This window comes from Strigops habroptila, chromosome 11 (assembly GCF_004027225.2).
Source record: "Strigops habroptila isolate Jane chromosome 11, bStrHab1.2.pri, whole genome shotgun sequence".
In the NCBI taxonomy this organism is placed as follows: domain Eukaryota; kingdom Metazoa; phylum Chordata; class Aves; order Psittaciformes; family Psittacidae; genus Strigops; species Strigops habroptila.
The window spans coordinates 36,957,497-37,100,883 of NC_046360.1; the positions used below are offsets into that span (position 1 = coordinate 36,957,497).

At 46.4% G+C, this 143,387-nt stretch overlaps 2 protein-coding genes across 13 annotated transcripts; one reads left to right on the plus strand and one right to left on the minus strand.

Moving 5' to 3' along the window:
• Nucleotides 1–60,410: 60,410 nt before the first annotated feature.
• SLC41A3 (solute carrier family 41 member 3) lies at nucleotides 60,411–85,931 on the plus strand. Of its 7 annotated transcripts, none has more exons than XM_030501590.1 (11): nucleotides 60,411–60,577; nucleotides 61,798–66,796; nucleotides 72,212–72,319; nucleotides 73,146–73,217; nucleotides 74,299–74,443; nucleotides 76,524–76,670; nucleotides 79,245–79,389; nucleotides 80,094–80,173; nucleotides 81,545–81,679; nucleotides 82,456–82,604; nucleotides 85,039–85,248. In XM_030501590.1, exons 2-11 carry the CDS (start codon nucleotides 66,602–66,604, stop codon nucleotides 85,204–85,206), a joined length of 1,344 nt encoding a protein of 447 aa, XP_030357450.1. In that variant the 5' UTR covers nucleotides 60,411–60,577; nucleotides 61,798–66,601; the 3' UTR covers nucleotides 85,207–85,248. The 7 variants fall into 7 exon arrangements, with proteins under 7 accessions (XP_030357450.1, XP_030357453.1, XP_030357448.1 ...); XM_030501588.1 differs by having other exon boundaries at nucleotides 60,430–60,577; nucleotides 61,798–62,116; nucleotides 85,039–85,931; XM_030501594.1 differs by having other exon boundaries at nucleotides 60,443–60,577; nucleotides 61,798–61,832.
• Nucleotides 85,932–92,611: 6,680 nt separating this feature from the next.
• Nucleotides 92,612–117,083, minus strand: CHST13 (carbohydrate sulfotransferase 13). 6 transcript variants are annotated; one of them, XM_030501830.1, is made up of 3 exons: nucleotides 116,608–117,083; nucleotides 96,227–96,309; nucleotides 92,612–93,912 (listed from the first exon to the last, which is right to left on the minus strand). In XM_030501830.1, exons 1-3 carry the CDS (start codon nucleotides 116,699–116,701, stop codon nucleotides 93,067–93,069), a joined length of 1,023 nt encoding a protein of 340 aa, XP_030357690.1. In that variant the 5' UTR covers nucleotides 116,702–117,083; the 3' UTR covers nucleotides 92,612–93,066. The 6 variants fall into 6 exon arrangements, with proteins under 6 accessions (XP_030357690.1, XP_030357692.1, XP_030357691.1 ...); XM_030501832.1 differs by having other exon boundaries at nucleotides 96,227–96,303; nucleotides 116,608–116,732; XM_030501831.1 differs by having other exon boundaries at nucleotides 96,227–96,306; nucleotides 116,608–116,732.
• Nucleotides 117,084–143,387: the final 26,304 nt, after the last annotated feature.

A 143,387-nucleotide genomic window follows, 5' to 3' on the forward strand; every position in this document is an offset into this window, starting at 1 on the left:
TAGCAATAGCTCATTTCCACAGAAAAGAAAGAACTTGAAATTATTGCAGGTTTTTTTCTCTACTAAGATATTTCAGCACAGAGTGTTGGTCGCAATTAGGATATGAAAGGGATTATCAACAAGAATGGGTGTATAATATATAATTGTTTTAATATGTGTTTCTAGAGCAGGTTTTATCAGCTTTTGAACTGATATTTTTCCCATGATACATGGTGCAAGTCTTATCAAACTGTTGCCTTTCCTGTCCTCCCTATCTTCTATAATTCACGTCACAGCAAGTATGGCTGAAGAGATGTGCCCTTGATGGTGGAGGAGGGAAAAGAACTATAAAAGCTGGGTTTAGAATCACAGATTCTTCTGGCGAGTTTGGAAGGTTTGAAGTATTGTACTTCAGTGGAGCTAACTGGAAAATCTGCTAATTTTAGCCCAGAGAGCCTAAAAAATGCAGCTTTTCAGTGTTTTAAGGAGGTTTTATAGGTCAGGCTTTCGTTAATGCCATTAAGATTTCTAATCTCATTTCAGCTGAGTGTTTATGTTGCAAAGTGGAGTAATGCCAGAGGTTGGCCAAGCTGGGGTTAGCGCTGCAGCCTACGGGCATTAACTTCTTCATTGCCAATGAGGCTTTGAGCACCCTGGTCTAGTGGAAGATGTCCCTGCCCATGGCAGACGGTGGGGTCTGGATGAGCTTTAAGCTCCCTCCCAACCCAAACCAGTCCATGATTCTATGAATAGGAGAAATACCACTGTGTGCCTGGGCTGAGCTCATGTAGTGCAGTAGTATGTGCGGAGCTCTGTGGTGCTTCATAAATGCCAGTGTGTTGCTCCACAGAGAACAGTAAAGCTAAATCTGGAGAGAAGTGTCTTTTTTGCTCATTTGTGACTCCTAGCTGGTTGATTTATTTGTTATATATCAGTTTTTTACTGTTCCCAGAATGGCTTCTCAGCATTTGAATAAATCTTGTCATTATAACTTGTAATACAAGAATATAACTCAGCTTCAGAAATGGAAAAGTAAACTGTTTATTCCTCTCCACCCAGCCCCATTGGTTGTCCACAGAGGAGTCTTCTAAAGAAACTGGGCACATGTTTGATGTTTTCAAGTAGCTCAAATAGTAATAGCGCAGTGGGTTATTGTTAGAATTACAATGACAGAGGCTAATTAAAAAGAATGCTATTGCCTTTTAGGAAGAAAAACAAGTTTAATTGGTAACATCCCAGCTGTGTTCTGCCAGAGTCTTCCTCTCATCTTTTCCTAACTGGTTTAGATTAATTGTAACCATAATTTCTCTGTGTAACTTGGCTTCGAAGGTTCTTTTCTGCCAAAGTGCATTATTGTCCTCCACTTGATGGAACTGTTTACAAGTGTCATTTTCAGGATGCTATTGCGGGAAGGCACAGTACTAGTGCTGCTACTTAGTGCTCTTCTTCCCTAGCAAGCAGATAAACCAGGAATGAAGGAAATAGAGGTAATGAGAAGAAAGCCTCTTTTCTGTGCATCCTGCAGTGATTAGGCTGTTCCGAAGGCAAGTAGTTACATAGTAACTGTGTGCGCTCTGTATTTGTTTTGGTAAAACCCCCAAATAGACAGTTCAAAACCAAACTTTGTAACTATGTAGCAAGGTGGATGTGGTGGGATGTAGCAGGCATGTGGTGGGAGTTTGCCTTGCACAGGGAGGAGTTCACCTCCGCTTTTCAACTCCCTTCCATTAGCTGCACCGTTCTGATGCAGCAATACACGCTGATCTCTTCCAGGAGCCACGTTCCTCTGGTCCATCCTTCTCTCTGTCCCTCATTTCATGGGGGTTGTCAGCAATGTGGCTATCTAGTGCTTGGAAAAGCAGACTGTTTTCAAGCAGAATGGGTTTCTGTAGTGTGGAGTGTAGGCATGAAAAAGTGACGGTACCTGATACTACTTGTAGGAAGTAAAGAGTAGTGGTATTTTGGCACACTATATTTTTATTTCTAGAGTTAAAAGGGTCTTACCCATGCTCCAGAAACTACAGTTCTCTTTCTGTAACTTTTTTTTGGCCACTGTGACTTTGTCTTCAGCTTCAGGAGCATATAATCAGTGGACTGTGGTTAAAACACAATTTTTACTTAGTCTTAATTCACCACAACAGCATCTTCAGTGCAGTTTAACTAAGTTGCTGTTGGAGAAATGAATGTTTTTTGTTCAGTGACTTCATGTGTTGTAGATGCTGTCTCAATATTCAAGATGAGGAAAACCCAGATGTGTAATTCTCCAGCAGCTTGTGACCGATGTCTGTGTTCATTGTATGCAACTTGCTGGGGTTTTGGAGGAAAAATGAGTTTCTCTTTTTCTTCTGACTTCCAAAATTCTCACTGAGGTTTAGGTGGGACATAGGCACAGAGCCGGGCTCTGCCAAGCTGGACATCAGGTGTTGCAGTGCTATGGGCTAGTCCACCAAACACATTGGTCAGAATCTGACTCACTTTCCAGGTGTCCAATGCATAGAGGGTATGACTTCTTGGCACATTAACCGGACAGTACTTAAGTGAATCAGGCCTTTCCCTGTGTCTCCCCATGGGTGAACTTCCCTCATGCAGTTCCCACCACGTGACATCCTGAAAATGATGGGATTTAATGTATAACAAGTTTCTGGTAGGTCTGCACTCTGTGATAGTGGTTACGAGAGAAGCTGAACCAGGTGACGGAGGTGTTGTGCTTCCTAAAAGCACTGGGAGCTTTGGCAGTGAGAAACAGTGCTTTGGAGATGTCTATCAGACAAAACAGTGCCCAGACAAACTTGGTTGCTGTGGGTTGAGGGAGGTCAAAGAGGTCTTTAGGTAGTATGGTGCTTCCTGGAGTTGCCACAAAGACCAGAGAATTGCAGCTCTGCATCAGCCCTCACAGAGACTGTGCTGTGCTTTTTCTCCACTGCTGGTTAATATTGTGAGGCAGGTTCAGACAGGGCCAAAGGTTGCCATTGTCCCTGCCCTTTTGGCTATGCTGTTAAATCCAAAGAGGTTCCTGGAGCTTTTTCTTGCTCTTGAGTGTCCAACAGGAGCCAGGCTCCAAGCCTCTGAATTTTGGTTCTGAAACCTCTTGGATGAAGCGCGTGTGTCTGTGTCCCAAGGGAACCAACTGCTTGTTTTGAAGCCTTCCTCGGCAGAGGGAAGGTCTGTGTTTCCAGTAATGAAACCTGTCATAGCTCCAAATGAGTCCCTTGTGTAGCTGACAGATGGGTGCAGAGTGGAGCTTGATTCAGCCTCTGAAAAGAAATAATAAACCTAATAAATAAATAAAATCCTCATATTCCCAACCATCACAAACTCAAAATAAATTACTGATTAACCACAAACCTGCTCGTGTGTCTGAAACTCTGTCTGACAGCTGCAGCAGAACTGCTTTTCCTAGTAGCATCATTCCTTTGCCTCAGCCTAATTCCCTTACCAATGGAGATTAACTTTCTATGGACAGTGCATGAATTTCTGTTACTTCTGTCGACAGTCTGTGAGATAACGTTAGACCTTTCTTAATCTGAGTTCCCAACTGAACCAAGTCCATATATCCAAACTCTTCTGAACTTGAAGGTGGGGAGAAAGGAATAGCATGCAAATGCAGATTTTTCTGGCTCATGGATACCGCTAAAGATTACTGGGAATAAAATCTTGCCTTCGTTTATGGAAATAATATTTATATTCCATTTTGGGCCTGCTCTTGCATAACTGCTGAGGTTTCAGTGGGACACCACCAGCTGGGAATTTGGCATGTTTCACGTTAGAGTTTGTTGGGTTTAATTGTCTCCTGTATGGCTCAGAGCAGTTGGAGCAGGGCATTAGAAGATCTGGGGCATGTGGGTTCTATTCCCAGCAGCACGGTGGGAAGTGTGCATATTTGGGCACTACCCAGCACTTGCATCTTCTCTGTCTGTAAGCTTTCTTTGTATTACTTCAGTGAGAAGCAAGGTGGAAGAGAGTAGGAAAAGTCATTACCATGACATGCTGACAGAGTTGCCTTGTTCTCTTGAGAACACTGTATGGGCACACAAGTAGAAGGAGGTGTATGTGTGAATGGCACCAAACATTCAGGATAGTGGTGTAGACTGCGGCTTGATAATGGAGGAAGTGGCACTGCCACATGGTTTTGTGTCCATGCCTCCAGCTTTTATGATTCATCTTCCCCTACCATCATGTAAGCCCTTCTCTAAGAGACCTTCTTCCATGTGTTTCAGCACTGCTCAGGACAGTATGGGTCGGGCTCTGAGAAAGACCTACAATGAAAACTTTCTCAGCTCACTGGGGATGTTTTTAGCTTCTCCTCCCCATGTGTCTAAAAGCAGAGAGCCAAAACCAACACTGAGTCACTCCAAGCTTGCTCTTCCCCAAAGCACAAGCATGTTCCCCACCCACATCCAGAGATGTATTGCTGCAAAGAGCTGTGAGAAGGGCTGCGGGCTGGATGCTGGGGCCCATTTCTGAGGATTCTTGTGTATGTTTTTGGTAGCTGCATTTTTCATGGTTCTTTTCAGCTGTGGCACAACGTTTGTGCAGGTGCTCCATCAGGCGTTGCAAAAAGAAGGGATGGAAATGGAAAGGGTTGTAAAGATCTGGTGTTTTAGCTGATTTGGCTAATTTTTGCCTGGATGGAGGAGCCTGGCTGGCTGGCTGGATGCTATGAGCAGCTGTGGTACATTCAGGGCTACGTTGCAGCTCCAGAAGGTGCTTCTGGAGTGCCTTGCTGAGCAGAACTGGGCCGTTTGCTGACTCTTTGCCTTCCCATAAATATAGGCTTAGGGGAAAACTGAAAGAAACCTTCATGTCACTGAAAGGAGAAGTTGTAGCCACAGAACTCTGAATGTTTTACAGACTGGATTATAGAGCTATGGTGGAAAAATGGCGTTGTCCCGTTCATGTACACGGCATGGGAATACGTAAGGGCTTAAGATGGGCCAAGGAGAAAGAGCAAGCTGGGTCACACCCCAGCGGCCCTCAGGCTCCCTACCAGGGGTATGCACTGCTGAGCACAACCATGCTTGTGCCTCTCCCTGTGTCTCCAGGGGACGCCCCAAGCTCCGCTAAGGTACAGCAGCTTCTACCAAGTGGAGTCCTTGCCTGGGTGCTTTAGTTTAAGTCAATATTCAGTGGCACATGGTTTATGAGCTGTGCTTTCTGATTTATGATCTGTATGGTTGGCAAAGAAAGCAGGATCAGGCACTTGGCTGTTGTGCAAACAGGGATGACACATAATATCCAAAGAAGAACACAGGAAAGATAAAATTACACGGATTGTTGAAATACTCTCCTCAGCTGCATTGCTCATGTGGATGAGTAAAATAAGAATAAGGGTTGTTGGGGTTTGTGTGCAAGTTATGTTTTTAACTCAGTTTTTCCCCTCCATTTGTGCCTAGTTCAGCCCAGCCAGCAATGCTGGACTCCTCAGTGTAATTTGCAACCCTGAATGTGGGTCTTAACATAAAACTGTTCTTTGGGCTTCTCCCAGATGATGGAATTGTTTTAGATTTTCCTTTCCCAAGCTCCAAATAAAATTTGCTTTTCTGTCACACCACGAAACTTGTGCTTCTGACTTACTGGATGTTTTATTACCCTCTTAACATTTTCCTCAATGTGTATTTGAAGAATTGCCTTTTTCATTCAGTACTTGTTAAACCTCAGCAGTGGAGATTCAGCCCTGAGTACATGAGAGGAACTAAACTGGGGAGTGGAAGAACTAGATTTGGGCTGTGCTGTCCTGTGACAGCAGTACAGACTCGAAGTGTTTTCACTGAAACTTGTGGTGTAATTGAGAGTAGAATCCAACCTCTTTAATTTCATAAAAGTGACTATAATCAATATCCTCCTGGACAGAGTTCAATCAATTCCACTCAGTGTCTTTGCTGTTCAATGTGGCAATCACTGCTCTTTGTCTAATATTTTGTTTGAATAATAAGTTCCTTTCATTTTATTTCTAAGTAGGGATTTCTGCTGAAGCAAAGCACTTTTCTTTACAATGCAGCTACCCTTCTGCTAAAGTGAAGTGCTTTCCTTTAAATACCAGAATGTGCGTTTCTGTGCAAGTGAGGATTAACTTGGAGGTCTGTTTTCTGAGATGAGGGATGTAGAGAGCAGTTAGTGATGCAGCTCTGGTGTAGTGACACAGCTCAAACTGTGACCACCAGGAGTTCAAACTAAACGTCTTCTTTTCTGTGCACTTTCATATTATAGCCTGGAGGAAGGTCAGCACTTTAGGATGTCTTAAAGGGCTGAAGGAAAGGAGACCCAAGGACGTAATACTGGTCTAGAAAGATGTTTGAGATGGTACAGTGAGGAACTCGTGAATCTAGGGGAGTCCCAGAAGAGCTAGTACATCCAAAGGTCCAAGCTGCAAACAAGGATCTGAGATACTCAAGCCCAGATTTCTCACCTTACTAGCTCAGCTTAAGTTTTAAGAAAGGTTAAATACCTGAGTATCCCTAAGGTTGTGGGCGGATGTGGCACAATGCATCCTAGGGCATGGGTGGGGTTGGAAACCAGTGCCAAAACAGGGCCAGACTGTTCTTGCAATGAGGAAGATATGAGGAACACGTGGAGTTGAGACGGAATAGGAGACCTGAGGCTGACAGCACTCACTGCTGTCCTGCAAGAAGATCACAAACAACCCTTGTGGGACTACCCTCAACTCCCCCCGAGTGCCAGGGACCCTTGCTCACTGAGAGCCCCACCTTCATTTTGTTCCCCATCACACATGTAAGCCAGGAACAGTGCAAGTGAAGGCAACAGAATAGAGCCTGCCCTTAACAGTAAAGGTAACCCCCCCCTATATACTACTTATTCTCTGTGCTAACATCTGGTGTCACCACGATGTACGATGTGGTCTGAAAACACAGAAATGCACACAAATTAGAAGAAAAAGTATTTTTAAAGTGAAAAACTCTGCTGTGCGAAGGATGCTTTGCAATTGCCTACAAAGAAATGGTAGAGAATGTAATTCAGTGACTGCTTATGATGGAGGGGATGGAGGCTGTGTTCTAGATGGCAGCGGGTAGATGCTGAGTAGCAGCAGAACGGTTGGAGGAGGCCTGGGAAATGAGATGAGTCCTAGACCCTGGTGAAATCTAAAAGCAGCAGGAACTGGCAGTTGCCACCTTGAAGAAGGTGAATTGCTGAAGGTAATGCATTACCTCCATGGCAGGCTGAAACATCCAGCTCTGGGATGCTGCTGCCAGCGTGCCTGTGTTGTCTATCAGCATCCCCACCCTCCGAGTTTGGAAAGAAGACTGGATTTTTTCATGGCGCCCATGGAAGGTCACTGACCTGAGGTTTGAGTCTCTGCTGTGTCATCCCCTGCCATTTGGCTGGTAGCATTCCTTCTCTTAGTATGTTAAGGACACAGTTAAGAAAAGTGTAGTGTAAGTGGATCAAATACTTTAAGTCAGCAGCTTCAGATTTTCCATTTGTCCTTCTCTTCAGCACAAGGATAAGTATTGAACTAAAAAAATCCCAAAGGTGTGAAAATACCCACTTTGCTTAAAGCCCTTTATATTTTTTTACCCCTGCTCACTATTTCTTTCTCGGTAGATGAAAACTGAAACTTTCCCCCCAGGTTTAAAAAATCCTAAATCCTAATCTTGGAGTGACTGTTCTAAACCATGTGATTTCTGGAACACGAAAGAGAATTAACTCTTTCAGAACCAGCACTTCTCTCCCACAAGCTTCCAGCCTCCAGCGTATATTGAGAACAGTGTACACTGTAGCTAAGGTCTGTGGCGACAGTGCTTTAGACTTGTGCAATTGTCTTGCCAGAGGCAAAGGATATTCTGGGAAATCAGCCAGGGGAAACTTACAATAAGCAGGGTAAGTGGTGTAAACCTAAGAATAGGGTGGGATGCTTGGATGTGGAAACAGTTGGCCTGGGGTTGTGTTCAAACTGCATGGCAGCCTCTGAAAAGTAAGCTTGAGAGAAGGCATTTATAAATGCTAGGGCTTTGTATAGACCCATCCTATCACTATAAAGAAGCTTGAGGGGACAAGAAAAGATAAACGTGTTGCTCTTGGGTCATAGAGACGGTTGAATCAACAGTCAGGTACACACATCATCTATTTCCAAGTAAATAGGATCTGGCTTTCTTTGGCACTGCTCACATGATGGAGAATAGAAAGCCAAAGCGCTATAAAGCAAACGAGAAGGGAACATACATACCAAAGCAGCCAGGACGTTAAATTTCCTTATTAGTGTCCCTTTATTTCTTCTTTCTGTGCTAGGAGAGAATGGAAGGGCAGAAGCTCTGGCCCAGTGTCCTCTCTTCACTGAGTTTAAGCTTTATTACTTCTGTCATGCATGCACAGGACATCCAGTTCCAGCATGGATGAGATGATCTCTGATCCAAGCATATAAGTGCATCAAGCAGCCTGTGAGTGCAACAAGAAAAGGTTGAAATAGAGATAGGTTTAATTGTTTTAATGTGTGTAGGTATGAGTGTCAGAGGGAGCATGCATCTCTGCTAAGCAGGATGCCAGAAGATGTATTTATTCACATAGAAAACAAGGCACAGGCAAAGAAAGTTGTTGTGCAAAGTCCTCTGGTGGAGAAAGCAGCTGAGGGAGAAAAATCCAAAGGAATAGAAAAGAGAAGAAAACAGAACCATGGAATCTGTACATTCCAGGCATAACATCCCCAGAAAGAAATTTGCTATGATAAAAAAAAGAAAAAGAAAGGTATTTGGTGAAATAAGGCCTTATGTGTTTCTCCAAAACCACCAAACGCCTTCAACTTCAGTTCCTTCTCATGCCAAGTGTGTTGGGGTAACCACATTGTGCTGTTTGAAAGCAAGCTTTCTCATGTATGCTGCTGAGGCTGCGTGTCTGCTCAAGCCCAGTGTTTGCTGGTTGAGTAGAGGCCCTTCTGCACAGAGCTCCAGATGGGGCTGGGAACCTTCTGCAGCCCAAAGAATAGTCCCCAGCTCAGGCAAGGCATTAGTCTACAGGTTGAGTTTGTATACTTAGCACTCCACCCAGTGTGGCCTCTCGGCTCTGCATCCAACTAGTTAAATCCTCAAGAGAGTAAATGTCAAGCCCACCTTCCCATGCAATGCAGAAGGATTCCTTGTCACACCTTCATCACTTCCCATTCCAGTTTCTCACTTCCATTATGGCATGCAGTGGAGAAGTACTCATCTGATGGTCACAACTTTACCCTCACCAAAGGCAAATGCCACCAAGAAATGTCAGTGCTAACTCCTGCTTAAGCAGCTCTCTGGGGTATTGTTGGAAATATGCTGGGTCTGGCCATGCCTGTACCTGTCCAGCTGCAGTGATCTCTGTCTCTGCTGTTGTTCAGCTCCTTTTTACTTGCTGATACCGGTGTCAGCCCCTAGATGGACAGCCAGTGCCCAGGGCTGGGTTGTCAGGGGTTGCAGCCCCCTTGGTGGTTCCTGCTGCTCAGATGCAGTACTGGTGGAAAGGGTTCCTTCCCTTAACTGTGTTCTCTTACCTTTCTTGGAAGCTGTGTTTCTCCTGCTCTTCAGTCTGAGGTATGAGATGCATGAAATCTGTGAACCTTAAGTGTTGTGCTATGGTGGGAGTATTTGCCATCCTTTAAAAGTGTTCCTTTTTATTCCTTTACCCAAAATGTTCCTCCAATAGAGGGAGGGGTGTGTCTGCTCACTCGTGCTGTGACTTATACAAGTCTTTCTAAATTGGTTATACTGTAGCCTGGAACATTGGTTTCAGCTGGTGAGTAGATTCTTTCCCAATCCATGTCCTTCCAGCCTTGCAGTGCAGCTGACATCTACTGTAGGTTAACGTAGGAAAGGTTTCCTTTCGGTAGTGCAGACAGATGCGAGTCAAATGTCTAACATTTCTGCTATTTCCCTTGCTTCTGACTCTAGTTCTATGTGTTCATTCTTCAGAGGACAAATCACTTCCTTCAACAGTTGTCTATTATATACAGCACATACCAGAGTAAGAAGAACATTTAAGCATTCAAGATGTTGTGTAGCTGTTCATGCTAACGCTGTTTGTATGCCTTGGACAAGCTGGATTAATTTTTTCCCCACTTGTTTCTCATTTTTACATATAGTGGCAGATTGCGTATGTGGAAATGCTTGGGAATGGGTGCAGGGAACTGTTACCTCTTTTTGTTGCACATGAAGGAGAAATAGCCATGAGAATCTCGATGAAAAAGTGAAAACACTTGAACTACATCCTCTACTCATGACAGATAACATGTTCCTCTTTGTTTTGACCCACATTACATCTTTGCTTGGTAACAGGAAACAGGTCATCAAAATAATGGCAGATGCAACTAGAATGCTTCTGAATTGCCTAAATCCTGCTCAGCTGGGCAAAGCAGGTATGTTGCTGGTGATACCACATTATCTGATTTCTGCTGGGAAATAAATAAAGATAATGGTTCTGCTCCTTTTATTTCATCTGTTAGTCAGCTTTGATGTGTCGACCACAAAGGGCTCTGCAGGACAGTATGGTAGAAATTAATGAAGTTGTGTTTGGGAGTTCATTGTTCTTTAGTGAGCTCTTCAATGTGGCTTCTCTGCTGAACCCTCTGACTCTCTGAAGGCATTGCTGAGAGATGTTCTAGTCTCTTAGCACAGAAAAGTTGAATAAAAGCTTTGAACCTTATTATGCAAACAGAAGTGCAGTGGAAGGATAACCTGGTTTCTTTGCACCACCTAGTTAATGGCAACATGTTCATGCATCATCTAGATAAAGTCATCACAATCTGGTGGACTTGGAAGAGGCAAGTAGGACATCAAGGAGGATGATCTCTCTGCTCTGTACGAAGGGAGTGCATTGGATTTCAGTTGCTTTCAGGAGGTCTCAACAGCTGGCTACTGGCATCTGGCCCAGATTTTTCTCTCTGCTGGGGATCTCCTCCTCTTACCCATGTCTCTGTTTCAATTAATGCTTTGAATGGGAAGTGATGCAAAGCACTTCGAAACAACAAAACCTCAAAAGCTGCTCTGACTTCAGAGCTTTCCAGGAGTATTTCCAATCTTAACTTAAAAATGCTTTAGGATCTTTCTCTCCTTGTTGCACATTTAGTTTTAGTGCAACCATCCATGCTGAGAAACCTTGCACACAACCTCCCATTCAGTGCTTATGACCAAGGTTTCTAAAGCAATATGGCTTGGGCACTTTGTATCAGGCTTCATCCTCCTTCTAGGACCTTTCAGTTGATTTCAGCTATACTGGACACAGAGGTAATCATCATTCGTTGTCTTTCTACTTGCTTCAGAGAAAAGCAAGCAGCTCTGAGAAAGACAGAAAGCTTGTGGCATCTCTGCAAAGGTGTCAAAGAAGTTGCATGAGAAGATCTTATGAGAGATAACAAACTGTGTATCACAAATGATTTTTAAGTGACACCAAGTGATCCACCATCACATTCAATGCTATAGAAAGCTATGCATGACTTGTTCCAGAGGTCATTGCTTTCTTGGATAGCCTGAGCTTAGATTTGGTTGCATTCTGCACAGGCTACCTTTCTTCACAGATGCTTTGTAAGGCTGAATTTTGGGCAATGTGATGGAAGGCAGAAAGACAACTTAGGCTGAGTAGTCAAAGAGTTTTTGTGTTCCATAAGTGTTGTTTTATTGTGGCTTGGATAGATTTCTATATAAGATGAATAATACTTAGGATATTTTTGTTTTGTCATTTTATTTAACATCTAGCTCCTAGTTAATAGATCCTTGGAGAGATACTTAACAAGCTGGAAAAAAACATCAGAATGAAAGAGAAGAAAAAGTGGAAAGGTTACATGCATCCTTGATGTATAATGGAATAATATTTCAGTTGCAATACAAGTGATTTATTTACCATGGAGTCATTCTGTATTGATAATAAAAGCACATTTCCTCTTGGAACAGCCCATTGCTTTTTGCAGATCAAACCCGTTCATTCATGGAGTTGTTCTTCTTGCCCTTCTCTCATGTGTAAGCGTCGCCAGGTGCCAAATGCAATCAACACAAATCCTGCTCTTGATCACGCTGGTATCAGCCTCGCCCAGAGGAGAACTTGGCTTTTAGACCTTGTGTCCCATTTGAAGACATTGGCTCATGTTATTACAAAATCGTTGTTTATAGCCAGCAAATTTTAAATGAAAACAGTCAGGCACGTTTTCCTTTTACGCTGATTACTAAATAAGCTGCGGAAAAGGTTTCTGTTTGCAGAACTGCCCTTCCCCTCCCCCCCCAATATTGTTACATTTCACGTGTTCTAGTTCATCCCAAGATCATGCTATTGTTCTCTTCAAAGTTTCCTACACCATTAATCTCTCTCTATCGTTTCCATTTGGCCTCAGGATAGGTCAGCTGGAAATTGCATTGTGGGAGAATGTCCTGGTCTTGGGAACATAAAAAAAGAGCAAGGAGAGCCTCCAAATACTGTCAGTTCATTCAGAGTGTACAATCAAGTAAACTCATAAAGGCTATGTTACCAAATCCTTTATCTCCTCAAGGCCAGCAGAATATGCTGGGCATCAGGCACCATGTTCAACAACAACTCCTATTCTCGTGTTTAAAAATGTGGCTCTTTTCACATAGCATTTCCATGCTGCTCTATTTTTCTCCTTTGTCTTTAACTATCCACCAGGGTCCACTATATTGGATATGACAGTTCAAAATGTGTATTTAAGGCTCAGTGACACACAGCTAACGCAGCAGCCACAAAGGAACAGTTATGGCAATTGAACCGTGTGAGCGGCTGTAGTGCTGCAGATCCATCAGTCTTTCCATTGTGACTCCTCCTTGTTCCCGAAGGATTTATAGGCGCGTTTTTGAGAGGACTCCAGTAACTAAAATAAAGATGTATTTGTCTCTGCAGAAATGTTGCAGCCACATATGTGGCTATTTGGAGAAAACAAAAAAAAAACCTGAAGCCCCATCAAACTTGTGCTGTAGTGGTTTTATTGATGGATTTTCAAAGTCTTGTCTTAAAGCACGAGTCTACCTATTTTTATCTCTGTTTTCTGTTTCTGATTCACATAGGGGAGAAATCAGTGTTTCAAAGTAAGGGCATGTACTCCTTAGGACAGTAAAAGTTAATTTGGCTACTTTCTGAACAAGTAGGTAATACAGGTTTTCATGGTTCTGTTTTCTTTCTTTACATCTCCTAAGATCTCTGCTTCATTTAAGGCACAAGGCGGATATACTCTGGGGCAGAATTTGTGGTGGGCAGAGAGGCAGGAGCACGTTATGAACTGGAACAAGGCTAAGGGGTACAGATGATACAGAAGAGTACCTTTATGAAGGCAGCTGAAAAGCACCATGCTGTGCTGGAGTCCATGCCAGCCTTTGCCCCCAGAAATTTTGCTTGTCATTAGGGAAGTTATTTGAGCCAAACTTCTTGTGGATGGCCATTAGCAGTGTGTTCTTTTGCTTCATGGGTTGGTCAGTTCAAGGCACTGGGCTGGCAGCTACAGCCCCAGAGACCAGAGGAGCTGTAATTTTTACATAGGAATTTGGACACTCCATCCAGAAGATGTTTGGCTGGAAGCTGAGTGAGCTGTGCCCGCATCCTGAGCCGGCTTGATGATGCATTGCCATGTTAAAACAGGACTGAGCCTGTGCTAATAAACCCTGTCTCTCAGTAGAGGCTGTGGCTTGTTGGTAGATAGATATCAGTTGTCAGGGAATGAAGGGGCCCTATGAAAAGGACATTGGCTTAAGGCAAATGCTTCAACTTTCCTGTCAACTAGGGAGAAAGGACACGGGGTCCTCATGGGTGGCATGAGTGGCTCCCTGTGTAAGGAAGCTCTTTGTGGGGGAAATTCCCTAGATATTGAGTGCCCAAAAGGTGCTGGGTTCCAGTCATCTCACTACACACAGGCCTTCAGAGAAAAGGGCTCATGGACCACACGATAACAAACCTATTTCTTTTATATCCATACAAGTTTGATCTGCACATGCATTTTTGCCGTGTCAGTATAACATAGTTTAGTTTTATAGAGGGGAAAAATCCTCCAACCTATTTATTGGTGAATTATCACTCATCTTCCTGTTCATAGCCTTTCATAAAGCTGGCACAGTCTTAAGGATAACTCCAAATTTTACTCCAACCCTTAAATCAGAAACCCCTTATCTTAGAAGGGGCATAACGGAATACTTAGGCGGACATTCCATGTCTGCTCTGCTCTTCTACAAGCCCTTTCCACTGCCAAGTTTTATTTATGATCAATGCAGAAATCCTCATTTGAATCCTAACCTAGCATTTAACCGTGCAGTACTTGCTTGTTCGTAGCTCTTTCTAGGAAGGATCAGTTTCATTTAGCCTCCAACAATCTGTCTTTGTTAGCGAAGTCATCTGGATTTCAGCTGTTGCTCTGGGGTTTTTGTTTGGGTTTTTTTCCTCTAAATTATTGGAGACATGGCTATCTCCAGAAAAACAGAACATATTGGATCTACAGAGAGCCCATTGTACTGCCCCATCAAAGAGAAGCTGCCACCATGTGAAATGAAACATGGCCTGGGGGAAGCATGAATCTGGTGTATGCTGGTGTTTGCAGACTTGCTCTTGATCTTCTGGAGCAGATGCAGTACGTAAATCAGCTAATGATGGGTTAGGGTCAGCTCAAACATGTTTTAAAGTAAGCTAATGGTATTCTAGAAGGATGTTGTGATTTGATTTGTGACAAACGCTGCAGGTATTCCTTTATTGGTGTTTTGAGGGGTTTTTTTGTTTTTTTATTGTTTTTCTAGTGGAATGTCCCCTTTAAGTAGCACACATCTGTGAGTTTGTAACTGGTCGCTGTGTACTTAGAGTTCAAAAGGAATCAGGAAAACATAAAACAATAGATGAGATAAGCGTCATTGCTCGTGTACAGTAACTGGATTAAATAGCTGGGAAGAAGAAACTTCTTACCTTTACTCCTGGTAAAATTGGTTTGCCTAAATTGAAAAGCAAGAAATAAAAGACTAAACTGTTTTATAACCGGGTCTAGGAAAAGAAGGGGGTAGTGAAGTGAGTCCAGCTCTTGGTGGGGCTGACACAGTGATATATCCTCTCAAAACCACCAGAAAAGCCTGTGCTCTCGCAGCCTCTGAGTGCAAGCAGGGCAGGCTGGATGTGGTGTTCATGGTGCCAAGGGGAGATTGTGACAGAGGGAAGAGTAAAACCCGAGTGATGGGGGTTTTACTGTTTTTATTTATTGATCTAAACACTTGATACCACTGGGAGAAAGGATAAATGCTTCTGTTGATGGAGAAGTCTGATTTTGGGACAACTTATTTTTCCCGTGTGTCAAAGGGTCAGAGACCTTATGGTTACCACACCTAGGGGTCCGTAGCGCTCATATGTTCAAGAACAATGAACACAGAAGCCCTCAGGCCCCTTCCAACAGCAAGGTACAGAAAGTTTGGCATGTTGTCTAGGAGGGTCACTTGAGGGATCTAAAACAGGTCTGAGGCACCATGTGGTTTCTTTTGAACACAACCTCTGAGAAGAAAGTGTTGCACGTAGAAGAAAGTTCCTATGATGGACACGGCTGCTGAAGGTTACAGTGAGGTGGCTGACTCAGTGTGGTTGAGTAGGAAGAAAAGCAAGAAGCAAGAGTTGATGTCATTTAGGAAAAATTCCTTGTCTGTGAAATATGGTGGAAATGGAAGGTTCAAAATGGAATAAGATAGGAACAACTTGAGTGTTAGGAGTTTCCTCATGGAGCTCTGAGCTGCATGTCTTCTGGCGTGCTACTGCTTTCTTGTGGAATAGGCTCTCTTTTGGGGCCCCTTCAATTAACTAATGGCATTCAGAACCAAATCTGCAAATAAGCTACAGTCAACCGACTACATCTGTTCAGACTGTTTTCCTGGAATGTCCCTAAACAAAAGCTGATTCCCTGGAGGGAAATGCCTTAGTGTCCTTTTGCTCGGAAATCATCAGATTTCAGCCCATTCTGAAAACCCATAATTGTAATAAAGTGATTCTTTCCAAAAGATACTTGGGTTGTTTTCCACCCTGCTCAATGAGATCCATATTCCATGGCACTGACTCTAAGTGAATGGTTTGAAGATAAATGCGTGTCATGTCATGAATGTGTTTTTACTTTGTCATGGGGAGACACCAGCCAATTAAATTCTGAAAGCAGGGATTTTTTTATATATTTTCGTATGTAAAATAAATCAATTAAATCTGTTAATCCTATGGGCAAATGTGGGTTTAACCCTCCTTTGGTTATTACTGTAGAAGTCTGAGGTAGGAAAGGAAGTTAGAGGCAGAACTTCAGTTTAATTTCCAATGGAGACTTTCTTGAGTCTAAGTTTTTCAGTTTGTTCATAACTCAGCAACAATTTGGATTCATGCTCAAATTCCTTGCAAAGAAGTGTGGCTATTTTTTTAAACAAGATGGTGTGGTGTGTGCAGGGGTGTACGCATGAACGTCTAGTTTCTCATTTGTGCACCCTACCCCAGTCTCTGGAATGAGATGGAGGTTCAGGATTATTGTTTGCAATGCTCCTTGTCAGTGAACTGAAGGACCACGTTACAAGATGCTGTCCCTGTCATCTGAAAGAGAGGAAATGGAGACCAGAGGTAGAACCCATTTAGAGCCAACTAAATATCACTAGAAAATATGCTTTGAGTCCCACGCTTCCTGTGGGCACTGGATGGAGAGTGTTGAAAGAGCTGGCTTTGTTCAAGAGTGCTGATATGTGGGAAACATTAGATTAAAGGGGAACAAGAGAACAAAACCACTTGAGAAATGTGTTTGCTAAACAAGGAAGAAAAAGTCCCCAAGGCAGATTGTGGGCTTGTTCTCGGTGCTTGTCTGGAGGTGCGATGGGCATCCGTGTAACTTGCTGAGACAAGTTGCCTGACTGGTGGTAGCAGCAGCTGCACTGGGAGCAGGAGGGAGACTGAAAAGCCACGTAGCTGTTACCACATCACATGGCACAGACTGATGTGCTAATCAGTGGATAAGGGCTTGGGAATGAGCTGTGACTCCCCAAGGTTCCCTCATACCTGGCTCGACCCAGTTTCCTTTTTGCTCTGAGCTATGGCATAGATGGGAAGAAGGAGACCTTGTCCCTTCTCTCTGAACTCCAGAATACATAGAACCAAAGCTTTGTAGAAACCAAACAATATTTAAGTTCAGTTCCAAGAGACTGACTTACTGCACCTTTTTCTTTTACCCACAGTGTATTGCTGTGGGATGCGAGTAATGCAAACCCCTGCATAGGCATAATCACCAGTGATTCTGAGATGTTAATCCAGAGATGCAAGTATATAAACTGGAGGCAATTTTAAACAGTAAGGTTAAATCCCCTGTTCCTCTCTGAAAAGTGGAACTTTTATATTTTTGGCATTCCTATTCCCCTCTGCCCTAACAGATCCCTCAGGACGAGGACAATTCCCTACTCTCAGTTCAGTTCAGCTCAAAGTACAAGTCCCAAATGAGGTGGCTTTTTGTTCTGTTTCTTCTAACCTGAACCAGTCATGAATACTTGGAGTGACCACATAATCAGAGGCTCCTTTGCGGTTTCAAAGGATCGTCTTCCAGATTTAGCATGTTTCCAAATCGTCTCCTACTCTTTTGTTCTTGGTGCCGTGATCATCTGCCAGCTTTGTCAGCCAGGATGAGATGTGGACAGTGGACTCCAGGCATTTTTCATCCAAAAATTTCAGATAATTACAAAGTAATAAATAGATAATTTCCACTATCCTTGGAGATTCGAGTTTTTACAGTTGCTGGCCAGGCTTTTTGACGCAACAAATACAGAGAAGAAAAACAAGTTTCCTCATGCTGAGGAAGGAAAATTTCTCTCTAGTTTTTGATGGCTAACCAGCCTTGAATAAGAACCGTGTCTGACAAGCACTCAGATATAACAGTCATGTACAAGCTACATGTTGTTCAGTTTGTAACTCTACAAATCAGGACTCGGAAGAAACTGCTAACAGCTGCCCGGATTTTACTCGGCAGCAAAATTGGAAGATGAGGAGGTAATTTAATGGTAAACCCTTTTCTTAGCAGCTTGAGGGCTCCCTTTTGAATTCGATCCTGGAAATAGTTATTCTGGCCCCAGTAACACTTAAAGATAGATGAAAATATAAGCAAATAAAAAAGAATGGATTGAATTGAACTCAAAGCTTAGATCCAAGCTCCCTGAATTTGGGGATTGTTTGGATCTGGATCTAAACTGTGTGTCTTGAATCCATTGGTGATGGAAAAAGAGAAAAAGCTCCTGACAGCCACTAGTTACTTGTAACAGAGAAATCCCTGTTTATTAAATGTCTGAGCTCTCAGTACACTGAGAAACCGTCATTTTACATGAATTTATCCAAGTTATTCAAACATAGTTTTGAGTATTCTGCACTGACCTTTGAAGCAACACACTGTAATTTACCTATTAACATGGTGGTTCAAGACCTACTTTAATAGTTGATTTTTTTTTTCTTTAATACTTCCATTTTATTCTTGAGTTATGATCTGAAAGTGTTAAACCCATGAAGGAAGTGGAGAGACCTCCACAGTGCTCCACCAGCATGAGTCCTAGGATAATTTTAACCTTTCCAAGGTCTACAGATGTGGTAGCCATGGGAGTGCAGAAAATAAGAGGAAGTCCTTTTTCTTGTGCCCCATCCTCCTTCACGCGCTGTGATGGCCTGTGTAAATGTACTGCATTCAAAGCATGCTCTGGCAGAGAATCACACAGGTCAGTTACCTGTTGTGTGAGGAGTCACATTTCTTGCTGTGCTGAATGGGTCTGTCTTCTTCAGAGATAACAGATATCTCTGTTATGCCAGGTTAGTTGTATTTTGGGAAATACCATTAGGAAAACAGTCTGATCACTTTCTCACTGAGATCGCTTTTACCTGTGAAGGAAAAATGTGATACAGCTCCACACTCAAAAGCACTCTCAGTTCAGGGGACTTACAGCAGTGGGAAACGTGCAGCTTGTATGAAAAGTGACTCTGTTGGACATAATGGACGTTCTGGGGAGTGAAATGAATTGAAGGGGATGGGTTCTGGCAATACAGAACGTTTGCATCAGGTTTTTAATTGCTTTCCCTGTGTTTTCCACCTCTCTCTCCATTTCTATTCAGAAGTCTCCTTCAAAATGAAATCATAAATGTTCCACTTGCCACAGCCAATCTCTGACATGTGCAATGGCACTGAAGACTGGACCCAGATCTACTGGTAGATAATTGAATGCTAATAAGAAAGTGACTTTTACCAACCTTGGCGGCTTCATTTGTATAATTGCTGGTTGGAGCTGCTGACACAGCACAGTTTGGAAAACAATAAACCATGTGTCCTCTTAGCAGGAAGGAGTGCTCCTATTTTTATAGTGCATCTGAAATGGCCAATTTTAATTTCCTACAAGGCTTAGGAGGGAGACCAGGATAGGAATAATTGACACTGGAAAAAAACTGAAGCCAAGAGGAGAAGATGTCAGAGAGAGCCATAGGTGATGCGTGCAAAGACTTAAGTTGTGAAATAAGCACAGGTAGATTTAAATGAGACATATTGAAAAGCATTTTAACTCCTTGATCAATTAGACAACAATTGTTTGCCAAGGAGGTCACTGGGGGCTTGTCAGAGAAGCATGAAGGTAGAAAAGATGAAGAAACACTTAAAGGTATCATGCTACCTCAAGCAGACGAAAAGCTTCATATAAAACCACTTCTCATCTGCATCCTCCAGGTCTGCCTTGCTATGGCTAAGGAGATACCTGCTGCAAGTAAAAGATAACATAAGGAATACATAAAAGAGGATATTATACAAAGCACCTACAAGCTACCTGGGAAATTCACTGCCACCCTATCTAATTTAGGGCAAACTCGAAGAAAGGACTAGGATCTGTCTGTCATCACTGGCAATGCTGGTAGAAGAGGATGTGCAAACTACTCAGCAGGAGTGTGTGCTCTCAGTGTTGGGTACCGATGTCCATACAGAAGCTGATGTGTTGTTACTCTTGATGTTCATGATCTTAGCTGTAGAAGGTGTCTATCATCCCCAGGGACTCACAGGTTCACACTTCTCTAGGTGCTCTAACTTCACAAATAAGCACATTTAGGTCCATCCTGGACATTTTTCAAACTTTGGGCTGGAATCTCTGCTGATGTAAATTGCCAGTGTTCAACAAAGCCAGGAGGATTTACAGCAGCTGCAGATTTGACACTTGTCCCCTGCGACTGCCTTGAGGTTCAGTTCTGAGCTTGATGGATTAAGTGGTTACTCTTGTGCTCTTGGGCCCTTCAGTGAAGAAGTATTTTAATATTCTCCAATTCATCATTTTCCCTGGAGCTAGACAAGAACTCAAAGGCTGACTTCCAGCCAGGAGGCTGACTGAAGATATGGCACTTGGAAGCCAGGAATAAAAAAGAATAAAAAGAACAATCAAAACAGACTCCTGGTTAATGTAGAGGAAGAATAATTAGTAACACTGAAAACTTGTGCATTAAAATGTGTTTGCACATTGAACTTTTTTCACCTGTGTGCTCAAGAGCACACAGCTGTTCACATTCATGAGAAGATGGGAAAATCAGAAGGGCTCCAGTCAACAGTTACCATATGCAGATGTAAATAACAATGCACAGTGGAAAGCAGAGAAGAATCAGGCCCTTTCAGTTCAAATATTTCCCTGGCTGAGATCATAGGAGTTGCCAGCAAAGGACTCTGTGCCAAATTCAGTAAGCCTCTCTAAAATGTGATGATTGTACTCTTCAACCACTTACACTCCTGTAAATCAGCAACATCTGATTAAAAGACAATGAAGTTGCTGCAGTATCAGCTCAGCTGAAATAAGAACATCAGAATGTTTTTCAGTTTTCATAAGTATCATTTCTGCAAAGAAAACTCTGAAATAGATGGTGCAGAGAAGGAAACTATTGCAGACAAGAAAAGATCTGATTGCAATTTCTTTATTATTACTATTATTAATAGCATCTTATCCAGCCTGAATGCATTTTTAATTCATTAGCCTCAGTCAATCTTCAAGCACATTTTTGTTATTAGAATGCAGTTCTGAACTGTCCTGTATGTAATTTTGTGTGTTCGGTTTGAGTCAGCAGTTTACAGTTTGTACAGAAGTAACATTTGCAAGACCAATTCCTAGAGGAATTTGTCAAGACAACAAGGTTATTTCATATGAGCAAAAAAATTACAAACATCTGTATTTTCCCAAGGGAGACATAGATTATTGCTTACAATGGTGTGGGCTGGAATGTGCCTCTTTCAGCTGCATGAATCCATGTGCCCTTGCCAAGAAAGTTTTACATTTCCCATTTTTCCTCAGCTGCTGTATCCAGCGTTGGCACTGTATCTGCTTATTACATTTATTTCTTGGATGTGCTGGTTCCATCTTTGGCATTTAGTGCATTTCTCTGTTTGTTTCCCTACCCCCCCGTCTGACATCATTCAAGTGAGATCAGGGTGGGAAAAAACCCCCACAGCTTGGAGAGTCTAGTCAGGTATAATAGTAAAAATAAGAGCTGACGTAGTGAGAAAAATGATAGGCAGTTGGCTAGCCATGAGCAGATTGTTCTTCAGGAGTTTTGCTGTTGTTTTCAGTGAGATCAGGACTGGGCACTTGGCTGCAAGGAGAAGTGGACTTGGGCCACGTGCTTTTTCATCCAGACTTTCCCAAAACTCAGGAGTGTTTAAATCTGGCCTTCCCTTCGTGAGAATGTGCAGTGCTTGGTTGTACACGCACATGAGTTGATTTGGAACTGGCCATGTAGGCAGAACCCTTAACATTCTTAACGGCCTTAACATTCGCAAGCAGAAGTTTGCAGAGGGATTGCTGTTGGCTTTTGACTTTGAATAAGATGCTAAATGGTGCCATCTCCTTGTGTCTTCCTTTTTCCCAGCCATGCTTGTCCCACGTAAGGGCTAGAGACAGTGGGGTTCACTGTAGTGTCTTTCCAAAGCTGTAAATATCCAGCTGTTTTAACAAAATTGGTGCTTAATGTGTTTTCAGAAAGACAATTCTGCATTTGTGCTCATTTCTTGAACCCTGCTCCTGTATAGCTTGTCTTCAAATTACAGAGTCAAGACACAAGGCTATTCTGCTAGTTGCTCCAGATTCAGAACAATGTTCTTTAATGCAATAGTTGGTCTTGGCCCTTTATATTCTTGATTTGATTTATTTAAACCACTGTGGAAAATCTGTGAGGCTGGCAAATTTAATTTCCTAATTCCCTGATTCGTTTTCTTTAATTTTTGAATAGAGAAAATGAAAAGAAAACAAGGCTGAGAATTGATATATGGTGCATACCACAGCCTCTTTGGATGGGTAACATGAATCCTGTCACACACGCCTCAGATATAAATCACTCTGCACCGTGGGGACATTAAGACTCTTAGTACAAATGTACGTGTTGGGAAATTGTTCTGCAAATGTTACATGTACGTGTGCAGTAGCTAATTTGAAAATCTGAAAAATTGGCTGGTTTATACCCTCTCTGAAGTAACCCAGGGCGCCTGGTCCATGTTGGGAAAGGGGCTGCTTTGCCAAATGAAGCTTTAATGGGATTGTAGCACAAAATGTCCCAACCTGGTAAACTTTTGATATTCAGTTTATTTTTAGCACTCATGAATTAATGAGACATCGGTTTCTCTCTGAGGATGGAGCAGGAGATTCTCTGTGGGCAAGAGGGGGCGAGTCCTGGCACCGCTTCAGTCCACAGCACAGGGCATCGGGGAGCGTATGTCATCTGCTGAGCATGCAGTATAGAGATCTCAGTTCAGTCTCTAGGGACTGTTACTGGCCCAGCTCAAAGAAACTGGACTTTCAGCTGAAGTTATAGTGATGAATGACTTAAACTCTAAAGATATTGCTTTGATCCCTGAGATCCCTGAGATGTTGGTCAAGCTGAATATTTTACCAGTCGTTTCACCTAAGGTCTATGTAGAAGTGTCTGCTTCTGTGCAGCTCAAATCTGCCTCCAGCCTGAAGCCTTGAATGTTAAACTTCATTTTGGTGTGATTTTTTTTTTTTTCACACAAATCTAGGATTGAATCAGGTAGTTGAGGTAAAAATAGGAGGCGAGTGATTTTGTGAGGGTTTCCTTGCCCTTCAGTGCCAGTAACTGGTAAGTTATGGTGTCTGCGGACCAACCGAAAGCCTTGTTTCTTGTTGAGGGAACTGCTAGAGCCAAAGGCTGTCTCTCTGGGTAGACTTTCTGGGATATGAACTTCTCCATATTTGATGTGTAGACAACATGCTATTTGCAAAGAAGAATAGCATATGTAACAACTGTGGAGGGGGGCACATGTCTAGAAACAGAGGCCAAATTCAAGGGTGTGACGAATGGATGAGTGGTTAATTAACATGCTTCTGAAGTAATTGGATGATATAATGGGAGAATAGTTTTTAAATGCTTTTGTCTAGTCATTACTATCTACTTATTTACCTAGAAAACAAATACATACCAACAGTAGTAACATGATTGCTTACACAGTACCTTCCTGCTCAGCTAAGACATCTATAGGTTGAATTGTTCAGCACACCCCAGATCAGAGGGAAGTCAGAGGGTTTAAATTAATGTCTTCAGTTTAACCTCTTGTGTGGTTGCAGACAAAGACAGGGAAGCCAAATTGCAATGTGAATACCAAAGGTGTTATGTGGTTTTTAAATGCAGTCCAAAGCCATATTTTCTGTTTCATGGCTAAGTGAGGACTAAGTTGGTGGCCAAAAGGTTTTGGATGTTGATAAGTTCAGCCAGCAAACAATGTTCTACGTGTGGAAAACCCTCTTGTGTGGTCATAGATGTTCATAAATAGATCAGGGTTTTACTTGGCATGGCTTAAAGTTCAGACCTAACATGTCTGCAGGCTAAAACAGTGTGTAATGTGATATTAGGAGGGAAAAAAAAGAGGTTTTGGGAGAGATTAGGTTTGAGTGAAATTTAAAACACTTCTTCCCATGATTTTAAGTGATTTAGGCATCAAAGGCCTAAAATACTCTTCAGCATGCTTTAACCATGAGTGATGTGTGTAGACTGTAGTGTTTGCATAAGAAAATATTGTGTGGAGTTGAAATAGTTCCATTTTTAGATGTGCAGTCAAAGATTCACTCTGTTTGATAATGGAAGCTTAATGATATCCAAGCATGAATAACATGCAATTATGCTTCTGCTGGATTACTTGCACCAAGGGACTATCATAAAATCACAATTGAATACCTGTCGTTACAAAGAGTGAGGATGAACCAATGTTTTAATAATGAAAAGGCAATGAAGATTCTGGTTGCAGCAGAAATGTGGCAAATTCTAGCAGGCAGTATGGTCTCTAGAAGATGGACACGTCATGAGAGGCTGGTGTCCTTTGCGTAAGAGCTGCCTACCTCTATCAATCTACCCAAATGCCTATGTGTTAAACAAATAAAAGCATATCGATTCCTGCCTATGATTATAAGGAAATCATATCCAGATGACATTGAACTCATGATTATTAAAAACACCAGTGATGCCCCAGTGGGGACCTGTGCAGGGAGTTGGACTTTAAACCAACAGGAGAGGTTGAAGATGAGGGAGAACCATGCTGCTTTTGCATAAAGTAGGAAGAGGAAAGGAACCTGCACAAGGGTTGTTGGTTCAAGTTTTCCTTATGTCCTTGCCCACAGAGGTGATCCCTGGCTCTCAGTATAGTCACTGTTTCTGCATAACCCAGCCCTTGTCCACGCACAACCACAGTGACTCCAAACTGCTAATGATGTTTTTCACACCCAGTAAAACGCAGCTGAGCTCCCCTCCGTTCCCCCTAGCGCTGCAGAGCCGATCTCTCATCCTCCGTGCTCCCCACACCACCTCACCCTGGTTACACAAGTCAGCCAGCGAGCCAAGAGAAACCTCTGAGCTCTCTGGCTGTAACAACAGTTGGCGGGAGCCAGGTTTTTGCTGTATCATCCTTCCAAGGGATTGGGCAGGCAGGAGAAAGGGCCAGGGTTGGGGCTCACAGGGGCTGCTCAGTTCCCGAAGTTGAGAGGGACGCCCTCTCCCCAAACTCTCCTGTTGGAGAAGGCTGCCTTGGCAGGCTTTGCAGCATGAGGCCATGGTAATGTGCTCTGAGTAGGATCTTACATTTGGGATCTTGGTGTTGGCGATCGTGGTATGGGAAAAAGGAGCACTGAGGTTTTTGGAAGTGTTCGTGATACCTGTTCATGAACTCAGGACAGGTCTGTCTAGTTTTAGCTGGTTTGTATGCCCAGGTTTTCTGTCATGCTCGAAGTCTCCGTTAGCAAGTGTTTGTTTGTGTAGTACTTGCTCTAGGCCACTATCCACCTAGCAAAGCATAATACACAACAGCTAAACAAAGAGAGTAATGTGGGCTAATTAATTCCTGATTCAGGGAAACAGAAGATAAGTTCCTAAGTAAACTAAGCTTTTGTGAAGCTAAATAACTCTTCCCACCTACTTTCTCTCCTCTTGCACTCCTCAATTTGTACAATAAAATGGTCATCCACGGAACGTGGAGGTCAATTGAGAACATCATGGACCCAGGGTTTGGAGGAGCACCAAGAGGTGATCTTCAGGCCATGCTGAGCAGAATTTTGCTGGACGCTATGGTAGTACCATCTCTATATGGGAACGCTCTACTGACACAGGCCAACTTGGCCATTGTCCACTGGGCGATGGTGTTTTGCTTGTCCTGTTTGTTGAGCTGGGGCATTTGGGTTGGTATGTTCTCAGAGGTGAGCTTGAGCCCCAGGACTCATGTGCCCCTGGTCTCTCTAGCCTTCTGCTTTTTGTGTTTCTTTAGTAGATAACTGAGACTATATCAATCACTGCCCTCTATTGACTTTCCTATCAGAGGGGCATATGGAAAGCAGTTTCTTCAGCAACCTCAGTGAATATCTTCCCTCCCTCAGGATGAGCCTTTGTTATTGTAGGAGCCCAGGACAGGGGATGCAATCAATTCTAGTATCTGTTGTGTGTCAGATGTCTCTGGCTACCTGTGTCTCTGTTGTATAAAGAAACACCTATAACTCTACCTTCTTCTTTCAGCAGCACCTAATCCCATTGGGTTATTTTACTGGTTACTGTAAACTGAGTGGGTAGAGCTGGACATCCTGGACCTCTTTCCATTTGATTCCCTATAGGGCAAATCCTGAAGGCTTTTCTTCCAGTTTCAGTGAGTCCCCATATCTGGGACTTTTCTTTCCTGGATTTGCTAATATCACTGTTGCTGAAGGATATTCACTAGCTGAACACAAGATAATGGGGCTCATCCAGGGATGGCTGGGTGAAGTTATATGGGCTGTTTTATACTGGGGCTCACAGAAGATAATTCATGTTTTAAGCCTTGGGTTCAGTGGGAATATCACCTGTCAGCATCTGGCACTGTAAATTGCAATGTCAGTTTGTTGGCAGAAACTACGAATGGGACTAAAAGTGCCCCTGATTCACACCACTCAAAGCTGATACTGTGTTTTTTGCATCACAGGACACACAGGCGCAGTTAAAAAGCCATTCTGGGAAAGAAAAAAAAGGTTGAAGTTAGGCATTTTCTTCCTACTCATGGGAGCTGGAACCTCCAGCTTACTGTAAACAGCTGTGGAAAACATTTTCTGTTTCCAGAGCCCTGAATCCAAACATTTCCATGAAGCAGTGACACAGTTTGAAAGTAACACAAGTCCTTTCTTTCATTGGGACACTTTTTGGTAATAGTTGTACAAAGGTTTTTTAAATACCTCACTTAGGGACAAACATCTCCCTTCTCAGAGCAGATTTTGGTCAGACGTGGGGAAAGGGAAATGTGTACTTCCTTAACTAAATACCTATATGTGGGTTTAGTAGTTTTGCGTATTTTATTTTTCAAACAGAAACTTGCCTCTTGTTTTTAGAACAGTCCTTTATTCCTATGGCAAATGTACGGATCTGGTTTGGCTGAATTGAGCAAAGCAGTGGGTTAAATTTTAGCACATTTAGTGGCACAGAGATCTCTCTTCTGTGAAAGACAGGGTTGTATTATGTAACAGTCCGGCTGCCAAATTCTTCTGCTGGCAGCAGTCAGCCTTCTATGCACCATTGACATCAAAACCCAATGAGGTTTGATCCAGAGAAGGGATTTGAAAGGACGTCTTGTTTTTCTTCAATCTTTACAAACTGAACTTGTTTAGAAAGGGGGAGGAAAGAAAAAAAAGGTACAGAGTCTTGTTTGATAAATCAAGAAAAATAGTGGGGGGTTTTTTGCTCCAAAGTTTTGGATGTTTATTGGTTTAACAGCTATTGCTTGGAACAAGCCGTTTCTATTTACGGTGTTTATCGTATCAGCTAACCTTGTGTGATGGATCAAGGGGGCTGGAGGTCAGGCCTGCATGTGCTCTCTCCACAGGAGCTTTCTGACAGCTTACCTTAGTATTCCTGTGTTTAATATTTATGTGTAGTCAAATCAGAGAGCTGGAGCACCTCCCCCATGAACATAGGCTGAGAGAGCTGGGCTGGTTCAGCCTGGAGAAGAGAAGGCTCCTGAAGGGGAGACCTTAGAGCAGCTCCAGGGCCTAAAGGAGGGGCTACAAGAAACCTGGAGAGGGGCTTTGGACAAGGGCCTGTAGGGACAGGCCAAGGGGAATGGCTTTAACCTGCCAGAGGGGAGATTGAGATGAGCTCTGAGGCAGAAGCTCTTCCCTGTGAGGGTGCTGAGGCGCTGGCACAGGGTGCCCAGAGAAGCTGTGGCTGCCCCACCCTGGCAGTGTTCAAGGTCAGGCTGGACACAGAGGCTTGGAGCAACCTGCTCTAGTGGAAGGTGTTCCTGCTCGTGACAGGGGCTTGGAACTGAATGAGCTTTAAGGTCCCTTCCGACACAAACCATTCTATCATTCTGTGATCTGTGATCTATGGTATTGACTATTCAATAAACATAGGACCAAACAAGTGTCCCACTTGTTGTACTATATCAGCAAGTAAGTGGGGACAGGGCACACAGGAACATAACCAGACAATACCGAGCTCCATAAACACTGTCAGAGTGCTAGAAGCAATATAGCGTGATATTGTGTCAGAGGTAAATAAGCTCTTGTTGAAAAGCAGGTCTTACTAGTTTGCCTATAAACGTAATGGATATACTACTGGTGAGAGCAAAGGTTTATCTAGACTGACATCCTTTCCAGTAATGACTGGTATGAAAGCTGTAAGGAAGCAGGCCATAGGCTGAGTGGTCTGTCCTCTGATACAACACCAACTGGCAGATTAGCCATACCTTGAGTTGGAGATTTAATAGACTGTGGCCCTGTGAATGTGTTTAATCCCATTTTGAACTCCTGTGGTCACAGTTTGTGTTGTGTGGAAAACCTTTTCCTCTGCTTTGTTTCAAACCTGCTCTCAGCTTACTTGGACCCAGGCTACTTTCTCCAGGTTGCCATGTATAGAAACATGTGAACGTGGAGCAGCGTTAGATCAGACATCTCCCTTTCATGTTTGTATCACAGTGCAGACAGACAGTTTTGGCATAATACAAGAAGGTTTCATCTTACAAACTTACCTCATGAAGCTTCTCATTTGAAATAAATAGCAGAGTTGTTGGCACTAGCAAAATGGAGACAGGAGTGAACATAAGGGCAGCGTACTGAATAATGTACGCAAGTAGAGTGCTTGCCTTGGAAACATATGGCAGAACACATCCATTTACCTTAGCCTCACCCAAGAAGTTCAACATCCTTTTGTCCCTTTGCCAGTGGTGAAGGTGGCATAACCGCAGTTTAAATACTCCAAATAACATCACTGAACAAGGCAGTGGCAGAGCTGGGATTCCAGTCCAGGAGCCACGTCGTTTAGTTAGGTATTTAGGCTCCTGCATGCGTGCCTCTGGAAAAATATTTCTGGTTGCAAAGCTGTCAGAAACTCAAATGAATTTTGACACTTCTGCTTGTATTTCTGCTTTCATCTTGACAGTGTCAGGGCTCTCTTGCCTGTTCAACAAGTCCTGTCAAAGTTCTTTAAGAGAAAACTACAGTACCCAGGATTATCATTAGTTTTTTCTTGTTCAGCTGTTGCCAAAACTTTCTGATGATGGTCACTTGTGTGGGAAGAGAAACATGCAGATAAAGTCCAACTTTAGTGTCTGTGTGTGTTACCAGTGGTAAGAAGTGAAATGTGAATGATAAACAGCACTGCCATGTGACAGGCTGCATTTGGCATTCAGGTCTCAGTATCCCCTTCTCTCCTCTAGAACAGCTCCCAGTCTGCCAGGATCCTGGGCAGCTACAGGAGGCTGGTTGCTTACAAGGTAACCTGTTAGAGGAATGAGGTTGTTTTCCCTTCTCTTTTCCTCTGCTCCTAGATCTACTTCCAAAGGCCCAGAATGTTTCAGATCAGTATTGTGCCAATGAAAACATAGAATCATAGAATCATAGAATCGTAAGGGTTGGAAAGGACCTTAAGATCATCTAGTTCCAACCCCCCTGCCATGGGCAGGGACACCTTGCCCTAAACCACGTGGCTCAAGGCTCTGTCCAACCTGGCCTTGAACACCGCCAGGGATGGAGCATCCACAACCTCCCTGGGCAGCCCATTCCAGTGCTTCACCACCCTCACTGTAAAGAACTTCTTCCTTATATCTAATCTAAACTTCCTCTGTTTAAGTTTGAACCCATTACCCCTTGTCCTACCACTACAGTCCCTAAGGAAGAGTCCCTCCCCAGCATCCTTGTAGACCCCCTTCAGATACTGGAAGGCTGCTATGAGGTCACCACGCAGCCTTCTCTTCTCCAGGCTGAACAGCCCCAACTTTCTCAGCCTGTCTTCATATGGGAGGTGCTCCAGCCCTCTTATCATCCTCGTGGCCCTCCTCTGGACTCGCTCCAACAGCTCCATGTCCTTTTTATGTTGAGGACACCAGAACTGTACGCAGTACTCCAAGTGGGGTCTCACAAGAGCAGAGTAGAGGGGCAGGACCACCTCCTTCGACCTGCTGGCCACGCTTCTTTTGATGCAGCCCAGGATACGGTTGGCTTTCTGGGCTGCAAGCGCACACTGCCGGCTCATGTTAAGCTTCTCGTCAACCAACACCCCCAAGTCCTTTTCTGCAGGGCTGCTCTGAATCTCTTCTCTGCCCAGCCTGTAGCAGTGCCTGGGGTTGCCCCGACCCAGATGTAGGACCTTGCACTTGCCTTGGTTAAACTTCATAAGGTTGGCATCGGCCCACCTCACAAGCGTGTCAAGGTCCCTCTGGATGGCATCCCTTCCCTCCAGCGTATCAACCGAACCACACAGCTTGGTGTCATCGGCAAACTTGCTGAGGGCGCACTCAATCCCACTGTCCATGTCACCGACAAAGATGTTGAACAGGACCGGTCCCAACACCGATCCCTGAGGGACACCACTCGTTACAGGTTTCCAACTGGACATCGAGCCATTTACCACAACTCTTTGCGTGCGGCCATCGAGCCAGTTTTTTATCCACCGAGTGGTCCATCTATCAAATTGATGTCTCTCCAATTTAGAGACAAGGATGTCATGTGGGACAGTGTCGAATGCTTTGCACAAGTCCAGGTAGATGACATCAACTGCTCTGCCGCTGTCCATCAGTTCCGTGGCTCCATCATAGAAGGCCACCAAATTGGTCAGGCAGGATTTCCCCTTAGTGAAGCCATGTTGGCTGTCACCAACCACCTCGTTGTTTTTCATGTGCCTTAGCATGTTTTCCAGGAGAAACTGTTCCAAGATTTTGCCAGGCACAGAGGTGAGGCTGACTGGTCTGTAGTTCCCCGGGTCTTCCACCTTCCCCTTCTTGAAAATGGGGGTTATATTACCCTTCTTCCAGTCATCGGGAACTTCACCTGACTGCCAGGATTTTTTGAATATGATGGACAGTGGCTTAGCAACTTCATTCGCCAGCTCCTTCAGGACCCGTGGATGGATTTCATCAGGTCCCATGGACTTGTGCACGTTCAGGTTCTTAAGATGGTCTCGAACCTGATCCTCTCCTACAGTGGGCCTAAGGTCTTCGTTCTCACAGTCCCTGCATTTGCTTTCCAAGACTTGGGTTGTGTGGTCAGAGCATTTGCTGGTGAAGACTGAGGCAAAGAAGTCATTAAGAACCTCAGCCTTCTCCAAATCCATGGTAGCCAGTTCTCCTGATAGCTTCTGGAGAGGGCCTACATTGTCCCTAGCCTGTCTTTTATTTGCTACATATCTATAGAATCCTTTCCTGTTATCTTTTACATGCCTTGCCAAACTTAATTCTAGCTGGGCCTTAGCTTTCCTAACCTGGTCCCTAGCTTCTCGGGCAATGTTCCTGTATTCTTCCCAGGCCGCATTAAATGTGGCATATGAGAAATGTAGTCTGGTATTGCAACACTGGGGATTTTGCTTTTTAGGAGGGAGTAATTAGGCTCTACTGTATAGAGATGTTGGGACATAGACTCAAAGAACCAAGACAGACCCTCAGATCCTAGTCTGATTTGGATTCTTTGAAGTGCACGGGTTCACGTGCCTTTCAGGGAACTGTGAGTCTCAGCCTTTGTGAAGACAATGTAAACTAATGAAATGGTGTTCAAACAGCCTTTCAGAGGAGGGATTCTAATGATAGGCCCTGGAGCAGTGACTGATGAACACAAGAAAATGCTGGAGCAGTAACTGACGAAGACAAGAAACTACTGAGTCCCTTGGAAAAGGCAGGATGTGCAATCGCATCCATTTTGCTATCACATTACTTCTTTGTGATCCTGATTAATATAGGGATACACAGAAGAATTAGCAGGTTACAGTTGTATATCCTGAAAATTTTGGGTTTAGTGAGTGTATCCTTGTAACAGCTCCTGCATTTGTAGGAATGGGTTGTTTTAACAACAGAGATGACTGAAAACCCAACCTGATTTATTTATCTGGAGGTCAGATCTTAATGTTTTCTTGCTCTTGAGAAGCCTGGCTGGGGACACAGTTCTTAAACTCATCCTCGTTTTCAGGTTGCATTCACAGTAGAAGAGCTTGGGGTAGGAAGGCATGCTAGTACTCATGTCCTGATGGTGGTTTGATTGGGTTTTGTGTCTGGGTTTAGTACAGTCTCAAGGAATGCACAAGGAATGTGAGAGTTTCACAAATAAATGTCATGGAATAGAATAATTTTGTAGTTAGTCTTGTGTTGGTGAAAGTACAAGTTGCTTAGAGGATGGACTAGTAAAAAGTCTTGCCTAAAAGCCTGCTTAGCACCCAATTTGGTGTGACTCTGTTGGTAGTAGAGGAGTTGTATTCATGTCAAAACATTGTGACAAGAGGATGAATCACATTCTGTATTTTTTAATGCAGAAAATAAAAACATGCCATTTAAGCTGGAGTGATTTATAATATGAACCTATTCCATCAAGGGCACTTTTAGAGAAATAAGAATGTCCTCTTGTTTACAACACATAGGCCAAAACAAGAAAGCATGGTGTCCAAATTGTTTCTCACAAACCTGGCATGACACCCTATTTTTGACACTGTTTGACAGCTAGTCCCTGCTGATTGGTTATATTAACATATTTATAGTAAAGCAAGAACGTTGCTGGCTTTTGCTTGGTAATTAACCCAAAAATGTTGACGTCTGTAAAATCTTTACAAGAGGTTATTTCAATACATGCATTGTAGCTGAACACAAGAGAGGATATTTGCATGACACCTTGGATGTGATCAGGCTTTTCTCAAATACATGTATTGATGTGGCTGCCATGGGCTTGGGAAAGTGAAGGAAAAGCACCAGTCTTGGCAAAGCCCAGAATACAGATTTGCTTCCAATATCTGCAAACTAGCTTTCGAGAGTGCCCAACTTCCAAGCCAGCCAGACCCACTGCACAGACCCACCCCCAGTATTTTGTTCTGCCCTTGTTTAGGGAATAGGGTCCCAGAAGCCAAAGCAAATATGGGATTTGCTTTTGCTGGGTTATGTTTGGCTGACATTTCCTGAAGGAAAGAGCTCAGGAAAATAAAAATAAAAAAATATTGGGCATCTTAATAAGAATAATGGCAGTTCACGAAACAGAGCAGTTGTATTTCACCCCTTCACTTCTGGGAGACTAGTAGGAGAAACAGGCAATGTGTGTTGTAGTGGAGAGTAGAGATGAAGTATCCATCTATCATATAGAGCCATAGAATCCCATCCTTGTTTGGGTTGGAAGAGACCTTAAAGCTCAACCAGCTCCAACCCCCTGACACAGGCAGGGACATCTTCCACTAGAGCAGGTTGCTCCAAGCCCCTGTGTCCAACCTGGCCTTGAACACTGCCAGGGATGGGGCAGCCACAGCTTCTCTGGGCACCCTGTGCCAGCGCCTCAGCACCCTCACAGGGAAGAGCTTCTGCCTCAGAGCTCGTCTCAGTCTCCCCTCTGGCAGGTTAAAGCTACTCCCCCTTGACTTATCACTTCATGCCCTTCGACCACTTTAAATGGCTTGTAGGCAGCTGACTTCCTCAGGGAGTCAAATCCAAGCAGGGTTTCCAGTACCCAGAGAATTCAATAGGAGGACACAATTTATTTTTGATTTGGGCCTCAGACAAAGCATCTGAGAGGGGTAAATAGTGTGGCACCAACGTTTCATGGTGATTTGTTTATTGTAAATACTACAGAATGAAAAGAATGTAACTGCAGGCAAATTCTGTGACATCTGTATGTTCATGTCTTTCAACAACACTGATACAGTAGAGCAGCTGGAAAGGACCATATGTTCCACCAGCAAGACCTGTCTACCTAAATCTGGGGTGCAGTACATCAGTCAGCCTACGCCTCATCAGTTCAATCTTCAAGATCACTTTAGCAGCTGTATTTATCTGTGTGTTCTCCCAGATGTGCTCTGTGTTTGCTTGCGCAGTGCTATCCTTGTCACTTAGGTACCGTCAGGTTTTACACAAAAGACTTACCCGAGTTCTTTGTGCTGACTATAAGAGGAACCCTAGGTGCAAAACAAAAATATCCCAATTATTTGAACCAAAACCAACAAACAAACAAGGAATAAAAAAAAGGGCCTTGGATAATTAGTGGCTATTTTGGGATATTTATTTCTATCTTGTCTCTAGAAGTGTTTGCACAGAAAAGGGATCGGAAGCTAAATTCAGTAAAAGATGGAAACATCTTTGTGTTGTGTAGTTGTCCTTGTAGCTAGTTAAATTCAGTATTAACAGTTCCCTAAGGAGCAGAAATTAAGTAGTTATGATTTCCTATGAGCTAATTCTGCACTGGGCACGGCGGCTTTCATTAATCTTACTTTTGTACTTGTACCCATCTAACATTTATCCCTAAGGTCCCCAAGGGTAGGCACTAAAGGGGAAGCAAAAGGTAAAATCTCTCTTTAGCAGATGTAAAAGTAGGCAGGATAGTGGAACAGCATTCTGGCACCATGTGTCCTGAAAGGAATCACAAATTGATTAGGGAAGCTGGGGTTTTACTATTATTCTGGGGATCTGCCTTTAGCAGTTCTATGCATTTATTCTTGGAAGGGTTGCCCTGTTCTGATGTTTCAGGTTAGATGCACTGAAATTAAGTCATGCTTTCCTCAGCCGTATCTTCTGATTTCTAATGAAATCTTGATGTATTTATAGGTGAGAGGGGAAAACCCAAACCCAGCAGCGACAAATTGTTCACTTCATGATACAATGAAGGATAAACTTTTATTGGTTTAGGGGCTTGCTTCCCCCTTGTCACTTGGCTGCATCGCAGAGTCATAATCAGTACCTTTTAGCACCAGAACGAAGCAGATTTGCTCCATCTGTTTCATACTGTATATTGCTACAGTATCTGCTCTAGCTGTGCCCATAGCCCAGTGACTCCCATGTCAATGCTGCAAAAGCCGGTAAATTGCAAGCTCTTGGCAATAGAGGCAACTATTCCCCCTGAAAATATTGCGTTAATATTCCCTGGCAAAAGAGAACATGTAATGGAGTACAGATGATGTAAATTAATCTTTGAATAACCATTTAATTTGTTGGCCAAGATCTGATTAACTTCTTTTTTTTTTTTTGTAGTATTCTCATAATGAACATAAAAAGATTACAAGATTTGTGAATGTAGTCAGGCCTCTGGAAGCTCTGGCAGCTGGCTCAGCTTTGATTTCGTTTTTTTTCCCTTAATAATTAAAAACACTTCTAGAAACTTAGAACCCAACCATCATTAAGGGCCCTTCCAGAGCAAGATGTAAGATTCAGGACTCTATCACCTCACTTAGCCCCTTCCAGCCAGAGATGCTGAAGAAAAATATCCTGCTGAGAATTCGTTTGAAATATGTATTTCTTGCACAGGTCATTAGCACTGAACAGATTGGCTTGTCTACAAACATATGGATTAAAAGTATTGCTATAGCTAAGATACAGGACACTTAGATTAATCCCACCTCTTGGGTAAACCCTGCTTCCCATTAAGCTCAACAAAGAGCACACTGCAATGGCCTATAATAAATCTCATCCCCAAACCATTTCCAGACTGATGTACAGGATGGCAGAGAACAGATGCTGGTAATTACATAAATCTTTGGTTAAAAATACGTGGAATGTATTTGAATATTCACAAATTCATTAGCAGAAGATGAGAGGAAGACCCTGTGGCTTTCTGGGCAATGGAAGGGTCTTGCACCAGCAGTGCATTTGCGTCATGACAGAGCATAACTGGGAATAGAGAAATGTCAGATAGTGGAGCAGAAGATCCAAAAGGATGATTTTGAACTGGATCCCAGAAACAATGGGGTATAGATAAGATGTTGCAGGCAAGGCTTGTCTTGGATCAAAGACTTACTGGTGAAACTGGGGGGCTGTGGGTCCTGGCCTGGATCCCACTAGCACTACTCTGTGACTTCATCGCATGACATATGGGATCTCACATTCCTGATGCAGTTGAATCCATGAGGCCCGATGTCTGCTCTGATTGGGATGGGGCTACGCCTCGTCTCACCGTTCTGCGCAGGGCAAGAAGGTGGGAAATTACACACTGCAGCTCATGGGGTCAGTGTTATGGGCAACTGGGTAGGGTCCATGAGAGAAGGGGAGTTTGCTGTTCTCCGAGGCCAGAAGCGATCATGGCCTGAAGGAATAGCGATGCAATCCAGGCCTTGGCATTTAAAAAAGGAGGTGGTGACAGGAAGATTTGCAGGCAACAGATGTGGAAGGAGAAGGAGAGTTCAGGGACAAGGAAGGTAGTGTGGTTGTTTCAGGTGCAAAAAGAAGATGGCTGGGGACAGGGTGGTGGGCACGGGGCCACAGTTGTAAGTGTGCTTCTCAAATGGCTGTGGGGTTTATTGTTTTCATGTTAGTACACGTGGCAGGTTGGCACAGTCCAGAGATGCATTTCTAGCTGGACGCTCTTGGTTACAGAGTAAGACTGTTTTAGTAGGTGGAAAAATATGGTCTTGGGCTAAAGCCAAGGAGTGGAGCAAAGATAGCTGGGTTTAGTTTCTGATCCAAACACAGGTGTAGAGTTTGCAGCAGTCCCTTAACCTTACATTTTCCTTAATGTAAAACAGAATAATCACTGCCCCTTATCTAAAACAATATTTTAAGGCTGAATTACTTAGTAAAGCACTTCTGAAGTAAAAGCTGCTGGTCAGAAGTAGAAAACCTTGACAGAGCATTCATGCATCCGAGAGTTCTGACTTTGACTTTTAACTCTACTCCAAAGGACACCCACGTTCTGGCATCTGAGCTCCTGTTTTACAGTGTTTGTGCAAGTGTTATGTTTGCTGTTTTCCTGGTTAAACTCATGTGACAAGGTCAGATGGCTTCTTGTCTCATCCAGAAATGTCAGACTGACTTTGACAGCAAACTGCAGGGCAGCCCAACCACGGACATCAGGTGCCTTGGTACAGCTTTCCCTGTTTTGTAGCCCAGAGTGCTCATGTATGACACAGCTTGGTCTGGATTCAGCTGACAGGTAGCTGAAAACATTGAGGAAAAGGAAAACAGCAACTCCGTTCAACAGTGAGGGTAACGATTTACCCATTCCCCTGTGAATCTCTTGGGTCAGAAAAATACCCAGAGCTTATGCTGCATGATTTTCAGCGATGCTGTGCTCTCATGTTTCGTTTTGTTTCCAATGCAGAACCAAGTCATTACTTTGTTTATTAATACGCTCACTTCTTGCAGTAAACTACAAGGAGGATAAATGCAGATGGACATGATGTGGGGAAACCTTAAAGCTTTTGAAGACCTCTTTCTCTGTTAAAATTGTCATTTTCCATGTTCATCAGGATCCTCTTTGTTCTGCGTCACTGGGGGGAGGAAAAAGTAAGGTCAGTCCAGTAAGGTTATGCACTTTGCTTTGTGTACCTTTCAATGTTACGTTCACCGTGTCGAGGACTCTCCCAGGTGATTATTCTCTCCCAGATAAAAACAACTTCAAGTACCAACTAGGCACTGTCCTCCCGAGCTGATAACATCAATAGATAAAAGCAAACTAAGCCAGAAGGAAGCACTTATGTTCCTGTTATATAAATGGGGGAGAGAGGCCCCAGACTGATGTGACTTGCTTGTGCTGAATGTGTGTGGCAGAGCTGCACTATAACCCAGACCATTGGGACCTTGGATTTTAACTCAGCCACTGAGGCCTCAGCAGCGGCTGATAGTTTTAAATCATTACTCAAAGGAGTTGATGAAATTCCATCTATCAGGATCTATTTTGCTATTAGCAGAGGTGCTGAGTGTTTCTCTGGGATTCCTCTTCTCTGTCCACCCCTTTGGGTTTGCTGTGTGCAGTTATGTGTCCCTTAAGTTTTCCTTGGAAACTCAGATTCATTCAGTTCCATGAATGCACGATTCACAGCGGAGCTGACACATTTCATTAAGCTCAGCACATTGCGTAGAGGCTTGGCAAAGGGTGCCTGGGCTGTGTTCAACCCAGCCACACTGTGTGACCAGCTGTCACAGATTGTGTTGTAAAATTAGACTAAAACCATAAAACACACTTGTGGGAAGGGGAAAAAAATTGCCCCTCTCTGGGGACAGCACTTTGAGCTGTGACAAAAGATTCACGGAGCACATCAGACACAGACACACACAAAAGCTTTGTGCCAAACTTGGCTGGTTTTATTTTTCATGCTTGAACATCACACCATGGGTAGGTGCCACTGCAGAAAGGATTCACCTTGCTCTAGCTTCAACACGAAATTCTGCTTTTAATTTTACTGTCCAGAGCACACACAGCTTTAGTGGAACAGTGTATCTATCCTTTTAACCAGGCTACAGGATTAAACACAACCTGTAAAAACACTGTGTTAGATAACAGGCTAAGAATGGAGAGTTGTGCTGCCCTCTTCCATAAAGGAACTACAATCTGTATCCACTAGATCCGCCAAAGCCTGTGTGAGGTAGACACGCACACTGGTTGTCCCTGTTTTGCAGAGCTCTTTTTAACCCCCATAGCGTGAGGCAGCACGCTGCGGGATTCTTCATCACACAGAAGCATCTGGGTATGAGTTTTGGGGGTTCCTTTGTCCTCAGGGCTGTTAAGTGGCCCAACTAAGCAGTGCAAAGTTCTGACCTCTCCTCTTGACTCTAAATAAGAAATGTGGCTGGGTGGCTATCACAGTGCATTTAATGCATGGGATGCTGAATCAGGAGGGAGGGATCTGCACTGCAGCTGTTCCAGGCATCTCTCTGGGGTACATCGGGCAGGAATCAGCTGGTGCATCAAGCTCGTTTTGTGATTAAACAGCTAAAGAATCACTGCAGAGTTGAACTCTAGGATTCTCTACTGCATCTGGGGCTCACTTGGGGGCACTGAGGGATTGATTTGTGGAGTATCTCTATTTTCTCTTGGTGTCAGATGGAGATCTTGATAGTCTGAGAAAGGGCTCCCCACATTAGTGGGTATGAGGGAACTGTGGCCTCAGTGAATTGGCCACCAACAGCAAGTGAGTAACAGAGTTGGGACAAAACTCCTATTTCCTGACTTTTACCATGGCAGTGTAACTACCAGGTGTCATTTTTATTGTCACTGTTAGGTTATGTATAAGTAGATCATAATTTTGGTGGAGGAATAATTGGAGATGTCAAGGCACTGATAGATGACTACTGTTGATGCTAGCAAAATTAGTTAATCAAGAGTGATGAAATGATATCATCATCCAGTAAGTGAAGCATGCAACGCAATGACTGGAACCTGTTCAATGCCTGCTGTTTACCTTGCTTCGTGCCAATTTATAATATGGGTTAAGCTATTTCCATTTCAGCATCATGTTCTCCATGTGGGAGAAATCTTTCCTAATGAAATGCTTCCAAGTGAAAAATCCTGTTCTGAGACTCATTAATCTCCTTCCTCTGTAATAAGGAGGTGCAGTTCTATGTTCATGATGAATCCTAACCCCTCTGGAGAAGAGATGGTAGCAAAAATGTATGCAAAGTGGAAATCAAACACATGTTAGGTTCTCATTTGCTTATGTTTAAGAGCCACTCATAACCTTGGATACAAGAACAGCTCCTTGAGGCAATTAACAGGCATCTGCAGTGACTATTCCATTCAGTGGTATCAGTTGCATTCATCTCTTAAAATCAGGTCAGTATGTTGAAAAGGCAGAAAAATGAACCTGCTGAGGGCTGTCAGCATGGTAAGTGAAGGTTTGGGTTCAGGTCTGTTCGCTGTTGGACTCAAGAGTTGCATCAGGTCCCTGTTCTGGACACTGACACAGCCCTGGAGATGGAAAAGCCCCCACATGATAGCAGTGTTTCTGCTCTGGGATGGATGGATGGATGGATGGATGGATGGATGGATGGATGGATGGATGGATGGATGGATGGAAGGATGGATGGATTTGGGCCTGGAAAATGCCAGGCAGCTTGTTTTCTGTATGTATCCTGCATTTAGCTCTTCTTAAGTATGGTACAGATGCTTTGAGTCTGATTTGCAGCAGAGCTTATTAGGCTGATCCTGCATGATTACCTGTGTGGGAACAGATGTGCCTTTTTTCAGTATACAGACAGAGATCCCACTTGCAGCACTGTTTGATTGTGTTTTTCTTTTCATAAATGTGTTAAAAAAAACCACAACAACAAACCCCACCCCAATCTACCTCTGACATTGGGAAGCTACAGGCTGGTACCTGGATCCAAAGAGAGCATTTTGAATGTGACAAAAACTAAATTATGATCTCAGGGTTTTAACTGCCTTATTCGTAAGGAGGTGGCAGTGTTCAGCATCTCACAGGATTTAACCCAGGAAGGGATGTCTGGCATTTCCCCTTATTTCTACTGTGCTTCTATAAATCCTCAACATATGATTTTTGTTTATCTATCTACCTACCTACCTATGTACCTATCCATCTATCTAATAAAGGCAATTTTAATGGCTTTTATAGGGATAAATAGCAGGTACAACCCTTCTGCAAGTCATGAGGCACACTCACACACACACACACACACACACACAGAACCACTGTTCCCTGAGGAGCTATGGGATTTCAGTCTTTTTTTTTCCTTTCTTCTTCTTTTCCCTCCTTATTCCAGCCGGGATCCAAGGAACAAGGCTGTTTGTCAGGCAGTGTTTTTGTCTCAGGTGGAATGTGACCGGCCTTCCCAATGAAAGGCTTTCAAGCAGGCTGCCTGGGGGATCTTGCAGCAAGCTTGCCCTCATGCAATAGTAAAAGAGAGGCTCTGATACAGGCAGATACTCTGGAGTGAAGGTCTCTCGAGGGAGCAAAGCCAGCTGGAGTGTCCTCTTGACTGAGCAAATCGTAAAGGGAGTCCTTCTGCTGGGAAGAAGTTGTGGGATTGGCTTTGCTCCCAGCCTCTGGCGAGAGGGACGTGTCCATGGCAGTGGGAAGGTTTTGTCGCTGAACACTATGATATAGCTATGGACTGTCCTCAGGATAGGGTTGTCTTGCCCTGTAAAAGGACTAGGGGAGACATACTTCAAGTGTGAGCAGTCCTAAAATGCTTCAGTGCAATGTGAGCTCAACCAGGCCCTAAATCTGAGGAGGATGGATGTACCTTTACGCTACTTTTCCTTCTCTTCTTCGCTTGTTCTTTGCTCTCCCAGCATTTTGCAGAAAAGCCCTTTCTTTGCATCTTGCTGTTCATTTGCAGCTCTGTATTTTTGCAGGCAGGTGTTTCGATTGATTCTGATATGATCAAGTGGTTATCGTCATCCTCAGACCTGCTATTACATGTTTTTAAGGGCACAAAACTGCCTGCCAGATGTGTGCAGTATCACATTGCACGTAGACTCAAGCATTTTGTTTGTAGCTCTGAAGCATCTTCCCCAAATAGGTAATAGATGTACTTTTCCCTCGAAACAGATAATGCCTTAAAGGAAAAAGGCTAGTGCTGCTCTTCCCTTGGGTTTTGATATGCTGAAGGGCCCCTCACCAAATAAACTAGCACCAGGCTGAGCAGGAGGGTTGGTTCTTCAGCAATGCCATGGCTTAGGCCTTTTTAATGCAAATCCAAGTTTCCGGAATCTCATTTAACAGAAAGAGCTTGTATGAAAGCAACATCTTTAAGTGCATGCAGTCTTGAAAACCTGATAACTTAAAGGGTAGTTTAGCTTTGGCAATTGGCTGTTGATATGTCCTGATTTCTAATGGGCTTTAGAAATGGGCTGCTTTCTGAAGTGAGAATTACCACTAGCATTAAAAAAATACTTAAGATGAGGTACTGTTTTCAGTAAATTCAAAGTCTGAATATAAAGAATGACAGGTAGCATCTGACTTACCAATTGCTGTCTAGGTAATAATCCCACTGGGGAAAAACTATAGGTACAAAAGCATTTGTGCAGGCTTGCTGTGGGAATAAGATATTCCTAGATGTGCAAACACCCCTGTAGCCCCTTCAGGCAAGGACACAAACCAAGGCAGGGCCAAAGCCTCATGGGAAGCCATGAGCTACATTCGTCGTTTCACTTACTCTCCCTGCACCTCAGTCTTCACATCCACAATCCAGGAACAAGTAGCTCTGCACTTCTCAAAACTGGTGTGAATCTTGATGGATGAGAGTTTATAGAATGATTTGAGTTCTGCTGGCAGTGGGGTGACACATTATTAGAGTCAGAAATGGGCCAGATATTGAGTTTATGCATGGACCCTGGGGACCATAGCTTGACTCGGATGCTGTAGGTAAATTTAAATCCATGCCACAGTTGCTATGTCTGCAGAGAATGGCTGTTTTCCTTTTAATCTGCTGTTCTTCAATGGGTTTCCAGCCTTTGCTAGCCTGTCCTTTGTGAAATGAATTTTCCCCATTCAAAAGCAGCAGTGTTTTATTTTTGTTTTAGCTGTGCTTGGGAATGCAGAGCAATTCAATCGAGAGGAAAATACACCATGAAAAGCTCTGAAAGCCCTGAGGTCAAGGATCTGAAGTTACCCACAATATTAACGACAAACCAGTGGCTGCACCATGGCAACGGGCAGAAGAATATGTGGCGTGGAAACCATAAGTAGTGTGGGGCTTTGAAAGAGCACAACCGGGAGAGAAATGGAAATTACATGATGTTCTCTCTGTTCTGTGCTAGGACAGCCATGTACAGCCTAATCCCTAATGCTGGCGAGCCCAAGACTTTGAAGGGGGCCTTGTAAGAGATGGAGAAAGGAGTTGGAGCTGGAATTAGACTGCTGAAAAGTTTCATTTCAAGGGGGAAAGTTTTGGGTGGGAGCACATTAGATGAAGTTACTTGAAAGAAAAATAAGCTTGCTGATGCTATGGGATCTCCATGCCTGGGTTCTCCTCTGGGCTTCCCTGCTGAGTCCAAATGAGTCACTGAAAAACCAAACATTGGTGGTGGAATTGATTAGAAATATGAACCTCAGCTCCTTTGCCAGAGTGGGAATTAGTGGCAATAGGTCATGTTGTTGACTTCAGAGGGTGTTGAGTTTCCTGATGAAGTGAAGGGTTTGTTTCCAAAGCCGTCTCTAGATAGAATAGCTTGTTATTATTTACTTTTACTAAAAGGTTTTGTTTCTGTGACCATCTCTGCTGGCTTGTGGTACGTCAGACAATAACCAGCTGAAGAGATGGAGGGATGAACTGTCCAGCTCTTGCACCACGTGGCAGCATTAGAGAGCAGAGAATGAGGCAATGAGACATGCAGTTTTCTTCTCCTGTGGGGCCTCATGGAAACTGCAGTTCCTGTGCTTGGAAATGTGGGAATTAGATCAGGAAAAATCAGCCAAATAACCTCTCTAACTGCAGTAGTCCTACTGTCACCTTCATTCCTAGTAGCAGATGAGGCACTGATGGAAGGCCTCCATCTCAAACATGAGATGATGTTTTACCTTGCAGAAACCTGCTTGTGCTGACTGAGCCCTACTCTTACTTTTCAGAACGTCAGTGATACAGATAGCGACCCAAACCCGGGTCATGGTAAACTGGATCACTGGACAGCCTGCAATTCTATAGTATTTGCTGTGTATACTTCCAATCAGATGACTTAATTCTCTTTGTGTGAACAGGGAGTGCACTTAAGTAGGGAGAGAACTGACATTCCCAGTGCAGGAATCTGTTCATTGTATCTAGTTGGCTAGAGGGATCGATTGCAGCAACTGAATGAGAAGAGAGAAAAGAAGCTTAGAAGTCTTGAAGGGTGGAAGGAAGGGTAACTTCACTTGGCAAAGGAAATTAGCGACAGAGGAGGGCAGCATGACTTTGTGGAAGAACATTAAACAGCAATGAGGAAGTGGATAACGGAAGGAAAACCAGCTGAAATCACGGAAGGTTGTGAACTTGCTGAGCTGAATGCTGCAAAGGATTGCTTAGCCCCTAAATTATGCCCATAAGGCCCTCTAAATGGTATGAAAGGCTCAGGAGGTGTTGAATTTGGAACAGGAGGTATCTGCAGCGTCTGGGCACTCTGGTGAGCAGTTTCCTTTGAAGCACTCTGATCACTTGGGAAAAACTGGGATTAAATGACAGGAGGGAACAGAAAGTTCAGCTGGGACATGTGGCTGGGAAATGCGACTGTTTTCCTCAGTCGAGTGCATTTCTTGGGTTCATTTCATTTAATTTCTGGTTCAGTGGCTATTCAGCTGACCTTGAGTGTTTTACCTCTGAATATGTGAGAGTTGCATCTTTCCACACCTTCTAATGCTTGTGTGCTGTACCTCCAACCACACAGCAAACAGAAACGAGATGAAAACAGCTGGTAGTTAATGCTATTATTTCCTGAGGGCATTCTGCTTTCCAAAGTAATCTTAACTGTACCAATTCAGTTAATTTGAACTGCCTCCTTCACATGGATCTTTTTCTCCTTATAACTAGTTTAAATGTCTAACATGGTTGTCAATAGATAGAAATGATGATAAAGAGGTTTTGGGCCTATGTTGCTTCTAAAGAATTTTAACAAAGGGATCTTCTAGGGAACTTACTCTCATGCATAGGAGCTGGTGGCAGAGGTAGGTGGAGAGGGTCAGCTGGGTCTGTCCATGCAAGACTGGTCTCTGCGCCACTGAACATGATTAGTGGGATGGATGTCCCTATCCTTTGGACACTCTTAAAGTAATCTTAAGCTCTTTGAGAGGCATTTGGACATTCCTGTAAATCTGGGAGTTATACATTTAGCTGGCTACATTGAGGGTTAAATGCAATGCTGATGTGATAGAGGGAGGGAGGTAGAAATGCATGTCCCATCTTGTGACTCTCTAGAATGTTTGTAGCAGAGAAAGTGGGGAGGAGGTTTGTGTGGCATCATTGTCCTCTTGTGCTGCTGCTTTCTCCAAGGGCTATTTTGGTGCTCAAACCAGATATTGAAAACTTTTGAGCTATTTCCCCCACAAAAATGGCCCAGATGTTGCACTTGGACTGAAGAACTACCAATCTGCCTCTCTCTGGCTGCTTTCTTGACTCCCCTCATTAATGCCTTGATATTTCTCAAGGTGGTTGGGTGGCTCTGGAGCCACAGCTGCCTGGGAAGTACAACTCCTCATGCACTGACTATGTCACATAACCAGCAGTGGGGGCATGTGTGGCTCTGGTAGCTTCTCCGTGACTTCAGATCTACCTGGATATAAACAAGCCTGCTATCACTGCATGTACAGCCTGGTGCCAACACACACTTAAGCAGCGAGACCTCAGTGGAGCTGCTCTCCTTGCCTCTGTGACACATTCTCAGGCTTGCAGGTTGATATGGTGTGTCTTGTGGGCTTCAGTATGCAAAGGAAGGTTGGCCACTGCTCCTCCAGCTGTTCATAAAGTGATACGTGTCAGTGGTAACCCTGCGTGTAATATCAGAAACAGCAGCCACAGATGGAAAATCACCCAAGTTCAAGTCGTACTGACGTGCTCAATGCCTGACATCAGATTCCTCGGAAAAGATCCTGAGGAATCTGGAAACCATGGCACATGATGGATTATTTCTGGTTTGCCCTGTCTCTCCCATGCAGCTTACTTCTGTCAGTCTCTGCTCCTCTTGACAGCTGGAGGGTTGTGGAAATGCAGCTCGTCTCTCACTGCCTTTACTATTCCTGCTCTGCTAACAGGCTGGTGCAAGTCCGAATGTGACACATGTGAATGTTGATCATGTGTCCTAAGGTGACAGAGTCCCGCAGTACAGTTTGCTCTGTTCTTTCCAGCAAGGATGCAAAAAATAAGTGTGCGTGTTTGCTGGAAGCCAAACACAGGCTCAGACTCCAGCCGTTATGTTCCTACAGAGTTGGTAAGCAATTGCGCACCCAGAGAAACAGCTCATTATGGGTTATGGAGAAGAGACAGGTTTAAAGTCCATTGCTGTCTTCTGATCCCTGCCACTAAAACCTGCAGAGGCTCCTTCCAGCTCTTGCTCATATTCTGAGCTCTTCTATCACAGCTCTTCCACTGACCCTGTTGTTGCAGGATTGGATGTTAGCAGTGCCCAGGCAGTGTTGGGCAGGATGAATTGTGGAGCACAGTGTTCTAGATGCCAAGGCAAAGCACTCAGCGCTGTGCAAGCATGGGGTGAGACATGGGGAGATGTTCTGTGTAACACAAGCTTCTGGCCCAGACTGTCAAATGTAGCACTATGTTGCTGAGCAGCTATTTTGTATAGTTAATACTGGTGTCAATATTAACTGAGCAGTCCCCTTTAATAACATTGAACCATATATTTGGGTTTGGGTTGGAGGGGACCTTAAAGCTCATTCAGTTCCAATCTGCTGCCACAGGCAGGGACACCTTCCACTAGACCGGGCTGCCCAAAGCCCTGTCCAACCTGGCCTTGCACTCTTATTTTCTTCTGCCTAGTAATTTATTTCAAGGTGTAGGGAGGGTTCAGTGAAGGAGTTAACCCATCTTTGGGCTCATTTTCACAGGAAGGTGCTTTTCTTGTTAGACATGCGAGGGAAATAATGGTACTTGTGGGAAGGGTGATTTCACCCTGAGGATTGTTTGAATCTCACTGACACAGGTAGAAGGAGAAGAGAAAAAGCTTTGAAGGCTTCTTGCTTTGGAAAAGGAGGGGAGCTCAGTGCAGAGGCTGCTGTTTTCTGGTCACCAGCCCCAAATCTATTCTGTGTAGCAAATCTTATAGTGCATGAGACCTTCTAGATACGTAAAGGAGGCAAGATAGCCATTAGCTTGTGCAACAGTTCCAAACCCAGTCTCGTGTTTCTTGTTCACGGCCTTCCTGGTGTTTGCATAAGGGAAGTCTAATGCCATTCCCCTGCCATATTGTTTCCCATGAGGATCTTGGCAAAGAATGCCTGCTGCAAAAAATAACCCGTGGCAAATGCTGTCTGTTTCCATTACTGTATGGGAATGATTGCCTTATGTAAGTGCAGCGTGAAACCGCTGCAGAGATCAGATATAGACACTGCTCTGCTGGGGAATGTCCTGGGAGCATAGCGGACATTCTTGTGGCTGATGAAAAATCAAACCTCATTATCACTCTGAGGTTTGCCCTCTCTGAGCATGTTTGCGTGCAGGGCTCTCTATTTCTGTGTATTAAAGGCGCTGGGTCGAACCCTGATAATTCTGAGTCTATTTTTACTCGGCTGCTACTCAGGCAAAACTTTCATTGACACTGGCTGGAAAGCTGCCCAAGTAAAGGGCGCTGAAGGAATTGAGAAGCTGGCTGTAACTCAGCTCTATTTTGATTTCTGAGATTCCCTTTCTGGAGGTTTTTCTCTATATTGTACATACTTGCTAAGGCAAGTTTAAAGCTGGTGCAAATTTACACTGCATTGATTTTATGCAACTGGGATCCTTTTACTGCTCTGCATTTGGATAGGTGTCCTGTGGGTCTGTACTTGGTTGGATTTTTCCCATGGAAGGGGCAGGGTCTGAGGCAGAGGAGCTGTGCTGACCTGCACTGGCTGTTGATTTAGCATGAAGAATATTGATTCTTTCTTTTTTTCCCCATCACTGGAAGCATTTGGGGTTTGATGGCAGAGAATCATAGAATAGTTAGGGTTGGAAAGGACCTTAAGATCACCTAGTTCCAACCCCCTGCCATAGGCAGCGACACCTCACACTAAACCATGTCACCCAAAACTCCATCCAGCCTGGCCTTGAACACTGCCAGGGATGGAGCATTCACAACTTCCTTGGGCAGCCCATTCCAGCACCTCACCACCCTCACAGTAAAGAACTTCTTCCTTATATCTAACCTAAACTTCCCCTGTTTAAGTTTGTATCCATCACCCCTTGGCAATGAGTCCCCTCCAATCTTGAATCTCTCCCTGCTTTTTTCCTTCTAACCCTCTGCTTCCCAGCTTGTTCTCTCTGAATGGCTGCCACTCTATCACACAAATGTGACAGGTTTCCATTGGAGACCCCACGTGAAAGACACATGAGGAAGAACAGGCTTGTAGAGAGAAATGCACATCCAGCAGATGAAACAATCCTCTGGCAGTCATAAATGTCTACCAGGTGGGAACTCTGAGCCAGGGGCAGGCAGAAAGGAAGATCTATTTCCTTTTATCATTAGCTTGGGTTCTGATTTTAGACTTGCTAAAATTGTGCACTCAGGAAGAGTTTGGGTTGAGAGAAAAACAGACAAGTCCATCCTGGACAGATGGTGCTGTAAAAAATGGTGGCAGAGAGATGTCGTGAGAGGAAATGGAGGAGTGGTGGGAAATGAGGATGGAGAAAGGGACTATGTCTGAAGAGGAATGATGTGAACCAGCCCCTGAAGTGAGCAAGGGGCCTGGTGGTACGTGAAAATCCTGTCAACAAGAAGGAACTTGTGTGAGTGCACAGGGGCTTTCTGTTTCCTTCAGTGGCACTAATGAGAGTTGTCAAGCTGCAGCTACTTACTGGACACAATCAAAGGCTTTGTTCTCTTCTTGCTCTCCACATCCTGAGCTCCACTTTCCTGGTGCTACCACTCAAACTACTTTGGAGTTTGGGAACTTGGGAGCAACCCATCCAATTCCTTTCTTGCCACCCTATGGTCCAGCCTGTGTTTTAACTAATTGGGACATTTTCTAGCTATCCCTGGAGAGTGTGGGTGAGACCATGTTTTGGGCCACAATGCTGGTCATGAAAAATAAGCTGTGTTCTGATTAATGCTGTTTTGTTATTAGGAAAGCAGTGGTGGGATAGTTGCCAAGGGATTGAGATTCCCAAAGAATCTCAATCAGAGAAGAGATTCCCAAATTGCACTGTGGCACGCAGTGGAACCCACAGTCGACAACAAACCGACAGTTTGTTTGCTGGTGTCAGACTTCTCCAGAAAAGGGGGATATCCACATTATGCTCCCACTCCTGTTAATGATGGGTACAGAGAGGTGACATCCTACCAGGCTAGCCTTTAGAAGTGGTGAATAGGTGAGGAAGTAAACAGCTTGGTGATTCTCAATGAAACATGAAGGTGTTGGGACAGCAGAAGGAGGACTACTATACTGAGAGATGCTCCTGATGAACATGAATCAGCACTAACTTAATGTTCTGCAAACTTAATACCCTTTCAATGAGTTGTACATAGCGCTCATTATCTGGCCAGTTTGCCCCAAGAAATATGTTGGGTCCATGGCTGTTCATTTCAATGCTAATCAGGTTTAATATAAGCTTAAAATGCACACCCTGTTTAAACCTCAGCTTACAGTGACAATGGGAGCAGAACAAGAAACTTCCTTTGTGTCAGTCAGCTTTAAGGTCAAACTCCAGGTTTCTTACCCTCTGATATGAACTTGTGGGGAAAGCATGCTGCCTTCCTTGGGATAGCTGCAGAAGCAATAAAATGCAGAAATCCCTTGTATTAAAAGCCTTTTTCATGAGGTTGCTTATTGACTGTTTAGGAAACCAAAAGGACAGAGTAATTTGGGTAATTTTGCATATGAGGCCTCTCCTGTTTCCCAGCTTCATTCGTTATTGTACTTAATACATAATTAGTTAGGTAAAATAACATTAGCCATTAATTGCCCGTTACTGATGAAGAGGGAATTGAGTTACCACTTGTGAGTGTCTTATTTCATGCTGCTTAGTTCCTGAGCCTCCAGAGGAGCATCTCTGAAATACTGCTGTAGAGCAGAACCTGAACAATCAATATTCAGGATTTTGGTTCAAACTGACACTCGAGATGAATAAATTCCCTTCATTCAGTACTACAACAAAATCACCAGTTGTCTTCAGATAATGAGGTGTACTTGATAACTTTGCTTAGTGCTGAAGATGTTTTCTGAGATTCATATTGTCTCATTACTGCCCTTTAAAAGTCAGCGTTTGAGGCAGGTTCCATCTGCAGTCAGCAAAGAGAAGTATTTAACAGGGATCCAACTGAAGAGAAGTGTTTAAGATGGATTGGGTGAATTTCACCCTCACTCTCTCACCTTTCTAATGTTGAATGAGTTTGATCCAGCCTGTTTCAACTCATCAATATTTATCATAGCTACGTAGTAAATTGTGGAGTGGAGAGGGAATTCTGACAGCCACCTCATCCATCTTCTGCTGTAGCTACCTGTGTGCAGATGCTTATGCCTTTAAAGGTCTCCATTGCTGGAGGCATGCTGGCCTAATGTATCATTAACTCTGCATTTGAAATCTCTTCCCAAGCTGCAGTCCAGTTACCGTGTCTTTCTGGGTGCTTGTTAGCATTTCAACACAGGCAATTAAACAATTGTATTAATGGACAACAAAATAAACCAAAAGTTCCCAAAGGATGTTTAAGTGGCCAAAGAAAGAGAAGGGATGCTTACAGTGCACCTGCAGACATAGCTTGATTTTAGCAGTGACAAGATAGTGGCTCTATCTGCAGTACTAAAGCGATGTTTTAGGAGGTGCTCTTTTTGTGGAAGTCAGGTTGAATAATTTCCTTTTTTCTTTTAAGCTAGTTTGCTTGAAAAACAGCAAAGGACTTTTGAAGAGCTCTCCCAGCTCCAGTTAATGAAATGTGTTTAATTATATAGAGATTTTAAAAGTAAGAGGAACTTCATCAATATCTCTTTTGCACCTGTGCAAGAGTCTCTCTGGTACATTTTTAGCCTCGTGACTTGGTATTTGTTCAGTGAGAGCACTAGTCCCTGTGTTACAGATGGGAAGGAAGTTCTTTTAATGCTCATTCACAGACAGAGTGTTCTGGGAGGATGCAAATTCTTCAAAAGCCCATTAAATTATTACCTTCATCCCAGACTGCACACTGCAAAACACATCCCCCCTCCCGCCTTAATGTCAGTGTCCATTCAGGCTTAGTATTACAGAGCAGATTACAAGATGTAATGTACTACTGACACTGCTGCCATGGCCTCCGAACACTCACAGATATGGAAAGCTCAGGACCAATAAAACTATTATAGTTCTTGTTACTCTGAACCACTTTGCTGCCAGCTCAGAGTTTCCACATGGAGCAGGGCAGGCTCCATTCAGCCCAGTGCTTCTGTCTGGTGGCACAGCAAAGCATTCAACACCCAGTACTCAGCAGTTTGGTCCTCTATTAGCCAGCATGTCCAAACAGACAAGCCTATCTGTCCATCATTTCAAGGACTCTGCTTTTTGCTTAGCACACAGATACACAAATAGATCTCACTTTAAGATATTAAAGCTGGTTTGGGTCCTATTTATGGCAAAAGTTAACTACTAATGGAGTAAAAAGCCATAAATGCAATCTCTGATGTGTCTGCAGGTTTTTTCACTGAAGTGTTTAAGAAAGCTTTAGCACAGACCATGCTCAGTTGTTAACTGTGATTATCCTGGTAGTATAAGTGAGAAAACTGAGACGCAGAAGACTAAAACGCTGCTCAAACTAGCAGCACATGTAAATGTAGGCTCTGCCTGATCTCTTCCAAGCTGTCTTTTCCAACAGTTGGACCATGCTGCCTCTCAAGTGTGCAGTGGTGCCAATATCCTTCAGGGTCATATCAAAGCTTTTGGTAAACACTTTAAATAGCTATTTAGCATATAACATGTGCTGAGACTTCTCATTGTTTCTGAATCAGAAGGGCTTTGAATCTAATATAAGCCACTCACCGCTGATAATAGGAAGCAATAGTTCTGCTTGTGGCCAGAGGCACAGAGAGGCTTAGGTAAAGTTGAGGGCACAGATTCCTGAAAGCCAAGGCATGTGATGGCTGCTCTCAGCATGTTGATATGAGAGTTAGGGGCAGCACATGGGCTGTATACCCATGGGCAGGCTCTTGACCCACTCTGGCAAAACTGGCACATGCTCTTCTTGCATTCAGGAACCCAGCGTTTCCATGCACTAAATGAGTGGTGGCATGCAAACCAGAACGTGCTTGTCTTTTCCCCTTGTCCAGGCTGCAAATGAAGGAACAAGATTTCCTAGAACGATATTGGTCTCGGGTGTTGTAGTCTTACATATATATACTTGCATGTAATCAGATTTCTAAGCTACTTGGACATGTCAAAGCCAGATACTCACGATGAGATCTCCTCACATGGCAGCATATATGAACACTCCAGGTTAGAGTCTGAGCCAGGAGAGTTGTTCCTCATTACAAGGGAGAAAGAACTGGACAAGAAGAGATCAGGGAACAATGGAAGGAGATAGAATCTAGGGGTTACAGCCTTTAAACAAGGAAAATGTTTTTTCTGCTTGGAGTCTTCTGCTGATACACCTGTAGCTTTGCATGAGTTAGATAGAACTCCTTGCATCTCAGTTTCCCTAAATGTACCACAAGGGGAACACAACCCAAGTTGTAAAGGGAGATCTGTGGATATTTTTTTGCCAAGTACCCCGAAAGTCTTTCACAAATAGAAAGTCAGGTTCAAAACAAGCTCAGCTGGTCTGGGTAGAAGGAAACACACAGAAATAGTGTCCCCTGCTCCTGGAATGTACCCGTGTCTGGGACTGAATGTTACAGCAGCGCTTTTTCACAGCCTGGCGCAGCAGCTCACAACAGGGCAGGGAGATCAGGCACTGCATACCTTCGGAGAAGAAACAGTGATGCAAAACTGCAGAATGTAACTTACCCGGGCTGGGGCTGGGAGATCATCAGAGCTTTATTCCTTCCATCTGTACTTGTGTTTGACAGCCCTCCTTTCACAGTGCCACCTTGGTGCTACGGTGGCAGAAGGCTAATCCTAGAGATGCTGCATTGCATTGGCACCAGCAGCAGCTGTGAGCAAAGAATCTGCCTGCATCTGGCTGTGGTCTGCAGATGTGCATTGCAGCTACTGCATTGCCTGGCTACATGCATACAGTGACTTCCCAGCCATGGGAAATACTTAGACAAACCTACTTTGAAGCGTGCATTCCTCAAAAGATCTGTACAGAGTTTCTATCCTTGCTGTCTAGATGGGAATGTGCCCTTGAATTTGACCTCCAAAGGCAGAAGATACCTATAGTATCATAGGACAGGGGTTTATGTGGTACCTATGGCTGCAGCACACGGCATGAAGTTTGTTCAAACACTAGTTTTCTTTCTTCAAAATCAAAACAAGATTCAGCAAAACCTTGGAAGTTCCTGTCTCCCATTCCTCCAGACTGTAGCATTCTAAGTCTGGATCTTCTGAAGGCTTAAGCATAGATTAGCCCCTCTCTAAGCAATAAATAACTGTGCTATTGGAACCTAGATCTGCGAATGACTAGGCCTAGAAATATGTAAGTGTAACAGTTCATACTCAGTAAAGAACTCAAACGGTCCCCAAGCCCAATACTTTCAGGGTTAATCTGCTGGGAGCACTTTCTATTAAATATAGAAATCAGTTTTCCATCTCACAAGCCAGTTATAAATAAATACTTTTTTTTTTTTCAGGAGATCCTGGCATAGCCCCAGATGAACCTGATCAGCCTCTGTTGCAGAGCTGTAACAGGCTGCTGCAAACCTACCTAACACATGGAAAGGCTGACAACTTGCAGCTCAGCTGCAGAGCAGGGACACACCATTTCCCCATTGATTCTCTCTTCCTGTAGGCGAGATGTCTGAGCAGGGCTGCAGAGGCTAAGGATTTGCTCAGGACTGTAGTGTTTGTCCCCTTCTCCTGCCTGTGCAGGAGAATACATTGGTGGGGAAAAGAAACTAGAGGGAATTTGGTGCTTTGTTTGGTGTGTGGGAGAAAAAGGAGAAAAGTCATGACTGAAATAGAACTGAAGATGCTGAACAAGTTGTTGCTGGTGGTTTTCAGTTAGGAGAGTTTGTCACATTTGGGGTTGCACAAATAAATGATAAGGTGAGCAAGAGTTTGTGGGTGTGCAGGCCTATAACTGGGAAAGAGCATGGGAATGTGTGGTGATGGATGGGGAGAAGTAAAAACTCGCTATTTACACTGTCCTGCAGTCTGATGGAGATTGGGTCTGGATCCATGGCATGCCTTTTTGGGCCTAATAACAGCAGAATCAGGGACATTTATGTAACATTTATCTTCTTTTCAGTATAATACTTACAAATAATCTGCTTAAGGAAGCCCGTAAACCGCCTGAGGGTCCTTGGGTAGAAGGCATTACTGAGGGAGAAAACATGTCTCTCTTGTTCTCATGCTATTAATATATCTTCTCTGCTACACATCCCACAAACAGATTCTGCTTTTAAAAGGTAACCTGCACCAGTTCTGTATGTCTGATCTCCAGCAACGGTAATATGTTGTTTCCCAGGTGACCAGGAGTTGGCTGGGTAAACAGCATAGTATTCGAGGGTGTTGTCAGAGATGTACTGGTGTGTGCCTCGTGTTCAGACATGGGGTGGAGAGGAGAGGCCACATACTGCTGAGTTGGGTTGAGCTTGGTGCCTCCCTTGGTTTCCAAAAGGTCTAAATGCTGTGTTATGGGAGTTTTGTGTTGAGATGTTTGGGGATTAAAGTGCATTTGCATAATAACTGTGCGCAGTTTGATATGAATTTGGCACGCCTAGAGACAGGCTATACAAACTGCACCTGCCTTGTTAGCCAATGACTTTGAAAAAGTGTTCCTGAAGGTCTGTGGCTACAAACATACTTTTAAAAGCCTCTTTTTTTGTCAATGAATGTGTCTGTGCTCAGTCTTCATAGTATTCTTTGAGGTCTGTGTTTTCTGCTACCACTTGTAGACTTGGGCCAAGCTTGAGGCCATTTCTCATGGTGATCTCTGGGACACCTGTCAAACAGGAGCTGGACTGAGACCAACAACTCATTCCAGATGCCACCAAGTAACCCTTAGCTTCTAATGACTCCTAGCCACTACTGCTTGGCATACAAATATAATTGGTCACTTGGGAATGAAGGGGTTTCTTCTTCCCTTGACTAATTCCCTCTGCTATTTAGACCTGCCCAGACCACTTTGACTGCGTACCTTGTTTTGCTAAACAATATTGCCTGGATTTCCCAGATCCTTTCTCCAGAAAGATTCAGTTTTTCTGGAAGGACTTCAGACAGGAGCGTTTGCTGCCATTTGCAGCAGCAAACAGCGAAGTAATCCAATGTAAAGATTCATAATACAGATCAGCAAAAGGCAAGAAGGAAACAGTTCCTGAGGAAATACCCAAACAAAACAGAAAGTCATTTCAAAATGATCGTTTGGAAGTCACTTCCTAAAATCACTTCCGCACAGCTGAGCCCTGAGGAATAACTATCTAGATTTAATTCCTCTTAAGTAAGAGGCATTTATCTGTGGGGAAAGGATGCTAGATGAGAACTTTGTTCCTTTTCCTTGGGGGCAATGATATAGCTCTAAATGTAGTCAATAGTGCCCAACATTCTGAAAAACTGAGTGGTTTTGGAAAGATGGTTTATTTTAACACCTACAGAAAACATGCAGTAAAAGGATCACCACCTTACTTTCAGATATCATTCAGATATCAACTGATGCTCCTGTTATCTACTTTTGGAGCTGTTTCATTCCAGGCTTCCAATTGCTGCCTCCACCATACTCAAAGCACCTAAAAAACCAGAGATGAGAGCTACTGGTCACAAGACTGTCCCCTGTATCAAGATATTCCAGCTGTAACATATTCCTGAATGGTTCTGCAAGTTATCTTGAAGTGCTCGCTACAAATTGGGAGCCAGAGAAACACTGAGTACTGCCAGCTTTTACTCATGTTCTGATGTGCACTACAGGGAACTAATTTCAGTGCTTGGCACAAATAGAGTCATCTTGTTCCTTACCAAAGGTGCAGTTATGCTAAATTAAGCATGCTGAGATGACTAAGAATAATCATTCATCGTGATATCTTATTGAATTTTCAGGGGTCGGGAAGATGAGTCCCTTTTTAGTGCTGAAAATGACATTACCTGAATAGAGCCTATTTGGTGTTGCCATCAGTAAATCTGAGAGATGAAGCAGAATGAATAGCTGCTTTTTGGTAGCTAGGAGAACTCTATTATTATTGTTATTTTTCTCTCCCTCTGACTCAGTAGCCTTAGCTGTCAGTGATGGAGAGATATGGACTCTGCAAGGGAAGCAAAGAATAGGGGTGTTTCAGGAGAACAGGAAAAAGGCTGTGCTGTGTGTCACTAAGAAAGCTGATGGCGTTGTTAGTCAAAGTAATGGAAGAGCTTAGATGTGACTCATCAATGAAAATAACTCAGGAATTAGCAGCAGTGAACATCTATGTAAGAAAAAAATGGGAAAACCATGAAGTATATGGCTTCTTCCTGGGCTCAGGCAGTAGCTGACGCCTTGGAGATGAGATGGAACACAAAATGTTTCTTGTTTTCAAGCATTCCCTGTTGGGATACCACATACATCTTTCCAGGGCTTGGTGAGGAAGGACAGATTCCCTAATGCATGGCTGTTTCCTGTACTGTATTGGTTATGATACCTGAGAAAGGCCAGCAATGTAAACATGCCTAGAGGTGGAAAACATGCCTTTGGTCTCATTTGCCATCCTGCTCTGGGAGTGCTGTGAAGCATTCCCATTCCGTGTTACCAATTTCCATGGGAAGGGGGCTGTTTTGGGAATAATAACCACGTATGCAGAGGCATTGGGTGCACGTCCTTGGAATGAGGCAGCTGGATCCTGTTCCTGGCTCAGATGGGCATTTTCTGTTGCGTGGCGGCATTGGCACCACGAAATGTCAGGTCTCAAAATGGAAATAGCCCAGCATTGTTTAGGACCGATTCCAGGAAATGCCTTTTGGATAGAAGCACTCTCTCTTGCTGCCCCTTCTCCATGACCGCGTGAGGATAAGTATCTAAAATAGGTCATTGTTATGCATGGAGAGAACCCTGTTCCCTAAGCTCCCTTGGTTTCCAAGTAAACGAGCTTTGGAGGTAAGTTAGCAAAAGAGGCTGATTCATTAGCAGCAAGGGAAATCTGTGCTTTGGAGGGGTGCCCAGCTGCCCAAAGGGATTTACGTAGTGACACGCTCCTCAAATCTTACCAGAACAAGCTGAGTGATGCACATACGGGCTTGAACTATATCACAATCACATGCTTGCTAGGCTCATTTCTTATCTCATGGGTTTCTCTGGAGAGTATCAGTTGCTCCAGTCCCTTATAGGGTTTGAAATTTGTAAGGGAAAGGGCCACAGTGAGGTATCTTCTAACGTGAGAAAACTCAGTATCTGTTTTCTTTCCCAAATTAGGTCACCTTGTAAGGCAGTTCTGGATGGAGTTTGTCCCTGCAGCTCTAGAGGCTGTAAATAACATAGGTGTTACAACATGTTTGATGAGATTTCATTGCGCCATCACTAGTCTATCTGAATAGCATATCCCAAATTAATAACAAATTAATTTTATCTGCTGAAAGACCCCAACTGTCACCCTCCTGTCCGGGATGAGATCATTTTGGGCAGCTATTCGCTTACAGGAGGAACGGAGCCAACACATTCTTCTGGCATCATTGCCGAGGGCAGGCTTGTGCACAGAGATGAGTGCTCCCCTTTGTCGAATCATCTGGAGTGCAGGGAGGAGGATTTGGTCTTTTTGGAGCATCTTCCGCCTCTTTGTTGTGTATCAAGAGGGAGCCCATTAGTGCCAGTGATGGGATGGGCACCCATCCACAAGATCAGATACTGCAAACTGCTCTTGCACAGGACGCTGAGCAGCTGCTGGGTTATAAAGATCTCTGGCCCCTCCTGACCTGGGCCAGATTTGAACCATTGACCTAGAAGCGAAAAGCTTGAAATCCCTGCTCAAGCCGCGGGATAAATAGCGCTGCAGAGCCTCGTTTGTCTTTATTCCACATGCAGTTGCTGCCATCTAATGGCAGATGGGGAGTGGAAGGGCCTCATCTTGTCCTTGGCAGCCTAGCATGCGAGAGCTCCTGTACAAATAGTTCTCATCAGCCCTGAAGAGTGCTGGGAAGCACGGTGATTTAGGCTGGCTCTATTCCTCTATAGAGCAGTTTGACGAAGGCCTGTTGTGCTGCAAATCAAGAGGTGTCCTACTGAAAAAAGCAGATTTTCCCACTGGCTTTGCTCTCGTATGCTGGTGATTTCCATATAGGAAACCTGAGTGAAAGTCTGTGATTGTAGCCTGACTTAACAACTGTCCCAAGGGTAACTGAGTAGTAGTGGCTGTGGCAAGGGGAGGTGATGACAGAAGGTAGATAGGAGATGGCACTTCTAATTTTTCAGAGTACCACTGGTGCACATAAAACATCTGCACTTTCAAGAAATTTATTACAGAAAGAGAAGGAGGTGGAGACTAGAACAAAATTAACTTACTATCATAATGACTTTAACCTGCCAGAAGGGAGACTGAGATGAGATCTTAGGCAGAAGTTCTTCCCTGTGAGGGTGCTGAGGCGCTGGCACAGGGTGCCCAGAGAAGCTGTGGCTGCCCCATCCCTGGCAGTGTTCAAGGCCAGGTTGGACACAGGGGCTTGGAGCAACCTGCTCTAGTGGAAGGTGTCCCTGCCCGTGGCAGGGGGTTGGGACTGGCTGAGCTTTAAGGTCCCTTCCAACCCAAACCAGTCTGAGGTGCTATGAACTATCTGGAAATTATTGGGTCCAAAGGATAAAAGAATAAAACTCACCTTAATTCAAATAAGACATAAAGGAAAAAAAACCAAAACCAACCTTGCCCAACTCTAGGAAGTTCCTGCTGTGTTTTCTGTGTTTAAACCCCCATATTTAGGGCAAGGTGTCCCTGCCCATGGCAGGGGGGTTGGAACTAGATGATCTTAAGGTCCTTTCCAACCCTTACGATTCTATGATTCTATGATTCTATTTATAAGGCAGTAAGTATTCGTGATATATGAGGTTTGCACTGCCTGTTCTGTCTACACACAGATCTCCAGATCATTCTTTTAAGCCCCACTAGCTAACACTGTCTCACAGAGGAGAAAGTTTAGAGACCGCATATTTCTTTTTGCATCCCTGCAGTGCAGCCATTGGGTGCCCAGAGACGTGTCCTGTGATGGGACCACAGCCCAGTGAGCCATGGAGCAGTCCTCAGCAGCCTTAACACCGCCTCAGCGCTGGCATGGGAGCTTGCATGGCTCAGCAGTCACACCAAGTGTGTCACCAGGGCTGACTGTAGTCATAAATCAAGCTTCAGATTTGAGGAATGCAGTCCCTAGTCGCTGAAGAAATGCCATTTTATACCAGGAAAATGGGAAGAAAAATGTCGTGCCTCTGGACAGAATACTGGAAAAAGCTGTAAAATTCCTCTGTGCTTGGCCAGAGGAATAGCCATGGGAGAGGAAGTCCAGGAGTGAAGCAACATGAAGGAGAGGAAGGGAATACCAAACTTATTTTCCTACTGGAGGAAACAGTCTTTCAAAGCACTGTGAAGAGCAACAGAAATGTGTGCAGTGAGTCCTCAAACACCCTTGTAACTGCTGGTTCCACCTGCACATCTGTGTGAGAGCAGAGGAGAGCAGCACACATGAATTCTCAGTGGGGAGAGAGAACATTTTAGCATGAAGTTGCTCAGCATTGTGCCACAAGCAGTTCTGCAGGAAGCAGCCGAGTTATCCCTAGTCCTAAGAGCTCCTTTTGCCATCAAGGTCCAGCCACTGTTTCCTTATGTCAAAGCCAGGATCTATCTGCCAAGAAAAAGAGCAGCTTTGTGCAGTTGGTGAAACCCACTAGTGAGACACCAGTGATTGCAGGCTGGTACATGAGCCAAACAGTGATGTCTTCTGCACACAGAATGAGGTCTGGCAGGATGCTGGGAGCTCCTGCTGTAGCTGCTGGTTAGACCCAGGTTAGATCCCTTGCAGAATGGTGGTGTTTCTCAGCTGGAACCATTACAAAATGCCCCTGTCAATCAAGTGCCCCAGGAGACTTTCTGCTTGCTCTGTAGATACTTCTCTTTGAAGTTCAGTGGTAAAGTGATAGCAGAATACATTTAACAGCTCTAAAACTGTCTTGGCAAGAGTGCTATTTTCTTAACCCGCATCCCTTCCCCTCTTATTTCCCACAGGCAAACACCATCTTCTGACTGCTCTCGGGGAAGCATCAGTTGCGAAGTGAAGACATAAAATTACACCAAGTGAGCTGAAATTTAAGCCTTGCCGTTCCAGCAGTGACATTTAACAGTTAATGTGCACCCTCCACATGCAGCAGCTGCGGGGTTTCGTTACTGTCATTTACCAAAACCTTTGGCGTGCCCAGCTCTGAGCCAGAGCTCTCAGGCCCAGAGACACCACTGTGTCACCAAGAGCCCTTTAGTGTAGCATGACATCTGAGAGACTTCAGCAGGATAGAGGAGTGCTCTGGTACTGAGGTATGATTTAATAACCTCAATTCTCCTGGAAATTTAAGCTGCATGGTTCAGGACACTTGCATGAGTGTGGTTACTTCAGCGGTTAATGAGATTTGTGTGCTTAAATATGATGGACGCTGTAATCACATTTCTAACATGCTGATTCAACACGGGGGGGGGGGGGGAATATCAAATCAACACGAGTTTTGCTGCGATTGTGGTTTTTGTAGGTTTTTGCACAGGAAGCTTGATACAAGAGCTCTTGCAAATGCCAAGATAAGTGGAAAAAAACCCAAACCAAACAGCTCATGGAGGAAACATCCTTCCTGAGCTCATCATTGCAGCCTCCTGCTGACTCTGCCCATGCCGAAAGTTGTCCCCCTTCCCTACAAACGCCGGCTCTCGGGGCGGCAGCAGCTCCGGGGGCTTGGGCACATCCCGGTACCTCGGGTACCCAGCGCTTCCTTCCAGGGGCTGTTTCCCCAGCAGGAACCGTCCCCACTGGAGCGCTCCAGTGCTCCACACAAGCCCCGTGTCCCCCGAGCTGTGCCCTGGGACAGCGGGAGTGCGGGAAGGGGTATTACAACGGCACCGTGGCGGTGCGTGCGGCGCTGCCGGGCTGCAGAGCGCGGCCGGGGCCGGCCCGCCCGCTGCCACTCACGGCACTGCACCGCCTCCTCCGCCGAGCGGCCGGGGGCCGGGCTCGAACCCGCGGTCGCCGCGCAGGGCGGGCTCCGAGCCGCGCCGCCGCGCTCCAGATGTGGCGGGCGCCTCCCGCGTTGGCATCGTTCCGGCCGCGGCCCTGCGGGCACAGCCCCGCGCAGGGCACAGCCACGGGCAGGGTGAGGAGCCGGTAAGCGATGGGGTGGGGACGCACTGGGGGGCCGGGTTTCCTCCTCCCGCAGAGGGGACTTTGTTTTGTCCGTCCCTCCTCCTTCCCTTCCCTCCCAGCCGTGACTGGGGCCTCCAGCAGTTTCCTCTGCTCCCCAGATGTTGGGCCAGAAGACGTTTGATTGTGCAGGGGTTTAGGGCATTACGGGCCCGTCCTGAAAACGAGAGCATCAGAGAACATCTGCCAGTGGTTAACCCGGATGAGCGCTGGCAGGAGGTGATAGGGAAAGATTTGGGGCACTGCCTGAGCCAGCAGGGGGGCAAGCAGGATGAATGGCAGTTATATCAAGAAATGAGACATGGTGGGAGGAAAAGGGTGACTGGTAACAATTGTACATGTTTGATTTGTTCTTATAAAAAAGAAGATGCTTATAAGATGCTGTGGGGTCGTGGCAGCTTCTCCGTAGATAGATGAGTCACGTAGTGCATGCGTGTCAGCTAAGGCACAAAAGGAGGAAAAAGTATCCAGATGAGAAAGAAGATCAAAGAATTGTGTTATCAAGGAGTGGTGGACAGGTAGCTGTGCTATGGTAGGTGCTACTTCCTACACATAGTACATACCTATACTGTGCTAGGTATGTCCATGCTTTGCTGGACTGCAGGATGTTCCATCCCTGGCAGTGTTCAAGGCCAGGTTGGACGAGGCTTGGAGCAACCCGATCTAGTGGAAAGTGTCCTTGCTCATGGCAGGGGATTGGAACTGGATGAGCTTTAAGGTCCCTTCCAACCCAAACCAGTCTGTGATTCTGTACTAGGATGTGACTTGCTTCCATTTCATGGCTAGGACTTAGACCCTAAAAGGGGTTTGATTCTGCTGTGCTGCTCAATTCTCATGACTCCCAGTGTGAGAGCTGGTGAGTTCATAATTCAGGCTGTGTGCAGCATCTTCTGCATCTTTCTAGGTGTTCTCAGGATGAGAGCCAGGATGCACAGCAGCACTCCAGTGTGAACACAAGCCTAGGAAGAGATGCAATTGCAAAAAGGGAGATTGATTTGACACAATACAAAGTTGAAGGTAAACTAAGTACTAGTATTTGGGTCAGCAGAGCATCTAGGGTTTGGGGAGTAGGTGGTAGTTTGCCTGCACGTTAGTGGAGTGGACAAAATACCAAACGGTTTCCTGACTCTGACCCATCTAATGCCTCTTCTTGTTATCTCCTTGTGTCTGACTTTGTTTTTCAGAAAAACTCTGTGATTCAAGAAAGCCACCATGAAAGGTGAGGAGGTTCGGCAGAGGAGAAAAGAGGGCAGGACTAGGAATGGAGAGCGGTCCAGGCACAAAGCAAAGAGCAAGGGTAAACACAGAGAGAGCCGACTTGGCAGCCAGGAGGCAGAGGATGTCTCTCTGCATGCACAGCAGAAGCTGTTGGCTGAGGAGAAGGCGGCCATGGCAAAGGCGCGGGAAGAGTCAGCCATCGCGATTTGCCTGCAGGTGCTCCTGCCATACCTCCTAGCTGGGCTTGGCATGGTCATGGCAGGCATGGTTTTGGATTATGTTCAGGTAAGGGAAAGATTGGAGGTACCTGGCATTGGGATAGGTGGGGGACTTCTCTTCAGAGGCAGGTGATTTGCTCTGGGAATGGCAAAGTAAAGGGGGATTTGCAGCAGTTTCATGTGCCAACATGTCCTTCAAAATCATCTATTTTGTGCAGTTGTCAGGAGGCAGCATGTTGTGGTGTTCTGACCCTTTTTCATCTCTGGAGATAAAAGACAGTAATGATACTAAAGAACATGTGAAGGATCTGAGGTATCTGTGTAGGAAGGTGCAGTCCTGTGCAAAGATCTCACTGTGGTCCTGGGAAGAGGGTGGCTAGGCTGCAGCCCCAAGGGCTGTGGTGGTGTAGCTGTATCACTCCTGGGTATAGCTCTGGCTAGTCCTGCATACCCTGCTTCATTATGCAAAGAGCCAGCCAGGCCAGCACTGTTAATGCTTCACACAACCAGCCCGGCCCAGCTTGTGCACCACATCCTTTTCCAAGGCTTTATAGCAGATGACTCAAATCCTTGAGTCTTCTTCCAGTGCAATTTCTAATCCAGTTACAGTCAGGACCAGACCTTTCCTCCTGTGGTACAGCAATACAGAGCTGTAAGGTAGTGGTAGGCACCTAATCTTAGACAATATAAAGCTGCAGTTAATTTCCAGGTTATAAATTGCTATCTCACTGCTGCGTGCGTTTTTGATAACCCTTGTTATTTGCCTGGCTAACTGTTGTGTCAGAGTGCCCTGACCTACCCCATATAGTGGCACTGAGACTACTGTGCTTGCACTGACTGCTTTCACAAATCTGGAGCTGTATTCTTCTGCTAATAGCCCTGGGCTGATCTCCCTAAGCTAGAAGAGCTATAAAGGCTTATGAGTGACACAGTATCCTTAAGTGACCTTAGCATGTACTCAGTACCCAGCAGAATGTCTACTCAATCAGAAAACACCAAGGCAAGTTCAGAACCCAGTGACAAACTGCTTTTTGTCTCCTTAGATGCCATTCTGAGAGTCTTGAGCCTTGAACAGCCACTTTCATTTTTCAGACTGTTCAGACCTGCCGATTCCTAAGGATCTCAGACATTAAATGCGTGTTACCACCTATTGTGAGATGTTAAAACATGAAAATAGGTTGCAGATGGGTTTATGATGTTAGAGGAGTGTGGTTTGGGTTTCTTTTTGATTTCTAGGAAGGACCGGGCCACTAATATAAACAGAATGTGAAGCAAACCTCATACTCCTCTGAAACCACAAAAGTCTGGTTTCTGTTTTATGCAAAGAGCTCACAAAGAGCTTTCATGTTAGTGCTTAGAGCCTGGGAAATGAACCCATGCAGCATCTCTTAGGAAAAGCAGCCCTTTGGCAGTTAGCACAGTGACTTTTCAGTCATGATCATGGACTGCTTGTGGACACTCTGCTGTTAGGAACTGTGGTTCCTTTCTAAGCCAGTCCTGGCCTCTGCTCCTGCTGCTGTTTCTGTGGGATGACAGGAGATGCTGCGAGGCTTTGGGTCCCAGGCTCTCTCCATCTTGCTCTCAGTCTCTCCACATAAGCTCTCTTCTCTGCCCTTGCCTAAAGTGGGGAAGAGAGAAGGTAAGGAACAAAACCACACAGCCTGATCTGGCAGAGAGCCACCGGAGTCAGGAGTGACAGTTCTCCAACAACTGGGACATACGGTCCCTGAACAACATCATCCACCCGTGGGTCTCCAGTGTCAGAAGCACCCTGTCTGTTGCTAACAGTGCCATGCTGTAAGAGCATTCCCTGGTATCCCCGTTCCTTCTCTGCAGGGATGATAAGGTACATCTGAAACCGTGCTCTTTGGCACTTTGTCACCTTTCTGTTCTTTTTTTGTACTGTGGAATTGGATGGAGGCCCTAGATCAGGGTCAGGGCCCACCAAAGAGCCTGTTTCTGCTTTCTCCAGGGCAATGCAACCTGTTGGTTAGTTTACAAGCATAGGGACACAGTGTTCCTCCCCAGGTTTTGCTGCTATGTGCAGCCATGAAGTGGTTTGTTTGTTCTTTTCCCAACTAGTTCTGATCTTTATCCTGCTGTTCAGATATGTTCTCTTTCTTCTCAAACCTGATGCATCTCTTTGCGGACAAATATGGTCTATCTCTTTGCTAGGAAAATATGATGCATCTCTATGCTGACCAATATGGTGTGGATATTTACCACAGGCTCCTTACACAAATAATAAAATGACCCTGTGTACACACACAGGTCACCTGAACCCATTACCTTCTCTGCATACTGATTCATTGGTTGAAGGCTTTTTATGGTGCTTGCTTGGAAACAGAGAGAGCCGAAGCGTGATAAACTCATAAACCCTGCCAGGCTGACACTCTAGTACAGGATGTGTTGCTGCTGGCATGTTTTAATGGCATTTGAGTCATTCAGGCTCATTACTATTTCCTTTACGTTAATGTTTCTGCCTGCCAGGCATCCAGTTGGCAGATATAGTGGCATACAGGACTAGAGATGCACATTATCAGACCTGTGAAAACCTGTGGTAGCTGTCCAGAAATTGTCCTTTATTTCCTTAAAGCCTCTGTGAGTTTTTAACCAGAAACGGGCCTTCGTGCTGTCACTACTCAGTTTCTGGCTGGTGTAAAGAGGTTGGGTTATGTGTGGTTATTACAGGGTTTTTATTAGCCTCCCTCTTCCAGCTATTGTGGGCTTTTTTCCCAGTTAGATTAGCCAAAGTATATTCTTTTGTTAGTTTTCAGCTCGGTGGAAGAGACACGCTTACACATCAGGGAAGATGGGAGTGGAGAAGGCTGTACCAACACACCAGCCTAGAAAGCAGCAAAGGACAGACAGAGTTTCCCATCTCCCTATTTATCTGCAGGGCAAAAGCACGTTTTATTCAGTCTAACCCTGCCAATGAATTTAGCTCCAAGTTGGGGACCCTGTCACAAGGACAGAGTCCACAGGCCATTAATCTTTAGGTCTCTCTGCAAAGAGTGTCAGGGAAGGGGTTGATTAGTACAAGAAGTGTAAATAAGACAATGCAGTTTAAACATTGAATTTGAACTGGGCTGAGAAACCTGTATCTCTTGTGCCCATCGCTGAATACTTTCTTTCACCACTTGCCTTCACTGGGGCCTGGCTGGGTTTGAACCTGTGGTTAGATAGCGAAAAAGCTCAGTTGCCGATGCACTAAACCAACCCTTCCATCCTAAATGGCGCTTTTAAAGCTTTTTTGACCCTTGGATCCAATTAGTTTGCCCAAATTCATTATTAGAAAGGAGCTCCCACAGAACACCCCAACTCCTTTCCCTGTGTGTGTGACTGAGCTAAAGTCTTCACTGAGCAGGATACTAATTCTTCAGCTGCATGCAAGGCACGGGGCAGCTCTGGTTCTTGACCTTGTGTTGGCTGTTTGACCATGGAGACTCTGGAGCGAGACCCCCCTCTCTTAAAGGCGGTACTGCACAGCAGCAGCATGTTTCCCTTTAGGACAGGAAGGGAGACTAGCTCAAAGCATGCCATGGAAACATTCACCCTTTCTCTCCCTTGCCTGCAGGGCAGTGAGACTACAGAGCTACCTTAAATAAGCTCCAGCTATGATTCTTATCTTGGCCTTTGCAAACTAGCAGAAAGTTGAAGTGATGACAGCAGATAAGGGTGTTCGCTTTTCAAGCTTATTGGTTGGTTCTCTGGCTTATTTTTTCCCCCCCTGAAAGCCAGTCATTCAGAGGTAAGGCTGGCATAGCCCGATCATTCCATTCCCATGGATACCATGGAAGGGACAAGAAGGACCAGGTTCTAGAAGGGCAGATCTTCTCTCACCACCCGGCGTAGCTGTGTCGCTCTCCAGGGCTTGAGACCTGCGTAATATCGTCAGCTGTGAGGAACGTGAACTCATGTTTTCCTTGACCTTTCTTCACCTTGAAGGAGAGCAAAATGGATCCTGGTTGTTAACTCCCCACCTCCTCGGCCTTGGGACAGTGAGAAAAGTTCAGCGTTGCTTATGGTGGGAGTGAGGGAACTGGGGCTGGTTCGCAGCGGGCTTACACATTAAACTATCGTATCAAAGGCGAGCTGCCGTCTGACAAGAAGTGTAACCTGAGCAGAAAGGACACTAGTGCGTTTGAGCACGCTGAGGGATTCTGGCATGACCTGTCACTCTTTCACTGCTGTAGCCTGAGCAGGTCTTACTGGTTTTTACCGAGGTGGTGGGAGCTGAATGGGGTGTGGGCTCGTTTCTATTCGTCCACAGACATCTCCGCAATCTTCTTTTCTCTTTTTTAATTCCCCCCTGGATATAAATCGGAGAAATCGAGTCCGTCACGTTTGCTGCCACCTGGGCTCAACCCAGCTGAATCCGTTTTGGAGGATACCCTTGCTGCAGCCCTCTGGACGTGCTCCTTGGAGGAGAAGAAGCTAAAGCAATTTGGCATCGTTGCTGTAGCTGGAAGTGAAAAGACCTACCAGGAGTATCTGATGTCCTGATCTCTCCCCATTTGCCCTGCTGAGCATGGGGTAACGGTGTTTGACCATGGTGGTCACCCAGTTACAATTGGAACTGTGCTTCCACGGCAAGAAGCTGAGAGGTTTCACCTGCAAGTTGACCAGGTCAGCCAGTGGATTTCTCCCAGAGACTTCATTCTCCATTGCCTCCCAGGTTTTCGTGCCGTTCCTTCTGGCTGGCTTGGGCATGGTAGCTGCTGGCCTCTTGATGGATATTGTTCAAGTAGGTACATGTGGTTAGGCTGCTTTGTAGTGAGAGGGTGGGCTAATTCACTGACCTTGAGTATCTGTGTGGTTTTGTTTTGAATATGTGTGGTCCTACAGCCAGTCAGCAGGATGGCTCTAGGCTTTTCCTGTCCTAGAGAGACACTGTCCATCTCCTTTCGATCAGTACATGGACTCCTTTTAAAGTGGGATAGTGGCTTTCAGACACATTGCCTGCCCTTGGCATGTTGGACTGGGTGCTCCCTTTACTGTATCTGGCTAAACACTTGGGTGATGACTGGTATGAAGCAACTGGCATCAGACTGCAGCATATTCTCCTGTTGCATGATATTATTTCTTTCTCTCAAAAAATGCTGATAAGGAGATCTGGGTCAGGGCTGTTATTAACTACCTGTCTTACTGAGAGGCAAGTTTATGCTTTCAGTTCTTTGCAAACAGCCTAATGCAATCTTTGGTCTGGAAGGCATTTATATCCTGTGCTGAGAGGCATGCCAGCAGAAAAAGATTACCATTGCCTCCCAGCTGAGTGCTCCTTGGCCAGATTCTGAGGTGGGTGTAAGTATGGAATATTTACGCTTCCACTGACTTCCAAGCAGTGCTGCTGGATTTACACCGTTGTGCCCCACAACCAGAATCTGTCCCATATGGTGGCACAAATAGAAATGCAAAATTTGATCTAGTTTGGGCATCTCATGCCAGTGGATTTACAAATCAAAAGGCTGGCAGAGTTTCCCAAGGATATATTGTGCACTCTGATCTCACTGGAGTACATTGGATTCTCTGGCATTAGTACCGCAGCAGGAGCTAAATATGGATACTTGAGTGTTTGGAAAGACAATACCCTGCTGTTTTTTCTTGCATTGGAAGAAACAAAGGAAGCAGAGAAGTTGAATTAAAGGGAATATGAGGACTATTAAAGAAGGGTTAACTGGAGTGGCACACATGGTGTTTGTCGTCTCCACCTTGTGCTGTGTTTAGGCAAAGACCTGTCTTGCAGCATTACAGAGGTTCTCAAACTACCCAAGATGTTGTGCTAACAGTGAGCAGTTATCTCAGAGAAAGATACAGACATAGGACATACCCAAATCTTGGCAGGTGAATAGGTCTTTGTCTAAAAGAAATCAGATGCACTTGCCAAGAATTGGGCTCTGTAACTGTATCTGAACTGATGGAAGACACAAGCTGTGCGTACCTATGTTGCATGTGTCCTTTAAATACCAGAGTGCAGTCTACTTATGTATTTCTTCACTAGACTCTTACAAATGGGGTCATGCACGAAGCACGATCATAGGAAGTGTGTATTTTGGTGACAGTGTTTCCAGCTATACTGAAATAGAAGCCATCAGTCAGTGAGTTCAGCTCCCAGAGGAGGGAGCTAGTGCATTGAGAGTCACAACTGGCATAGGAGAGATGTTAGTGAAGGAAGCTGCCAAGGTGTAAGCAACCCCATATTTAAAACCAAAACCAGTAGCTGGGAGTATCCAGGGGTATTGGCCTTTAAAGGTGTGAGTTATTCTTCTGTGCCTTTTTCCCTTTGAGCTGCCTATTTTCAGCTTTTCTTCCTGTAAGAGCTTGAAACTCACTGTCCTGCCTAACTAAAACCTGAGACTAAGTTTGTTTGCTTGAGGCCAGGTACCATAAGACTCATATTGATGATCGTGAGGGCTCATGTGCTGAAACTACAGGTTTTTCTAGTCCAGGAGTCTGTGATTTGTCCATTTTCCAGGGGACGGTCTGGCTGAGGAATGCTTTGCCGTGTTTGCAGTCGCTGCAAAACATTCTTAGGAGGGCCCCGTGTCTGCTTTTGACAGGGAGAATATATGGGCAAGCTCAGGATGGTATCTAGAGCACACGCGTGGTGCTGCCCTTGTTTTGTTACATACAAAATAACTTGAAATAACATGGTTCTGTGCTGGGAGTCTAGCTGGCTCTCTTGTTTGCAGGGTTGATGTTATAAAGTGAAGAACAAAGTGGAAATTGTCTGTGTCCTATCAAACTTTTCAGGATTTTAGCAGTTTCTAATCAGTCCTGGGATGAAACAAAGAACTGTTGCTGTTAGTGTGTTAAAAAAAAAAAACAAAAACCAAAAACCAAAAACCAAAAACCCAAGCAAAATCACAAGAGAGATTTGTCTGGCCCAGTTGACTCCAAGGCTCAAACCTGGGTGTCTCATACTGTAATAAAAGGATGCCCAAAGAAACAGCCATTTGCCATTGTCTCTCTGGTTGTGCAGATGATGCATTCTCTCTGCATGGCACGGGTCATTTCTAGCTGGATGTTTCTGCTTCTGTTCAGTGATCCTTGGCCAGCTGGTCCATCCGGATTCCGGACTGGCTGGCATTGCTGGAGACCTTGTAGGGCTCTGGCAGTGTTTGGCCCACTCTTTTACAGTAAGGTGAAGAATCAGATTGAAGCTGGATGATCAGATTTCAACCCAGAGGATTTAGAGGAAAGCTTCCTTTTCATTCTCCCCTTCCACACCAGTGCAGTGGGACACAGTCCAAATAAAAGTCACGGATGTAAGATATCCCTGTCCTTTGTTGAGAAAAGCCCATGGGATGATAAGCATTGAAAAGGATTTTGAATTGGCTTGTGTCTTCTAGTCCAGGATCTTGTGATCTTTATGCTGTTCAGGGCAATGGAAAACCTCTGAGGTTTCTTAGCTGCTGCCATGGATGGATGGATGGATGCACTGGAGAGGTGGCAGGACATAGTTAGGACTGTGAGGATGGTGTAAGCAGAGACAGCAGGGCTAGACTGCAGCTGGGGAGCCTGTCCCCAGTACGCCATAGCCTCTCCTCCTCTGTGGGACCCCATGAGCAGATCCAATGGGGTCCAGCATGGGGACCAGCTGCAGTAGGTCCTGGGGTAACCAAGTTTCTTCAGAGCTGAGCTTCAGGGCTGTAATCCATTATGAGGACATGAAATGGGAAAGAGTCTCAGTGTCCCTGTGTGGGTTTGCAATGCTGCAGGGAATGTTTCCATTCCTTCTAGGCCAGTTTTCACCTTAAAGGACAGAGGTGCAGCCTAGGCTTAACCCAACTGTCATCACTGAGGCAGATGCACAGCTCTGACCTCCCTCATTCACCTGCTCCTCCAGTTGACAGTGCTATGAAGGGATGAGGCAGGGATCATCCTGTATTTCTGCAATCTCTAATGTAGTGGAGTCCTGGCTACTGGGGTATAAATCATTATGAATCTGTCCTTAGGCTCTTGATGAGTCACTAATGAGACTCAGATGGAGGCACTTAACTCAGCTGTTTTTGTTAGTACAGTTGTGTGATTCCTTATTAATCATTCAGAACTTTTCAGTGTAATTATATGTAAGGCAGAGTCCCCCAAAATCACACCTCATATGCTGAAACTGCTGTTATGATGGCTTGAGACCTGCAAAATTCATCTTGAACACAAGGATTGGTGCTTATACTGGTACAACAAAGCCGTATTTCCTGAAGGTGACATGCACAGAAAATACAAACAGTTGAGTTTTTCTTGTACATCTCTTTATGCGCAAAATGCAAGGTCTTACACATGGATGTCTGCACACGTGTGTACTAGAAATGATTGGGCTTTTTTACGTTGTGACGATGAAGTCTGTTTTTTCTTCTCTTTCTTTTCAAGGTGTCAAAGATGTATTTGGATCTTTATTCTTAATTAAAGAGGGAGGAGAGAGGGGGATTGGGATCTCTAAAAGAGATGTCCGCCCCTAGCTCTTCCCAGGTATTTAAGTTCCATGTTAACAAATTCAAACAAAATTGCAGGGTGTCAAATGAGGTGACAATTCCCCTCATGTCTGTTATTTACTCAACACTAACTTCGCTTTACCACTTGAAACATGCCTGTATCCAGGTCACCACTGCCAGGAAATGTGCCTTGTTCTATTGATAATAATGTTTTGCCTGTTATCTGCACCTCTGAGGGGTGTCTGGTGCCACGTGCTCAGGCCTCAGCTCCACCTTCATTCATCCTGACTCTGGAGGAATCTGTGAAGTCTTCCCAGCCACACCATGAACGTTCCATAGTTTCCCATGGCACAGCCGGAGCAAAACACGGAGCTGTTACGCCCTGTCTGTGTTTCCCAACAGGCTGACAGCTGAATGTGTTGACATTTAGTCTGTCCAGCCCCCTGGATTTTTAAGTTTATAGAATCCCAATGGATGTGGAGAAGGTGGGCAGGGATCTGTCCTTCGTTTTCCCACCAGGATTTGGGACCATCTTATGATACTAGTCAGTGACAACAAACACCTTGATCCTTCCCATATCCTGCAGCTAAACTACGGAAATTTGTGCCCCAGGAGGGCACATGGGTTGGAGAGGGGAGATTGGAAGAGTACCTGAAAGAGAAATCCTTTGAACAGTGGTAAGTGGGCAGAAAACCCCACCAGCTCAGTACTCTGTGGCTGGGAAATACATAGGAGAATGATCCCGTCTACTTGTCATACATGTAGATTCTTGCTTTATACACCTGAATTTAACTGCTGGTGGAGATAAGGATAGCCTAGATGGATCTTTGGTCTGGCTATTAGAGCTGCTTGTTTCTTCTTGTATTCTGCTCTTAGGCTAGGTGGTTTTACTGTGATTTCATCCCAATGTGAACCTCTCTGGCTGCAGTGGGACTTCGCCAACATCGTTGAATGCATATAGGGTGAATAAATTGTGTTCCAAGGCACTGTATGGTAGATAAATTAGAGAGGACATGTGTTAATCAACATTGTTTCTTAAGGTTTCAGATCATTTCTAGTGCTGCATCTGGTTCCACAGCTTTGTACAGCTCAGCTTCAGAGGAGCAATGATAATAAAGATATTTTCCTAGCAGCTCAAGCTTATGGGATATCTTAATTCAAAATCCTTTTTCCAGCTGTGCTGGGAGCATGCTTAGCAACAGGAAGATTTGGGAACTGCGTGTGGAGAAGAGATAGGAAAAATCTCCTTCCCTCCCGTTACCAATCGTAGCTGCTTAGTTAGAAGTTTGGTAAGAAAAGACAGACACAACTTCTTGTTGTTAGATGGTTTCCAGATCTTTGTGTTTATGTTTATGGGTCTGGACAGCAATAGATCCAGTATCTAGTGTCAATTCAAAGGATGGAGAACATGCTGTATTTCATTTGGCTTGTGGACCCTAATGATTTTTCATGGTGTTCTTGCCTAATGCTAAAGGTATATTTTAATGTCTGGCTTTCCAAAATCTTCTGCTGCCTTCAGGAAGGAACTTCCTTCCCTGTCAGGACAGTGTTTTGCTGTGCAAGAGATCAGAAAGACTATTGCAAGCTAAGAATTCCTTTCTTCATTCCCAAAATGTGCACAGCAGACACTGGTAGAGGAGATGGTGAGATGGGAACCCACTCCCGTTTGAAGCAGCAGCATTGCATTGGTCAGCATCACAAACTGAGGTCAATCCCTTGTTTTCTTCCAGCACTGGGATGTATTTCGGACAATTACGGAAGTTTTTATCCTGGTTCCTGCCCTGGTTGGCCTGAAGGGTAACCTTGAGATGACGCTGGCATCCAGGCTCTCTACTGCTGTAAGTGTTAACAGGGTGGTGGGGTGTGTGTGTGTGAGGGATTAGCAGGAGACATCAGGAGATTCTGCTTCTATATAAGCACACTGTGTGTATGAAACGTGCCCTTTTCTGCTGAGCAGAAACCAGTGGGGTGTGAGTGTTAAAATAATGTGCTTGCCCTCATTTTGGAACTGGAACAGAGAATTTCCATCTGCGCTTTGAAGGTGAATTCATCCCTGGGGGGCCAGTAGCTGATATTTGGGGCCCTGTGACACATGAAGGAGAGAAAGCCAGGGCTCCATGGCTGTCAGCTTCCATACTGGATTGCTTGTCTGTGGATATTGATCCTTGAGGAACCCAGGGCTTTCCAGGACTCCTACCTTGGGGGGAGCAGACCGAGGCTTCTTGGGACCTGCAGTAGCTTTTGCTACTCTGGATTTGATCTCTCGTATCTCCCTAAGCGGTTTTGTTGACTTTGGGCTGTTTGTATTGCATGTCTTGGGAGAAATGGGAGCTTAACACAGCAATTCAGGGGGGTGATGGAAGAGGAAGAAAGGCTTAATTTGCTCAGCTTTTAGCCTGTGCGGGATGTGGTGGATGTGCTCACTCCACTTTTAGCTGCGTGCCCTGCAGTGTCTCTGCACCTCCATGTGAGCCTCTGATGCCGCTGAGATACTGGGCTGGAGCATGATGGAGATGTGTCAAGAAGAACATGCTGGGAGATGCTGGCCTGCACTTGTCTCTCTGGCTTTAGACGCCCCTTTCCCACAGGGATGAGGGGAAACTGCCTTCAGCAGAGACCTATGCCACAGGAATAGGTTTTCAGAGTGTCTCTCTTGGCTCCTAGGCTAACACCGGACAGATGGATGATGCTCAGAAGCAATGGAAAATGGCCACCTGCAATTTAGCGCTTATCCAGGTGAGTCACTTCAGCTGGGAGAGGAAAAAGGCTCTTTTCTCTTGCCATGCTGCAGCCCAACAGCATCTCTTCCCAGCAGTGCTGGATCCAGAGCTGTTGACTTGGGGCAGGTATTGTCAACAGAGCCAAGCAGAGCCCAGGGCTTGATCTCAGAGCTTGCGTTTAACTGCAAAACACATCCAGAAATCCACAGCCTTTGTGGGCAAAGTGAAATAGTGAAAACCCCTCCTTTTGCAGGGGCAGCTGTGGCACAATCCCTGTTTCACAACAGCCCCTAGATAAAGCCTGTCATTTACTGGCAGTGTTTGGGAATCAGCCTTGGGCAGAGGGGGAGAGTTGGGAGAAATGTGCCTCTTGTAGCTCTTTCTGCTTGTTAAGACCCAGCAACCAGCCTAGAGGTTGCACATGGCAGGGCCACAGGGCTTGCAGCATGTGTCTGTGTGCTTTCCTTTATCTCCTTCCACAGCTTTCAGCTTGCTAGGAGTGCTGCGTTGATGGGGAGCCCATTTCTGTGTTGACCAGGGCTATTCCTTTGCTGATGGCCTCAGTGTCCTTTGCTGAAATGTTATCTGCCCTTTGCAGGCCTCCAGAGCTTTTCTTCAAACTTTTGCCAGGATTTTATTTTTAATCCAGTGCAGCCTTACAGAGATGCTGCTTCAACACAGAAGCAATCAGCATCTCTGCAAGGCTTTGCCTTCCTTGCTCTGTGGCAGTGATGTGGTCACGTGGAGCCAGGACTGCCTGGGAGCCGATCATAGAATCCCAGACTGGTTTGTGTTGGAAGGGGCCTTAAAGCTCATCCAGCTCCAACCCCCTGCCACGGGCAGGGACACCTTCCACTAGAGCAGGTTGCTCCAAGCCCCTGTGTCCAACCTGGCCTTGAACACTGCCAGGGATGGGGCAGCCACAGCTTCTCTGGGCACCCTGTGCCAGCGCCTCAGCACCCTCACAGGGAAGAGCTTCTGCCTCAGAGCTCATCTCAATCTCCCCTCTGGCAGGTTAAAGCCATTCCCCTTGTCCTGTCCCTACAGGCCCTTGTAAGATGCAGATAGTTGCTCACCAGCTGTCTTTCGGTCTCCAGGTCCAGGCCACTGTGGTGGGACTTCTGGCTGCTGTTGCTGCTGTGATCCTGGGAGCCATTTCCAAGGGCTCTGTGGAGCTGAGCCAGGCTGCTGTGCTGTGTGCCAGCAGCGTCACCACGGCCTTCATAGCTGCACTTTCTCTTGGTGAGTCCTTTCGGTTCCTCAGGTCAAACATGCAGCACTCAAGTGTGGAACAAACTGTCCCCTCTGCCAGGGAGGCGCAGCTGACATCCCTATGGTCTAGCACAGGGAGGAGCGATGCAGGGGTCATTAGTTCTAGGTCTGCTCCTTTTGTGCCCTCTGCAACCTGCCTTTGTTTCTCTTCTTACTGGTGTCTCGGCATCCGCAGCAGCAATCAGAATGTCCCATTTCAGCTGACACACACAGAAATGTCACATGCAATGTGTGGGTGCACACACATGTGCACACACTTTGTTCATGTGTCTTGGGTGACACGTTAGTCACCTACACTGGCCCTTTCCTAAGGGAGAGTGAACTAATGCCATGCACAAAGCAGGGTATTGAGACAGCTCCAGAGAGATGGAGATGGGTCACCCATCTTGAGATGGCCTTGGGTCACCCAGTGCCCTGCAGAGGACTGTGGCCAGCCTGCTGTGAGCTCTGGGCCATCCACCCCTCTGGCTATTCCCCTTGGAAACCGATGGGGTGGATGGTTGGGAGCTGCTCCGTGTCTCCTGAAGATGATCAGTTTTGTAGGTCTGCCATACGAGGGCAGCATGATACCCTGAATAGAAGGAGCTGGCAGAGATAAGATACAGCAAGTTTTCTAAATGACAGGGACAAGTTAGAGCAAGTGCATATCCTGAAGCTGGAGTCAAAGGGTGATTGTAGATGCCTTTGATGAAAAACATGGGATGAGGCTGTTGTTAAAAGAGAAAAACAGCAGCTCAGCTTTCATTAAACTCTTCCCTTCAGTCTCCCTGTTCAGTGTGATCCAGAGAGGCTTTGCTGCTGTACCAACCCAGGCTTTCAGCCAGCATTAGTTGTTTCCCTGGATGTGTGTGTGCATGATGGGAAGCTGCTATTTTTATGACCAGGGAGGGAAGCAGCATGAACTGTGCTGTGGGAGGGGACCATGGGTGTCTGGGAAGGCTTCTGTGGATAATGCCATGTTGTGTGTGTGGATGTGTTTCTCTATAGGGATGTTGTAGTGAGGAAGGTGCACAAGTGGCATTTGTTATGGGAGAGCTGATGCTCCTGTGCACGCTCAGCTTTGGTGGGCCCGTGACAACAGGCACAGAGAGAGATTGTGAGCGGGAGGAACCACCATCTATGATTCCATGATTCTATTTCTCAGGCTGCTTTTGGGGCATCCTGAGAGGCACGGAAGGACTCTGGAGAGATGTCTTGTCTCATCTCAAGGCTGCCCTTGCCAGTCACACAGCAGTGCGGAATGGCCAGGCAGGGTTTATTCCAGGTGGCTCTTCCACAGGTCTGTGGGAGATCTGATGGCTGAGGATTCCCACATGTTCAACAGGGGTTTGTGCTCCTTAACTTACCCGGGCAAGCAAAGCTTCCCTCCTCCCCAACAATGCCGAAAAGCAGTGGAGTTTTCCAGGTGCAGCTCAGAGGACAGGGGAAGAGAGGTGATATGGGACACCTCCATAAGCCCTTGACTCTGGAGCTACTCATAGCACCAAAATCCACCCAGTGCAAGTTAAAGCAGCCCCAAAGACCCTGGGACGTGAGTCTGAGTCTGATGGCTGGGCTGTAAGGTTACATCAGGCTACTGTAAGGGAGCTCATTGCTCCTTGGTGGTTCAAACTCGGAGAAATGTTGGTCTAATATGGAGAATATCCCTGTGCTGTGGAATCCAGAGCAGGGGATGGCACCAGAGGGTTCTGCATGCCTGCTCTGTGCTTATCTACGAGTGTGCTTCGTGCCTGCTCTTGCTTCAAGGCAGCAAAGATTAGGCTGCTCAGGAGGGGAGCTTTTACATTTGGGCTGCCTGCTGGCATCTCCTTTGATCCCTGGAATTTGCTTGTGTGCCTCTGGGCCGTTGAGGCAGAGCCATGCTCTGCAGTTGGTGAAAGCAAGAGGACAAGTCCTTGGGGATGTCCAATCTCCCGCTGTGTGGTTCTGCTACGGGCAATGTACTGCTTGCTGCTCCCACACCCCGCATCCCTCTGGGAAGCAGAACAGCAGCTCTGGGGTGAAAAACAGCAGGATGTGTTCTCTGATGCCTGCTCTGTGTCTTCTCTAGGTCTGGTGATGATTGGTGTGATCATTGGAGCAAGGAAAGTTGGGATCAATCCAGACAATGTCGCCACACCCATAGCAGCGAGCCTTGGAGACTTGATAACCCTTTCCCTGCTGGCAGGAATCAGCAGTATGCTCTTCAAATACATAGGTACAGTGGTCAACAGGGGTTTGCAGCTAAGGGAGGGAGGGATAAATCCTTGTGATATTACTGCAGGGAATTTCTGGGGTATTTCAGGATGGAGGCTGCCACTGGGTTAGAAAAATATCCAAAGATGCTTTTCCAGGCTCTCTTTTAGGAGCAAATGGAAAAGCAGAGCCTAAGAAACACAACTGGGATATGTCAAAGAAATGGCAAACATATATTGCATAGCTTTGGGACAGAAGGTTGACATATGTGACACTGACTCTGCTCCTGCATCTCTTGCTAGCCAAGCTGTGCATGGGTAATAGCAGGTCCTTCCTCACAAAGCAATGTCAGGGGTTTGGCATTTATGTTCTTGCATCTTCTCATATGGAGAGTCATGGATGACAAGATATGATCAAATTGGAAGGAGGGAGACAGTGGTGCATTGTTGTATGCTCGCAGGACTCTGAGTTGTGGCTATGTGGTTAGCTGTGCTGCTGGTCGGCAAAGACTTGGGTACCCATTGACACTGAAAAGCTCACAGCATCTTGCAGCTTGGTGGTATGTGCCTGACTGCTGCTTGTAAAGCGCTGGGCTATTCACTGTGAGCCTAACCTAGAGCACAAACAGGAAAATATAAAGATCCAGCAACCTCAATCCCATTTGAAACCCAAACTGTTGCTTCAGCCTGTGAGCAGGAGCAGCAAGGCAGCTGGTCTCAGTTTGTGTAACTCCTTCCATATGCCAGCGAGTGAGGGAGCGGAGGAGCACACGCTGCAGGGAGAGGCCCACAAGTCTCTTCCATCCTCCTGGAGCTTCAGAGGTGCATGTTTAAAACAGGCTTTTTCCATGATGCTGGCACCCCTGCCTCGGTAATGCTGGTTTGTCTTTCAATCACTATGCCTCTGATAGCATCTCCCAGGGAGCATATGGCAGAACAACATGATAACCTCTATGGTTGTGATCAGAGAACATTCATGTTGTTTTCAGAGTAGTTTAAATAGCCTCTTGAGCTGGAAAAATACTCAGCACATAGACACCAGGTCATTGGGAGCATGAAGTGAAGTAGGTAGGAGGAAGGCGCTGTTGGTAGTACTTGAATAAATGCATTTCCCTCCCCAGTGTGTGGTAAGAGACAGGTCATGCTGTGCAAATCTGGGTCCTACAAATATATATCCTTCAGGCATCCTGGTGAGTCTGTAAAGTTTGGAATACTGTGTGTCCAGATGCAGCACCATCTCCTTCTATGGAATACCCTTTTTTCCAATGAAGATTTTCAGGTTTTTAAAGATCAACCCTGGTCCTTCCCAGTCCTGCATAATGGAAATAGAAACTGTGCCAAAGGGTTTCAGTTTGCTCATGGGCTGTGCGTGAGAGAATGTGGCAGAACTGGAATGTGGAGACTGACGTCCATTCATCCTAGCAGGAGTCTTCCTGTGGGCTTTGATAAGGTTTGATACTCCAGTGCTCCGTGTCTGCATTATTTAGGAAGGAACTAATTGCCCGAAACAAGAAGGGGTGGAGGTAGGAGATCCAGTACAGCAGCTAAGTCAGTCATACAACCATCTGTCCTAATTTACTCCAGGTGGTAAAGTTGCACTGACACAACAGAAGCTTTTACACTCCAGAAGTGGCCGCATTTCAGTACCAACTAAGCCACACGTCAAGAGTGCACCTCTGTGTAAGAGCCCTTGATTGATGGAAGGTGTCATCACATCAGTGCTATCTCATCCACATAGCCCAAGGCCCTGGCAGTGTCATATCGAAAAACGCACATTTGGACCTGCTGCATCTCCCAGGTTACCTGCAAAGTCTGTGTTACAACCCACTGCCTCTGGCCCCAACACAAGAGACCAGATGGAGAGCTTGTTGAAGATGCATTTTTATATCAAAAGGGTTGGCATCATCCCCATTGCTCGAAGGTGTTTCTTGTGCTTCTGGGTCATGTTTATTTTCTTTTAGTGCTGCACATCTACTTATTTCTTTTAATTCCTTTGCTTCTAAGGGTCACTTCAAGGTTATGCCTCTATTGAAGAAAAGGCACCTAATGGAAACACACGTAAGCTAGGACAGAAGCAACCCTGGATCTTAACTGGCTTCTACATGCAAGAGAGCATTTGTTCCTATAGAGCAGGCCAGCTGCTCAGCAATTCTGCTAGCTTGCCACCAAAAGTACCTATTACCTCTTGGTTTAGGTGAAGGCGTGAGGTGTCCATGGTGTGATACAGCTTCCACACAGAAGTTTCCCCCTTGCCCTGCTGTTTGATTTGTACCCTGAAGCCAGGCATTTTGTACCTTTTTGTCTTGCTTAGCTGGAGATAGAACTGGAGACTTGTCATCTTCAAATGCAACTTGCTTTGCATCCTGCTGATTTTCAAACAACATCCTTTAGCAGTGAGGTTCAGGGATTCATTATGGATCTCTGCGGTGGAGCGAGGTGGTTTGTGGGGAATATCTTGGTTTATGTGATTTTTCTGCTAACGTAACTCAGTTTGAGCGAGAGCCCTGCTGCCTTTCTTCCAGACTTTGTGCAGTAGGATCTGGGCAACCTGTGAAGCTTTTAATGGGTGTTTAATCCAAGATTTCCTTTCTTACCAGATATGAAATACCTTTCTCCTCTGATCTGTGCTATCTTCATTGTCATGATCCCTCTCTGGGTTGCTATCGCCAAGCAAAGTCCTTCCCTTGCTGAAGTCCTGAAATCTGGATGGCAGCCCGTCATTGTTGCCATGAGCATCAGCAGGTAACCCAAGGAGCTGATCCTGACCCACATGTGTGTGCACGCTGTAGAGAGACCCCACGCTCCTTTAGAAAGCCATCAAAGTGAAACTGTAAGGGGTAGCACAAGGGTATTTGTACAGTGGTCTTCAGCCATGGACAGCCTCCAGCAGGCTGTAATACAGATAATGAGCCCCCAAATGACTGGAAAAAGCAAGTCATCATTTTAAGTCTCACTCACACATCCAGGCACTGTGTGGGTGCAAGCCAGGAATCTGAAAAAGGGAGATGATGACTGTCACAAATAGACTTCCACCTCATTTTTATCCAGTTGTAATGACAGAAGGGTGGTGAATGTGGAGCCAGGTAGTTCGTTCCCCCCGTGCTACATCTTTCCCAAATCTGGGAGAGAATTTAAAGAAACTGGTAAGAGCAGTGTAGAAGTGTAGCAAAACACTACAAAAACTGCTACGGTGGAAGGATGCTAAAGCTTCCCACCAGTTTTGCTCAAGGGTGAGCAAAGTCTTTCTGATCTCAATATGCCATTAACAAAAGCTGTAAGGCTATTTATTGGTGAAAAGTGAGCTGTAAGAGGAGTAAATGGTGAATAGCCCAGCTCTGGCAATGGGGAAGAAGCAGTAACTCATCTCAGTGTGCTATTTTCACAGTGTAGAAATTACTCTGGGATGGGAGATTGATCCACCCTCACTGCCTGTCCTTTTTTAACAGCATTGGTGGGCTCATCTTGGACAAAACTGTAACTGACCCAAACTTTGAAGGCATGGCAGTTTTCACACCCGTCATTAATGGTAGGTTGTGCAGGGGGGGTTATATGCATGCTTTCATTTATACCTTTCCCTACTCCCCAAGGTTTCCGGTATCCACTGTTGCCCCCGCACAGAGGTCTGTGTTCAAATCCCTGCTCCCATCACAGAGGAAGTGAAGCTGCTCATCCCCATTACATCTCTACTTGCTGATATCTCTAAGTGTCTCTGGAGCAAAATAGCAGGCAGGGCTGAAAAATACTGGCAGAGCTGTGAGAAAGGTTAACAGCATCTGATAGTTGTGTCTGAGAGCTACGTTGACACCTTTCATAACATCAAACCTACTGAGGATGTCACAATAAATCCATTTTCCCCGTCTCTCGCCACTCAGTAATTTGAGTTGTGCAACCATCCCCTATACAGATTGTTGATAAAGAGTAACATATCAAGATCATATATGTGTGTATATATATTAAAAAGATTTGATATGTGTATTTTATAGATATATGATATATATATATCAGCATCTTTTGTGTGTATATTTATATTTGTTTGAAGCCTCAACAGTACTGTTATACACACACATTCACTACAAACTGCTGGGGATCCACTGGGTTATTGTCCTGCTGTTGTAGCCCCTTTAGGCACTGGAGCTGCTCTAAGGGCTCCCCTTCAGGAGCCTTCTCTTCTCTAGGCTGCCCCAGCCCAGCTCTCTCAGCCTGGCTCCAGAGCAGAGCTGCTCCAGCCCTCGCAGCAGCTCCGGGGCCTCCTCTGGCCTCGCTCCAGCAGCTCCACGTCCCTCTTGTGCTGTTGCCTCAGAGCTGGATCAGGACTGCAGGGGGGGTCTCCCCAGAGCGCAGCAGAGGGGAGAATCTCCGCCATGACCTGCTGCTCAAGCTCTGGAGGTGCAGCCCAGCACATGGGTGCCAGATTTCCCTTGGATTCCACTTTGGCAAATCTCACATTTAGTGATGGAATATTTCCTTCTTCAAGGAAGGAAAATAATGAGAAGCCAGCAGGATCTGGCTCACTGTTATCTTTTCTGTGTAGTTTCTACCCTGCAAATACTCAGGGTGATGGAGGTTTGCTCCATAGATCATCATCCCTCTATTTTCTGTTAGAAAGCATAGCTGCTTTTTCATGTTTGCTAGAATTAATCAGTCGGGAAGGAATTAATTTCCTTTTAATTATCTAACATATTTGGTCTCTAATTCATCCTCATATGATTCCCTCTCATTTAACAAAATCTGTTAGATGCCTTCAGACAGATATATAATCTCTTGCTGTGATTTTCACTGCTGCTCTCAGTGAACTTGTACGTGAATATAGATCCACTCACCTTGGGCTAGGTTTTAGACTGATGTTTCCAGCTGCAGGGAAGGTGCTTTACAGGTTTACTGCTTTTTGCCCTCATAGGTGTTGGAGGGAACCTGGTCGCCATCCAGGCTAGCCGTATTTCCACATTCCTGCACTTCTGGAGCAAGCCTGGAGTTTTGCCATACAAGATGAGGCAGAATTGGCCCAACCCATGCACCACATTCTTCTCATCAGGTAGATCTTGAACCCTAGGTGTCCATGCCTCAAGGCCTGTCATCACAAATAGCTCCTTTATCAAGCCTGGTTGGTGAAGGACTAGGTGGGTTTCAAAGGCAGAACTCCCTTTCCCCCTTACAGGGAAGATTCTCACATTGGAGAGGAAACATCTTTGCAGTGGGCAGCTTGAAAAAAGCTTGTGGTATACTTGCTTACTGGTGTGCAGAGAAACCGGCCTTTAGGGAGCACTAAGGAAAGCGACTGAAAAAGAATCTCAGATTTGATCTAATAGAAAGTCATTTTAACCACGGCCAGCCATCACCTGTGGATGTTCACAGGGGGGTGAACAGAGCATAACCTTCCTGAAAACAAGCAATTCCTCCATCCATCCCCACCAGGGGATAAACCAAAGCATCAGCAAAAGTGGATTTGGGTCTGTTGGTTTTCTTAGATTGCAGGCTCCTCTTGATTTTCCCTGCCAGGTTGGAAGTTACTGCTCAAACACACTGAAAACTGGGAAAGTGGGTTGCAGCAAGGCAGAGCGGAAGCAGTGGGAGGCAGAGAGCAGCTGAGAGGAGTGTTGGGGAGAAGTGAGTGGATCAGTATGGTGCACGTCTTTGGCACATAGTTTCAGTGGTAGACAAAGCTGCTGGGCTGATACCGCAGGTGCTCCAGATTGCTGTGTGATCTAGAGAAGGCGTTAGCAATGTGGTTGGTGGGAGGGAACAGCCCCAAGTCTATGCATTAAAACGGGCAGCTGCTATCATTGCTGTTTCTGTCTCTGTACTCTGCAGAAGTGAATTCCAAGTCAGCGCGAGTTCTGTTCCTCCTGGTTATCCCAGGGCACCTCGTGTTCCTCTACACCATCCACCTGCTGCAAGGAGGCCACACGTCTCTCTCCTTCACCTTTGTGATGTTCTATCTGACGGCTGCTCTGCTGCAGGTAAACTCCAAACTCTCACCCAAAAGGAACCTCTCGGATATGGTGAAAACAAAGCAGTCTCCAGGCTAAACAGGACTTTTGGTAAAACTTCCAACAGCAGCCCACATTTCCAATCATTTCGGGTGTGCTTCCTACCAAGCATCATGTATCTTCTCTGGGTCCAGGGTCTGGTTTCCTGCATGAGCACAACTGCCCTTAAGGGTGAGTGGGGGATCAGACATGAGATGAGGAATGAGTTGTCATCATCTGCTGAGCTCCAGTAAGTGTGCAGAGACACACTCAGCAAGGAGGCAGTTCTTGCTGTAGGTGGTACCTTGTTTTACCATGGTCACTCTCTAAGCCCCAAGTATTTCTAGATTGTCACTGGTCATTCAGTAAGGGGCAAGTGAAAGGCTATGAACTTCTCACCAATAACAATAATGCGTATATTTTATATTGTTTTAATGTTTTATTAACTGCTTTCCCACTCATTTTGGAAACCAGTTGCACATATCGTAGTGAAGGACCAGGGGATCCCTTTGGGCAGGGCCATGTGGGTCAAAAGCAAAGGAAAAACCCAGGCCTGAGAAGTTTATCTTCAAAAGTAAAAGTTCTGGGCAGACAATGGGCAGTTCATCCAGTGTGTTCTGCCTGTTTCCTCTCACTCTTTGGCCTGCCCTGTAAACTTTGTCACCTCACTCAGAAATGCATGTGGCTGTTGGGTGAACTCGCAGAGGCTCTGACTTCACTTGCCTTTTTACAGCAGTGATTCATTAGCTTGCAGGATGAGGTAGCTGACTTCTCGCTTTGCCTTACAAGCAGCCTCGTGTCTGTGGGTGAATTCCTTGCATGTGTAATCAGTTAGTTTTCCTTGACCTTTGCACAATCCTCAGCTTAGCAGCACAGCCACAGTTGTAAAGGAAAATATTTATCCTTCTCTTTACGCATCGAGGTAACTCCTCAACCAGAGCCAAGCATGAAAATACACAGGACAAATGACAGGGTAAAGAGCAGAATCCCAGCAACGCTGCTGACCCCAAAAGATTCCCATGGAGGCCATGGAGGAGAATACGGCTAGCCTGGTTCTTTCTTCCCCTCCATTGTACTTTAAGAAGAAAGACAGAAAGAAGCAGAGGGGGGAAGTTTGTGTCAGCTGGAGGAAGCCCAAAGGGAAAGATCAGAGGCCTAGAAAACATGACCTCAGAGGAGCAATTGAATGGGCTGGGGTTAGCTAGTGTAAAGGAAACAGGCTTGAGAAAAATCTGGTTAAACAGCCTTGAAACTACCAAGTTTCTGCAGGGAGAGACAGAATAACATTTTCTCTGTGGTGACTGGGGACGAAACATGAAATCATTGGTTTCAAATAGAAAAAAAAGACAGATTTATGTTATACCTTGGGGAAAAAACAAGAACAGGAAAAAAACCCATGGGACTGATGGCTTGGAGTGTGGCATCTCCATCTTTGAGGGTTGTTTAGCATAGGTTAAACGAACGACCATCAGGAAAGATGTGGACCCATTTGGTCCTGTATTGAGGCAAAGGAATGGTGTATATAAAACACCTGAGTTTCCATCCAGCTTCAGTTTCTGTGATTCTGTTATTCATCATCTCTCCTCCGCCCTCTCCCCCTTCCCAGCTTGCAGTTTTCACCTCTAGAAATGATGCCTCTGGCTTTGGTTCTTGTTGTGCTGTGGCCTCCCATGGAGGGACCACAGATGTGGGGTGCAAACTCTCTCCCTTCTTAATTCAATTAACTAGACAGTCTTTAATCTTTAACCAAAGTATTTTATTTGCCTCCATCTGTTTATCAGGATTGGGAATGAAATAGGAATTAAAAGAAATCACAACAGAGATTTAAAAACTGTTGAGATGAAAAATAAGTAATGGTTCTCTTTTTTTTATCAGTCAGTGCTGGTTGGGATAACTTTGATGTAAAAACTGCCTCAAACTCCAGTTGCCCACTGAGACTTATAGGAAAAACAAAGTAGACACAATTTGAATTTCTAATGGAAAAAAAGAAGGATGAAGAGAAAAAATCTGGCTACAAACTCACCCTTTGGGGCTGCATATTCACAGCAGCCCTGTTTCTGGTGGAATGAATGGGAGTGCTCCCATTCATGGCGTGGGAAATGGGAACTGTACCTTGAGGAGATGCTTTTGGTGTGGCCACACTCCCGTTTTGGGCCATGCGATGCTGGTAAGCAGTTCAAGTGTGGTCCTCACGCTTGAGGCTGCAGTGGCACCATGAGTGATGCCAGGCAACGCAGTGCCCAAGGCTTTGAGCCAACTACCCCCATCCCAGTGCAGAGCCATCCCAAAGAGAAAGAGTGGTTCTCCAGGGAAGATGTTAACTCTCAGTGACTCCTGTTAGCTCTGGAATCTTGGCCATGGCCATCTTGTCTGTGAGCTGAGAAAGGCTGCGTATTACCTTGCTGCCTGTCTTGCTTCTCCTCAGGTGGGAATCCTGCTCTACATGGCTGAGCTGATTGTGCGCCTGATGTGGAGGAAGGCGCTGGATCCGGATAACTTCTCCATCCCCTACCTCACTGCCCTGGGGGATCTCCTGGGCACTGGATTCCTGGCCATCTGTTTCCGCCTAGTTTGGCTTGTCCACGGCGCATAGGTGAACCAGGGGAACTGAGAGACCATGAGCTGCTTTGCATCACTTGTGTGGCACGGTGCTTTCCTCTGGGACAACAGGGAACTTGGCGATGAGTGCTGGGTCACCCGGCTGGACTGGGCCTCCTCTGTCACCCCATCTCTCCTCCCCATTGTGCCTTACAGCTGGGCTTACCCGCCCCGAGGAAGCAGCACCCACAGGCTTGTGCCCAAGCCAGCTGTTCACATGTCCACCAGCCAGACAAGGCATTAAGGAGAGTTGGGCCATGTGTAATGAAGGAGCTTTGTGATCGGTTTCAGTCCTAGCACAGACACAGCCCATGAGGCTGCTCCAAAGCCCATCGAGGTCACTGCATCTGATCCTGCAAGTGGATGTCGCAGCCTCTCCATCAGGCTGACCTTCCATCAAGGGAACTTCTTTATTCACCCCTCTTTTCTCTCTCATCACATCCCTGGAGGAGGAGAGGAACCAGGTCTTGAAACTGCTCTCATCTCCATCACAGAGACACTCAGGATCTGACACAGTGAGCTCCTTGCTGGCTTGTGCCCAGCGGGATGTTACCTAGGGATACCACCTGCCTGCCCCAACAGTGTCACTGTTGTCTGACTGACGAGCTGGAATGATTGAATTTTGGGGATAGGAAGGTTTGTTTTTATGGTTTACGAATTGTCTGGTAGTTAAAAATATTTCTAGAAACAGACATGAATAAAGCGGTTAAAAAAAGATAATGCTGTGGATTTGGGAGTTGTTTTTTTCTTGCCATGGCTCTGCCTGGTTCTTGTCAGGTAGAACTTCCTGCTTGCTTGCTTCTTTCTCATCCATTCAGGGTTGGACAACACTATTTTAATAGGGCTTCAGGAAAATCAGTGTTCCCCAACCAAGAGCAGTCTTCTGCAGCCCACATCTTTCAGGTAGGAATTCAGGTTGGATGAGGCTTGGATATTCAATATTCACTGGAATTGAAGAAGCAGTAGGGTCCTCCAGATGCCCAGGACTCAGGAGTTGAGGACATAGATCAAACCTTTGGAAAATGCCCCTAGATCTCAACTTCAATAATAATCCACTTTGTACGTGTTGGAGGAGGGAAATGGGGAGGTCAAATCCCTCATCCTGCTGCCAGGCAGATGCGTTGTTCAAGGACCAGCTCTTGAACAGGTATATTCGAGTTGTGTTGGGTGCCTCCTGGCCTTGGGTGTTTCTTTGCTGCCTCTGCTGCTCCAATGATGTCCCAGAGCTACTCCAAAGCTGAATCCCCTGCACAGGATCAGCACGTGGCTGAAGGTCCCCAACAGCAAAAGGCTGCCAGGTGTGGGGAAAAGCATTCCCTGAAATAACAAAAGGTAAGCCACCTCTTCCTTGTTTTGTTATGAAGGATGAATTACCCCACACTGGCTGAGTGGAGAATGCACACACCATGGTGGGGGAGATGTCAGCATTCAAGGCACACATTCTCCCTGTCTCAAGCCTCACTGCTTTATCTCTGGCTGCAGCCCATTGCTGTCAGCTCTGCTCCAGCACCCACGTGTGATAATGACAGCAGCAACCAAGGGGGCTTGTGGGGAAAGCAACGCAGTGTCTGATTGCCAGTCCCCGTTTGAGAGGGCTGCATGAGGAGATACATTATATATCTATATATATATATATATATCTGCATGAGGATATATATTATAAGAACTTGAGCTTAAAGTTGTATTTTATAAACCTTTATTACCTCTACTTTGGCACTGGCCTCAGCAGTCCTGGCAAGCAACTCGTCATGCCCCAAGATAGTCTTTTCTCCTCCTTGCTGCATTTCCCCACTGCCTTGAGACCCTTCTCCGGACCGTGATGCTTCTGCTGCTGGTGTCAATCAGGTAAAGCTGGTCCTAAGGTGAAGTTGCTGAGGACACCCTGGCCCTCTGCATGGCCCCAGGTATGTGAAATAGTCTATTTTAATAGCACAGATTTGCCCCTCTGACCCCCGCCAAAGCCCCAGACTGAAGCCTGTGGCTGGTGCAGACTACAAGGGACCCAGTCACTCTCCTCCAGCACCAATTCCCAGTGCCCAGCACACGGCTGCTCCTCTGCCATGTGATTGCAATAAAGCCCTTGCACTGGTGCACTCCTTCATCAGGGATTTCTGGGCAGCGCTTGGCTTGTTCTGACTGTCCTTGTTGACACAGGACATGGATGGGAACACATAATGGATGCCATCTGTGTCCTACTTGTGGGACCCAGCTGGGCTGGGGTGACCTGTGCTGCACCCTGCTCATACTGGGTTTGGGGTTCCCTCTTTGCAGAAGGTGTTGGGGCTACGAGCTGATGTGGGGAGATCATCAAGGGCCTGGCAAGACATGCTGTTCTCCAGAGTACCCCTTGGTGGGCAGCCAAGCATCAGCCTCGTGCACTTAGTGCAGGGAGCACACTTAAGACTTGAAATTGTTTCCAGCCTCCAGAGAAATGATATAAGCAAAGGAAATGGTTTCAATAAAAAGGGATTTTTTTCCCTTTGCTGTTTTTAAGGGCAGTGAAAGGGTAATTATTTGGCTGTTCAGCCTGTTGACTCTTTCCTCCTTTCTTTCCCTGTGCAAATGAGAAAGGGCGATGCTAACAAAGGTTATACATAACTCTGGAGCACGCTGGGATCAGCATTCCTGTAACTCCAGCGGGACATGCTCCTCTGAGGAAGCACCCCCATCCCTCCCAGTGATTGGCAGCACAGCTCCTGCCCCTGGCACTGAGCACAGCCCCATTCAAGCCAGGTGAGAAGCCACCGTGTTGTCCAGGCATCATCCCCCTTCCCTCCCCTGAAAAGCAGAGATTTGGTGCTTAAATGCCTGCAGGATCCTCAGCTGGAGGTTGGAATTAGATGATCCTTATGGTCTTTTCCAACCCAAGCCATTCTATGATTCAGAACATCACAGGAGGCCCTACCTGGTTTTATGCGCCCTGTGGTGTTGTATTGGAGTGATTTGCTGGGAAGAGGGTGGCTTGCCTCCTTTTTTCTTCACAAAATTCACATGGCTTCAGAGCAGACCTGTGCGGGCAGCAGAGCCCAGGCAGGGTGTGGATGTTTCACAGTGATTTCTGTTTTTCATCTAACACAGCAGTAAAGTCACTGTTGGTGGTGGGTCTTGCTCCTGTGCTGCTGTGTCTGTGTTGTCACTGTGCCCAGCTCTTCACTGGGCTGTAGCCACCCCACCACCATCACCAACACCTCCCCTTGAGCTGACAGGGACTTCTTTGTGCTTAATCATCACAGCTCCCAAATAAGCAACATCCTTAAAAAGGAAGAGATGGGAGAAAGCTCCTTTTCTTGCTCCTCTTTAGTCCTTGGCTGCTGACCTGCCTGTGTGGGCTCAGTGCTTGCCCTGGACTGAGAAACCCATCAAAGCCTACGAGATCCCAGTCACAGGTTTACCTTGTTTTAATTTGGGGGGGGGGGGGATAAAGGTGGATGTGGAGTGCGAGCAGAAGAATGAGACTGGCCGGTTTTGTATAGAGCAGAAATTAGAAAAGTGCTTTGTGCAGCTCATCCCAGCTGCAGGAGGAGGCAGGGAAACAATAGAGATTTATTTCTATCATCTCCTTTGTTTTGGCTTCTCACTTCATCAGCAAAGCAGTTTAGGCTCACTCCTAAAATCAGCCACTAGTAGTCTTCCAATGAACTAAATCTCAGGTTCGTGTCAGTGGATGGGGCTGAGGAAGGGCATTGGAGTTTTGGGGGGAAAGTGGGTGCCTGCCTTGCACCCCTTTAAGGCTGGTGTGTCTGGGTGCTGGTTGCTGGATTCTGGGACCTCCCAGCTGCATTGGGGACAGAGGTCAACGATGAGGGGCTCCCTATTTCTGAATACAGAAGGGTTTCTCTTTGCAAAGAAGGGGCTGTCTCCAGCCATAGAGAGAGATGGGAGCAGGGGGTTGTTTTCAGGGCTACTCAAAGCATTCCTCTTTCTCCCCACCAGCTTCCACTCACTGCCTCCATCCTAATGCAGTGTATTTCCAGAAACTACTCTGTGCGAGATGCAGCATCCTTCCCAAGGACAAGTGAAGTGCGAGCCAGCAAACACAAGCAAGTCTGAAAAGCCTCCTTCAAGCAAGACACCGCTTCCAAGACATACTTGAAAGCACTTACATACTTTTCTCCCTTCAATGGAAATCTATTTAATCCTCCAGCTGGTAAACACCGCAATCTGCGGTGCACAGCAAGCTCTGGAAGGAAACCTCCCTATTGCTGAAGCTCGGTTTTGTTCCACTAGAAGGAGAAACTCAACAGCTTCCAGCAGCTCCATAGCAGGATGGAACAAGCAAGGTGGGGAAGGCCCTCTCTCTTTTATGTTGGGGGTATTTGTGTAGTAAATATGATGTTGTACACACAGGCATATGTAGTCATACATAAACCAAATGGCTACTAAGTATTATAATCCTAAACAAATATAATCACCCAACATATAATTATGTAAGAATAATCATAAATGCTGTTTAATTATTCTTGTAATACATACTATATACATATTAAATATAATGTATTATCGCCTATAAACATTTCAATTATTAGTAATAATTCTATTATATATTATAATAGAATTGTTATTTACATTGTACGTATGTGAACATATGGACACAGAATCAGAGAATTGTGGAATAGTTTGGGTTGGAAGGGACCTTAAAGCTCATCCAGTTTCAACGCCCTGCCACAGGCAGGGACACCTTCCACTACAGCAGGTTGCTCCAAGCCCCATCCAACCTGGCCTTGAACACTGATTGGAACTGGATGAGCTTTAAAGGTCCCTTCCAACCCAACTTTACGATTCTGTGATCCTTGCGGTGCATTTATGCTCTTCATCACCAGGTCACAGTCTTTCTCCTGGAGATACTCCCTGCTCCCAGCAGGATGCTAGGCAGGTCCAAGGGGAGGATGTCTTGCTCCGTGTTCCTGGGGTGCAGCTCCAGGCATCTCCTTGTGCTTCATGCTCGTGTTGCACATCAGGCACTGCCACATTCCCAGTTCGAAGTAGAGGAGAAAACCAAAACCAATTACACTTTAGAGGTTGCCTACACTACCTTGATATTTTCTCCTCTAGCAAGGAAAAGTGATGCAGTGAAACAGCTAAAAAAGCCCCAACGAACTAGGAGGACCTCAGAGAAACGGTTCCCAGCACCCGAAGTCTGACAGGAAATTAAAATGCTTGTAGTTGGGGTCACCAGTCACACGGTGTCCTCGTAACTCCGTTTTGCTCCAGCCCTGCAGCATTTTTAGGTGCTTGGTGCTGGTGTTTGGCAGGGGTGAAGCGTTTCCAGACCTGGGCTGAAGGTGATTGCCTCACAAATACAAAGTGGTCATTTTCTGTTTGCATGGGCAGGTTTTGCATTGCAAAGCAGTGTTTAGTCAGGGGGAAAGCCAAGGGTATGACCTAAATGGGTTGGATTGTGGCTGTTGGTTGGGGTTTTTTATAGAGAAGCCCAAAGGTGGGTATTTCCAAAGGTCCTACATGACCCAAACTCCCTGTTACAGACCAAATCTCAGCAGGGCATTGCCCTCAGCAGCTCATGGCTGAGGCTGGAGGGCTGCATTCACTTCATAAATGCGGCTTTGCTGCTGTCTGGGGCAACGGGTCAGGTCTGGCGGGGATGCTGGGGGACAGGCAATCAAAAAGCACTTCACAACTGGGACCGTCTCCAAATTGCCACCACAGCAGGAAGGTTAGAAACCAGCTGCCTGACAGACAAAGCCCAGAGCATTCCCTTCCCTCCCTTTCAGGCCAAAGAGCCCAAATGGGCTCCTGGCCAGCCCAATACTGCCTGAACAGCCACACACAGCACAACGGGGACAGCAGCCATGTGTCTGTCCTTACCACTCACTGGGCCATCAGCTTTTAAGAGCAGGGAACAGTATTTAGGAAAAAGAAAAATAATCCCAAACTCCATCCCTTTGTGACTCTGTATCTGACCCCGAATGATGGATGATTTATGACCAAAAGCGATGAAAAGAGCTAGTGGTGACTTGAACAATGATCTTTCCAAGCAGTGCTAAGGGGGAATGGGAGACTCCTGAGAAAGCAAGAGGAATGCACCAAGCCTGAGTGCTGGAGATGAAATCTCAAGCCTCACATAATCTGTTTCTGTGTTTTGAGTTCCAGCTAGACGGGGAGATACGAAGATGGCACGAGAAAGGCCATTTCCATGAGCTCTCTACTCCAGATTGGGAAAATCAAGTCCAACTGATCACCAGCAATTTTATTTACTTTTCTATTGCTTTGCTAAACCGAATCTCCGAGCACAGCGACCAAGGAGGGAGTGTCAGCACACAGATGCCAATTGGAGACATGGAGGAAACAGGGTAAGATACAACAGCCAAAAGTCATTAGCTCAAAACATAATTTTTTAGAAGAGCCTGAGAGCATTGGGGCTTTATAAACCCTCCCATTGTATTGCTCTAATAAGTCAAGTGTTCACAGCCCAGCCAGCAGACACACTCCACAGCATCTATTACCAGCGTGTTTATTTAAAGAGGCAGTCACTGAGCCAAAGCCAACCAGCAAAGCAGAAAGCCTGAAACGTGGGTTTAAAGACATGGAGCTCCTTGGCCTGTTTTTAATTTAAAATCCTAAGGCTGTGTTTGTCATTTTCTTTTGTGTTTCGCCCCTCCTCCCCATTCCTTCTTTAAGGAAGGAATCATCCAAAGCCAGCCTGGCAAAGGGGAATTTTCCTCTAGGTGTCTCTGTCCCCATTTGTATTCTCATACAAAGACAGACACACACATGCAAACGTGTGCACACACACACAGACACACTCTCTTCTGGCCTTCCCAGTCCAAGCATCACCTTTCTCTTATCACAGCAATCTCCCACATCCCAGCACAGTGCTCCCCAAAGCACTTTATAACTCACTTTTATGAGTCTCCTCGCTTCATAACGTCCCCTGCTCCAGCACCCCCAGTGCAACGTGGTCACACCATGCAGGAGGCACCGGCTGCACACAGGGACAGGGGATGAGCTGCATGGCCATGGGCAGGACACCCTGGATGACATGATTTCATCTGAGCAGACACTGCACAGGTATTGTACATATGGCTCTGCAAACACTCATCACCTGCTCTTAAAAACCAGGAGGATTTACTGGATTTGACAGAAATCCAGACTCTCACACACACACAGGCATTGAGTGTTGTTCAGGAGACAGCACCATGTCTCTATCAGCACATACCTGCTGCAAACCTGCTCCTCTCTTTGCTTGGAGTATTTTGCATCCCACATGCTTCTCCGAGAGCACGCGGAAGGAAAGGAACAAAAAAGCCCTCCAGGCTTTGTCAGGGAGAAATGCGTGGTCACAGTAACACACCACTGCCTTTCCCAGTGGGAAGCTGTGGGAGGATGGAGGAGAACAAGGCCAAAAAGAAAAGGTGGGAGCAATTTTAAACGAAAGGAAAAACTTACATTAAATTATTGCTTTATTTCAGGTGCTATGCAAGTCTCTGTCACAGTCCACCCTTCCCCCCCGAGATGCCATGTCCACCCCAAACAGCCCAGTAAGGAGGGGAAAGACCTCAAGGGATCCTGCCCGATAAAGGAGTCTTCCCAAGACTTGGAGCTACAGCGGAGTCTTGGTTAAAAGAAAATCCCCAGCCAAGGCAAGCCCTCCTACCCAGCAGTGTCTGGTCCCACCACCATCCCCTGGAGATGATGAAGGTCAGGAGGGAAAGGGAAGGAAAAGCTCCAGTATTTCAAGAGGCGTCTTCCCTCCAAACTACGCAGGATGTAGAACAGACTGTAACGGAGAGGGCATAGGGAGGAAGTCAACCAAGACATCAGTACGGGTGGGAGGAGAGGAACTGTGACAAGATGAGAGTTACCCAGCTCTCTCTCACCTCTCCCCCCAGTCCCTGCCTCATCGGATGCGAAGGTACGAGGGGATGGAGTAGTTGAAGAGTAAGTAGTCCATTTTGTATAAATTAAAGAGTCTCCTTTGGTAGAAAGGGCTAATGTCCTGGAAGAACTGCGCTGTCATGTCATCCGTCGTCCTCGTGGTCTTGGACGAAGACGGGAACTTGATGCTCGTGTCGGCCCCAACCAGCTGGAGGATGTAGTTGGCATCTTCAGCCAAGGTCTCATACTTGCCCACCACATCGTAGTGGACGATGCAGGGATGGCAGAGCGAGTGCACCCGCTCCCAGTGCTCGTTGAAGGGCTCCTCCCGCTGCGTCCGCGGGTCCAGCAGGTAGTAGACGAACTCCTCGAAGCGCACGTCGTCGCCGCGCTCCAGCGCCGCGTCGCTGGGCTCCTGCCGGTGCCGCCGGATGATCTTGGTGCCGTAGCGCTTGTGGAAGGCAGTGTTGTAGCTGCGGGTGAACTTGTTGCGATACGCCGAGACCAGGCGCTCAAAGGGCTCCCGCACAAAGATGAACTTGAGGTAGCTGCGCAGGCGGTGGTTGATCTCGGGGATGCTGTACTCGGAGAGGGTGCGCAGGTTGGACGAGACATGCGCCTCGTTGGCAGGGATTTCCAGTGGGTCCCGGTACTTGCCTTGCCCCGTCAGGACCATCATCACCCGCTTCCAGTTAGTGCAGGCCACTTTGGGCACGTAGCAATAGAGGAGCCCGTGCGTGTCGTCCACCACCAAGTGCCGCAGGTCATCCGGGCGCAGGAGACGCCGCTTGCGGGTGTAGCGGTTGCAGATGTTGCTCAGCAGCTCCCGTCTCTGCTGGTGAACTGCCTGCAGTGATGACTGCTCAAACTGGGGAGGAAAAGAAAGAGATGGTCACCAGCTTGGCCATGGCAGGGGGTTGGAATTAGATGATCTTAAGCTCTTCTATGATTCTGTGTTGATCATGCCCTACACACAAGACTTGGCCCATAACTGTCCCCTTTTCATCCCCTTTCCGTCACCCGTGGGATTTTTGGGGATAGTGTTGACTTTAAACACAGTTTGATTTGGTGCACTTAATCCTTGGAGACCTGCTGAGGGCAAAAGAGAGAATAAAACATGATGAGGAGACAAGTCAAAGGGGGTGAGGGAAGAACACGTAGTGCAGAGAGTCAATAAAGGGAATATTTGTTACAGCATCCCCCACATACTGGGCTAGACATGGGGAGGTGAGGTGGAGTGGCAGGGCATGATGGAAGTGCTGCTGAAGGGGATGATGGGGCCCTTCCTGAGGGCTTCAGGTTTTATCTCCTGATGGACTTCTTCCATACAGGCTAGTCTGATACCTCAGCGCCAGTCACAGTGTCCTTTGTCCAAAGGGATGAGGAGTCCACTTATGGCCCTTTTTCTTTATCCCATCTGGCCTTTGCATCAAGGCCTGGCAGCTGCTGCATTAACTTCCCCCCTCCAGATATGGGGACGTGACCTTTCCTGTCATGGTTTTCATCAAAAATCCCAAAACATCATTAAAACATCTGGGGAAGTAAACTATTTCCAGGAACCCAGAGGGGGAAGGTCTCCTCCTCCTGCCCACTCCTTCCCCATTTTGCTCACGAGGGTTGGAAGGTTTCACATTCAGCCTTGAGATCACCACTGGGAACCTCCAACAGCCTCAACCACAACCACAAACGGCTTCACCACCCGTTTCCTCCTCCGGGGCCGCTCTGACCCCATAGAGGTGTTGCTCTAATGCAACGCAATGGCTCCCATGTGGCAACATGACAACAGCTCCTCCTGCAAGGGATGGATTATTGGATTATGGACCTCATTTCCACAAAAGAAATAACCTTGTCCAGGTCACTTTAGTGACTACTTTCTCCAGGAACCTCACAGGCAGTAACCTGAGTTAGGGGCAAGAGAAAGCATCCAATTTCTGCTCCTTCCAAAGGGGAGATGATAAGGGAAAATGCTCAGGTGGAGGAAATGCAGGTTAATGAACAATAACTGCTACCAAGACATGACTTTGACACTGTTGGCTACTTGGATATGAAGAAGACACAGCACCTAACACCATAGCTGAAGAAGCACAGTAGAAGGAATCAATTGCCCATCACCTTTTATAATTGGAAACCCCTTTTGCAAGTGTTGTTAAAAAAATAAAGAGGTATCCTAATAACGTGATTTTTTTTCCAGGTGTTTTTCCCTGCACTTGAGTAATTCAAAACTATTGGAAGAGAGACAGACAGACAGACACTGTCTGCAGGCATGGCAACAAAGAAATGTGACTACTTCTCAACAGCCACCCACTGGAATAAGTGCATGTCTTGCAGTTATTTCAGAGTAAAATTGCTCTTTTCATTTCCTTCTCTTTAAAAGCCAGAGAAATTAACTATCACTTCTAAAGAAGTAACACCAGGACATTCCAGCAGCATTAGGGATTGCTGGCATCACGGCCAAGAAAGTCCACGCTTGCCATTTTTCCCAGCTAAAATGTTAATTTGGCTGCTTATAGACACAAAAGCATCAACCTAGACAGTAACACAAAGCATCATGTATGGAAAGGAGGCCATGCAGCCCCTGTGTCTTGTCCTGCAGCAGATCCTTGCATGGCCAGGGACCCACTAAACCCACCTAGAAGGGAACATTTCCCTGCGCAGGCTGTGCCTGATTGCCCCTTCTTCAGCAAGTGTGGCTGGCTCAGGGTGATAGAGAGGGCTGAGATGTTCCAGGATTATAAACCCCTCATGGCTGGGTCCAGCTTTATATGTGTGTTAGATATTTGCATATAAATAATTATATGTATATTCATATACATGTGCATAAACGTATATAGCACCCAACATGGAAGCATCTATCCATTATTAGCTCAGAAGTGCAGCAATGATGCTCTTGCCCTGCCATGATGGCCCAGACTTGGCTTTGAAATCCTCAGATGGTGAAACCTCCCAGGTTTACCCAGCTCAGCCCACCAGTAATGAAAACGTTCGCCCAAGCACCAAGTTTTTTATCAACAATTACTCCAAAGTAGTGTAATCCTTCCCTTTGGCCATGGTCAGAGGTCCAGTCATGGGGACCATGTTGTGGTTGGAGGCAGCACAGTGCCCCACACACCGGAGGGGTGGAAGAAGGGGTCAACCCCCAGCACCCTAATCCCTCTTCACCCATCATCTCCCTGTCCCCTTACCTGGTCACTCTCATAGAGGGCCTGGAGTGGGCTGCGACCAGCTTTCCCCTGCCAGATTGATCTCATAACCCCATCTTCTGCAGCTGGAAAAGGAGACAGAAAAAACAGGTCTTTTAGCTCACTGGCCACCACCAAACAGAAGCTAATTGATTATACAAGCCACAGATGGCATCTTTTGAGCCTAAACAACCAGAAGGAAAAATCCAAATCCCATCTTGATTTTCATGTGCTTGTATTTTACTTAAATGAAAAGTGCTCCAAAAGCATAAAGTCACCAGGGTCTAAGCTAAACATCCTTCATTTCTGAAGCTGTAATTAGGGGGAAATGATGGCCTGATCTCACCAGATTTCATCAGCAGAGCCTGTATGCTTGTTTGTTCGTGGGAAATGACACTTCCTGCAGCACTGGACTGCTCGAGATGTGACTCAACATGAAGGTTTGGGTTCTTCCTCAATCCCCTGTATCAGTTACCCCACAGGAGGGTGAAACAGCATCTGTGCTAATGAGAGATAAGCGCAAGACCCAACGTATGTGAGATGCACGTCTCAGGGGAGCCCTGTTTCACATTTCCAGGCTCAGCCCTCTGCAAATGACAGAGAACGAGCTCAACCTTGAAAACTGGACTCACTGCAGATCCAATCTGCAAGCAGAGAGCACTGAAACCAAGTCCCTTTCCTCGTTGGGGCTGATAAACTCCTGGTTAAGCTTAAGAGCGTGACCCCGCTCTCTGGAAGCGCCCTGCACCGCAGCAGACGCTTCTCCTATATTTAGTAAAAGCAAAGTGGAGGCGTTTGTTTTCGAGATTAACACGTGCATCACCCAGAACCTTTCTTAGGAAGGACATAACAAACCCCAGGTGGTTCACGCTGACCTGAAGCTGCTAGAAATGCAAATTGCTCGTGCCGGTACCACGCTGGGATGCAGGGAAATGCATCCCAGGAAAGGCTTGAGTGCCCAGTGCAGGGTCACGCCATGGACAAGGGTATAAGACGCGGACAGGTCAATAGCACAAGGGGGAATGGGTTCAAACTGAAACAGGGGAAGCTCAAGTTAGATATAAGGCAGAAGTTCTTCCCTGTGAGGGTGCTGAGGCGCTGGCACAGGGTGCCCAGAGAAGCTGTGGCTGCCCCATCCCTGGCAGTGTTCAAGGCCAGGTTGGACACAGGGGCTTGGAGCAACCTGCTCTAGTGGAAGGTGTCCCTGCCCGTCACAGAGGTTGGAACTGGATGAGCTTTAAGGTCCTTTCCAACCCAAACCACTCTATGATTCTATGGCAGGGATGAAGCGGGGTGGCTCTGCAGGAGGCTCTTTAAGGTGAACAAAAAGTAAATCTGCAGCAAAGCATGGAGTGAGCAGAGATTGGGCAGGTCAGATCCCTGCTCTGGTCGCTCCAGGCTGAAGCTTTCAGTGCTGCGAGGCAGAGGAACAAGCCCGGCCAGAGCCTGCTGCACTCCACATACCTCCTGCCAACAGCCCCAGTAGAAACGTTGCAAAATGGATTTCCTCCAGCCTTTCCCCAGCACAAGAGCTGGCAGAGAACAAGGCGTCTTCTCTGGATAGCAGCAAACCCCCCAGAATCCCGCTGTGCTCTAGCTGTACGGGCTTCCAGGAGGAAAAAGGGGAAGAGAAAGCAAATAAGGCAAAAACCAAGCTGCCAGGCTGCTCCCGTGCGGCTGGAGGAGCCAGAGCTGGAAGGGGGAGGACACCAATGCTCCACACTCACTGCATCTGACAGCTTCTGCTCTCCAAAGCGATGACACCATCCCTGCCCCAGACGCACGCCAAACCCTTCTGGCCCAACAGCAGGTTTTCACAGGCTCCAACCACAGCGAAGCCTCCCCCCTCCTCAGAAACCGTCTGCTCACGCTGCACACAGCATCCCAAGGAGAAAAGCAAACGTGAGGATGAGGTTTGGAGACAGTGTTAAACCCTGCGGCACAGGGGGATGCAGCAGATGCATCCATGTGCAGTGTGTGGAGGGCAGCAGCCAATGTGTGTACCCCTGGGACCAAAGCATCCATCCTCTGCAGGGGTCAGACACCTACAGATACCTACAGGCAGCAACGTGTGCTTGAATGGAGACTGGAGACAGGCTGCCTGTGCCCAGAGCATCCCCAAACCACCTGATGGTGCAGATAGATGGGCAATGGCACCTACACATCCCTCTTCCACTCATTCACGCTGAAAGTGAGTCAATCACGCCATTCCCTGTGCCACTGGCTTACCCATCCCTGGGATGCTCCTGGGACTCCAAGACATTTGGGAAGGCCAAGGAATACTGAAAGATATGACAGTGTTGAGGAGGGAGTATCATCTGAGTAAATTAATGGTTAGTGCTACATTTTGGCATCACGGCCCTGAGTACAGCAGGATCTTCCATCATGGGGGAGCTGCCAAGATATTTGTATCCTGGCTTTCCTCCTGACTTTACAGCTTGCTGCTGACATTCCCAGATTCCACCACATGCAGTGGTAATCCACAGAAATCTAGCATCACTACAATTGCATCCGAAAGCAAGGATATCACTTAGCCAAGGTATATTGAGTTTCTGAGGAGAAGAAAACATCAGCCCTTGGCAACTGCTGGATCACCACTTGGATAACGAATATCAAGACAGTGTATGCCCATGATCCAAATCAAAAATGTTTTGAAGAAGGAAAATACCACATTTGTCCTTTGTGTCGTCAAAGGATGAGGCAAGGAAATAGGGGTGATGCAAAGCAAGAGACCAAAATCCCACGCTAGAGCAGTAATATTGACTAGAAATCACTGAAGATGAGCCTGAAAGGGAGCTCAGGCCCATTGTGGAGTCTCCTGTGCTACAAATGCTTTCAGTCTTTCCTTCAGAGCTTAAAAAGGCAACATGCTCCCTCCCTCCTTTCCCCCTACATCCCAGATTTTAGCGCTGCCCCATCAAACCCAAAGCTGTTCTCCTGCAGTGGTGTGACATCGACACCACAGCAGGATCTGTGTTTCAGTGACTCACCAGCTCTCTTTGGAAAAGGGAATAGATTCAAAAGCTAAAGTGAATATTTAGGTGTACTAGCTGATTGCAAAGACAGCCAGACATGTGTGAGGCGAGGGAAAGACTGGATCATGCCCATCCCAGACTTCTGGAATCACCAGAGAAAGGATTTGCTGTTTTGGCTGCAGAGACTCTTTGTTACGGAGGGAGGTTCTCTGCAACCACAACAGCAAATCCAGTGCCTGAACTGAAGAGCTTGGCTTGGAGACAGGGCTCAAGCAGCAACAAGCCTGCTAGGCTGACATCAGCATTATCACGGCTTTAGAAAACAGTCTGGAGGAAAGAAAACAATTAAAAGACGTGGGTGCAAGTGGATAGGGGAATAAAATCAACACCGCATTGGCAAAGCGCAGCTCGTACCCGTGCAACCTCATCTGTGAGTAAAATAAGCCATTCCTGTAGATCAAGCTCATGTGGTAGATCTTCACCCAGATATAATGCGTGAGATACGGCAGACCACAGGAAATAGGTACTTCAGTCAGAGGAGATGAAGTTTAAAAGGTGATCTATAAGGGACATAAGCAGCTGGAAAGCAGGCAGCGTTCACACGGGAAATGCTGGGCAGAAGGCAGACTTCTAGTAAAACAGCTCCAAGACTGGCTTTGGGATCAATACCTTGGGAATGAGTTGACATAGAAATAGAAAGAACTGATGATGGACAAAGCATTGAGAAAGGCTGCCATGGCAGGGAGAGACTAAAACACCAAACAGGGAAACTAAAGCTTTTTCCTGGACCAGGGGAGTGGAAATTCAACAGAGTTTAGTTTCACAATGTTGGAATTCAGTAGTTTTGGCTAGTTTGCTGCTGCAAGTGGCAGGAGGTCCCAGATGCATTAGTTCTGGGCTATAAGCTGCCAGCATGACAGCCATAAAAAAGGGCAAATGAAGTCCTGAAACAGATCAGGTATTTGCCATGGAAGCAAAAAGACATGAATACTATTATCCATAGCACTGGCATCCCCCACCTGCAGCACTGACAGCTCTGCTCTCCTGGGACCATGCAGACCTAGAGCTGATGAACAGGGCTGTGAGGCAACCAGACAATCCCAGGACTGGCTCCCCATGCATGTGTGTGCTGAGCCAGGATGGACAGTCCTTTAGGAACAGGCCAGCAGAGAGGGATGGGAGGTGTTTCACATGCAGGACATCTTCATGCCCTGACTCAAAAGCCAACTAGGAAGAGGTTTGGAAACCCCAGATCAGTGGGAGTCTGGCCAAGATGCAGCAGGAGAATCCCAACTCCTTTTGGGCTGGAGGATGGAGCATTCAAGCATTTTTCCAGGCTGTACCCTGCAGCTACGAGGAGCCAAAAGCTCCACTTGTGGTCTCCAGTATGAAACACTGGAGAGAGTTAAAACCTGGAGATTCAGTGTTCTCCAGCCAAAGGAAGTGAAGGGACAGCACGCATGAGAACGCACCCAAGCAGAGGTCCCAAACAGCTCATCCTGACTCCACTACCGTCTCAGAGCCCCGGCTCCACTTCCTGTTGTGTCTGCACAAAACCTAAAAAAAGAGAAAGACTAATTGTGGTGCCTGGTCACCTGAAATGATCAGTCTGAGTGTAAATGACAGCCTGCAGCTCCCTGCGGGTGAGTGGGATTGGTGCCTGCCTGGGCTGCAGGAACACTCGGGTCTCAGGGCAGCCCTTCTGGGAAGGGGATGCTCTATCTCAGACCAAAAAACCCCCTCTGAACTTGGGGAGGTGGGGTGTGAAACCATCACATTTGTGATGGGTTTGTGATGGATTCACATTTGTGATGGATTCTGGACATAGGAAAAGGTATCAGTGACATGAACTGGCTGCCTGACACGTGGCATGCATGCAGCAGGAAGAAGCGAAAGAACAGTTGACAGTGGGAAACATATAAGAACAGTATTACTGCTTTTTACCAAAAGGGGAAACAACACCCAGAGCTCTACAGTGTAACAGGATCAGCACTTGCTTTAAGTCACTGAAAGAGCCAGAAATGAGTACCTGGATCTCTGTGGGTACAGCAATGAGCTGTCCCAGACATCACTGACTCCCCTCCAGCACCTGCCATGGGCAATGAGCAAGTGCTTCAGACATAGCAGCGATGCCTCACTCATCCCTGACTGCAGAAACACAGCCTCGTGGAGACGGGCTCCTCGCTGTTAAAATAACTGCACCCAAGAGACACAGAGAGGATCCTGCCTTCTAATTTAAGAGAGTTACTCAAAGCCAAGCCCTTGCTGCAGCCACTGGCTGCTGAATCGGTCCAATTTTCGATTTTAACATCCAAGAGGGAAAAAAAAAGCCCTGCTTGGAAGGCTCAGAGCAATTGGGTTGAGCAGTGCTGGTCTCAAGGAAGCAGTTTCATTCTAGGAAGCTCTGGCTTTTCTGCTTGGGCTCGTATTGGTGGAGAACACATTTGCTCCACTTCCACCTAAGCACAAGAGCTGGTTGTTGGGCTGGTTTATCCTAAAGATAACTACTTGTCAAAACAAGGACGCAAACACCACAATCCAACAGCAAACTCCAAGCCCTCTGATTTAATGTTGCTGAAGGTAGCGACCTCTCTTTGATGGAGAAGATCAAATAAGTGACCGCTTGCTTTCCTGCATGCTGCATTCAGCTGTGAGAAAGTGTGGCAATTCTGGCATTCACACATCCTCAGAGCTAAGGGAGCACCTCTAAGAATTAAAAACAGAACCCATTCCTATGTTTACTCTTACTGTAAAGTTATGATTTGGGAATGCAAACTTTTGGCTTCAGCAAAGAGACAATCCAATCAATTTGGAATCCTGCGACTGCTCGTTTGTATTGCATCTAAAAATCCAGGGATACAGGAAATATAAAATGCTAGAGAAGAAAAGGAATCCAACAGCCATATGCTTGATTTGCTTAAATGCACGCTTCAGCTTTGTGAATTCGGACTCAACCAGCTCCTTGGGCAGGTCTGCAGGCAGGCACATCCCCGTCCCCTGCAAAACCTCCACATGACTTAATGGCATCCCTTTGTGTCACCAGCTGAGCCACAACCCTCAGGCATTGGCATGGACCTGGAAGCTGAACTGCCCCTCTGAAACCACTGGATAAGGTTCTTCTCTCACCAGCACGGCATCCTAACCCTCAGGCTCAGAAACTGCCTCCAGGTAGCTTGGTTTTGGGCCATACAACTCTTATTTTCCAGCACAGCCACCACATGGATGTCAGCATGGTTATCCACCACAGCAAAGCCCCATCTCCAGCCAGGAACCACCTCTCACAAGGAGCATCCCCAGCAGCTTGGCAACTGTGATTGGTGTCACACACCTCCAAGAGCACAGACAACCAAAATATGCCTGTTCTCACAGGGATGGGGAGTAAAACACACCCAAGTCTGAAGCTCAACTGCTTGTCCATCAAAGGGCTTAATGAAGACTATTTCATTGCTTTTACCGTTACAAGATCACTGCTATGCGTTTGCAAACGACACCTCCCCAGTGGTACCCACATGACATGGTGGGTTGGAAAACACACACGTGTGCTTTGGGGCTGAGCAAGAGATCATTGGGACCTTTGGCTCCTTGTTTAGAGGTCCTGCTGAATCAGACAAGTACAGGATCATGCCCAGAGACAGGATTGCTTCCCATAAGGAGAATGCTCCAGTCAGTGGTTCATGCGGTCCTGACTTAATGCTGTTTCATCCAGCAGAAATTAAGCCAATCCAAGTGACTTGAACTTGGCTGGATCAGACAGAACTGAGTCCCAGCAGCACGGGGATGCTTGAAAGCTTAGCTCAGGCTTTTTTCCACCACTACATATCATCTACCATCCCCCCCAGCCCTTCTGAAACAGCCAAACCAAATAATTCACCCACCACCACCCCCTCTCCACCTTCCAGCACTCAGAAACTGCAGCGGGATAAACAGGGATGTGTTGCAAAGAGGTTACCCACAAAGCTAAGGGGAAAACCACAAATAAAAGCAGCTTGGAGGCAAACCTGAGCGGGGCAAGACAGGACGTGCACATGAGGAGGTTTACACAGAGAACAGCCCAGGTACAACAGGCCCGACGAGCTGCAGCAGTGAAAGACAAACCTTCTGTCCCATGAGCTCGAATGGATGACCCCACACATTCTTGCATATGGGAGATGATGGTTTTGCAGCACCGCAGGCACCAGGGTCACCTAAAAGTGATGTTTTAGCTGCTGCGCTAAAGTATCATTTCAAGGTGAGACGAGGGAGAAGAACAAGAGGGATGAAGGCTGCACAATGGTCCGCTCCTGCCGATGGAGGAGTCCTACCAGCCCCCATCGCACAGACCTTCCTCCCCCAGAAAACCCTCCTTTTCCCCAAAGGACTCTTTTGGCTTTCTGGGAACCTACTTAAGGCCAACTCCAAGCAGCTACAGATGGCCCTTGAAGGGTGATGGGGCTCCCCATCCCCAGCTCTCATTTTCAGCACACATCTCTGCTGATGAAGAACCCCCAGTACCTCCTTCCCAGCCACGTTCCTCAGAAGAGGTACCACAGGCAATGATGTGAGGTGACACCTCTCACTCCTGAGGAAGCCCTACTGTACAATCCCCTTAGGTAAGAGGGAAAGGAGCATTTTCCAACCTCCTTCCACCAAATGCACATGCTCCACAGCTACTCTCCCCTGGGGCAAACCCTTCTGCAGCATTTCCAGCCCAAAACCACAGTTCCTACACACACAGAGATCTCAAGCTATTGGGCACCACCACAAGGTGTGCATGGGCACGATGTCCAAGATGACTTCCTCTGAGAAAGAGATGAAAGGTGTCACCCCCTAAAAAAATCATACCCCTGTTTGCAGCAATCACCTCCTTGCAGCTTCTCCAAAGTCCTAGGGCTGTGTGGCACCACTAGACGGTAACAGCAGCCAGGTTCCCTGGCACTAAGGACAGTCTCCCTCCGGCCAAGAACCACACTGTGAAGAGGGGACAATGAATCACTGTTTTACATGGGATAATTTGACCAACCACACCTCCTTTAATGGGAAAAACCATTCCCTCTTCTCGGGATGTGCACTGCTGGCTGGAAGGCAGCGGTCCATGGGCAAGAGCTGGGCAAGGGGGTGTGATGCCTTCAGGAAATGTTAGTGCAGGGTGTGGATGAATGTCCTAAGCTATTCTTTGTGGAAAGGGATGGATGGGATGAGTACACGTCCTGCTCTCATTCCAGCCAGACAGAGAACGGCTGAGCCTGCCAGAGGTTGTGGGGTATGTCTGGGGTGGAAATTCATGGCCTCGGGAACTGAAGTGGAAACAAACATCCAAGTACACCTGCCTTTACCTGTGCACGAGATGCCTGATGTCTGCACAGTCATCTGCTGTCTGAGACCCTGTGCCATGGCTCACAGGACGGGAGTGCCTCTGGCACACTGCACTGGGGAATGGAGCCTCGTTGCCTGATACTGGGGCACTTACACCATCCACAACGTGCATATTACAGCCCAGGGCCCTCACGCACAGAAATCTGAGGGCAAACGGGTATGGACAGCCCAGGAGCCTCGAGCATATCAAATCATAGAATAATAGAGTGGTTTGGGTTGAAGGGACCTTAAAGCTCATCCAGTTCCAACCCCCTGCCATGGGCAGGGACACCTTCCACTTAGAGCAGGCTGCTCCAAGCCACTGTGTCCAACCTGGCCTTGAACACTGCCAGGGATGGGGCAGCCACAGCTTCTCTGGGCACCCTGTGCCAGCGCCTCAGTACCCTCACAGGGAAGAACTTCTGCCTAAGATCTATGATTCGATGGTTCTCACTCCTCACAGTCTGCTGTGCCTTTGGCACACACCATGGCTGAAAACAAGACACTAGGAGAGACCAACCACTGCCACATCACAGCCACATCACAGCCTGCATGTCCCATCAGCAGCATGGGGGATGTGAGATGAGAGCGGGGCAGCGGCCCAACATTCAGAGCTATTTTGGTTTTTCTCCAAACCACTAAAAAAGAAGGATCTCTGCTGAACACTCTCCAAAGAAACATAGCAAGCACTGCTGACAACGTCACCTCCATTGTCCACTTCTATTAATCCTCTTACAGATCCAGCAGGAACCAGAGGGCACGGTGGCTTCTCACCATTCGAGGCGCGCAAGCCAGCATGACTCTGAGTGCAGCCCCACCAGCACCCTACAAGGGACACATCCCACCAGGCTGCTGGGGCACTTGAGTGACAGAAGAGACAATGGGCTCATGTGTGTGTTTTGCTTCTTGTGCCTGGATGCCAAACCCAGCCCACAGAGCTCTGTGTTTGCAGCGCAAGCTCAGCATTCTGCAGTGAACGCTGGAGCTGATGGGTTAGCATCAATGGGTCTGCAGCCAGCTCCATCCTCCATATGCTGCACAAACTGCTCCGACAGCAGCCACTGAGGCGCTGGGAGGTTTGGGGGGTGTCGTCAGTATTGTTTTAAGCTACCACAAAAAGAACATTAAGCTCCTGACATGAGATGGGGTCTGAACATCCTGCGCTAGTTCAGATTTCTACCGCGTGTCTCACACACTGGGAAGGAAAATAACTATTTTTCTAACTATTTTTTGCTCCTCTTTTTCCTCTCCCTAACGGGAGACAGCCCAGCCTCTAACAACTGCCTGGAATAGACTCCTGAACCTGACATCCCTGCTCTATCCAGGCTGCAGCCAGATGCCTCCTGTTCAGGGAGTGTGGGCTGTACACAAGCCAGTGTAGAGACTGGCAGTCGCTGGTTCCAGAAGCGACTGTGATTCAGAGATCTGTCTGCTGGATGTGCTTTAAAACCATTTGAGCATCACTCTTGATGAACGGGGAGGTTCTGCCAATGCCATTAGGAAGATACTAAAATTACATACGGAAGCTCCTTGTTTTCTCTAAAGCCTCATGAAAGCTCTTTCCTCTCTTGACTCCTGCCTTCTCACACAGCTTACTCTGCCTTTATGTTTCTGAAGGTAATTTTTCCTCACTTCTCACTGATTGCACCTCTTGGACCATCACAGTGTCACCAGCCATACCCAGGTACATAGCCAGAGACAGCTCAGGCTCTTGTTTTTCAAGAAAGGCTTTTCAATCCCAATTTAGACAACTTGAGTCAAGGATCATCCAGGAAAACTCTTAATCAAGTGATGGAAAAGGCTGACAGCTATAGGGTTAGCTCGCAATAAATCATGCAGAAAGGGACAGAGAGAATCCAGCTGCTTCAAGAGACCTGCCAAATGCATCATCTGTGGGGAGCAGAGCAGGAGCAGAGCCAACAGCAGCTGGTCTGGACACTCTGGACACTCCATTCAGTGCTGCTTCCTAAACCCTCCTGCCTCCTCAGTAGCAGGAAGCTCTGCTCACTAGTACCAGCCTGAAGCAGATGTCAGGAAGGTTTAATAGAAGGATCACAGGCATTTGAGGTGGGGGGATATATTTGCTGGGGCAGCGTGCCCAGCTCTCTGCTGTCACAAGGACTGTGATTAAGATCTTTATAGGAAACAGAATTCACAGTATCCAGCAGGAATACAGCCTCTGCGAGCAAATAAAATATCTGTGCCTAAGTACCCTGCAACTCTATGTTTTCAAATGGTTAATTCCTCCTACGAGCCATGCCAGAAGCTTTCCAAGAGCAATTTCTCTTCCCCATTATGCCTGTCGCTCTCCTGGCCCCAGCTGGCTGCCTGCATATATAATGCGAGCCTGACCCGCCAGCATTTCCATTCCTTGTCAATAAACTCCTCCTTTCCCGTCTGCTGCTCAGCAGGAATTGCAGCAGAAGGGTTTGTGCTGGCAGTGCCAAAGCAGAGATTCCAGCCGGGATGCACAGGGGATGATTTTCAACTGGCGATGCTGGACCAGAGACCCAGCATCTCCCCGCGCACCGTGGTGCTGTCTGTACCTCTGCAGCTCCCATCAGCAGGACAGGCTCAGGCAAGCCACTGCTGCAGAAAGCTCTTGGGCTCAGACAGCAGCATGGGTCTACCAAGCCAAGAGCCCATCTGCACCAGCCTGATGCCTTCTGCTCAGCTGAGGCCACGTGCTGGGGACCAGGACTTGCTCACAACCTGCCTGCAGTCAGGTCTGCTTCAGCAGATGCCCTCAGAACACAGGCTACCTGCACGCACATAGGAAAAAGGAGTCTAACATCATATAGCTCCAGGACTTTCTTGCTTAATCCGTTTCAAGCCATCTTGTCAGCTCTGTAAATGATGGAAGCCTCAACGAGCAGATCGAGGGAAAAATGCACACTCAGCAAACCCTTCCCAAGGCAGCGCCCTGCACCCAGGCACTGCCTGGCTCTGCTCCATGGCTCTCACCATGCTCTGGGCAGCTGAGGGTCTGTGTTCAGCCTTTCTAAACGACAGCAGGTTGTTAACCTGGGAGACATTGCCACAAGATACAGGACAAGAGGCTTTACAGTGCGTTGAAGAGCTGCAAGAGCTTGTAGAGGAGGACAGGAGCTAATTACAGCCTGCTGGAGGCTAGGGAGAACCATCTCCAGCACATAACCTCTCATCACACAGCTCTTCATGCCTACTGCTGCTGCATTTAGTACAGGGCATTGCGCAAGGCCACCAAAGAGCCCTGTCTCCCCAGCCAGCACATTCAGCATAAGATATAAGCATCTCCAGTGTCATTGCAGCAGAGACACAATGGATCCAACATCACTGGTAGCAACTTGCGTGAGTGGTTGTTGGATTTGCCTCCCTGTTGCTGGTCAAGCCCTCAGAATACCTCTGAAGACATCTCTCTCTGTTTTACAGGGAATAAGTAAGGTCTAACGGACACCTCAGGAAGAAGGGAACTGGGGGTCCTGCACTTACACCCACCCAGCAGCAGCAACTGAAGCAGAACTCCCCCAGCATCAAGCCAGCCTTGTCTGAGTCTCACAATGCCTGCGTCTGCTGATCCTATTAAGCTAAAGGAAATCAATCCCTCCGATACTGCCAGGAGAAACTTGGAAAAGCACCAGCAGTGAGTGTGCTACCCTGCACCACTGCCAGAAGGAGCAGCCCAGCGCTGCAGATGTGTGCAGGACTCAACTCGCTGCCTGCTCATGCCATGAAGGAACATGACTGTGCAGAGATGCTCCCCATGGCCAGGGGAGAGGGCAGAGCCTGCAGGGCATCACAGTAAGAGTGGGGATGGGGAACTGCTGGGGAGCTGCTGACCTCCAACTGATCTGTGCTTATTTTCCAGGTCCGGCATTGAAGAAAGCCCTCTGGAACGGGGGAGCCAGCACTAGAGACACCCACACCTGGCAGATCCACACAAACATCACCTTTGAACCTTATGTCAACATCACCCATCTTCATGCAAGGTCAGTGAAGCAATATCTGGCCGGAGAGCAGGCTTGGATCAGGTTTCCTAGTGGTGGGGCTGCAAATCCACAGGGAGAGCAGCATTCCTGGAGAGATCACTCAAACCCACTGTCTGATCCCTGGAAGGGCCGGGAAAGCAGCCAGGAGATGGAGGGCTATTAATCAAGTAGCATTTACAAAGAAGAGTAAGCTGTGAGCACTGTTGTGACAAGAGGCCAGCACTCGTGACCTCAGCATCCCTCAGTACCACAGGTGACAAGGGACCCATACACCACGCCATGCCCTGTGCGCTGTTGTGAAGGTCCAGAACATTCCATAGCACACCTCCACGCTCACGTACCATGGGTAGCGTGACCCATCTGATGCAACCAGGCTAAAGGCTTGCTCGTCTCCCACTGGAGCCACTTCAGGGACAGTGCCACCTTCAGAAGAGACTTTTTGGGGAGAAAGCGGCTTCAGGTCCAGCTGGATCAGGATGTGAGGGAGTGTATGAAAATTAAGTCCCATTATGAAAAAGGTGGGTCTCACCAGCATTGGGTGCTTCTTCAGCACTCAGCCATGATTAGTTTAGATGGCCATGTAACAGAGCAGGACACCAGAGTAGGACCTGGGGTAGCGTGGTTTGGAGCATCTCTCAGCTGCTGAAACAGCTTCACACTGTCATAGAATCACAGACTAGTTTGGGTTGGAAGGGACCTTAAAGCTCATCTAGTTCCAACACCACTGCCATGGGTAGGGACACCTCCCACTGGACCAGGTTGCTCAAACCTATGACAGACACATCACCATGAGGGTTTGGTGGCGGTGATCAGGCAGAGCAGCATCACTGGGAACACTGACTGCATTTGTCTCTCATTGCTCCAGGGCATTAGGGAGGATCACTCACAGGGTAGAGGCAAAGCAGGGGCTGGGAATGGCTGGTGCTCGAGGAGTCCAGCTCTAGGTCAGGAAGGACCAGAGACTGCACGGGGCAGTGTGGGGAAGCGGGACAGTAAAAGTAGGTAGACACCAAATTCACATGCACTCACACACTCAAAAACAGGTTCTTGACCATTTTTACTACCAAACGGTGATTTTCATCTCAGCACAGAGCTGCCAAAGGATGTGGGTTATGCGGCCAGGCTTTCCTGCACGAGTGGATGGTGACGAGCCATCTCGATGCGGATGTAGCTGCCGAACCCAAGAGCTGCTGCAGTACTAACCAGTGAGAAGAAAAACTGCTTCCTTCTCCCAGGAAAGACCAGCTCCCAGCTCTTCCCGGCCAAATTCCCATCAGCCTATCTGCCCATAAATTAACAACTGTTTATCTAATCAAAGCTCATCCAAACATTAAGAGCTCAGGGGCACTATGGGGAAACAGGAGCAGGCAGGCCAGGCTGCAGGAATTCCCAACTGGCTGGCTCAAGGCTGGACACCTCTGTGCCCTGAAGCTAAATCTGCTCAGTGCCATCCCAGCAAGCTAAAGGGCATGGATTTGAGCAAGCTGAAGAGATTTTGAATTCCTTCTCTGAGGCAAGGATCTGGTCCATCTAGAAACAAAATTCAGGCAGATCTTTGCCTCTGAGCCTCCAAAAGGTGGGAGCTGGAAAGGGTTATAAGGCAAGGGCATTCAAAAAGGATATTCACCCCAGCCAGGGCTGCTGCAAAGGGCCTGGGAAAAATGAAACCTGCTCAAAAGAAATGCTGGGTGAGAGCTTTGCTTCCCTGCCACTAACCTTCCACCAGCATGAAGATGTTCCCCCATCAACAGGTCTTGCCAGGCTGGGTGGGCAGCAGGACAGCACCAGGTTCAAGGTGGGTCTCTAATGGCATGGCTAGGATCATAGAATCCCAGACTGGTTTGTGTTGGAAGGGACCTTAAAGCTCATCCAGTTCCAACCCCCTGCCACGGCAGGGACACCTTCCACTAGAGCAGGTTGCTCCAAGCCCCTGTGTCCAACCTGGCCTTGAACACTGCCAGGGATGGGGCAGCCACAGCTTCTCTGGGCACCCTGTGCCAGCGCCTCAGCACCCTCACAGGGAAGAGCTTCTGCCTTATCTCCAACCTGAACTTCCCCTGTTTATGTTTAAACCCATCACCCGTTGTCCTATCACTACAGTCCCTGATGAAGAGTCCCAATCCCACACAGTGCTCGCACACAGCCCTTCAACTTCTCACATGGAAAGGCCATTTTTTAGGCAGCTACCCAGGGACAAGTCACAGCCTGGGGCTGACCCCAAGATGTATTTGCTGACTGAGGGCAGTGTGTGAGCAGGGGCAGTGTGGTGTGTTTGCTTTTTGCAATCCCTGTCCTGTCTGCAGGGCTCAGACTGACAGCACACTTCAGGGCACTGCTGTGCTCTGCCAGATTCAGCCCAATGAGAGGGAAGCAGGAATTTGGGGGCTGTTAAATGTGGGATGACAGTTGTGGATATTAGCCACTGCATCTGGCTACCAGGTCTCCTTGGCTTGCTGGCTCCATGCAAAGTTGGGTTAATCACTCCCGCACAGGACCCAAGTCACACAGAGCCACTCCTCACACCGAGTCCCTTGGCTCCCCTTCCCTTCCCTGTTCCCATGTCCTCTGTGTGCCCCCTCAGAGCATCACGCTCTCCTTCCAACACAATAAATGAAGCATCGTCTTTGCTCCCTGGCTCATTAAAGCTGCAAGAGAAACAAAATCAAACCACATGTTCCAGCGCTACCTCCTACGCTGAGTGATCTCCTACGGAGGACATGCAGAAAGAGGAGTTTATCTGAGCAGTGGCCACCCAGCTCCTGGGATACAGAGCAACTCTTTCATCCCACCTTTGCCCATGTAGGGCTTTGACTTAGAGTGAGATTTTGGCTTCCCAGTGGAAGCCACAGGCAATTGGGAGATGGAGAATAGAGTGAGTCAAGGCTGCAAAGGAGACATTTGGGGGTTGAACCCTATTTATTTGAGCTCTACAACTGATTTTACTGGATCATTTACTGGAATTACATGGGGTGCAAATGTGCAACAGAGCAAAAACTGGGCTAGGCAGAATAAATCACGAGAACCAGCTGTGATGCAAGGCATTTGGAGAGGAGCATCAGGGAAGGGGGACATCTGCACAGGGCAGCAGCATGTATAGGGTGCATTTAGCAATACCTCCCACCAGCCACCCCTAATGGAAGGATTTTACTGCCAAGGGGGCAGCTGTATTTGAAGAAGGGAAAAATTAATAGATCCCTGTGAAACAGTGGGGAAATCACAGAGGGCTTAATATAGCCTTGTCCCAAAGCTGCAGAGACAGGGAGAAGGTGTCCCTGTTTACAGCATTGCAAGCTCCATATGTGCAGGAACATGTACGGGAGAGAACAGACTAGTCTGAACTGGACCTCAGAGGCTGGGAATACTGGGTTCAACTCTCCACTGACACCAGTCCCTCCACCCATGAATGATTTTACTGGGGAGAAAAGAATACCCCCAGGTCTTAGGGTAGCTCAATTTATCCCTGTTGTCAGCATTGGTGCAAGCTGGAGCTAGGTATGGCGATGCTCATCCCAGCGCTACTCAGTGAGATGCTCCCTCCCTCTCAGACCACTAACATTCTTTAACTGCCTTTAACAAGGAAAGTTTTGGGCCTTTGCCCAGCTGTTCCTCAAAGCCTTAATGTGAAACATCCTCCCCTTGGCCCCACAGAGGTATTTGGGGAGTTAAGCTCTTCTTTGGGTACTCAGCTCCGAGGGGGAGTAATGGGAGTTAAGCACCTAATGCTTTTGTAGTTTCTTGGCTCCTGATAGGAGTCCTGGGAAGGACAGCTGTGTTTGCACTGGGATTAAAATGGAGGGTTTCATGCTCTCCTTTCAGATGCTTGCGGGACACAAGGACCAAGAAATAAACTCCAGCATGTAATAAACCCAGGAGTGCCCTGGGCACTGTGTGAGCACTCGCCTCCTTGCCTCAGACCTGACTGATGAGCGACACAAGGTCCTTCCTGCACCTACACAGGCAAAGGATTTATTGCTTCCAGAAGATGTTTTTGTGGAGTCCCTTTTGCAGGATAAATAGGGGTTTGGTGAATGGGGACAAAGCAGAAAGTGCAGGTGGAATGTGCTGCTGGAGAGAAACAGCCAGAGGGATGCTGGAGGGATGTGAAGGCTAGATCCACCCGGAAGAGCCACCTAAATGTTAAGCCTCTTCTGCAGTCACAGAGTTAACTCTGGGTATGCCAAGCTCCATCCTTCCCCCTCCCAACCCTCTTCCACGGATCAGAGATTATCAGAAGCTGTATGAAGCCAAGAAGGACTAGAGAAAACATTCCTCATCCAAAGCCTGGCTCTCGGGAGCAGATGGGCTTCATTACTGCCCTGCTCTCAGCATCAGACCCTGTTCTACCACAACAGGTCACGGCTACAGTATTTCATGTCTTCTTCAAACATGGCTTTCTAGCTCACTTTGCCCAATGCCTTGGCTGACAAACATCCATGTCCTTTGAGCACTGGCTCCTCCTGCATCCCAGGCATCCCAGCACCATGACTGGGAATCTGAGCCGGGCAAAACTGCCCCACAACTAAATCAAACAAAAACCTGAAAAACCAACACCATCTCAGAGCACATCCTGGATTCCACATCCCTGCCCAAACTTGCAGCACTGACCAGGGTGAAGGCAGCGTTATCTGGAAAGGTGAGGACATGTACCAGCTAGCTGCGAACACGACTCAGTCTCAGAAAGCCTTGGCTGGGTGAACCATACTCATGTCCCAAGGCAGCGCTTGAATTTCAGCCTCAAAATACCTGTAAACAATGGGGAGGAACCGAGGTCTAAAATAGGCTCTTTCCTGTTCTGGGAAAAAAAATCCCTGCTTCGTAAGGGTCTGCTAACATCTACGTGTCAGTATCTTTGTTCAGGCAAGGTCTAGGTGCATTTGTAGGTTTAGGGACCTCAATCGAATCACTTATAAACTCTGTAATTATTTGTCCCTCCTAAAGGGAAAAATCTTTAGGCACAAGGATGGAGCTGACCAAGAGTTCACAAGAGCAACCACAGACTATGGATGCATAGCTTAGAAAACCTGAAAGGCCAGATTGCAATGATCAGAAGCAAGAGCTTCTCCAAGAGCTGCTTGTGCTGAGAGATGCTGGGTTGGGCAACAGGAAACCACCCCAAAAAGTGGCAATGGATATCTTCTATATCCATCTTGGCACATCAGAAGGCTGCTAACCACACCAAAATGATAAGGCGTGGTTTTCTGTGTGAGATATGTGCCACGTGCTGCTAAAGAGATGTAAGAAGCAAGGTGGATGGTGCATTGGGACAGAACTGGAGCAGAAATAAAGCAACATGTTGAGATGGAGGGGTTTTCCTTCTTTCTTACTGGAGAAGGTGATTCAGTGCTGGAACAAGCAGGAAACAAGAGGAAGTGGAGCACTCCCTGTCACACAGGTTGTGAGCCTGGAGTGAGATAGCTGAAGGCCTATCCTTCAGGACAGACAGGTCATCACCAACCTGAAGTGAGCAGAGGACCCTATGGATGGGAGAAAGCAAGGACTACAGCCCGTGTCTGCCCCCTGGTACAGCCAGCAGCAAGGAAAGCCAACATAAAACAGCCAGGGATGTGAAGTCTGCACCCTCGAGCACACAAACCCACAAGTTGGACTTGATCTTAAAGGTCTCTTCCAACCTAGTTGAGTCTATGATTCTATGTGATGCTATCCCTCAGGAGCACCCACCTCTCCTGAGGTTGGCAAACCCACCAAGCTCACTTCAGCCTCCGGGAGAGAGACAACAGGGGATTCTGCTACTAACTCCAATTCAAACACTTCCAGCACCAAAATAACCAACTCGGTGGCATTTAGTTATTTCAGCACATGCTGGAGTGTGGGTGTTCCTAAGGCAGAACAAGAAACCCTTATTTCAGCAGAGCCACAGATCTCAGCACAAACCGCTCCAGCGCGCAACTGCCCCGATGGAGCTACAAGTGGGAAATGCAAACGGAGCAGTTTTCCTCCCATTTTCCTCCTATCTTCCTGCTCCCTGAGCTGAGCGAGCCCTTGGCACTCTCATACTTAAAGGTTTCTGGTTGTACCATCTTTCTTCCCATGTTGTTTTCCTTGTCCTGGTCACCAGATGGTTCATTCTCTATGTTAGCTAGGATTAATTCAGCACATTGCATGTAATGGACTGTGGGTGGCCCAGGAAAGTCAACCTGCTGAATCCCGATAAAGATAGAGAAAAGGATCTGACTGTTCCAGGGGGAAACTCACAGCACTACTACTTCTTCCAGCATTTTTCTTCATTATTGTACAAAAACTAAATGACACCAGATTACCAGAACTCCAAAGAACCTCCAAGCAACCATCACTTTAAAGATGACATTTTTTGTCTGCAAACTGTTTACCTATTATTGTGACTTGTAACTTCGAAAATTCAAGTAATTGGCCTCAGTTTGCTTTCCTTTGGGATAAAAAGAAAAGCAGCATTTTTAGCTTGCTTCTTTTCTGTATATGGCAATGACCTTTCCTCTGCTAGTGCAAGTATTTCACTGGGCTGAAGAGGAAAGGAAAAACTGCAAAGTAAAAAATAACAAGGGAAAGAAACGGCATAAAAATGAAGGCTGGACCCAGGGAGACAACTAACTATGGCTAGGAAATAATTGGGTTTTAAAGAGCATGAGTATCACTTGAATCCAGCTCTAATGTGAACCTCCAGGGGCAAATCTGCAGAGGGTGCTCCCCACCCTCGCAAATAGGCTGCCACTGGGTGACAAACACCACCTGAGGATCCTACCCCAGACCTATGACCACCTTCAGCAATCACACTGCCTCATGTGAAGAGATTTGCAGCTCATTAACGGTGTCGGCATCTCCCAAAGCCTCACCTGGCCGGTGCTTCTCAAGGGGTCATTCCAGACTCGAAATCCCCTAAAGCCCTGGTGAAATGCCATCACCATCACCTGCTTTCTCTGACCCGATGGGAACTTTGCGTGAAACGATGCTGAGATCACCCAAAGGATTAAAGTCAGCTCAGCACAGAAAGTTCTGCTGACTCAGACACGCAGAAGTCTCTATTTGAAAAGCAGAGTCCTGAAAAGAGCCGCATTTTCCAGTCAAATACTAGGAAGCAAATCTAAAGTAAAACACAATCATCTCCCCATTAGGAGCTCTGGAGATCAGAGCCGACTCAGTGCTGCCCTTTTAACTAGAGAGTCCCAATACTAAAATAAGGTGCATATATTATTACTTTAAAACAGAGTTACTAAGGAATACAGCACTGACCATGCTCCTCTGGGATTACTGAATTCATTTGACAGACTTCACATGCTCTCCTACAAATAGCAAATGCTTGCCCGAACCTAACTGCTTTTCAATCCTATTCAGCCAACAAGTTAAGGCTGTATTTATTTTCAGGAAAGGAAACACATTTAAGTGATGGAGCAGCCCCTATAAAAGGAAAATCACTTTCCATTTAGTCGCCCCCTGATAAAATCTAACATTTCAGGCAAATCAGCCACCTGAATTTTAAGGAGGAACTTTAAAGGCCCCATTGATGGATTGCTGCTGTAAGCACAAAACGTTAGTACATTGTTAAAACTACAGGAATTACCCAATAACATCTCTTAGGGGAAGAGGAGCCAATTTCCCCCAGAGAGCAGAAAGCAGGCAGGGAAATTAATAACCCTCAGAACAAAACTGTTTACATTTTAGTTCAGAATCGTTTCCCAATGTGGAAGATGTTTCTAAGAGCACACAGTAAGTCCCTTGAGCAAATCAACCAGATTCCCCAGGAATTTTAGCGGCCGTGGGTGCGGAATGGGCACTTATGGAACAGAGCAGCTCTTCCGTGCCCTATCCTGGCACAGCCTCGGGACCATTCCCGGAGTTAAACAGCTTCGTGCCCCGCTCTCCGCGGACGGGACGGGCACCCGCAATGAAGTTTGCTTTAACAATGCAACACGAATCACTGCAGACAGTACCGGCCACGCACCGCCAGCAAACACAGCAGCGAGCTTCCCAGACCCGAAACGAGCCGAGTTCACCGAACTCCAGGTCCCCCGTGAGTCGGTCCCGCTGGACCACACCGTTTCGCACCGACCCCGCGGTGATGGCCGGAGCCGGCTCAGCGCTGCCCGCGGTCCCGCACCCCTCTCCGCGACGGACCCACCTGGGTGGAAGCTGCTCTGGAAGTACAAGACGCCCAGCAGGAAGGAGCCGAGCCCGGCGGCCAGCGCCATCCGCGGCGCCCGGCTCCGCCGCATCCCGCGGCCGCGCAGCGCCCCGCGGACAGGGCCCGCCAGCCCCGCGCCCCGCCCCGCCCCGCCGCGGCAGGAAGTGACCGCGCCGCGGATCAGCCGCGGGAACGGGAACTTAGCCCTCTGAATCGCCCCATGCAGCCCTCACCACCGGGATCGGGACCGGCGGCGTTTCCGCGCCCGGTGCCGGGTCCGCGCCCCGCCCGCCGCCCGGAGTTAAGCGCTTCCCACCGAACGGCCGTGGTGGGGTTGGAAGGGGGGAAGAGAGAGTTACGGATGTGCTTGCGGGCGCGGGAGCTTCCTGGGGACTTCTCTCAGCACTTCGTAAGCATCGCAAAGTTTCGTGGGCTTAAAATATACCAATAGACCTCCTCTTTGTGTTCTTGGCTGCCCCCCGGCCCTGCAGTCTTTAACCGAAAGCAATAACCCTTCTGCCTAATTCTGACTCAAGCGATAAAGTTTATTGAAGGAGGAGGACACAATTTTCTACCAATCTCCCCATGGTTTTGAAAAGCAAGAGTACAAAGCGCTCTCACCACGTCCTCTAACCTCCAGGCTCTGTAATTGCAGGGAAAACAAGCTCTGAGCCTTCTGTTGCCCCAGTTTTGAAATAGCAGCAATGCTGTTGACCCATCTCTGTAGAACATGCTCAAGATCTACTCAAAGGCCACTTCGCACATTAGGAAGGCAGGCTGGGAGCTGGGATCCCACTGACACCAATCAATCACTGCTTCTCTCTTCATCCCTGGAACACTTAGCTTTTAGAAAGAGACAACAACTCAAGGAGGAGCCTCTAGACGTGGCAAAGTCCGGGTGTGTGCCCATGGTGGGCTTCATTCTGCTCTCCTTTAAGGCAGAGTGAACCAGAAAGAGGAATTCATTGCAGTGAAGTAAGCTGGAACAAAATAAGAACCTGAGCAGTGTCTTGCAGGCCAAGTTGAGCTATGACCATGAAATTACAGAGCTCTTTAACATCATAGAATGGTTTGGGTTGGAAGAGACCCTAAAGCTTGTCTAGTTCGAACCCCTGGCCACAGGAGGGGACACCTTCCACTAGACCAGCGGACATGTCATCCCTCTTGGATGGTCTAGAGAGGGGCAATAGAAATGAGACCACCACTGAGACCCTGATACACCTCCTTGCAAGGACACACCAGTGTTTGCAGTAACCAGTTGAAAGATAAGCTCAGCTCCTGAGCCCTGCAACTGTCTGATACCCACAGGGTGGGACTGTAACCTCTGCTATAGACAGTGCTGGGGGCACTTGGTGGCTGTTGGCTGGGAATGGCTCTGCACACGCAGGTTGCTCTCTGTTGCAAGTGGTGCAGCAATTCTGGCCCCGTTGGCAAGTGTGCCAAGAGCTGGGATCTGCCTTACGCGCAAGGATGGGCTGAGAGACACCAGGGACAAGGGCCTGAGTCCAGGCGGGGAGGAGGAGCTGGTGTGTGCGGCTACATTTTGGTATCTGCTCACAGGCATTACCCTGGTAATGGGAACCCATTACAGAGTGAGACCTCCCTTTGTTTCTGAAGAGGATTCCAATGACCTCAGAGGGGAATAAAGATTTAAGGGGTTTGTCAGCATTAGAAGAGACCAGAGCTGTTCTCTGTCCACTACAGCGAAAGGGACATTTTGGTGCTGCTCTCCTTGAACCTCTCAAGGGAACAGAGTGAGGTTCAGAGACTGAAGGCATATCCAGCCTGTGCAGTGGGAACCCAGGACATCCCTTTAGCCCAACTTCCCTGGGTTCAGCAGGAGAAATACAAGCAGTAGAAATGACCAAACTTCACCCATAGTTGGACATCCCTTAAAAGAAAACACAGTAAAACATCCCAGCTGGAACTCAGACACTGACCTGTTGAGTCCTGCTGACTGCTGTCTGTATTTCATACCCGCAGGGCAGGGCCGGGGCCATCTGGGATCATATCAGATAATGCAAGGCTGGTCTTCCAGCCATCCAAGGTGAATTGCTATTCAGATCCACGGGGCTGGGAGGGGGAGCACACCATAGAGATTTCGTAGGGTTCCTGTGTGGGCTCAGCTGCAAATACACCCTTTTTAGGACAAACACATTCTCAAGGGGCAAGAGGTACATTATGGTAAGAGCTGTCTGGTGGCAATGGCACCAGCTGCTCAGAGGTCAGACCTTTGTTACTGCCTATTTCTGTATGTCTGAGAACCCTCCTGGTCCCACATGCTGATGTCTTGTAGCATCGCCCTTCCCCTGCAGCCCCACCACAAAGGAAAGAAAGAGCAACCCCAGCCCAACCAACCCCAACAGTGGCTGGTACTTACAGAGAAGAAAGCACAGAAGAACAGAGGATTAAAGTTAAGCTCTCAGACTCCCAAGTTGTTATCCCAAGCCTATTTCTAAGGGAATCATCAGATTCAGTGTGCATTGGAGAAGTCCCTCTCTCCCTCCCCAGGCACCACTGGAAGGGCCACCCTGCTCTCTATCTGCACAGTGCCTCATTCCATGGAGTTCAGACCATGGCTGGAGCTATTTGTGACTGTAAAGGCAATATTAATAACCATAAGTAGTGGTCAAAAGTTACTAATGACATGGCGTGGAGGAAAACCGTTTGTTACTGCCAAGGCCTGCAACTGCATCTGACCTGTAGGTGAAGAGGGAGTGCTTTTTGCCTGCAGAAAGATGCTGTGCCTTTGATGCAGTGCACGCCTGATTCCCTCCCTGCTCATTAGTGGTGCTCCTTACTGTCTTCTCAGCAGGTTTCTCCCAAATGCCTTCAGTTTCCCAGGACCTTGGTGCCACTGAGATTAAACCCAAGCTTTGGTCTGATGACCACGTTGAATGGAAATTAAACAGCAGCTAGTTTCAGCTGGAAACTGAGGAATCTGTTGTACTCCCCCACAAGTCCCGGTTTTCTAGCTACTATGGAAAGCAGCCTTTAGAGGGGATGTTTTGATTTTGCACCCAGTTCTTTAATTCTGGAGCCTGAATGCAGCAGGAATTGGACTCATACTGGTGAGACCTCCATCTGCTGGTGGCCAGGCACCAGTGCATGATGCCTTTGCTGTCAAAGCCCCCAACGTCACCAAGCTAGCAAAAGCTCCAGCAGACATGTAGGGAGTTACACTGGTGCACTACAGGCTTTCTGCAGTGACCAGCAGCTGGGGAGACACAGAGATCACAGAACGGTTTGGGTTGGAAGGGTCTTAAAGCTCATCCAGTTCCAATCCTCTCCAATGGGCAGGGACACCTTCCACTAGGCCAGATTGCTGGTCCTACAACATTTTACCCTGCAAGAGCAGCAGAGTGCCTGGTTCTGTCACATATTTGTCTTAACCAGGAAAGGTTAGTTCTGCTCATAGCACCAAGCTGGAATACTTGCTTTCTCAAGCAGTGCATTGATTTTCCACTCTCTCCTGTAGTCCTTTAAACCTGCAAAATGTGAGTTTTTAAATATTATTTCACCAAAACACTAGTGTTTATGCCCACTTTGCACTGATATACACCAGCCATAGTTCAAAGCAGCAGAGAATCACTCTGGGGTGGACTTTTCACCATTAAGTGCTAGAGTAAATATTTGCAGGCTCAGTATATAAGGGAAACAGGTTGGACAAAGGGTTAGAATTTACCTTAAATATCTCTGGAGAGGTAACCAGAGAATTAAAAGTACTCATAATAGAAGAAGACACTCGATGGATCTTTTAAATCTATTGCCAGATTTTGCCACTTGTTCATAAAAAGTAGCACTGATGGCTTGAGAAATCTCCTTGGGTCAGGAGGACAGGGCAGGGAATAAGCAGCTGATCCCAAAGACACTCCACACCCTTGGGAATCCCGCTGATTTGGTGTGTATGACAGCGTGTGTTGCCTGAAGTTCAGCAGGTTCATACAGCTTGTCAGTAAGAAAGGACTAAGGGTTAGGAGAGCGCAAATAGCATCTGGTCCGGAGTAGTTAATATTGTAACCTGGCAAATTCCATAGCTTGCTGACCATTTTATTCCCAAACAAAGCTCTAATCACTTCTCAGAGGTCCTCTCCTGATCTCCTGGGAAATCTCTCTGGATACCAAGAAACTAAGAGCTGGGCTCTTGGTTCTTGTTGTGAAACGCTCGCCTCTGTCAAAACAGACTTAAAGAGATCATTCCTTTAACTTTCTTACTGCCACAATTGGAAAAGAAAGAAAAAGCAGCAGCTGTTTCCTTTTAAAAGCACCAGTGGTGATGGGAGCAAACCAAATTACAGGCTCTGAGGTCTACCCTCTGCCTGCAATACTTGCATCTACTGGAAATGCTGTTGGCATGATGGAAACTCCCATCGACCGCTTTATTCAGTGGTGGCAACTAGGGACTGTGTTTGCCTTTTGTACCAGGCATTTATATTCCATTAGTTTATATACAGTTACCAGCTGGGAGCTTGTTCTCTGCTGGTGTCTGATTTAGGGGCTCGCATGAGGAAGGGATGTGATTTACAGATACACACTGGGAAGCCAATTGCTCTTGATCTTAGCACAGCGTTGGGAACTGCAGTTACTTCTGACAGCGTGAGCTGCAAACCTATGGAGCCTCCCACTAGGAACACAAGACTCACTCCTGTGGTCTGTGTTTTCTTCATGCTGTGCTATTTCTTGTACATGCACAGCAGAAACCCACAGCCTTTCTCCTGGTTGCCCAAAGCACTGGCTGCAACTGGTCATGTCTATCTGCCACCGTACAGCTACATGCAGGGTTATACAGAGAGAAGCTGATGCTGTAACGTGGCTGGGGTGGGAGCCAGCTATGACCTTTCTGCTCAAGGGAACCCTGTAAAGCCCTGGAGCAAGCTACTGCTATGGTCCTGTCCACCATGTGTCAGTGCACAGCCAACGACTCAATACATAACTTTTCCCTGCACTGCACAGAAACACAATTCAGAGGAAGGAGATGGAAAGAAGTCATTTTTCTACTGTGTCACACAGATCTCCTGTGAGCAAGGCTTTGCACAGAGCAGGGACTCGTACACTCAGTGCTCTTTTTTACACTGATTATGGTGGCTGGGAAAGAGGAGTCTGAGCATTCCAAGCACAGATAGATCTTGCAAGAAAAACACTTGCTTCAAATTTCTCTCTGGAGATGGGAATTTCTCCCTCTCATTGTGGATGCCCCATCCCTGGCAGTGTCCAAGGCCAGGGCAGACAGGGCTTGCAGCAACCTGGTCTAGGAGGCCATCAGGAGTTCTCTCCATATTTCAGGGCAATTGGAGCCCTCTGCTCTTTAATCCATTTAGCTGAAGCTGGTGATAACTAAAGGGGAGGGATTGTTTGCCCACACAGACATGGCGCCTTTGCTGATGTATTTGCAAGCCCAGAATTGTTAATTTGAAGACTGTAATGAAAAGGCCAGATCTTTGGCTGCTGCGAGCATTTGCTCAGAGACTGTATTCATTTTTATCCCAGCCGAGGGACCACGTCCAGGAAGTCTATACATACATTTGATGGAAAGAAATTTAACAGCATGCGTTTATATATTCACAAAAGGTATAAACCAGATTATTCTAAGCTAGGCTTTGTCTGCTCAGTAGTGTGTTGCTCAATAGCACAGACAAGCCGGTATATGAGGAGCAGAGCAAGCAGCAAAGACTGCTCAGAAACTTCTGTGGAAAATCCTTTTTTCCTGGAATTCAGGCTATTTACAATAACTTGTTCATGACTAGAACCCCCAGGACCAAATGATGTGGTCTTGTGAACCTCTATATCCAAGCAGCCAAGGTATAGCATGAGAGAGACCCTCATTTAAATTCCTTGACTTCAAAGTCCCCTTTCTTAGCATAGGAGCAATGAACACAAGATTGTGGTCTGGGGTGGTTCATTCTGCAGCTCCCTAGGTCTGAGCAAAGGCAAACTGGTCCCTGACTGTGGGGCGGGGGTTTTACTGTGGTCAGCAGTGCTCATGGCCAGATGAAGCAGCTTCTCAGCCTGACAGTGCATTGTGTGCTGGAGAGAGCTCCCTTCCCTGCAGCAGTCACATTGCTGCTATTACGCACACATCCATCTGAAGCGGCTCCAAATACAAAGGGAAGGGCAGAAAACCACACTGTAAATAACAACATGAAATTGCCATCAGCGGTTGGAACAGTGCTGTAAAAGTCTCCTTGATCACAGAATGAACATGCTGAGAAACCTCCCTTTCTCCTTAAAACCTTGCGTTATAAGCAGGGACAGAAGTCCCGTGTGTTCTTGTCCCTCTCGCATCAGGGAAGCTTGGGCAGGTCTGTCCCTTCTCCCCTCAGCACCTCATATCCTGACAGCATGACCAGACCATCCAAGAATACTGACATTGATGAACTCCCTACAATGAAGCAGCCTGGCCCTGGAGGAAAAGGAGAAGGAAAGAAGACAACAGTATGGAGTGATGTTTGCAAAGAAAACCTGACTTCAGTCCTTCCCTCACTGACCACGTTCAGATGAGTCTTTAGATTCCTAAATCCCTTTAGTACTGCTGAAACATTCCCTCATGAGTAAACCCAGTGTCTTGTTTACTAAAGGGGGGACGATTAAAATAATCATCTAAATACCATTTGTGAGGCTGGACCCTGCATGTACTGCCACAGAGTCAAACCCAGGTTTGTTACTGCAATTTTAAGCACAAAGAACTAATTGCATGTGCCTAGACATGACAGAGCTGGTCAAATCCAATCTAAACAGCTCCTATTTCATGGAACCCCTGGCTGAAAAGGCATATAAATATGCTTTGTGCAGCAGTTGTCCATGCCACAGTGTTTTCGCTATTCTGGGAAGCCTGAGATACTATTTTTATTTAGACTAAAAGTAATAAAGGCTTTTCTCCAGTCCTCTGGGTGACCTAATTGAATTATGTCTGCATTAGTGAACTACAGCACTGTTAGAATCAGACAGCCACCTACCCAAAATATCTGGGAGGTGCATCTAGGAGGCATGGTGTCTGGAGCTTTTATTACTACCAAAATTAATTCAGGAGAGAGTAGCCCTGGAGACTGCAGCCTAAAGAACTTAGATCAAAGGTTTGCTCTTGCTTAACCTCTTCTTGCAGATGTTAACCATAGGGTGATGATTCATGAGTTTCTGCATCATGTGCTCCCAGAAACTGCAGCCTGTGAGCCCCAGTCTCAGTTTCCAAGTGCTTTCAGTTGCAGCCTGGTGAGAACATGCCTACTGCCCTGCCATGGGTGACTCTGGGGAAGGTACCAGTATGGCCTATAAGGTGACCCCCCATTTAAGCTGGGTGAGTTACTGATGCTCTGTACTGCTCAGGGTATGGCCGGACTTCTCAGAGCTCTTGGCTTGCAATGTTAGCACTGCTGCAAATGTTAAAGACCAGTCTGACTGCTACCACATCTATATATTGACAGCAGCTCAATCCTGTACGTTCTAAGCAGTTGCTGGTTGCAAGGAGACAGGCTCTACCCTTTTCAGTGTAGCTAAAATAATCCACAGAAACACCCATGAGTGTGACCTTCTCTGAAGTTTGCTGTCAGTGGGGGGGGGAGAGAAAAAGCCAATTCTTTTCTACAGATGTTCTCAGCAATACCGTGGTTTCAGCAGAGCCAGAGAGAATTCAAATGCCTCTCTCAGCTGAGGAAGAAAGCACAGTAAAATGACTTCCCAAAGCCCTCTTTCCAACTAACAGTGCAGCCAGTGTCATTGAATGAAATATTAGGAAAAGAAATGGAAGCAAATAGTAAGTTTGTTTTTTCTCTTTGGCTGTTATTTCTGTGGTTAAAGCTACAGCTAAAAGCAGCAGTAGCAGGTTACAGCAGAAACTGAATACGCTACTGTGCAGAGGTTCAGTTCACTGAACTGGGCAGCCTTAAATGGGTTTTCAAGCCTCAGAAATGGATTTAAACAAAACATGATTATCTCTTTCAGTGGGGGCATGTTCAGAAAACACCAGCTGGACCCAGTACAAGACAGCTCAGACGTATGTTGCAGTGTTTAAAACCTGAAGCAATGGGAGCTGCACTGAGGCTTGCTCTGTTTTACTTCCATTTGGCATCCTGGAGCTATTGGAGCAGAGGAGCTTGAACAAAGTGCTTCAGTCAGGCTGTCTGTGGCTGATGCCCTGAAATGCCCCTGCCCAACCATTCAGTACTGCAGTCACTCAGTCCTTCAGTCCTCCCAAATGTGAGATGGGAGCGTGAAGCCAACCCCAGACTCCTGGTTTTATCAAAGCAAGACTAGGAATACCCAATAACTGATGAGGAAATGAAAAACTGCTGCTCAAATTGCAGGGGTGGCAGAGAAGGGACATGATCTGATGGGAACATAAATCAGTACAGTGCTGCAACATAGCATCATAGAATGGTTTGGGTTGGGAGACCTTAAAGCTCATCCAGTTCCACCCCCCTGCCACGGGCAGGGACACCTTCCACTAGAGCAGGTTGCGCCAAGCCCCGTCCAACCTGGCCTTGAACACTGCCAGGGATGGGGCAGCCACAGCTTCTCTGGGCACCCTGTGCCAGCGCCTCAGCACCCTCATAGTAAAGAATTTCAACATGGTCCTCATCTAAGTTTGCATTGTGTGTATAGGATGAGGTTCCCCGTTTGGAGCTCCACTTTGCACCAAGAAGCTGGTGAGATCCAGTAGCTGCTGCTGTGCATCAGCCCTGTGCTGAAGGGCAATCAAATCCCTCTGAGATGAAAGTATCAGGCTCATGACCATGTGGAAAAAGATTTGTGCTGCCCAGCAAAGTGGCTGTAACTGAGCAGTAAGATCATCAGGAAGAGGGAACCCATGATTATACATTATCTAGAAATAGGACTGTTCCAGAATATAGACTCTGGCTCAATGCAAGGAAAAGGTTAGGAATTGAGGAAAAAATGTAATAAAGCCATGTAATCCTGACAGTTAATTCTCATCCACGCTGCAGTCCCTGTCCATGGCAGGGGGGTTGGAACTAGATGATCTTAAGGTCCTTTCCAACCCTAACTATTCTATGATTCTATATATGGCTTTACTGTGGTCCTGTGCTTTTTTTTCCCCAGGTTCTCTCCCCATCTCATTGCAGGGGGGTGTGAGAAAGTGGCTGTGTGGTGTTTAACTGCCTGCCAGGTTAAACCATGACAACTGTCCTCTCCTGTACAGCTAAGGCTGTATTTTCTCTGGCAGGTGGTTTGTCGCCAGCCAAACTATTCCTGCAGAGCCCAACGGAGATTCATGGTGCTAAACCAGCCAAGCATGCAGTCAAGGCTAATGCTGGCTTGCCAGGACCTCAGGATTTCCAGAGCTTGACAAAGTGGGCATGACTCCATGGATCTCGTGAGCCACTGTTTGACTCCGCAGGCATTTAGAGCTATGTGGTCACTGCAGCTTTAGCTGAAGAAGGGATATACTTTACTGGTTAACATTTTCCAGTGAAATTCTCATTGGACTGTGCAGAAGCCAAGAAAACCCTTCTCAGCTGAAGTCACTGAAGTGTATTCTGCAATCAGTCAGAACAAGTGCACAGAAGAGAGAAACCTAATCCTAAATCCAACTGCATGTTGATACTGTGGATGAGACAGTGAAACTTAAAAAATTACTGTAAGACTATAAAGGAAAAGGTATCAATCAATAGCAGCATGAACCCACTTCATGTGCTTCCTTAATGTGTTAAATAATGCCTGAATAAAGTAGGAATATAGAACAGCTGAGTGAAATATTAGACTGTACAGACACACATGGCAGTGCTAAAAGTATCAGCTTTTCCTGCACAGAGAAGTAATGCTATTCCTGTATGGACTCAGCCAACAGAACTTTCCATCCACTCCAGCTTTTGAGACAATTAATCTCATGGAAACCAGAGCAGGAAATCCTGCTGGGGAACCAAATGCTCTAAAAACAGTACTTTGGGGAAGGATCCAACGGCAGTGAAAGCAAATGCACCTGACTTTCTGGGCTGTGCTCAGAAAGCCCCCTTCAGTTGCAGTGGCAGATATGAATATCTCTGTTCTCCTCTACTGAGCCTTTCCTGTCAAATTTAAATCATATTTAAATCATATTTAGTGCAAAATAGGGGGTAGGGGAGAATCTTTCCTTAACTAGGTTCAGAAATCTGGTTTTCTCTTTATCCAAAAAGCCCTTTTGACCTCCTGCCCTTAAGAATATTGGCTGCAAAATCAGTGATCAATCTGAAGAAACCTGAAGAAACCCACTTAGCACGAGCATTTCACAGGAGATCAATGCCCAAACTCTCTCCAGATGCAGAAGGTGCAATTTCTGACAGTACAGGACTTGGTACTAAAGCAGAATCTGAACTGTCCCCATTCCCAGACCCACACACATACCTGGGTAGAGGCAGGTGCCAGAGTGGTTCTCTGAGACAAGAATGAATCTGGCAACCACACAAGATACAGAGAAAATGGAATAGGCAATGTCATCTCTCAGTTCTGGTGGTTGACTCCAGAGGAGTTGTAACAACTGGAAAATGTTCAAAATGTGATTGTCCAGTCTCATACAAACAACTAAAATCAGCTCATTTGCTGACTTCAGAGACACAAAAAAGGTACGTCCGACCACGTGAGATGCTCTTCTACCACTGTCCCCCAGTTCAAGGTCCAAGGACAGATTTGGAGATTCAGCCCTGCACGTAGAGGGCTAGGAGACATGAGACTCCAGGTAGATTTGGTGAAGAGAGGGAGAGAGGAGACAGCAGTAAGCTACTTGTCCTGGATAGTAAGAAAGGACAGGAGCAGGGAAAGCAGGTTATCCAGGAGGCAGATTGTAACAGGAGGCAATGAAATGGGCTGTGATTTACCATTTGTTTCCTACAGGCTCTCAGGGCAACACTACCTGACACCAGAAAGCACATCCAAGACATGACAAGCTTCAAGTCCAACATATGCGGGTGGTAGAATTTCTTCTACAAAAGGGAGAAAAACCTCCACCATAACCCAATAATAGCAAGAACAACATTCAACAAAACATCACCTTAATCTTGGGCAAAAAAGAGCCAAAACATCTTTGCTGATATTTAAAGCTAATTAATCAGCACGAAGCAGACATTCTTTGGTTGGGAGGTTTCAACTCAAATAGTTGCAACTTGGCAAAGCTATAAGCATCTGAAATGAATTATTGCTGCTGGAAGTGCTGGTCTAATTTAACAATAGGTGGTGTACCTGCATCACTTACCAGATGCGCACAATCTGGTATGGCAATGGCAAAGACAGAAATGAAGGCTGACACTGTTAATCACCAACACCGAAAGCATTTGGAGGAAGTCAGGGAAAGCATGTTTTCCCTTGGAGTCGAGAGGTGGTCATTTCACCCTCTTACAGAAGAAACACTGTTTGCTGAGTTAAACTTTCACAGATCAAAAAGCCCAGCCCTCCAGGTTGTTTCTAATCCATGCAGTTAACTGAGCCCATGAATTCTGAGACTCCCACAGGTAGGCAGCAGCACATTTTCCAACCCTTTCTGAAAAGCTTAATAAAGATGAAATGAGCAGCATTTTTATTACCCATTCCAACACAGAGGCCAGGAGTGGAAATATCAGGGGACGTGGCTGGGTGGGTAGAGAGGTCCTGTGGTTTCTCTGTGTTAGAAACTTGAGGATGAAGGCGCTGGTATAGTTTGCATGGAGATGTAGACAGAGCTGTGTAGGGGACTAAGGTTAGAGAAGGAGATGATGGAAAGCAGTGGTGCACACAAGGAGCACCCGGTGGGTGCACCAGCCTACAAGTTGGATTGACAGTTGGGTAAAAAGAGATTAGTATAATGACAGCATCCTAGGGTTTGAATTTAATCCTTCAACCAGATTTTAGACTGATTTGTAGCTATTGCCTAAGCAAGACATGAATTGTCAGAGTAACTTCAAACAGGAAGAACAGTGAAGACTCACTGGGATGGATGTTTGCAGGACAATACCGTTTGGGATCAGACTTGTATTCAAGCACGTCAAAAGATGTGCAAAAGAGGGTCCTCCCAAGCATCTCATCAAAGTAACAGCAGCCCCCCAAAGCCACTGTCCCAGGTTACCACATGGAGCGAGTCCTATGTGAAACCAAAAGGGAAGCAGTTGTGGATGCAGAGCCCTGCTCACACATCCAGCAGAACTTCCCACAGCCAGCATAGGTAGGAGGAAACTCCACTGGCCCAGGGGTGTCAGCAGCTTTCCCCACACTTCTGCTATGGGAAGTGGGTACTCAATGCTTCATGGCAAGCTCCACAGGGGGTCTAGTGATGCCATTATAAAAGTACTTGATTTAGAAGAGGCCATGTTGCCAGACAGGTTAATGCCATGGGGAACACAACATATTCATGGCTCCTTATAGCAAAAAGAAGACAGCTAAGCATACAGTGAATCTCGAAAGCTTTGTAGGAGCCCCATAAATGCTTCTGTGTGCTAATGAGGTGAGAACATGGAGCTCTGTACCCTACCAGTAGCCACAGGTTCCTTTCCATTTAACTCTTTAACCAACTACACATTCACTACCACTTTAAACCCTCTGTTGCACATTTGGCTCTTGTAACATTTCCAATCCACACTATCCTCTTCCAGACATGAAAACTCCACAACAACCAAACATGGACAAAGCAGACAGTAAACAGAGCCATTACAAGAGAGGCATGAGGCAGACTTTTCTCCTGGAGGCACGTTCTCACTAATCCTTGCATCAGGGCGAAGTGACTTGCCTGTGATGGAAGAATAAGTCCCTGGTAGAGCAAAACAGAGGACTGAGGTAACTGGATTCCTATCAGTTTACTCCAAAATGTTAATCTGTGCTCCTTCCTAATCCCCATCTAGAGAACATTCACTGTGGGACATGCAGGTTTGTTACCAAACCAGTCTCCACCTCCCACCTCCCCTGGAAGGTGCAGCAGAGCCAGCGCTCAGTGCTGGAGGTCAGTCTCTGAGGATAAGCAGAGAGCATCTTTTTGAGGGTGCTGGTGTTGGCAGGGGACCCCTGCCTGCCCTGCACCCCGTTAGGGCAGCAGCATTTACATATTAAGACAAATGGTTTCAAACACATGCTGTCCGTGTTGTGATGGAGGATGCCTCCAAAGTGAAACCCACGGGGGAACCCCCATGCTGCAAGCTTGCACACTCATCAAAAGCAGCCTGCTCTTGACTTGTACTGAACACCCATGTGAATATCACAGACCTAGAGGGGTTTTGTGGCTGTTTGCTGACCTGCAAAAGAGCTCGGTGAGAGTGAGGAGTCTCCTGCAGCACAGGGCATGGATCAAAGGGATGCAGGACTGCTCGAAGCAGCCAGGCTGTGGTTGCCATCACCGGGATGTTCTCAAGGCAACAGGTTTTGCTCTGAAAAGGGAAGAGAGTTGCAGAGAAGTCAGGCATCTGGCTGAACATACACAGGTACACAGGCATGTGGGGATAACACATCCCTAAGGGGAAAGGGAAACATTCAGCCTGCTACTAAATTCTCTTTATTTGCAGATCTATTTTATTTATTGGGGGTCTCTCACAGTTCAGGAGCACATAGAAGAGTTAATTTAGTTTACTACGAAGTGTCACGCTGTGGTATGAAGTGTTGCATACTCAGGCAGGATTAAAAGGTTTCACTGAATTGAAAAGATGAGTTACATTTGATTATATTCAAAGGGGGCATAAAACAGAGGGATGGGAGGAAAATAATTTCCCCTAAGTTGAAAGGAGAGGGAAGTTAATGATCTCTCATGGTTAACTCACAGCCTTTTATGCTTTCTGGGTGTTAATGTTAAATCAGCTAGACTCCTGCCAATTTGTCTCCTGCAAGATAGTTTCAACTACTAATCCAATGGTCTTTGTTCTGTTCAGGTTCTTTTACCTGCACATCTCAGAGTGTAAGTTCACTTGAAGTTCACTTCCAGAGTAAAGGGCGAACCTGTCACTTTGCTTCAACTTGCCTCAGGAAATACTATATTACCAGTGCAGCAGAACACGAGCATGGGTACATAGCCTGGGGTTTTATCCTTTTAGCAGGTTCTCCCTGCTGCACCCTGTGCACCCATAATTCAATCCAAAGAAGCTCTCACAGTGGTGCTGTTCTCTGTTGCAGCACACAGCCTGGCCTGCTGGGATATGCATTTGGGCATTAGAAATGAAAAGCCGCAGAGAAACTGGTCTGGTGGAAGGTGTCCCTGACCATGGCAGGGGGTTGGAACTGGATGAGCTCTAAGGTTCCTTCCAACACAAACGATTCCATGATTCTATGAAAATGAGGCATTCTTCCTGGGGACCATTTGCAGGGATGCACTGAGCTTTCTCCCCATGCTGGCAACACTCTGACCGCCAGAACTCCACTTCCCAAGGGTGCCCACTGCAGCAGGAGGCTAAGTCCAGTGCAGATCGAGCTCAGGCTGTTATATCAGGGTATTTCCATCCAAACCTACTCAGGATGCTGCTGAACAACAGAGGGAATAATGCCATTTCTAGTACAAAGACAACCTTTATCTGTGGAGAGGTTTTCCTGCTCTTTAAAGAGCAGCCAAGAGCAGCGTGTGCTCTCCAGTCCCCCCCAGCCACCCCCAAGCAGCAGGAGATGCCACGCTAAACTGCCAAATCTGCTCACATCCACAGAGGCACCACGTCCTCCCAAAACACCCCCTGCGTGTGCCTGTAATCTTGTCTAAACTCACCCTTGAACCTCGTGGGCATTGTAGGCTCCCCCTCTCAGCCCTCCAAAACGCAGTGCACACAAACCCCCTCTTCATTTCATTCAAAGGAAGGAATATAGCCGAAAGCCCTGATACAGAAGAGCACGCTTCCCTCTTTGTGCACAGGGAGCATCAACTGGAAAGAAGCCAAGCAATTACTGAGCCCTAGAAGGATAAAAACAGCAAACTAGTTATGCTGAGGAATTACAAACCGAGGCTGAAAGAGATTTCAATTAAAAATAAATAAATAAAACCAAACTGGAGCAACACAGCTACAGCAAAGCATCCAGGGCGAAAAAGAGTGTTCATCCCCCAGCAGTGCCACGGCTATAACGAATTCCCCTTCATGTCCTGCATAACACATGCTTGCCCATCAATCACAGCAAGCTCAGAGGAGCCACATCCGAGGACGTGTGGTTGAAATCAGTCAGAAGTAAGTTGTCAGCAGAGGGACATTTCCCTGGACGTCATTAATCCTGATGACAAAGCCTGGGTGGGTGGACTGGCCTGGCTCTTGCAAAGCGCTTTCCACTGGCTTTTGACCCAACTGAACACTTACGCAGCTTAAATAGTTTTAGTTTTATCTCACAATGATCTCTTGAACATTAGCAAGTGTGCACTGTCCTTGTTTCATCATCTCCTCCTGCGGAGGAGAAAGGGATGGCTCTCTTGAAGAGACCAGCTTGGTGCACAGATCCTCCAGTTCAGCCTGAGCAACCCTCACAAGCAACCCATGGTTTTCTCAAGTAGATCCATTACTCAAGCTGACCTTATGCTTTCTGCTGGCATTTTGGTTTTGCGCTGTTTTTCTCCTCTCTCTGAACTTGTTACAAGGAGTTTGCTGTCAGAGCAGGCTATTGCACAGCCTTCAGGCTGTGATTGACCATGTAAGACCACAAGATGTGTTTGTTATAACCCCTATAAGCGAGGGAAAGGCATGGCTTTGAAGTAACGAAGGTGGTTGTGTTTTCTCTTGAGGACATTGAGTCTCCTGGAATGGACAGACTTTGCCCAGGGCATTGTTCCTAGAAAAAGAATTGGTTTAGCTTTAACCTCAAACTGCCCCCTGAGCAGTAACGAGCTGTGGATGCAGATGGATATAAATTCCTCTGGCTAAGTTTGTAGCTGGCCAGATGCAACCCAGATCTAGGCCAGAAGCTGCTGGGCTGTGTGAGCATGGTGCTGAGCCCGGTGTGGTGGGTTGGAGGCTCCGTGCACAAACCAGGGGTGGGTGCAGCTCCCTCCTCTCCACCCAAGGCTCTCTTGGTGTGGAAGGCTGCCAGCATCTGGACGGGGCACATCTGCTCAGCACAACCTGCATGCTAACAGCCCATCTGGCTCAATCTGATGCTGCCAAGAGGGTTGCGCCTGCCTGTGAGCTCAGCAGGATGCATTTTTGTACCTTTTTTTCTTCTTTTAACTTAAATGCATATCTCCTACAATTTTCGTAGAATCCCAGACTGGTTTGTGCTGAAGGGAGCTTAAGGCTCATCCAGTCCCAACCCCTGCCACGGGCAGGGACACCTTCCACTAGAGCAGGTTGCTCCAAGCCCCTGTGTCCAACCTGGCCTTGAACACTGCCAGGGATGGGGCAGCCACAGCTTCTCTGGGCACCCTGTGCCAGCACCTCAGCACCCTCACAGGGAAGAGCTTTTGCCTCAGAGCTCATCTCAATCTCCCCTCTGGCAGGTTAAAGCCATTCCCCCTTGTCCTGTCCCTACAGGCCCTTGTCCAAAGCCCCTCTCCAGGTTTCCTGGAGCCCCTTTAGGCACTGGAGCTGCTCTAAGGTCTCCCCTTCAGGAGCCTTCTCTTCTCCAGGCTGCCCCAGCCCAGCTCTCTCAGCCTGGCTCCAGAGCAGAGCTGCTCCATGGTCAGTCGACACCCCCAAGTCCTTCTGCTCAGGGCTACATTTTACTCACAAACATTTGGCTACCCAGTGAGTTGTGATTTCCAGGGAATTACTCACACCACCATCCATTCAGTGAAAACACCAAGAAAATACATCACCAAAACTTGTAGGGTCACTTGCAGCATCAGCCACATGATTCCAGCTCACCCCTTTGTCCCCATGCCTCCACGCCAGGAATCTAACAAGGCAGCTGAGAAACTGCAAATGCTGTGTGTGAAGCAGGGTTTCATTAAAGTAAATATATACCAGCACATTGCTTGTATTGATTTGTAATTCTCACCAGTGCTTGTTTTCATAAAGTAATTGCAGATGCTTTCTCTTGTTGCTTGCAAAGAGAGCAGGCAAAAATCTTTGTCTTGCTTAACAGCCTCTGCATCAAAGACCTCATGAGCAGTTTGGACACTTTAAAAGGATCAGCAATTATCTGTGGTGCTGGCTTTGCATTTACTTTCCTTGCCTATTCATGCCAACGATATTTTAGCATGCATATAACACGAGGAAGCAAAGACTGGCAGCGGGGGATACAGCTGAAGTGAAACAGATGTCTTTTAAATTCAGAACACATCCAGCGCAGAAACACCGAGTGATCGGACACAAACTGGAAGTGAAACCAGAGAAAACAGATTTTCTCCTTAAAACTGAGAGCTGCAGAAAGAACAAAGAGCCAAAGAGGTGCAAAACAAACTTCCTTTTACAAACTCTCCACTCCAAATACCCCAGTGCTTTGCCAAGTAGCCCAGGTAAGGAATTCCAGTGAATTGAGTTTCACGTCAAGCATGTCCCTTTAATTATTATTCTTTGGCACAGCATGTAGGACACCTTCAGGGCAAAACACAAATGATGTTGAAAGCACATCCTGAAACTGTTCCTTCCCTTTAGGAATGAAAGTTTTCTGATTGTTATATAAACATATTTGGATCTATTTTTTAGAGGTTCATCCCATTAGCAATTACACTATTAACAGTGAGTCAGAGAATGTTTTGCTGACGATTTAAAACATGCAACTTAAGGTCAGAACTTCACCAAGCAGGCAGACCTGATGTGAAACAGCCTTATCCATTGGGATTGCTCTAATGAGCAAGGGTTTGCAGCATGTGATCTTGGATTGTGAACTATATAGAGCCTCTTGGTTTTAATTGCAAGGCACTGGGCACATCCAGGCAAGAGGAGAACACAAGGATAAAAGAGCAGCTCTAAAGAACCAGCAGATAATTATAAAATGAAAGAGAACCAAGGGTGGAGGGTTCCTCTTTTTCCTGGCTAAGCTGGGAAACTTCTTCAACTGAGGCAGCAACCAGTGGTCAATAGAAAAGTGCTGCAGTAAAAAAAGCTCAAATCCAGGCTTTGACAGTAATCACAGACCTAGAGACAGACATTCAGCTTCTCTTGGAACAGCTCTCTTCTAAAAGCAGACCCGAAACGTAACCCACACACCAGAGGCTATCTTTGGTACAGAAGACCTTCTGGATAAACCAATGTGATGAGTTTCTTGGCAGTGGAGTTCCTTATAACTCTGCTTTGGCTTTTGCACGCTGCAGATGAGGCCAGGGGAAGAGGCAGGCAGGCTGCTGAGCCTCAGCTGCTCCGCTTTGCTGCCACTCACTTAGTGCTTTATGAAATTCTGATCCATGTGGATTACATCAACGCCTCCTTTCCCACACTTCAATTTCACGTGGATTTCAGGGAGAGCTAAGAAAATGGAAATAAACCCCAGATTAAAACACAGCTTCTGTTTTATACATGTGCCCATTGGCTCAAATCACACCAAATGGTCATCTTGACCCAGTTTTTGGTGGCATACCAAAGTATTAGGCTTCCCTTTCCTCGAAAAGCTTGTGATGTGATGGCCGTGGCCTGGCTGTGGGGCAGAACCACACAGGTTCTACACAGCTTTGCTTTTGGCCTGGGTACATTGCGATTAAAGCTGTTTCCCTGCCAGAACCACAAAGGATGAGGCAGAGAGGGGAAAAAACCCACTTTGAGGCTGTCTATGAAACTGTTCTGGAATAAGGTGACATAAGCCTCGCATGCAGAAGGTTAGGCTTAATCGCTGAGAAGGGACAGCAGAAAGGCTGGTAGACTTCAAAATGAGCTACAGCAGCTGTGTTTTGGTTGGCCAACAACTGCTCTCGCTGTGGCCGGCTCTGCTCATGTGAACAAGGCAGATTATTAACATACAGCATTCAGCAATCCCATCCTTGGAGCATTTGACAGAGCAGCCTCTGCCTTTGTATTGCAGTGCTTTGACTGAACATGGTAACAAAGCAAAGTGGAGTGATAATGCGATGTGCCCATGACAACAGCGTCAGTGATAATTGTATGGTACCGTCCTTAGTTCAAAGCAAAAGATACCGTTTACTAGCTTAAACCACATCTTTTTGTTTCAAAAATACCTTTTGGGCAGGGAAATGCATGCCCTCCTCTCTGTCTGGTTTAACTGCTGAGTTTAATTGGCCTTATTTTAGAGCATAATAGAGATAAATCAGCAAGGCATGGCAGAAGTCAGCATAAACCAAGCTAAAAAGCTTTTCATAACTTCCCAGTCACCACAGAAGGAGAGAAACTGCCCATTTTCCACAGCAATAAGAGATGCTACCAACCTGAAGAGTAGCTTAAAATAATTAACAGTACCAAAAAAGAAAGGGTGTGTATGTGAGTGGATCTGCAGAGCCACTCCACCCAGTACAACAGGGGAAAATGGACTGGGTGGACCTGCATTCCCGTGGCAGCTCAGCACGGCTGAGCTTTCCATTTCTGTGCCCGGAGATATACATTTCTTGCACATGATCACAAGCAATGAGGCAAGATAAGAGCTTGAAAAGCAAAGCAAGACAAACCAAAGCACTCAAGGTAAAATAAGGAAATCATTTGTATGACAAGATGAAGAGCAACTCGCTGTGTGTTTGCAGGAGTGCTGGGTTTCCTCTGTGCGGTAATTTTGTCATTTATTATGTGATGTTTCCTGTATGATATTTGGAGTTATTATGGGAGGATGTCATAACATCCATGTTTATTAGATAACTTGCAGGACCTTGCTGTGGGAGATTATAAAAGAATGAGAGAGATAAATGGTCTAAGAAAGTTTAAGTGCTCAGATTGAATAAAAAGGCGCAACACACTTAACAGAGACAGGGGAAATAACCATTCAGTGCCCTTTGTCCTGCAGATGTAGGATGTCTGGTGTTCTGTAGGATCTGGGAGATCGCTCATACTGGCAGGAATCAGGAAAAAAGGGATGGAAGCCACCCCCCAGTTCCTGCTGGGAAGGAAGGAGCTCAAAGGAGAGGTGCAGATGCAGAATAGCTGGGAGATGTGGAACAGAAGACTGAAGGAACCCAGGGGGGGTGGAAAGTCTTGTGCCATGCACCAAAGAAGCCCACAGTGCTCGTAAGCTGTAATTCTTACAGAGGAATTGCTCAAAATTAATTTCTTTCCCATTGAAGGGTTTCAGGATGATTCTACTCTGGGGTCTGGACATTTGGTGTTGATCAATAACCCTGCTGTTAATGGCAGCCTGCAAACCACAGGGCTCTGTGCTAGCTCTTTGGTACAGGGGCTTGAGGCTAAGGTCAGACAAAAATGTGGGCTGGGCTCTGATGTAGCTTCAGAGAACATGTTGTACCTTATTAGATCTTCTTTAGTCCAGGTCTGGTCACCATCACCTCTGTGTTGATACGTTTGTTTCCTTAGGAAAGTCCGAGAATGAAAGTCCACCTGCATGACCCAGAGAGTGAATTAATACTGAAAAAAATAAAACAGAAAATTGAAGTGGAGTTTTTGTTTAGAAAAACAAAATAAATAAAAAAATATATCAGTTTTAAAGAGAGAACTATTCAAAGTATTCAATTTTTATTTCTGGACTCAAAGCAACTTGATTTCCTCTCTCGCTCAATAGGATGTCCCTTTGGTATTTGATATCTTCTCTGTATTTTGAAATGCCAATGTTGCTGTTGTTGTTGTTAGTGAAAAAGAGGTTAAGAATCCTCCCAGAGTGCACTCATGAATGTTAAATTCATTCATCTCCTAAACTCCATCATCTTGGCTGCACAATGTCACTTGAGGCAAGTTTGTTGTGGGCCCGTTCCAGATCTGCTCTCACCCTGCGCCTCTGCATAGCTGAAGGTGTCACTGCTGCCAGCTCTGCCAATGGGTCCCCGACAAGCAGCATCACTGATCCCTTGGCAGAAAGAAGGATCTTCCTGATGGACCTCATGGCAGAGGAGGGAGAATTAAATCTAAACACCCCAGAGTACATTAAGAATGGAGGTACCAATCTGAGAGTGGGATCATCTGATCCGAAGGTGTTTCCATCTCTTGCTCCACAGTGCTCTGTGTTTCTTGTCAATGCTGTATGCACAAATCCACACTGTCTGATTGAACTTGGTGAGAAGAACACAGACCTCACACACTCCTGTCCCCTGGGAGCTGATTCTGTAGGTCAGGCAGCGGGAGCAGGGCACGTGATACATAAGAGCACTTGGGATGCTTGGGAGGATACAAGCTGCACATGACTATGCCTTTAATGTGCAATTGCTCTTCAGAGCTGTGCCTGATTTATGGAGCTGGGAAGCTTTTTCCTTATTTAGAAAGTAAGCTTTATGGGTCAGCAACAAAAAGGGAAGGTGTGTCTTCACTATAACGGTTGTATTTACAGCAATGATGGAGCCGAGAAAGAAAAGCTTCGGGTTTAGCTCTTCAGAGTTCTGAGTGTCTGCAGTTAGAAATATCACCTTTTGATTTGTAGAAAGAGCACATTTGATCTGGGAATTTCTCAAACTAGAAAAATCAATCTGGACAGGTATAATATGTTATTTACACAAGGTCGTTCTACTCTTGACTGCTGAAGGCTTTACACCTTTCAGTAATAGACACTTTTCAAGGAGATGGCATTGAAGACTCTAAACCCCACACAGCTCTTCCCTCCCTGCTGGTTAAAGTTTAGGTTCAAGCAGGAGGTAAAGTAGACAAGTGGATGAGGCAGAACTCTGCAAGGAAGAGGTGGAATGTGGGCACTGGTTAACTCCTAGTTGGGAAAGGTTTAAGCCTCACATGACAGGTCTGTGAATTGCTGTCAAGCTGTTCTGTGAAGGTGGGTTTCTCCATGGCAGCATCATGTCCTGTCCCAAAAAGCCGCACTGGGCAGAGCAAAAGAGAACAGCATCAAGTTCTGCTCTGCAGCAGCGTTTTAAAGCTGAAGGCAAGCAGTATAAGCACCCAGCTTTGTTCACCTGGAGAGAAGAAATTGCTCTTTGCTTTTTGAATGTCGGGGTTGTTCTGCACTGCTGCTAAGCTCTGTGTGTGTGTGTGAGTGTGTTAGCCCATTGGGGTTTTTAACTTTGTTATCTAAGAAAACCCATATCTAGAGTAAAACTAGCAAATTCCCTTTACAAGATGAATACAAATGCAAGCAGTTGTCTAAGCTGTCTCTGTCTTACTGCAGAATTTGATTATTTCCTTTTCTTCCATCTCCATCTGCTGTCTGCTCATAGCTGCTCAGGTTTGCCATTTTCAATGTCCCTGATTAACACTTTCTGCTGGAGGAATGCTTCCTGTCTTATCACCTCATTGTCTTCAACATCTGATCTGCAGATCAAGGCGGGCATCCCAGCTGCATGGTCTCTAGCTCTTTTGCTGCAGTACACAATTGTGGTGCTCTGAAACTGCAAGTGTCATTTGGTCTGAGATGTTTCAGTTTTGAGATCTGAAGTCTCTTGGAGCAACACTTCCGTAATACAAATGAGAGTAGTGGTGACAGTTTCCATTATGGTAAAGGAGATGAGTTCTTATAACTCCTTTTGTCCAAATTAAACTCCTCAGCTTGGCTCCAAAAGATAATTTTCTGTTTGAAATGGAGATCTGATATTTTGCTATTCAATTAAATTTCTCTGCCTTCTTAGATAGACTGCAGTTGTTATTCCATTTCCTAAATGTGGCTCTCTGAGGGAGGGAGGGACTTGTTCACCGCTCTGCACCCTGAGGCTGCATTTAGGATCTGCAAAAACTAACCTGTAAGAGTGTCTTATGATGCAGCTCCTTGTATTTGCTGTGCCACCCCCCCTAGTACATACATTAAAATAATACCACCTCCCGAGCCTCTTCATTAAAATAAGCCTATTAACCTCCATCAGTCAACTGTCACTTCCGTGTCCTCGGGAGGTCGGAGTCCTCCTTGATAACAGCATTCTTGCTTGTTTCCAGCTGGCTTCTCAGATGCAACCCCAAACAGCAGAACATGGGAACACATGCATGTTCATCCCTTAAAAAAGCTCACAAGGCTTCCTTTTAGGTCAATCAGCCTTGACAGCATCCTTTAAAGAAGAGACCTTACCTTGGTGGATGGGTGAGAGTCTCTGGACTCTGACCATAAGGATCATTCTGACCCACTTCCTTTGCTTCCTGCTCCAGGGTGCATTTCCCTAGGGAGATTTCCCACAGTCAGGAGGTGATTTTACATGTAGCAGCCTACAGAGCACCATCTGACCTTACCATGCACAATATTTAAGCAGTGTTGAGCAGCTGTGTCAGGGATGCCAAAGCTTGAAGCATTGCAAAGTTGCAGGAGAGACATCTCAAACTGGAGATACAGCAGGGATGAAGGATTAGTTACGAAATCAAGACGGAAAGGAGTGATTTGGAAACTTTACCCCTTCCCATAACTACTGATTCAGTGAAGCATTTTTTTCCTGCACTGCAGTCATAGCCAACAGCATATACAGAATAAGGATGGAAATATTTTGAAGTGCTGTCACAGTGTGAATGATTTTCTTTAGAGCATAAAATCAGACTGCAAATTTATTTTCTGTCTCCAGCAACACAAGAAGAATATGAATGTCACCCTGTCTGGCCCTGGGCATACAGGAGAGCAGAACTGGCCTTAACCAGGTACTCTTTTTCATTCAGAGTCCTTCTAAGAAATATAAAATCCCAAAGAAAACCTGAATCTGGCTGGTTGTCTCGTAAGAGGAACAGGATTTCTGCATAGCTGGAACAGCGTGACTTTGATTATTTGAAGACGCATGATTTAATCATTTCATTATGCATACCTTTTCTCAGCAGGCACCACAGCCTAAAACAGACAGAGACAAGCATTAGATAAAACAACGTGCTTTCTAGCTAAAGAGATAGGAATCAAAGAGCTTAATCTTGCAAGGCACTGATATCTTCAGTGCCTTTAGACTTTGCAGCAAACAGTGGGGGTGCAGAACACCACTAAATTGAGCCTTAGCAGAGTCTGCTGCTCAGAAGTGACATCCAGTGGGACGAGACTGATTTCTCCTTTCCATAGTGCACATCTGCCCATGTTCCACCTTCCTCCCCCTCTCCTTCCTCACCACCCATTATGTGCAAAGTGCTGTCGATGTCCTGACATCCACTGTCACTTCAGGTTACTCTGACTGCCACACATCCACCCAGCATCTGTCCACGCCGTGAAAACTTCATTTAGCTGCAGGCAGTCCATCATGTGTGGTCAACATGCAGACACTCTGTTTTTCCTGCACAGAATCCCTGGTACACCCCTCCCTGCAATGCCAGATCCTTTTCCTCTAGTAAGGACTGGAAACAACCAGGGCCAATGCTCTGCCCTCTCCCATGGGCAAAGTCTGCACTGTACCTTCCCATCGGTACAGGAAAGAGCAGTTCGGTCTTTGCAGCAAGACGAATACTGCACAGCAACCCAGCACAGACACGCCTGTAATGCTGCATTATTTAGTAGAGGGGGAGCAGTGCCTGGAAGAGCCTGTATTGGTTGCAGAACAGAGCCTGCATTCACATCCCTGCTCTCCATTCACTTGTTTTGGTAGACAGCAGAACCAAATGGCCTCTATTTGTAATGAAAATAAAAAAGCATGCACCAAAATCCCCTGGAGAAAAGCCTCCAGAAGTCAGCTCATGGAATAGATTTTACAGTGCTGGAAATGAAGGATGTTGCAGTTAGCTGTTGGGGTGGATGGCAGCCACATACCAGTCATATCCATCATCCAAGCTGCATCAGTGAGGCACTGAACACCAAGCTCAGGGCTCATCACTAAGCTCAGGATGTTCGTAGGCACCAGTCAGCTCAAGTCTGTGCCTCTATCAGTGCAAATGGGGCTTCCACAACAGGACCAGCAGGACGTTGGTTGGCAAAAGGCTGCTGGATTATTTCCCCCTCCCGCCATGGGAGGAGGTGGGTGAAGAGCGGCTGCCAAGGCCAGATTTGTCCATTCACCCTGAATCCCAGATTTGTACCCAGGTTAGCACCCATCCACCACTCATAAGCTGCCCAGAGAAGCTGTGGCTGCCCCATCCCTGGCAGTGTTCAAGGCCAGGTTGGACACAGGGGCTTGGAGCAACCTGCTCTAGTGGAAGGTGTCCCTGACCGTGGCAGGGGGGTGGAACTGGATGAGCTTAAGGGTTTCCTACCCAAACCAGTCTGGGATTCTATCATCTGCTGCCCGGGGAACCAGCTTTTGAAGAGTCTGGTGTTTGGGGTATCCCCACCTAACGGCCCATGCTAATGTACTTCAATCAACCTGTAGAACCCCCCATAATGAGCAGGGACTGCAAACTCAGCATCTTCACCATGATTATCTGCAGGTAGAAGAACCAGAGCAATGGGAATAACAATGCAGCCCTCTCTCTGCTAGAAAGGAGGCTGAGAACACTGACCAGTTTCCTAAAGACCTAAGCTGGATTCACCCAGTGACCCGAGGAGGCAAAGCTCAGTCCCAGATCCCAAAATGCAGTCTCATGGCCAATTAAATGCTGTTCAAAGGGCAGTAGAGTGTCAGAGAGTGCTTTGATCTCTGAGATACCAGTCAGATATGTAATATCTACCCAGGTGTGCGTGCAGGTATCACTAACAGTCCATGCACATCAGACAGACAGGTTTCTTCCTGGGTTTGCTAACAGAAGCAGCGGTTGCTCACAAATCACAGAGAACAGAAATAATCCCTACCTTTTAAACATTAAAAACTGCAAAGCTTCACAGCTGCGTGGTTCTGAAATTGAATTGAATGACTTGACTTGCCAAAACCAGAGATCAGAGTTCTAGGTCTTTCATGCCACAGCTGAAAGCATCAATAGCGCTCAAAGAAGAGCACAGAGCTGCTTTTCAACTACTGATTGTGACTTTAGAAGCATTATTGGGTCTTACCCTTCAAACACAGTAACCTCAATTCAAAATGGATGTGGGAGTAAAGGAAACTGATTTTCAACATGAGCATTCTATGATTTAAAGGAGTGATTTTTCTTTCTGAAGTTCTATCTAAAACTAGCCAAGGAATCCAGATTACAATTAGGTTTTGAATTTAAAATAAAAGGCATTTGAGTTCATCTTTAAGTAGGAGGGCAGCAGTGTGAGTGTTTTCTCTGCAAGCAACACAACAGCAATTCAAAAGCAATATCTGTGCAAGCACAGGCTTGGCCACACAAGGATCCAGGCAAAAAGGCTTTTGGGATGAAGCATTCAATTCCCAGAAATCACTTTCCCCACTGATCCAAAAGAATCCCAGGTCTGTTGATTTCTCCTGATGCTGTAGGACCTCATTGCTCAACCAGAATATCTCTCTGCTTCAGTACAAATCTTTTGGCTTCACAAATTGTCCCAGCACCTAAAATACCTCAGCAGCCCAATCTAAGCCATGCATTTATCCTCCTAACACCCCTTTGAGTTCTGGCCCTCTTACTGCCTGCCTTTTACATGAGGGAAAATCAAGACATAGGGAATCTAAATAACTTATCAACAGCAGCTCTTTTTACTCATTTCTCATTGCATTATTCAATCAGGTTATTATAGATAAACAATATGTCATTAACAAGTGAATAACTGATTCCAGCATTAAGATCAGAGGTATTTTTCTTGCAAACACAAGGAAGGGGATATCAGTCAGCTTTTTATTCACCACAGTATCTCCATTGACAGGCCAAGTTGGAGAGCTCAGCAACACTCAGAGGCATGTCTGGTCTCTCATCATCTGGGGCTACAACCTGTGAGAATTTGACAGTGAAGACTATATTTATACATATGTGTCTACATAGATATATATAAAAAACATACCTATATTTTAATGTTTTTTGTATATACATCCCAAGCCCCTGAGCTGTGAGCTTCAGGAACCAAAGCTTTGTATCAATTTCGCTGATATCTGGTCCTTGTATTCATAATGCCCCAGGTAAGAAGCTGCATCTGAGCTTCCCTGGACCTTTGCAATGTTTGAAAAGCATGATCCAAATTTGCACCTT

Coding starts and splice junctions, on each gene's coding strand:
- CHST13 (XM_030501830.1), bottom strand. CDS start 116,701: ATGCGGCGGAGCCGGGCGCCGCGGATGGCGCTGGCCGCCGGGCTCGGC. Junction 96,310..116,607: donor CCAGAGCAGCTTCCACCCAG/GTGGGTCCGTCG, acceptor CTCCTTTTCCAG/CTGCAGAAGATGGGGTTATG. Junction 93,913..96,226: donor CCCTCTATGAGAGTGACCAG/GTAAGGGGACAG, acceptor TTTCCTCCCCAG/TTTGAGCAGTCATCACTGCA.
- SLC41A3 (XM_030501588.1), top strand. CDS start 61,826: ATGAAAGGTGAGGAGGTTCGGCAGAGGAGAAAAGAGGGCAGGACTAGG. Junction 62,117..72,211: donor TGGTTTTGGATTATGTTCAG/GTAAGGGAAAGA, acceptor GTTTTCTTCCAG/CACTGGGATGTATTTCGGAC. Junction 73,218..74,298: donor GCAATTTAGCGCTTATCCAG/GTGAGTCACTTC, acceptor TTCGGTCTCCAG/GTCCAGGCCACTGTGGTGGG.